Genomic DNA, 141101 nt, shown 5'->3' with positions numbered 1-141101 from the left:
TGACACAACCTTGACCAGTGGAATGAGAGCCCTACGGTGCATAATGGGTGCCAGAGAATCCACTTCTAGACATCCCATAAATGTGTGAATGCTCCAGCTATTAGCAATTGCTGTGTTTGTGGTCAAGGATTAATAAGCAGAACCAAGATCTTAAATATCCACTAGGGCTGCGTCTGATTTGTTTAATAAAGAAAGTGAAAAAGAGATAATTGGGGCGAAAAAGAGTATTAAATTAGAGTTGATTAGGTTAAGAGCCTGTTGAGTAAATGTTGCAGAACATTCCACTGGGCAGACAGACACATACAGTAAACAGTGGGCTGTAATTTATATTGTTCAAATCCCTCCTGATTCTGAAGAGGGTAAAAAAACTGATTCATTTCTTATTTGTTTATTCACACATCCATTTTTGACATTTTGTGTTTTTTCAGACATCAGATTGTTTCTCATAAATTCCTCAGAACAACTGTACAGTATATAAAATTAGCACAACACTATACACAGGAGGACCAACGCAGGACAGGACAGGAGGAGAGGAGGCTGTTACTGAAATGCTCAAATGCTATGAAAGAACTAGACCAGTGAGAGCGAACTGCAAAATTACACTGACTGGATACACGGTCCAGGGATCGAGTGGGAGGAGGTGAACAGAGCATCAACAAAATTTGAAGAAAAATCAACCAAATAAAATAGAATTTACATAATGACTGTGTAAATATTCTGTTATAGCTCATAACGTGGAAGAGATGGAGTGATGCTGTAGTAACAATGTAAAACGGAATAACTGTCTTGTGTTTTGTGCTGCAGTAACCAGAGCAGTAATCCTCAAGCTCTCCTGTCCATCCTGAACATAGTTACAAAATCATCTTTAGCACCAATGAAGAGCAAATGATATCATATTAACAGCAACATAATCTGGTCAAATTAAATCAAACATAGGAACAAAAAAGACAATCCCCCAAGCAGGACAGAAAAAGTGAAAACAGTGTATGTCAGCAAGTATAAAATGCACGACGTGTGAAATGTCTCTATGTATGAAGATCTGCAGTGAAAAGCGAAGAACATTTAAATCAGCATGCTTTTAATTCTTGCCCTGAACCAGCCCCAGCCTACAGTAGTTGCTGAGGTATGTCACAGCAAGCAGTTAAAAGGATGTTAGTCTGACATATGCAGCACTGTAGTGCAGACTGTGGATCCAAAAAGCTTATTATCAAGCCCACAGAGGAACGCAGTCCAATAAAGTCAGCAACCTTATTCATTCAAGTAAGTGTTGGGTTCAATAACTATGTGGCTATGCCTGTTGAATACTAATCAAGGTAAATGACTAAACTCTAGTTGAAGGGCAAAAAGGACAATTTATCAGTCCCGCATGTAGGAAATTAATTATGGCGCTAGTGTGGAATTAATATGCCAGACAGAATCCCAACTGCTACGCAATTGTCATTAGGGTGAAATCTGAGCATGCAAATGAGCATCTCTGAGAAATATTAGGCAGCAACAACTGCAGCCGTGTTCTGGAAAGGCATAACCACAGCACAGAATGACATGACGGGTCCTTTCTCCCATCACAGCGATCTGCTGCGTTTAGTGGTTTTGTCGAGTGGCACGGTCCTTATAAATCTAAAAGATTAGTTATTAGCTAATGAGCATTTGGAAAAACACAATGTAACGCATTTAATTGGAATATTTCCCTTTCGTAAATATTCATTGTTCCCACTGTTGCATGTCCTCTTTTGTCCTCGCCATTCTTCTTATTGTTGTAAAGCCAGACAACCTATTTCATTGGTCGGGGAAGAGTCTTAAATTACAAACCACAACCCAGCCATACGTACATGAACAAGATATAATAAATATTGCTCTGGGGAAGTGGTACAGTAGAAATTCAGTTTATTCAACTGAAAAGTTTTTCTGTGGGTCTTTAGTTACTCGTCGTTGCTAACCAGTGAAGCATACTCGTCCAACTTGGAATCCAAACTTTTGGTTGCTGTTGCCAAAGTCGATCGGAGCCACATCTATTATAGGAAGAATCTCCGCTGAGGGGGAGTCGATCTCGAGAACAGTCCTTTCTTGACCTTTGCGGAACTAAAACGAAGAAAGCGGAGCCGTTATTAGGATTAGTTTGGCTGAACTGACCCGAGTGACTCTTTCATCTCTGGCTTAAATCCTTATTAAAGTCTGTGATTTGATGACTATCCAGTTATTGAATTAAGTACCAACTGTCAAGAGTAACACTTGATAAACTCATGACTTTCACTAAGGCTAATCCCTGTTTGTCCTAGCACTGACCTGGCATCCGTCATGCACTGCATTGACAAAGGGGTTTTTGGCTTGTGTCAGCTCCTCATCATTGCTGCCCCGGAAGCGGAGGGCGTGCTGGTAGGAGCGGGAGGTGCTGTCGAACCAACCAGCGGAGTTCTGGCAGGTGTAGGTGAAGCTCTGCTTGGCTGTGGCACTCAGTAGTTTCAGGAAGGTCAGCTGAACTACATGTACAGGATTCCCATCCTTGTCTATGTAGGAGAACTGGACAACATGGGCATACGCATAGGTATTGATGTGCAACACACAAGAAAAAGATCCTAAACTCACAATTAAGATTTAAAAACCTAAAAATGCATGTCCTCGTTGTCTTTCTATCACTAGCACTAACAGAGAACTTCAGTGAGTCACTCTGATGGCTAAATCAAATCTGCACTTGCACAAACATTCATATAAAGTCATAGAACGTACAACATAAACATTTAAATGAGTGAACACAAGCACACCACAAATCACACCTGTCGAGTATTGTTCAGACATTCTGAGTAATGATAAGACGGGACAAGATGTTTTTACCTGCTTGCCTTTCCTGTATTGGCTGTACCAGCTTCCTGGCTTCTCTTTGTTCCAGGCTGCTAATTTCACCTACACCCAGGGAATGGTGGGTTAAATTCTCAGGAGATGTAAGTAGCGATTAATGTAGCATGAGGTACAGTAATATGATGAGGTCAGCTGTGTAAAGTCTGACAGCAAGAGATTGCATACTTACCATCTCAATCCTCTTGTCAGGGTCAAGACAGGTCTCTCCATCAGCTGTGAAGTTACAGTAGACCTTGATGGAGTCTCTGTTACAGCCCTGGTTAGGATCCAACCAGTAGTCTCCTACAAGGTAAAACAGTTTCTTAATAAAAAGTTTGTAACATGTCAATGTATTTTATTTATTCCTAGACTTTTTATTTGTCAGATAAACCTTTTAAACAGGTGAAATAGGCATCTGTGATGAAGACTAACCATCTTTGTAGTGAGGCTGAACCATCATCAGCTCTTTGCAGGTCCGGGCAGGGCTCTCGAAGGTTCCCAGCGGCCTCCTCATCTGCTCTACCTCTGTTTTCATAGACGAGAGGGTAGCAAAGACTTCCTCCATTCCCTCTGGTTCCTCTAAGGCCTGATCCCCCTGCAGGAACTCATCCGCTTCCAGATCCACACCCCCCTCCCTGAATTGGGATGCACTTTCCGCCCGACTGGAGTGCCTTCGCTTCTTTCGTCCCCCCTCCCTGATAGGCAGGGGTTCCACTATTGTTGCAGGGGGTCCCTAGACGTACAGGAACATGTGGGTCAATGAAGAGAATGAATCCACACATCATAAAGCTGGCGCCAAAAAATCGACGATGTGCATCATTGGAGTTACTCACGGGGGCTCCTGGGGGACCAGCAGGACCTGGATCTCCTCTGGCACCAACAGAACCCTGGAGAAAAGAAGAGCACAAAGCTAGTCATTGTTGCATCCTCAGTTGTTATGAGGTCCCACCTTGTGCTTTTCTTACACCTCTTGCTAAACACCAGCTTCATTCAAGCACACATGGTTGCCGTTTTATAGGATTATCCAACTGTGTGCATCAGTACTCTGTGGTCAAAGCCTTGGCACTCAAGACACACTATAGTGGTTTTCACAGCATCACACATAGTCCAGAACCAAATCCTATTAGAAGGGCCAATGGAGAATAATCATACACAAGGCAAGCATGGCTGTAGAGCTGCTTTTTAGTTTGGAAGATATGATAAACACAGTGGAGCGTTATCATTCGAAAGCCAGGCAACACACTTTCCTCTCTTCCCCAGCATATGTTCTCAGCAGCTGCTGAGCAAAGCTGAGGTGTGAATACACGGGATGGCAATATAGAAAAGGACAGATTATTGGACTCACACTGTCTCCCTTTGTTCCCTTCTCACCAGCTGCACCCTGACAAAGAAGAGGAGGAACACGTAAGAAATGGTCAGTGAATAAAGAATAATATCTACTAAAACTTGCATAACAAAAAGAAGTATGTTATATATAATGTTTTACTAGTAAATACAAACATGGTTTCACATTGTTTTTGGCTTACAATTATAAAGAGACTTGGTTAATCAAAAAGAGTCAAGCTGCAATGATGTTTCGGTACTTACTGACAGTCCAGGTGGCCCTGGTGGGCCAGTGGGACCGAGTGGACCGGCCACACCCTAATAAGCACAAACATGTAAAGTAATGTTACTAAAATGTTCTTTATAAAGTATATTAATGTAAATGATTCATCACACTGTGGCAAGCATGTGTACTGTACCTCATCTCCTTTAGTCCCTTGTGCACCTTGGGGTCCTGGAAGTCCTCTGTCTCCCTTCTCACCAAAATCTCCTGGGGGGCCAATAAGACCAATCAACCCACCGTGACCCTGTGGACCGAGGTAGTTCATCAGCATTGTTTTCCAAAGATGTGTGGGGGCCAGAGTTAACTCTTCTGTAAGGCCTTTACACTCACTTTATCTCCCTTCACTCCAGGGTCTCCTTTTAGTCCTGGAAGTCCTGGTGGTCCCTGTTAACAATATTAAATTTGTTAGCTCAGCATGCCATTGCTGTAAATGTTATATATCACATTATTTGGGTGAAATGGGTTATAAATTCCTGTTTAATAATGCCTCAAATGTTCCTATTATTATGAGGAATATTTAGGGCTTACTTACTATTGGTCCTGGTGGTCCAGTTTGTCCTGGTGGCCCATTTAGCCCTTGTTCTCCCTGTAAACACATGATTTACAGTAGAGATTACAGTGTAGCTTGTGAAAACAAAAAATGTTCAACATCATATGTAAGATAATCATCATGACCATCTGAATCTGTATTGTAACATTTTAGTATTGGGTACTGACTGCAGGTCCTGGGATGCCTCGAAAACCTTCTGGGCCAGATCTCCCTGGTTGTCCTTGTGGTCCAACTGGACCTGTCTTCCCCACTTGGCCAAGGTTTCCCATTATCCCCTACAGAAGACAATTAGTGAGCCAAACAGAAAGGAGGCAAAAAAAAAAAAAAGAAGAGATAGAAGAGATGAGATGAGAGAGATGAGAAGATAATATATATATATAGTATATATAGAGATATATATATTATATATATATATATATATATAGATATATATATATATATATATATATATATATTATAATTATATATATTTATATCTAGATATATATATATATATTATATATATATATATATAATAATAATAATAATAATAATATGTATATATGTATATAGATATATACATATATACATATGTATATAGATATATATAGATATATACATATGTATATAGATGGTTGGTTAGAAGGCAACAGTGTCCAGTCCTTACCTTGGCTCCCTTCATCCCTTGTTTTCCTTCTTTTCCTGCAGCACCTACATGACCCTGAGATAGACAATAGTCATATTTGGTTAGATAATGAGAGCTATTAACCTAAATACTACAGTATAAACGTATAAACCAATGCATGCTATAAACATGGATTTATACAGTATTCTAAACTCACTCGTCGTCCAGGTGGTCCTGTAGGTCCTGGCTCTCCCGAGGCTCCTGGAGGCCCCTACAAATAAATATCCACAAGTTAAAAAAGAAGCATCCTTTGTCCAATCACATGGGACAGAGTATAAATCTAAACTCTTGCAATAAATAGATAAAATGAGACTGTCACAGAAAATGAAGACAATGAAAAAAGACATAAAATTTTAGGTTTGCCAGGTTTGCAGTAAATTAAAGAAAAATGACTGCTTACTGCTTTGCCAGCTTCTCCATTATCTCCTTTAGGCCCTGGTACACCATCCACTCCCTGGATGAAGAGATGTCATGAATAGCTAAAAATAAATTACTAACAGTACATAATAAAATCAACCAAAACAAAAATACTCACATTGACGCCAGCTTCCCCCGAAGGTCCTGAATCTCCAGGGAATCCAATAGGGCCCTATGGGCAAATTTAGTGTGTTATCACCTTGTAATGAAACAAAACATACAGACAGTGAATTGCTGATTAGAAAAGATGGACACTCACAATAATGCCTTTGGGTCCATCTTCTCCTGGAGCTCCTCTGCTTCCAGGAGGCCCAGCAGCCCCTGGAGGCCCAGTATCACCCTTCTCTCCCACATCACCTTTAGCACCCTGGGATAGAAAAAGATGACAGTCCCTAAAAGGTCCAAAGACAGTGTAAAGAGTGGGTAAGGTAAAGTGGGAGTGAAGTGGGCAACTTACGACAAGACCAGGCTCACCAACCGGCCCAGGGTCTCCTGCTTCTCCATCTTCACCCTGGAAGTGAAAAAATATTTTGTATCTTTTGAACTTGTTACACATGTTACACATGCACAAGATCCTACATAAACCACAACCATTTAAGAATGCTGACCTTCTCCCCAACAACTCCAGGCTGCCCAACTCCACCAGAAGTTCCAGGTGGACCCTGTCGCAAGGGGAGAGAAAACAGAAACATCATAAAACAAGTATAGCAAGTATAGAGTATTCATTTAATTTTTGGAGATTAGGTTCTGGGTGCAGTGTTTGTTTTCCCTTTGTTTGTCAGCAGCTGTACTCACAGAGTGCTGAAACTGGAGCAAAATTATCACAACACACACAAAAAGTGTCAGGTTTGCTGTGTGGATAGTGTCTGTGTCACGCAGTAGGGTGGATTCTGCTTCTCCACTCTCAATCAGTTTGTTTGTTTTGCTTTCCGCATGTGTGCGCGCACGCTAACATGCATGCCAGTGCGTTTTGGGTCTCTGGATGAACCCAGTAAAAGCACGTCTACGGTAGAGTGCACAAACACGAGTGCTGAGTACAGCCACACAGAAGCACTGAATTCCTGCTGTGAACTACTTTTCCTCACATGCCTTCCCAACCCATTTCACTGTCTTTCACTATTTTGTACCAATCCATTTATGGATCTCATCGCCGCTGCTGCTCTGCTGTATATCCATGTTTCCTGTGATGAAGCACTAGCGTGGCTCATGCAGCTTTCTGCATCTCACTGCTAAATAATTTACAAATATGGGAGGTTTTAGAAAGACGACCATTACTCGAGGTAAATATAACTGCCTCTCAGGGATGATGGTCTAATACATCTTAATGATTAATAGAGCAGTAAATATAACTCTCTATCTCGGATTATATCTTAATACCATTTAATAATTAAGTGTTTCAAAAGTAGTGCAGGGTCTGTGGCAGGATTTGTTTTATTGAAAGATGAGACGAGGCTAAAAAAGGAGAGAAGTACTGTATAATCTGGTGTGTTTGTAATAAATGGTTACTCAGGTTGCAAAAGACAACCATTAATTTGTGTTCAATTTTTTTATGACTTACTTTGTTTTACTTTGTTTATGAAGCTAATGGCATTACAATAAAAATAGTTAACAGAAACCCACTATTGACACATACTGTAATGTGTCTAAATGCACTGTGAAAGAAATATATTTCATTTACCTATTCTCCTTTTACTTTCTGTGTTTGTGTATGTACTGTAAACAGCATAGGATGTTTTCTTCACATCCACAAAATCAAATTTGTGATTAACAGAAGAAATAAAATGATTATCTTGCACTCTACCTCTCCACCAATTGGTCCTGGAGGGCCTCTTGGACCATGCTGTCCTGGTGGTCCCTGTGGGAGGAGCAATAAAGTGTTTTCATTATTACCTCAGCGCAAACAGTAAAGATATGTTGCATTAATATAACACATAGAGAAATAGAAAGTGAATGTCTGCTAGGGAGTGGCTAGTACCTCCTAAATTAGATGAGAGCAAGAAACCTGCCCAGAGTGAATTGCTTATGCATTGGTTCCAGTATCTGTGATCATTATCGCTGAGACATGATGAAGACGTCCATACAGGCCATTACCCTTAATATGAGACAAGCTCAGAGTATTTGTCTCCTTTTTCTCTTTCCTACCTCCCCCCCTCCTATAATAAGAAACATCTACTCTGTGATGTGCAAGACCATCTTTTCTCAACCACAGCGAGGGCAGTGTGATTTGATTCTTCTGTGCAGCTCAAGAGAGCGACTGGCAATTAATCCTAGCTGTGCTCAGCTTCAGTTTCAGTTGAGTAGATCTTGAGCTGTGCTTTGAATCACTCTGAAGTCTTGGAGAGAGTCTTGTGCTGTAAAGACACTGCCCAGAGAGCGACTGTGTGGGACCGGAGGAAACACATACCCTCGTGGAGGAGATATACTTGAGCATTAGAGGGGAGAGTTCTGTGATCCGCAACGCTCACACATGAGTGCAACCTCCCCGCTGAGTCCTCAGCATCTTTCTCCCGTCTCTCTGTCTTTTGTTTTGGTTCCATTTTGATGCATTCGCGTCCTAATCTTGCTGTGGAGAAGAGCGGCTATAGAGAATCTTGCGTGTGTGTTCATGGTTCACAGCGTTGTGAGATGACTGTCACAAAGGAGGATGCTCATTAGCCAGCCAAGGCTGGGGCTAATCTGATTAGCAGCTGTCACAGCGTCTTCCTGCTCACAATCAGCGCTCCGCCTCCTCCCTCCAGACCTCTGCTCCCCTACCTCCTTTCTGTCAGTTTCCCTTTTTCTCTGAGTGTCTTTCCTTTTTTTACACTCAGAACCACTCTACCACTATCTACATTGTTATTCATCCTCAGCCTTGAAGATTCACCACGTACAGTATAGCACTGATGAGTTGTGGGTTTTATAAGATGAAAAATTTCACAGGTGATCACGTTCATCTGTGGAGATGCATAACCAATGACAACAGAAGTAATGATATGGGGGAGTTTCTTTTTTAACACGGTAATAAAGTTAATGAGTCATCATGAAGTTTACTACTAAAGATAGCTATTTAACAACACTAATGTGGGATGTTCATTACTTCCACCAAAAAAGTGTTAGCACTGCTCACTTGTTAAATGTCATGCTGCATTTAGTTAAGGTTTATCATTTACAAGGGTTCTGATCAGTCAATACGAACATTTACATTAGTTACATTTGTGAATAATGAATGAATAATTTGTGTATTTATCATATCATATTTCATAAGTCATAAGTCAAACTGTGCTTTGAACAATGTCTATACTTACTGTATGCGTATACGAATAGCTTAGTGTATAAGAAGTCAACGCTTTAAGTGTCATCAAGTTTTTTACAATCATCATGATTATAATATGTTATAATGTGTTATTCATATGTTAATGAAGCTTAGAGAGAGAGTAGAAAAGATACAGTACAATGATTCGTTCTAATGGCATCTGCCTAATAGATTATAAATAGTTTTCCATCAGTCGGGTCTCCTGGTTTACTCTGCAAATCAATGTAACAGCTGTTTGTTGACCAGGAGCTAAACAATATTTAGACAAATCATGTAGCAGAGCAAACAGAGCCCAGCTCTAGTTCACTGCCTGGAGATTGAGGGTGGTAAACATTAATGATTATCGGCTGTTGGAAAGGTTGGTTCATGGGTTTGACACAAAGCAGCAGAATCAGCATAGCTGGCACTAATAAACTGAATGGGTGGCACTAAATTAAGTTTAATGAGCTGTGGAGGGCTGTCCATGTACCAGCTGAAGTTCATGGGCTGCCGATGCCTTGAACCCATGCAATACTGGTATTATATTAGATTAGAGGGGTTCAAACAGAATCTTAAAAAAAGCTGCACTTTATTTTTATTTACATTTGTACAATGTTCAGGTGCGTTCTGTACCTCTGTACCTCTGTGTGGTTAGTATGTTCTCCCCGTGTCTGTGTGGGTTCCGGCTTCCTCCCACGGTCCAAAGACAAGCGATTAGGTTAATTGGCTATTCCCCATTGCCCATAGGTGTGAGTGTGTGTGTGAATGGTTGTTTGTCTCTGTGTGGTCCTGCATAGACTGGTGATCAGGGTGTACCCCACCTCTCACCCTCAGCAAGCTGTGATATGCTCCAGCCCCCTGCGACCCCAAACGGGAAAAGTGGTAGAAAATGGATGGATGGATGAACGAAACATTGTTACACCCGCACCTAAATCTGCTATTTTGCAGCTTGATCTATTCAGGAATACATTTATATCTATAGTAAGCTCATTAGTCTTCCTCTAATGGGGTCAGCATTATGTTGAAGATGCTGTACATTACCACACTCTCCTGATTTGTAGTGCATTGCACTGTCCTCTATTTTACTAACTCAGCTTGCACTTCATCTATTTTTTTCATTTGTAGCTATACATGAAGAAATATGGACACTATAAATGCAAACCAGCAAGTGCGTGTTACATAAGTAAAATTACAGTATGTGCAGTACTAACCATTGTTCCAACATGCCCACTTTCTCCTTTTTCCCCCGATGGTCCTGGCATTCCCTAAAAATGCAGATATGGTGAATGATCATTAACTGAAAACAAATATAAATCAATCTAGACATGAATTTCAATTACATTTAACTAAAAAAACAATAAGTGGTGAGGGAGTTAGATATAATCAGTCTTGAACAAATAATAATTACTTGTAGCCCAGAAGGTCCAGATGCCCCCTTAAAGCCTCTGGGTCCTTCGTCTCCTTTCACACCATTCATTCCCTGCTGCCCACGAGGACCTGGCTCACCATCTGCACCCTGAAACAAACACAGGGTTAGCACAGAAACAAAATTTATGTAATGTACTCAATTTTTATAAGTTGCACGCTGGGATATTACAACATACTAGTGGTCCGGGCTGTCCAACAGGTCCCTGACTTCCAGTGGGTCCTGGTGGTCCCTGAAAAGCCAGCAAGACATGATGAAAAATATTTGCTGATTGCACCTGGCAACTTGTGCTTGTGTCTTGTGCTGTTGGGACAAACAAATACTCACAGCTTCTCCTTTGTCTCCTTTGCTTCCTTTCTGTCCTGGTCCTCCTGTCTCCCCCTGTAGAAAAAAACCCCAAACAACGTGGAACAAAAATCACATGGACGTGCAGCGCTAAATGCTAACTATTCAATACCTTGTCTCCATCTTCTCCTGGAGGCCCAGGAGGTCCTGCAGCCCCTGGCAGTCCCACAGGCCCCTGTTCCCCATCATGCCCAGCTGGCCCAAAAAACCCCTTCTCTCCCTGGGCAACAGGTGGGAAAGATATGTGACTCTTCAACTGTATGATTAAGAAAAATATTTTTCCTTCGCACTAACCAAACAGTTAAACCTCTAAAATGATTAGTCTTTATAAAGGAGTTATCAAAAATAATAATACTTGAAAACTTTACCTAGTTGCCTACTAAATGCATAGTACTGTACACGTTATTATAATATAGCAGTTTAACCCTCTTTTCTCAATGTCGTGCTAATAATGACAAATTCCAAACTGAGAACACATGTTGTTTATCACTCCTTGGTGGGAGGTGATGGTACAGTATGTGTTATTATACACTGTGGTCTGAAAAACAAAGTAAGCAATGTTCCAAATCTTACTGGCTCGCCTTTCTCTCCCATCGGCCCAGCAGGACCTACGCCACCAGCTCGTCCAGGCTGTCCAATAGCACCAGCCGGCCCTGCAGGGCCCCTCTCCCCAGTGGCACCCTGAAAATAAAAGCAGAGAGAGAGGTGAGTATATCACATGATTGACTCTTTCATTTTATGTGTGGGTCACAGTCACTGATCACCATGGAAACACACTCTTGGTTTTTACGTCCTAGAACTCTGTGTGACAAAAAGGCTTAACAGACATCAAGGGATGGGGAGAATTTTAACAAAATCAGACTTACAGTAGTTCCCGCAATGCCAGGTAGGCCCTCTCCTCCTTTTAGACCTGCAGGACCCTGGAGAAAACAGGCATAATCAGCTAAGCATCAACTGCATTACTGTACAGTAATTTATAACTGTGTTGGCTCAGTTTCCAATTTCACAAGTTTTAATAAGCAAAACTTAAGCATATCATGCTTTTACGTCTAATAAAAACAATTTTGTAATTACTTATAGAACTAATCACACCATATTTCACGAATATATACAAAACTGAATAAAAGGTTGTGGGATGTATCAAATGATGTGTTACCATTCCACCAGGGGTCCCTCTGCTGCCTCTGAAGCCTTGAAGTCCAGTGGGGCCACTTTTTCCTGGGGCCCCTGGAGGACCTGGGTCTCCCTAAAATATACATGTGATTAGATATGAGGCAAATAGTCAGCAGACGGCAGACCTTTATGTAGTCATTAATCACAGCAGCCAGCGGTTCACATCAAGAAAGAACATTGGTCTTTTATGAACTATTATACAGTCAACACCACAAGGTTTTCTCTGTTATTTATTAGCAAATTAGGGGACAGAATGAGTCTCAGGAGATAATATATTCAGGCAGTGCTAAGAGAGTCCTTGAGCCTTATCTAGTATAACAGTAATAAGGTGATGCTGGTAAGTGATTATGGTTCTGACATTATGATGAAAATCTTTCACCTTGGCACCCTCTTTTCCAGCAGCTCCTGGCAAACCATGCTCTCCAGGTGGTCCTGGCGAACCTGGGTGTCCTCTATCACCGGTTGGTCCTGTTTCACCAGATTTTCCCTGAAAGCAAACACATTATACAACAACACCACAGTCAATATAAGACAGTGTATAAAATTAACAGGATCTTTTTTCAGAAACAGCTGGTCCTTTTTACCTGGGGTCCTACAACACCTGGGGGGCCGGGTGGGCCATTCTTGCCTTGAAAGCCCTAAAAAATAGGACAAATGAATCTGGTGACCTTCAGTAAACAGACACAATATAAAGCATACATAACCATGCTGTCATTTGATGACTGTAGGCATGGCAGTGGGCATTTTGCTACATATCAACTGGCAGTTTGACTGGATCCTCTGTAAAACAGTGCTGAAGGTTGAGTTTTTGACACAATCATTGTATTGGCTCTCAACTTTCTGAGCAATCTATAACTACTATGTGCTGATCGCTCCAGCATAACGTTGATTTCTAACAGTGCACTTACAATACTTATGCATGATAGAATATACCAACATATATGCCAGAAAAAATTTAACTTTGATAAGATTACAGTATAGGGTACTCACTGGCTCTCCTCTCTGGCCTGGGTGACCTGGTAATCCATCTTTTCCTGGTGGACCCTGAGAAAGGCAAAAGTGAAATAAAGGTACAGTAGATAACCAAAACCAGAATGAATTGTGGGATGTGGTAAATATTATTAATATAATATTAACAAATATAGTGAACATTAGCTCACTTACATTAGGCCCTTTAGATCCTGTTTCACCATTTCTTCCTTGTGCCCCTTGGGGGCCCTAGAAAATGATTTAAAGGTGTTGATCCTTCGTCTTAGTTAGGCACTGCATGTAAAATTAATATTTAGTTGTCAAGTGATTACCTGTTCTCCAGGGGACCCTGGAGGACCATCGTGTCCTGCGGAACCCTAACATTTAAACAAGGCAGAGGACAAATACAGTTATTGTTCAAAAACACAAGCCACTTGAATGGTTTTAGCATCCTGCTTGCCAGCAACAAATCTTTAACTTTCCCACGATGGTCTTTCAGGGTGAGAGAGCAAACTAAAGCTAAACAGAAGCTTTTCGTTCCACCAGATGGTCTATCATCTAGAAGTCAACGGCAACAAGCGGTTCCAGCTCGACTGGTGCATTCATCCATACTTTATGAGATATCCAGGTGTGTGTTTGTGTCCTGAATGTGTAACTTTATGTAGGTCTCTGTTTATGTCAGTTATGTCCGTGTGTTGGTCTAAATGTACCTTGTCTCCAGGCTTTCCAGTGGGCCCCTTTGCTCCTCTGCCACCTCGAGCTCCCTATTGTAAAACAAGCAAAAGTTTAACTTGCACATATATAACTCTGTTGCTGGTGGAAGATAAAGTCAGCTGAAATGTGATGTAAGCTGTGGTAAACAGATGGTAGTCCAACATTTAATGGATCAGTGCAGCTGTACTCACATTAGAACCTCTTTGGCCCCCAGGCCCTGGCTGACCAGCTGGACCCTGCATAGAAGTAAACAGTTATTTATTACCCTGTCATTTCACATTAACATCTGCATAGAAAACTGTACTTGTTATAAATAAGTCTGAATGTGATTCTAAAACTTCTCCACAGTCCTTACCCTTCGTCCTTTTTCTCCTGTGAGCCCAGCTACGCCAGGGAAGCCAAGTGATCCCTGCAGACACACATAGGGCTAAATAATACTCAGCAATCTATTTATCACACATCACCCCCAGCGCCTCATTAATGTGTAATTAACTACTGTATCAAATTAAAGCAAATCTAATCCATGAGCCCAACACAGACTTCAATACACCATTCATCAACATGTAATGAATTGATGTCATCAGAGAACTATTAATAAAAGAGTCATTTGTCATCCTTTATTTTTAAGCAGACAGGAAACAGTCCAGTCGCAGACACCCATCCCACTCATTGAAGCTCCGATAAAGGAACCAGAGGACGCATTAACTGATTGTAATTGCCAGTCAATGGTAAATCACCTTAGGACCCTGCCTTCCTGGGTATCCAGGCAATCCAGGCACGCCAAGTTTACCCTGCAGAAGAGCAGGAGAATAAGAAGGAAATTATTATTGACATGCAGATGACATTGAATGACATCCTTAATGGATGTCTTCATGGTTTAGACATAGGTTTTAAACAAATGCAACACGTGGGCATATAAATAACAATATGTGGCTTATTTTAATGATTTTGGTGAAACTTTATATAATATTTCACCTTCTCGCCAGCTATCCCAGGTTGGCCTGCATCTCCTAAGGGTCCTGATTGGCCCTTCGGCCCTTCTGGCCCATCCTCTCCTCGAGCACCTGTAACTCCGTTATCGCCCTACACACAAGAATAAAAGTAGCAGTGAAGTGAGAGACATATCTTCCGTAGATTAATAACTGAGAGAAAATTAGATGACACTCTCACCCTGTCTCCTTTGATGCCCATGTCACCTTTGGACCCAGGAAAACCATCTTCTCCCTGTCATTCATTGACAAGATATGTTAATAATGCTCTTTAGGCTCTAAATAATAAATGGCATTTGTTTCCAATTTGTCAAGTGTCCTTGCTCTTAAATTACAACCCAGAGTTCAACATCAAGCACTTGAGCAGTAGCAATGTCTCACCTTCTCTCCTTTGCTTCCTTTTAGACCCCTGACACCATCTGCTCCCTGTGAAGTGGGAAAACACTTATTACATTTAATATAACAAGAAATAACATCACTGACAAGCCTACAACAAAAATAGCACTCTGTGTTTGAAGCGAATACCTTCATCCTAAAATCTCTGAAATGATTTATAAGTGTGTATTGATTTTCTCTTCGCCTCACTTTGCGCTGTTATTGTCATCTCATCCTACTAACCGCCACCTAGGCGTTCTGTAAAGACGCTGAAGCAAACGACCAGCTGGAGCGCCGGTCATATCAAAGTGACAAAAACAAATATCAAGGAGAATGTCATGACAGCATCACTTTTTATTCCTCACTCTTAGAGGCAAACTCATTCAAAATGGACTGCCCGGCTTTTACGCGCACCGCTTTGCTCTGACATTTTTCCTCTCTATCAAATGTTCCTCGCTCTGTTGTTAGCAGTCCCATGGGGAACGAAGGTGCTTTCCCTCCCCCGCCACCTGTCACCGGTCAGTCATGGACTCGAACAGCTTGTCCGTCACAGGCAGGTACACACAGAATGAAGTGTGCAAGGCAATAAATATCTCTGTGGACATTACACCTGAGATCATGATGCATTTATGTCTCACCTTGACTCCACGGGTCCCTGGGTACCCAACTGGTCCCTGAGCACCTGGCAAACCCTACATAAGAAGAAAAAAAAAGTAGAACAGTATTTTTCAATTTTTATATGTAGCAAAAATGAATTTCTGTGACTGTACAGCACCGTCAGCGCATCACTATTCTTTACAGTCACACGAAAGAAAGAAAAAAGGTGATGTTGATAACTTCATGCTGCTGACTCTAATGAATTAATACTCTTGTTCTAGAAAGATAATGACACGGAAGGAAACCAATAATTATAATAATTAGTCTCCTATTGTAACATAATGTCAATGAGTGCACAGTTATTTTGCAAGAAAAATCATGCTGTTGCATTTTGAAGAGCTTGGTGACACTGCAGCAGAAAAGCCTCATGAGCGGTTACCCACTTGGATGCCTTTCTCTCCTGGGGGGCCTTCTCTTCCCGGATGTCCCTGAAGCAGGAAAACAGGAATCAGAACGACTGAGCACTACTTTAACTACATCATTAGTAGTGATTGAATCTTCACCCTTGATTAAAACTTCAAAATGCAACCAACCAATGGAAAATGAAAACCCCAGCCGCACTGACAATATCAGAAGGCTTAACAGAACACTACAAAGGTCACTACTTCCGCTCAGCCAGGGTGCAATTGCTGTTAAAAATATATTGGTTCAATACATTGTTTCCCAGGCCAACCGAGAGACATAGTCCCTCCAGTGTGTCCTGGGTCTTCGCTGGGGCCTCCTACCGGTGGGACATGCCCGGAACACCTCCCCAGGGAAATGTCCAGGAGGCATCCAACAGATGCCCGAGCCGCCTCAGCTGGCTCCTCTTGATACATATACATATGTATTCATTTTTCTCTGTGTACTTACAGGAGGCCCATCAATGCCTGGCAGTCCCTGCAATCCTTGTTTCCCCTGGGGACCCTGTATAGGACAGACACAGGTATGAACACTGGAACAGAGCTTTTGATAACGTATAGTAAAATACCAGCAGCAACATTTACCACAGAACTGCTTTTTTATCTAATATTTTGTATTTGCAGCATTACTAGATTCACTTTTAATTCTTCTTATCAGTCTAGTTTTGTGACGTGCATCTGTCAAGGCCAGTGTATTGATTTTCTGTACAGGCTTGTCTTGTCTGAATGGCAGCCAGAAGTGGCTGGTTTGTTCTGCCCCCCCAGGGTTTGCGATGACAGGGATCAAAAGGTCACAGCTTTATGTCTGAAATTAAGTGAGAGACATGCTACCTACCTTCTCTCCTGGCAGTCCGATGGGACCCTGAGGACCAAGCAAACCCTGACGCAGAGCAAAGCATCAATCAGGTTAAGTCTTACAAGTCTTGGAGTACAGTATAACAACTGTGAGTTGTTTAGCAGTGAATTTGAAAAATGAAAATGTTGTGTCTCAGTAACATTTAAAAAAGTCAGCTTTGAATTTTTAATCCATTTGTGTCATACGTTTGAATTGTAAAGCAACATTATACCCTGTGCCTAAATCCATCGACATTTACAATATACGGGAGAGCAAATGGGTTCATGTAGCTGCTCACCTGTGGTCCTGGGTTTCCCTGTTGACCAGGAGGCCCTATTTCTCCAGATGGGCCCTAATGACAAAAACACAGCAATGGAGGTCACACCTGTACATATGTGTGCTCATCTTCATCTTATCCTCAGATTAATGGTTAACAGGTTCCCTACGAAACCAAACTGTACTATAGTTTTTATCCACTGACTAGAGTGTATTAGGCAGTAATGCAGATCAGATCAGAATTGAATTAAATAGATGAAAAGTAGCAAGACTGACCGGGTTACCCTTTGACCCTTGTACTCCATCAGTTCCACTAATACCCTGCACACATACAAAGCAATAGAAAATCCTAAACAAAATGTTAATGTTGATAGGAAAAAATAGGCAGTTGAGCAGCTGTGGTCTTAATAGACACGGGCATATTGATAACTCTATGCACTTGGGGACATTTATAGAGTTAACGCCACTGAGTGGCTTTGATTTTGTAATCAAGGCAGTGTTGACTTACCTGATGGCCGGGTGGACCAGGTGTCCCTCTTGGCCCGACAAGACCCCTAGGACCCTGGAGACAAAACACAGCAAATAGCCTAACTGCATTCATGATGAGGCAGAGTGAGTGTGGAATACTAAATCACACATCAGCACTAAAGAGAGTGGGCGAAAAACAGGAAGAGACACAATATATTTTAGAGGGTGTGTGCATGTGCATCTGGTTTCTTATGTGACACCGCGGAGAGCGTGCGTGAACGTGTTTGTGTGCTCTTGTTTTTGTCAGCCTCCCTCTTTGTACGCTGGCCAAGCCACCTGTTCCAAAGCCACATCTGTGATCTCCTGGGAAGTGATTGATATGGAAATATAATCATTCAGGCCAGGATTTTATCTCTTTCCTCTCCCAGTCTCTGCCTTTTCTCCTTCCTCCTTCCATCCCTCTTATCTTGTTCGCTACCGAACAGATTTCTGTCTGGCGTTCTTTCTTTCACGGCCTCACGTTTCCCACCATTCCCTCTCTCTCATCAAAACAGCCAGGCCCTCTCCTCTCCAGCTTCTTTGTGCTTTAACACAGCTTTCCTAACATGTCTTATGGCACTATTTCTTTCTGCACCAGGTGATGTATTTGGAAGGACAGTAGCCCGCTGAGCCCCAGCCTCGCCTACTGAGAGAAAGATATAGTGTGAGTCACAACCAATCATGCAGTGTGCTTCACAGAGGTACGCAAAAGAAAAGACAGTTCTTCAGCAGTTTTCTTAGGAGCTTAATGATCATTTCTCAATGACCCAAAGTCACTTCGCAGCAAACGTCTCAAAAACACTATATGAACACTATGAATACACCAGCGTACTTTGTGTTCTTGCAGGCTTTCAGTGACCTTTTCTGTATAATTTTAGGATGAGTAATTTGTCAGTATTGCATTAATATGATTTGACGGCCCTACTGTTTCATGGACCTTGTGTATTGTAAAATACTGTGCATGCACAGTATGAGCATTGGAGTTTTTATTTATATGTTTTGAAGCTTTATTTGAAACTTCTGCTAAAGCCTAAACCTGACCATCTCCTATCACACCATCAGAAGGCTTCATGAAAGCACTTGTGAATCTCTGTGAAACATAAAAAGCTTTGATGGACGGGTGACCTGCCCAACGACAGCTGGGAAAGGCTCAGATAAAGCGGATCAAATGATAGAAGGACAAAATGGTGATTTGTGCAGTTTTACCTGATTAAAAGAAGCAATAAACATTTAAATTTAGACTTGCTGTATGTTATAAGCATGTGGCTTCTTACAGGTTCGCCTGGTTGCCCTCTTGGCCCCAGAGGTCCATCAGGTCCCTGAAACAATGAACAAAAGAAACCCATTCAACACTAACCTCAGGTGGGGATGCATTTATGTCTCCAAAGATATAACGTGTAAAAACAGCACATTAAAGAAAAGAACAGCCTGGCAGATCAGGCTCAAATAGCTTTGAGAAAAGACTAATACGTTCTGTCTTAGACTTCACCACCTGCCTGCGTAGAGTGATACTATTATGACAAAGCTTATATCTTTCATATTGTCTGTTCTATGTAATACACTGAATAGCCTCCATGTTTTGAACACAGTCCAAAATAGCTGAAATAAAGGTTCAGGAGTTTATGTCTTCATTTCAGTAGAACTTTCCCTTTATCCCTGTGTGATGGAAACATAAGCTGGCTTTGTTTGCTGTTAAATACATTTTGGAAAGTACTACGCACTAACCTTGTCTCCTGGCTCTCCAGCCGGCCCTAGAGGACCAGGCCTTCCTCTGTCCCCCTACAAGAGAAAAGCATTAGCTACATGCTTGAAGATAGACCATCCAGCAGATGCTTTTTAGTATACACTGCCTCCACAGAAATCACAACAATCATCATGATTATAATATGCAAATAAACATCTGCCATATGCGAAGTAAGTCATTTGTGCATGCAGTGTTAGTGCGTTAATTTTTAAAATACTAAATAAATATGGTGACAATGACAAGTTACCAAGATTAACTCACTTTGTGTCCCTTGTTTCCTGGGAGACCTGGCAGACCGTCAAAGCCCCTGTCCCCCTGAGAAGTAATAGAGAAGCAAGTGCATTAAAATCTGAAACACACACACACACACACACACACACACACACACACACACACACACACACACACACACACATGCACAGTAATGTGTAAACATTAGCTGAATTGTGCTGAATATTTCCTCTGGCAGAGCTTCCCATCTGCTCTGCGTGTCCGCGTCCAGGAGAGAGAGTTTTTAGCTTTAGGTCAGCTAAAATGCTGCTTTGACTGATAAAGACAATGCTGTTCTGTCAGACTCTGCATCAGGGGATCCTTATTTATTTACAGTACAAAGCTCTTTCTGAAGCCATTACGTGTTGAGTTGCTCTATTGTTACTGTGTAGTAAGCAGTAGGCGGCTGGATGCCTAAAGGCTTACACTTCCAATCTCATGTTGACTCATACCTACTGTATATCAGTAGTGCTTTAATGATGTCAGATTCTCACCAGTTATATTGATACAAAACTTACCTTAGAGCCGGTTTCACCTGGAGCTCCGCGACCTCCGTCCACTCCTGCACGTCCCTACAAGCACATATATATCGATGTAAACTTGTTTGTCTTTGCTGTATATTATATAAAGTGCTTGTTAATGTCCATCCCACCCTCTTTCCAGGTTTTCCATTTATTCCAGGAGGACCTGGCAACCCTCGTGGTCCCTATATGACGTAGGATAAGGCAAATAGAAATGAAAGGGTGAAGAAACGAAAATCAATATGGTTAAAATTGATGGAATGAGGATAATGATAATAGAGGTTTGAAGCAATATTAAATGTTTGGCCTTACAGAAGGGCCACTGTCTCCTCTGTCTCCTTTCAACCCACTGGGACCAGGAAGACCCTGTAATATAAAATTGATAAAATATGACACAGAAACAAAAGAAATACAATTGTTTTTTTTCTAAATAAGGACAGGTTGTACCTGCAATGTAAACAATGCGAGCATGCATAATAGTTACTGCAGGTTAATGTGGAAATGACAGGGTGGAGCTTGTGCGTGGTCAGTTAGAGTTAAAGGTTGAGGTCAAAGGTTGCAGGAGCCCATGGGCCTTTATACACGTTTCATCAAGGTCAGAGGAATCTCTTACCACTGGGCCCGGTCGTCCTGTAAGACCCAACGGGCCTGGAGGTCCCTTCAGTGACAGCTGTAAGAAGAAGCCAACTGGTTTGTTTAGGTTCGCAGCACAAGGCCATGAGGTAAGTTTGGCTTTTAATGTGCAGTGGCCTTCACATAGTCTCATGAAAATGTTGACTATGACTATGAAACAAAGGTTTCTTTGAAGTTTACCTTGGCTTGCTCCAGGATGGCTTGTGCCTGCGCCTGCTGGGGGGACACCACTGGTCCTTTCTGGGAATCACCTCCATATTGGAACTGGTAAAGGATGAGTCAGTTCAGTTCCTACTGCAGGACTCCCCATGTAAATGAAGTTCAATCACACAGCCCCCCCTTGTGGCCAGGCCACTACACCACACTGGAAAAAAGGTTTGGCGTGAGTGCGTGGCCGTGCTTTAGGGTGCTTTAGGGTCTTACAGGCAGCATCAACAGTGTTCCCGGAGGACCTGGAATCCCATCAGCCCCAGCGAGTCCAGGACGTCCCTGGGGACCCTGAAAAGAGAAGACAGGTCAGGGCTGATTTATCCGTGTGTGTGTGTGTGTGTGTGTGTGTGTGTGTGTGTGTGTGTGTGTGTGTGTGTGTGTGTGTGTGTGTGTGTGTGTGTGGTGTCTGTGTGGTGTCTGTGTGTGTGGTGTGTGTGTGTGACGTATTCTAATCTGTACAAAATCAACCTTTGCTCTGTTACTTAAGGGCACTTAAGCACATGTGCTGCCCTATCTCTGGTTTACACACCCTAACATTTCATTTTAATAAGAGTCTTTGAAACGCATTGCGTGATAATGATTGTAGTAATCACTTCATTATTGAGATATTAAGAAATTGTTTCCACTACATAACACATTGAACTGTTTTTCTGTCGTTTAATAACTGACACATGTTTATAGGTAAAATTTTGACACTTGTTGAAAAGCAGCATAAATAAGTTTCATTGACTTATACCTCATTGTACTTACGTAGTTAAAAACATATATTCATTATTATTTATGATTCCATTATGTGCAATAGAAACCAGTTAAGCACTGGTTCACAACTTATATCCATGTGTATGTAATGTACAATATATGCAGATTACCCTCAATCTACAGTACACATACATACTGTACAGTATAAACTGGGATAAATGTAAGGGTTGGTGTTAGTTCGAGTTTGAGTAGATGTCCAGGGGAGTGACTTCAATAACTATACAAAGGAAAATGTCTCTGTGTGTTCCACTGTGATGAAATATGGACAGTTATATTTATTCCCACACACAAATACAAAACATAGAATTTAGGTCAAAGATGTGTGAGTCAGAGTTTGTCCCTGAAGTCCAGCAAGTTCAGTCCAGGAGACCAGCACTTTCATTGACTTGTAGCTGAGGTCGCAGCCGAACCCAAGGCTTCAGTCCCTTATGTCAATTCAACTAATGAGGTCAGAAATCGCACTCACCACTTCACCAGGATCCCCCCTCGGTCCTGGAGGTCCAGTTGGTCCAGCTGGGCCAGGAAGCCCCTGTGAAGGAAGCATTCGCTGCATGCTTAGTTCTTGATCAAATGATATTTTTTTTGGTCTATGCAAGATTCAAATACACAAAACGCATGAGATGATTAACTAACTCTCTTTATGGTGGTTAGACCAGCCTCAACATCTCTATATTACATTGGATATTCTTTATTTAACCTTTATTTTTTATTTGTTTTACTTCCAGGCAGCATGACTCTAGTTTTAGATTATGGTTCATTTTGTGAAAATACGGAGAAAAAAAACTTGGAGTTTTTGATTTCTCTGGGTATTGACCTACCTCTGGACCTCGTGCACCTGGGGGTCCTTGCACTAATGTGCCCTGGAAACAGCAGAAGTGTAATGGAATGTGCATTAGGATAGTATCGGGTCATTACCATGGTCAAAAGTAAAGGTAAAGATCGCTCACTGGTTCGATAACAGCTCGCTCTCCTTTCTGGCCTTTCTCTGCTCTGAAACTAGCCTGAGGAGGAGAAACACGCGAGTAGATGGGGATTGTTAGAAATCACTCGACGCAGGCAATTTAAGACATGACCCACTTGATGACTGAGCTCTGAGATTTACCTCTCCGTTCCACGTCTCCGCTCGATCGCGCTCTGCAAAGTCAAAGGCATCCTCGTATATTTCATACTCCTCGTACTCTGAGTCTGTGTCGTTCTTGTGATCTTCATATTCGAAAATCTGTCAAGGAATGAGAACGCTATTAGTGACAGGTGTAGTGAACATCAAAATAGTCTTGCTGTGATTCTGCGCTGAGGTGAAGACACATCTTGTATTTGCATTTAACCTACCTCGCTTTCCGTAACATTTGGGCCCGACGTTAACGTGGAAACACCAAGATCATCATAAAGGTCTTTGTTAAGGTCATCGCCATACTCCTCCACCACTGGCTCCTTCACTGACTTGTCCTCCTTAAAACCAACACACAGCTATGAGTCATAGCAGAGACATGTCAGGGGACACTAAGTGCTCATTAGCAAACAGTGCCTCCAAGTAAAGACACATTTTGTAAAGTATGATTCGAATGTACTGTAAATGCAAAAGAGGTGGATTTTACAGGAAAGTGCTGGTTATCTGGAATACAATGTGACAGGTGTGCAGTTAATTACAGTGCGTGAACGTAATTATCTGTTGGACAACATCAGATCTGTGTGGCAGCGTGGAAGACACTGCAAAAGCTACAGCAACAATGAAAATGAGGCAAATTAACAAACAATAAAAAAATAAAGAAAGAGTTGGCGCTGAAATTGAATAGATAATGAATAGATAATGATAATGATGTTATCGCTCATTTATTATATCATGTTAGATTTCAGTCTTACACAATGTGTAAACTTGAGTAAAGCTAAACTGTAAGTAGCATGCGTAAAATGTTATTCAGATTTACAGTGTGAATGTACCAGGGCCATGATGTTCAAATATGCACAGCCAGAGGCCACACAGTACATTTAACGGCAGCAATGTTGAGGAAGAGATGATTAGGATGGTGATGGTTAGTGGCGGTGGAAAGCAACTGGATAAGAGGTGCTCGCTACGGTTAGGACACATTAGGGACGTGACTGGTTAGAACTGCTAATGGAGGTGGAGAGGATCTACAGGGTAAACGGGTCTACCTCCTCAGTAACCACCCATTCTGGCAAAGCACTGGGTACCACGGTGGGCGCCTCGCTTGTGAAATCAGGTTCGTGCGTGGGCATCTCTATGAGGGTCTTGTCGAGGACGTCAGTGGGAATAACACTTTCTAGTGTGCTCATAATGTCAGGCAGCTCCGTAGTCATGAGTGGTTCCTGGTGCAGATGCTCAGGTGCTGCTGTGGATACTCGGAGGAACCCATCTTCCAGAGCCTCGTCTTCATGCTTTTTCTTCCTGGACGCCTTCTTCCCCTTGCCTTTACCTTTGCGCTTGCCTTTGCCTTTCGTGCCCTTGTTCCGATTCTTTTTGTTCTTTTTGCCTTTGCTGTCGCTACCGGAGACCACCTTTGGTTCATCGGGCTGGTCACGTTGCATCAACGCATCAGAGCGCAGTCGGGGGCTCTTTCACGTAAAGCGGGAGCGCAAGATGAGGACACGGGCCAGAGGTGGAGAGAAACAAACACGGTTGTGAATGAAAGTACACGAGTAATGATGCATACAAGGATACAAGGTGACACCTACTGTGACTCCCCATGCGCTGGTAAACAAACATGAAATGAAGAAGAGCAAACAGAGTCGAAGCAGGAGACATATTTGCGCAGGGGGTCAGAGGTCAACCTATCTGTGATGCCGTAGAGGTGCTAATTCCCCACTGTGCAAACACACGCGTGGGTTGTGTCGTCCCCCACAGTCGTGTCCACTGCATGTCAGTGGAGCTAATGGAAAATTGGGCTGAGAGCAGTGATGGGAAGTAGGTCAGTGGGGTGACAGATGTTGACATATTCTGGATACTCTGAGCTCATGACTCAGCTGTAGTTCTATAAAAGCCAGCTGGATTGCTGTCTCAATGCCTCCCAGTAACAATAACAAACAGCGTCGGCAGCGTTTCCAATAATACACAAAACCTCACACACGCACACAATGCAAACACATGACACACAGCTGGACAGATAGACAGTCACACTGTTTGGTCATTTAAGCCCAACCACAAACAGACACACACATGTGGCTGCCTCCTTTTCTCTTTGTCTTCATATTTCAGGCACCAACGAAGAAGTATATTGTAATTCATATTCATGATTGATGAATTTTTCATACACGCCCTGAGGAGGGGAAGAGCTATTATCACCTTTGAATTATAAGTTCCTGCCTTTGTGTGTGTGCATGTGTGTGTGTGAGAGACTAATGCTCTCCTACCGGCTGCCTATGACAGCAGACACTTCTGCATTGACTGATGACCTATTCCGCCTTCTCACAAGTGTCTTCTTGCAAGCACTCAGACGTCTTTTGACTGGAGATGATGTCTGCTTGTAAATTAGAGTCACAGGTCTATAGATATGGATCCTTGTGCTCCTTTTACTGAGTAGCTTTCAGACAAGGCATCATTTATTACATGGCTTTTAAATTCCAGATTAAAACACAGGGGCTTGTAGAAAATACAAGCCCCTGTGTACAATGAAAATAAATAAACAAAGATATCAGTTTAAAAAGAAAAAAGCAATTTTAGTCCCATCTCTGCAGTCAAGCGGAGACGCATTGGCTCTTGTTGGGTAACTGAACTAACCTCCTGCTGCTTGGCTGATAGGACTTGGGTGTTGTAGGGCAAAGCGGAGTCACAGTCTGGGATGTAGATCTCACAGTAGTTAGCAGCAGCGTGAGGCTCCTCCACAATCAGTAGCTGCTGAATATCCCCCTGAAGTAAAGCAGAAAACAGACCAGGTCAGAAGCATAGTACAGCAGCTGCTATCCTGCACTCACATCGGGACCAAGTATAAATAAATTCAGTGAGACCACAGACACTGTGACAGCGCAAAGTGTAATACAGTAGCATCGTCAAACTGCCACTTCTGGAGAACTGGTGCTGACTGTGGAATCTCTATGCTCCCCTGACTCCGGGAGGCTTCTGGCTGTGTACACAAAACAGTCAAATAGCTCCCTCTCACCCTCCTGCCAAGACCTTTCACTTCTCATCCCACTGTGGAGGCCTAGCCTTGGCAAACAAGCACAGAGACGGCACTGCTGGAACATGTAGCGCCAATTAACATAAACGAATGATTTAATATGAATCTATATAACTAACAGGCCTTTGCAAACATATCAGCAGGTAGCAGGCAGAGCTATAATGCATCAGAACATCCCCTCTCTGTTTTCCTAATACAGGTTAAATCAGGCTTTATCGTCAGTGCATGTCCATGCAGGGTCTTGATCCATACACCACACACAAAACTGTACATTTCTGCTTTAATACGTCAAACATGAAAGCTGCTGCTACGCACTTGTCATAGTTCCTTCCTGATTTGGACAAAAGCCAGTGTCGAGCAAAGAAAAAGGACTCCACTGAGGTGCACAGAGAACGGCAACAGGGAGTTGAGCCAATCTAATCCAATCCTGTCTTAATGTGAGATCAAAGGCAACACTTTCAGAGAGAAGCGTTCATGTTTCTCGCCTCTAGAAAAAGAAGCAGAGTGAGGAAAACACTCCCTGAAATCCAGCGTGCTCTGCCTGGATTGCTCTGGTGCGAGGCATTCAGTGTCTGATCGACAAGCATCCTGCACGAGGCCAACGCTGCTCTTGCTTCTCAAAACGAGGTTTCTGTGTCCGTCCCTAATACATTCACATCTAGTAGTAATCGTATACAAAGCAACACTTTGCTTTTTTTGTGTAAATAACAAGCGAATGTTGGTCAGAGAGCTACTGAAATTAAATTCATTTGCTCAAAGTGCAGATGCTCACAAGTAACCAAAAACATGTGCGCCATCAAACCTACTGTAAGTAATCGCCATGACAAAACATGGATTAAACAGACTTTACTGATTCTAGCAGAAAATGCTTAGCATTCAAAGGCGTTTTAATGCTATGCTTGACAAGTCCTGGTTTCGACATGCCTGTGCCAGTGAGCCAAAGCTGCTCTTACTTCAGAATCTATCTGAATTTCCTAACAAATAAACCCTGTACTGGATTTTATCTAAGCGCCGAGCGTGTTGGAGCCACATTCACGAGTCTGATTGCGCCAAGAAGCAGCACAACCTGAACTGAGGGCAGTTTAATGTTCGTTTTACTGCAAATGCAGGCTGAGTGTTTTGTTTAAAGACTAATTTTATTTGGGTATTTGCTGGCAATCTGGAAGCAATGGAGACATTAGAGGCTGACTGTGGTCCCTAGGCTCCTGTGTGGGGCTCCCACGCTGGGAGGACTGGGCTGGAACACTGGCCACTTCCCCACATCCAGGGCCTGGGAACAGAGGGCCAGAGGTCGGGCTGGTATATCTCTTCTCCCTTGGTTTTAACCTCACTGGAGGTACAGTATACAACACGGATGTTTACATATGCACAGCCATAAATAATAGCAGAACTTGCATACTTATATCTATAGATTCCACACATTGTGTTTCAATGAAAACAATCAAAACAGAGGCACTGAATGAATTAACCCTTTAGCCTAAAGGATGGCTCTAATCAGCACATGGTCCAATGGGCATTACTCATTACCACAAATACTGCATCATCTTAACTTCACATAGGATAATAAATAAGAGCATGGGAGTGGTTTTGGAGGAAGGCCAACGATTAAACGCTTGCTTCTGAAAAAGGAAATTTATAGAGCCCACAAGGAGACACATTTCTTAACTGAAGAGGGATATAAAGTATTTTAAAAATTGGAAAAGCATGTCAATAGATGTGGAAGGAAATACTGGAAGGTTGTGGATGTAGTAGTGTAGAGACTGTTCTCAGGGTTAAAGTGAAGCTGTACTTTCTGTCTATTAGGCCAGTGGGGAGCAACACTAACCCTCCCTCTCGAAGTTTCACTGCAGTACTGTATGTTCCCTCTTCTTCCCAAAAGAGGGAACATACAGACTCGGCAAACATACAGACAAAAAGTCTCGGCGCGGGTCTCCTCGCGGGGAAGGTTGCTCCGTGTCAGGGAGGCCCGCGAGAGCCGGAGGACGGGCACGGGGAGGCCCGCGGGAGCGGGAGGATCGTAGATCGAAGGGGTCGGAGTACTCGACCCCTGTCCGACCGAAAAGGGTCAGAGCATTTGCTACCTGTCCGACCCGATCCCCTGCTGCACGGGGAGGCCCGCAAGAGCCGGAGAACCTGCACGGGGAGGCCCGCGGGGACAGGAGGATCGTAGATCGACGTGTCGGAGTATTCGACTCCTGTCCGCCCGAAAAGGGTCAGAGCATTTGCTACCTGTCCGACCGAAAAGGGTCGGAGCACTTGCTACCTGTCCGACCGAAAATGGTCGGAGCATCTGCTCCGATCCCCTGCTGCACAGGGAGGCCCGTGGGGACGGGAGGATCGTAGATCGACGGGTCGGAGTATTCGACCCCTGTCCGACCAAAAAGGGTCGGAGCATTTGCTACCTGTCCGACCGAAAAGGGTCGGAGCATTTGCTACCTGTCCGACCGAAAAGGGTCGGAGCATTTGCTACCTGTCCGACCCGATCCCCTGCTGCACGGGGAGGCCCGCGAGAGCCGGAGAACCTGCACGGGGAGGCCCGCGGGGACAGGAGGATCGTAGATCGACGTGTCGGAGTATTCGACTCCTGTCCGCCCGAAAAGGGTCAGAGCATTTGCTACCTGTCCGACCGAAAAGGGTCGGAGCACTTGCTACCTGTCCGACCGAAAATGGTCGGAGCATTTGCTCCGATCCCCTGCTGCACAGGGAGGCCCGTGGGGACGGGAGGATCGTAGATCGACGGGTCGGAGTATTCGACCCCTGTCCGACCAAAAAGGGTTGGAGCATTTGCTACCTGTCCGACCGAAAAGGGTCGGAGCATTTGCTACCTGTCCGACCGAAAAGGGTCGGAGCATTTGCTACCTGTCCGACCCGATCCCCTGCTGCACGGGGAGGCCCGCGGGGACGGGTGGATCGTAGATCGACGGGTCGGAGTATTCGACCCCTGTCCGACTGAAAAGGGTCGGAGCATTTGCTACCTGTCCGACCGAAAAGGGTCAGAGCATTTGCTACCTGTCCGACCGAAAAGGGTCGGAGCATTTGCTACCTGTCCGACCGAAAAGGGTCGGAGCATTTGCTACCTGTCCGACCCGATCCCCTGCTGCACGGGGAGGCCCGCAAGAGCCGGAGAACCTGCACGGGGAGGCCCGCGGGGACGGGAGGATCGTAGATCGACGGGTCGGAGTATTCGACCCTTGTCCGACCGAAAAGAGTCAGAGCATTTGCTACCTGTCCGACCGAAAAGGGTCGGAGCATTTGCTACCTGTCCGACTGAAAAGGGTCGGAGCATTTGCTACCTGTCCGACTGAAAAGGGTCGGAGCATTTGCTACCTGTCCGACTGAAAGGGTCGGAGCATTTGCTACCTGTCCGACTGAAAGGGCCGGAGCATTTGCTACCTGTCCGACTGAAAGGGCCGGAGCATTTGCTACCTGTCCGACCGAAAAGGGTCGGAGCATTTGCTACCTGTCCGACCGAAAAGGGTCGGAGCATTTGCTACCTGTCCGACCGAAAAGGGTCGGAGCATTTGCTACCTGTCCGACCCGATCCTCTGCTGCACGGGGAGGCCCGCAAGAGCCGGAGAACCTGCACGGGGAGGCCCGCGGGGACGGGAGGATCGTAGATCGACGGGTCGGAGTATTCGACCCTTGTCCGACCAAAAAGAGTCAGAGCATTTGCTACCTGTCTGACCGAAAAGGGTCGGAGCATTTGCTACCTGTCCGACTGAAAAGGGTCGGAGCATTTGCTACCTGTCCGACTGAAAGGGTCGGAGCATTTGCTACCTGTCCGACTGAAAGGGCCGGAGCATTTGCTACCTGTCCGACTGAAAGGGTCGGAGCATTTGCTACCTGTCCGACTGAAAGGGTCGGAGCATTTGCTACCTGTCCGACTGAAAGGGTCGGAGCATTTGCTACCTGTCCGACTGAAAAGGGTCGGAGCATTTGCTAGGCTCCGCCCAGCGGCTGCAGTATATAAGGTCTAACCAGGAACTGGATGGGTCACACTGCGCAATGACTTCCTTGGCTATGCTGGTTCTGTTTGGGCTGATATCATCAGCCAGTTCCGCCTGTTTCTTGCACGCAGGATACAACATCACATGTCCTCGAGCAGCAGCCAGACCCACAGTATATGTGCCTGAACTGAACGTGTTGACAGACATCGACACATCTAAACACAGAGTCCCAGAAGACAATAAACACAAGAAAGAATGTATGTTGACAGAAACATGTACAATGAAATACTTCTGGAACTGATGATTTAACTAAAACTAATTGTCTTTATTTTCAGTGGAGGACTATATGAAGAAGGTGCAGGAAATGAACAATAACTGGAACCGTTATTACAGAGGCAACGGAAGCTGTGCCATCTGTGTCGGCTGGTTGCTCCTGCCATGTGTCATATTCTCCTTGTTATAACAGTTTGCTCTAGCATGTCACATCTCACTTTATATCTCTTCCATGCCACACACATGATGTGCCATAGCACTTCAAATAATTGTGATCCTGCACCACATAAATCCTTGCCTGTAAATTTTAGATCTGCTAGTCACCCTTGTGACATCTCTTGACTTGTAAACTTACTGAGCTTTGTAATAAAACGTTTGACAAACATCATGACGCTTACTGTTCACCTAACGTGAAGACAATTCTCACCGATTTCCCCCTGATCAGTGAAGTGCCTGCCATTCTTTTTATTCATTTTGCAGCCAGCTCATAGTCACAGACCACAAAAGACTTTGAGGTTTGTGTCTATTTATTTTTTTTGTAAAGCATACAACACACACATTCGCATTACACACTGGACCAAACTGCAGTCTTGCAGCCATCCAAAATATCACGCAGTTCGTCTTCTGTCACATCGGCAGCCAAGCTTCGCCACGTAGAGTTGGCCAGAAACTGTCTAGCTGTTGGTCTGTCTTCAGCCTGCATTCTCAATAGACTAAAGGTTACATCGGCCACCAATTTGTCCATGACAGTCCTGGGTACACGTGTCGTTTGATTCTTGGTTACGGCGCCTCCATCTTCCTCAGAACACAAAGTCTTTATTAGTTGTATCGTGGTCACAGCTTCAGAATTTAGGAAAACCGCGGTCCCTTCGGTCGCCTCAGCCATCACGGCCCCGAGACTCCAGATGTCTATGGCACAGCCATACTGACACAGAGGCTTGTGCGCTTGCATAAGCAGTTCGGGCGCCCTGTACGGCTCCTTGACGACTTGAGAGGACATCCGTCTGGCCCTGTACCTGGCCAAACCCATGTCCCCTACTTTCACAATCAAGTTATCGGTTAGCAGGATGTTCGACGGGCACAGATCCCTGTGCAGTACGTCCATGTCGTGCATGTGTACCAGAGCCGAAGCGACTTGTCTGGAAAATCTGGCCACGAAACTCCTGGGTAATCCGTTGGATCCCTGAATCGCCTGAGTCAGGTTGTATGGCACAACCGGCATAAGCAAAGCCGTGCTGTTATCGTACAAAAAACACTTAAACAGATGCAATATGTAGGGATGAGGTTCCAGCGCAGACGGTAGTAATTTCTCTCAAGGTTCCCTCGTTCAGCTTCATACTCAAGGGAAGAAACGTAGTCGAGCTTCACAGCATATGACGTTGCGGTCTTCGAGCATAGCACTTTGTACACGGCCCCATAGGCCCCCGTGCCTAGCTTTTTACCGAGCCCGTCTATAACCAAAACAGTTTCTTTCGGGAAAGTTGAGGAGGACTCATCCTGATACCTCTCTATATTTCTAGGGTCTGACACAAATGTTTCGAGACTGCAGGTTTTATGGGGTCATTCCGATGCTCCGACCGAAAAGGGTCGGCGCATTTGCTACCTGTCCGACCCGATCCCCTGCTGCATGGAGCATTTGCTACCTGTTCGACCGAAAAGGGTCGGCGCATTTGCTACCTGTCCGACCGAAAAGGGTCGGAGCATTTGCTACCTGTCCGACCGGATATCACAAGACGTGATGGCCAGGACCTGTGACATGTTTCTTACAGCTCAAATGCACAGGTGGCCATTTCGATCCAAATAAAACTCATCTGTAGCTCAAGATCTATCTAAATGTGTCATTTCTTGGCTTTGGCAGTGGAAGTAATGAGGCTGGACATGTCTAAACATCACGTCTCCTCCCCAAACCCTCCCAAACGCCCCCTTTCACTCACTTGACTAACCTCTGTGACCTTGAAGCTGTTTTGAGTGCCAGTACAGCTACAGCATTAGTGTGTGATACAGGCTAACAAGTACAATCAAATTAGACGATTGAACAGTTGATTATTTGCATTGGTCAGCGATAATGTCCTACTTCAAATACGTCTTCATCCAGCAGGCGTGTGCCAAACACGGTAACGCCGCCTGTGCTGACGGCAGCATGGTCTCCTCGCAGCAGCTCCAGGGTCTCCACCCTCTGACAGTCCAGGTAGAGGGTGACGGTCTTGTCCTGCACGCTGTAGGCTATCCTGTGCCATCTGAAAGCCAAGGACAGAGCGAGCATTTACACAAAGGTCATCTCTAATGGGAAAATGAGGTGCTACACAGGTGTTTTAATGCTTCGGAAATTGCCAAACAAAGCAAAGGGGTCTGAACTGTGAGGTCTGACTTCCTCAAATCACATAAAAAAACATATTATAGGAGAAGGTGCACTGCAAGTATCTCTTTAAGGTCAGTCAAGGTCAAGCACATGGAGCGAGCAGTAGCACAGCGCAGGTCTGGTGCAGAGTTCTAGGTGCTGGTTCTACCCACTTTCCATCTGCCAGGTTGACCTTCTTGAAGGTGGGGTACTGTTCCGGTGTGGGCTGCCCGTGTTGGTCCTCGTAGAGGAAGACGGGTGAACGTCCCACCTCGAGGCCCAGTTGCTGCACCCCCTGGTCGTCATACACTGACAGCAGGAAGAACTGGGCGTCCTTTTTGGCCCTCACCGTTGTCATCAGGGAGAAGTTCTCCGGAAAGCTCGACTCTGGATGAGGAGAGGAGAAGGTCATTAAGTCATGGAAGAGCGAGCCCAGCAGGTAGCAGCCGTTTTCATAACATCCAGGCACCACCTGCTGCCAGCGAGACCTGAATAAAAAAATAATGATGAAAAATATTGCCCTTGAAACCCGGGAGTGTAACGAGTACAGAGACTGATTTATTAGAGTTTTACCGAGAGAGCAATCTCTAAAAAATAAATTTATAGATCAGACTGAGGCTCGTCAGCACAGTTACAGGATAGTTCTAGGAAAATAGTTGTCTTTACCAGGGAAGAGCTGTTTGGTGGGAGCACTGAGCTGGATCTTTTTGTCTATCTTGTAGGCCAGATCTGTTTCCTCTGTGCCCCTCCTGCTGGTGCAGAGACCAGCCTCCAAGGACACCCCCTCCATGTTCTCTGACAGCTCCAGCACTCGCAGAACATCAATGGGATCAGCTGGGAATGAGGGGAGAAAAAAAAAAGAAAGGAGAAATTAACCATCTGCACATAATTACAGAGAGAAGCTAGAGTAAATATCTGCTCTCGAGCCTGGATGATGCATTTACACGCTTTAAATAAATCGAGGCTCCGCTTTCTGCGCTGGTGTGAAAAACTATATAAAACTAGGCTTCAAGTAAACTTCAAGGCTGACGCGTGTGGCAGACGGAGGCATGGTGCGTTCGCTGGTGTCAGCTTCACAGTGTGACAGCACTTTGTTGTCTGGCTCGGCTAAGTGCTGGTTGTTACAGAGCTGAAGAACCGGGTTTAGGGCGGCTGAAAGCCGGTCTTAAAGCGCAGAGGCTTCCTGCTTCCTAGGATTCGGAAGAGACAGGCTCCTCTGAGATGTGGTGGCAGGTGGCCAGGCTTCTGTGGGTGTTATTATGGGATAGGGGCGGTACCCGTGTCTAACCTATAATCCTGCTGCAGCACACCTGACAGCTGACACCTGCGCACTGCTCACCCCAGCACCAGGGACCAGCGATATGGCTGCACTGCGTTTATCACTATTTAAACACTTCATTGGCAAGAATCAGCACATCAGCGATCCACATACAGCCTCATGGCTAAAGCATCCGTCCTAGTCACACGGATTTACTTAAACCTCCAAATGGATCTTTCTGCCAGTTGAGTAAAACTATTTCATTTCCTTGTGCATTTTCCCCTGCAAGTAGCTTTTTCTTCCAAACACATTCTTATTGTTGGCCAAATTAAGTTTTTGTCCAATTAAGCTGCGCCTGCTTCCCAGTGGTAGGGCTCCCTCATTATGATGAGCTTGTGCTTTATTTGCAGGCTGCTGGTGGTGTTATTAGATGTTGTGTTGATAAAGTGCTGCTGGGAGCATTAGCCAGGATCAGAGCGTTGTGTGCAGACAGTCTCCCACCAGCTGCTGGAGAGGGCCTGTTCAGGGCAGCTCAGCACTTTGCATTCCAGGCAACTGAAGTGAGGATCCTAAACCCAAATTACCTCCTCTAGCCCTCGCCGCTCGTACAGCGCTCGTTATTCTCCCCGTTAATTAAACATGTGGAGAGAGTTTACTGTTACCCAGACATGGCTTGCAGAAAAACACAGCGTTACGTTTTATGACTTTATTTATTTGCATTGCAGAGGCCATTTATTCCAGGCAGCTTTGAGAGCGTGCCCTCTCGGTCCCCTAACATGGCAACAGGGTGGTAAATTATCAGCTTAAGCTGTGAATTACAACCAGGCTTCAACAATTGAGCGCATTAATTACAGATCTCAAAGTATTTAAGACCCCAAGGCTTCATGAACACAGGGTAAATTAAATATTAACAGAAGTTGCTCTATTCCAACAACAGGAACAAATGGCTCTGATAATATTCCACTGTTCTTTAGGGTGATTGTCATGCTGTTCTAGCTCCGGTGGCAGTGACCTACAAAGTACACGTCGAGGAGCAAGGTATCTATTGACTTTAAAGCCCGACATAAGCCAAGCCACCCATACTTCAACAGATCAATAGTAAATGCACTGGCATTGGTTTCAATTCCACATGTCTTGTACACAATAGTCACACTAGCACACGCGTAAGCTTTTTGTATGTGCAAGAAGGTTTAGTGGTGGTAATTTGTTTTAGGTAAGATTTATTCCTAGGGTGCAACAGACAATGACTTTCTTTCACCAGAGTCTGAAGCTAATATGTGGCCTGATATAGTAAATAAAGCAAGTTATGGCTACACTTAAATTTACTGTGTTATATAAATAATCAAAGACTCTGATTTGTTTGTGCTGTCTGTCCGTCCGTCCGTCCGTCCGTCCGTCCGTCCGTCTGTCTGTCTGTCTGTACCACATTAAGTGTCTCCGCCCACTGTGAGCTTTGAAGCCGTGGCTCAGTTCTGAACATGTCCCAGCGAAGGGCTGACAGGAGACCATTGACCTCTGACACTCTCAGGACAGCGGAGAACAGTCAAAATGTGCAACAATGCCACAGGGAGATAAACGAGACAAGACGCTGAAATTCCTCCAGAAAAAGAAACTGCTTTGAGTGTGTCTGTCAAGCGTGCAGGGAATAAAGCAAACAGAGGAGGGGTGACTCTGTTGCACTGTGTTGCGCTTGTATTTATAGGTCCTCTGGTATTTCATATGAGACGTATCCTTTTGGCTGTTTTTGGCTTGTATTGAGTACACATTTTCCCTGTCAAATAAATGAACAAACAAACCGGCAAGTTTGTAAAGCTGGCCTTGGACTTCAGAGGATGCATCCCTGGTAACAACTGCAGCTACATCAAAGCTAGTCGAGTGGAAGAACAGTCCAGATAGAGCAGAACTCTGAGGACCTCCCCTGTCAGTATCAGCACCCCTGACTTTGGCCCGAGGCTAGTGGCAACCGGCCACGTGACATCTGGATGCATGCAGTTATCCATTAAAGAAAGTTCTCTGTTCCACGCTCCTCTCTATCCTGCAGCACTGACTGTCTGGACAGGCTTCGCTTGCATCTCATTAGGCTCCGTGGTAATGATGTCCTTACTTTACCTGTCAAAGCCTGTTGCTTCTAGACAGATGCCGGGAGAGCGCCGTGATAGACAGAACGCGTGACCCGGTGATTACCCTGCCCCTCTGTGCAGCACGCTGTCCCTAGCACTTAAACATGTGGCTCCGCATGTTTAAAAGTATAGCGTTGTAGGCTGTCTAAGGACTGATAACTCCCAATCACGCCAAAATCACAGTACATGGAGCTGAAACATCCAGCAATTTCAAAGACGTCCAATTCTCAGAGACCAATTGCAGCAAACACCCATTGTAGCATGTAATTACTTTGCAGGTACACAATAAGCACGCGCCATGGAGGCTGACGGCAGAAGACATTTACTTTTCTCACTCTGCTGAGTGAGAGAGGCCGCCGCAGAGAGGAGCCGAGCCCTCCGCCTCACACATCACACTTTATCCCCTGGAAATGTCACCAAACAGTCCACATCTGTGTGTCTCCGCCGCGACGCTCGACGCAGGCTTTCCACGCCTCGCAGGCGTTCAGCTCAGCAGCGCTTCAGTCAAACATGGACATAATGTGCGCTATGTGTTTTCACAGCAAACGTCTCAGAGGACACTGTTAATGACTCACACCACCTACACTCCCCGCTCGGCCTGAAAGTACAATACAGCCCTGTCAAAAACTATTGTGGCTGAGAGCCGGGGAATTTTAGGGAAAAGGGAAACAGGGCCATAGAACGTTCCCATAACATTAAAGACCACACCCTGAGTTAAATGGAGAATTTATCTGAAATTTTAATTTGTATATTTGCTTTGGATGCAGTTTCTTTGGTGTTTATTTACCTCCCTAAAAACATGTGTTCATTCTAATTTGCATAAAAACCACAGCTACAGAGAGCATTAACTTACTACGAAATTCTTCAGAAATGTGGAAGATATGGCAAGTATTAATGAAAACTTTATGGAGGATTAAGTGGAAGATCAAATAACTCCAGATGCTCATTGTCCCTGACTTCATGAAGAACAGACTTAATCTAATTAGCAGTGAATGTGACCTTTTGTCTGGGTCACCGCTGTGTGTGAACAAGAACACTATGAGGCAAGAAGAGCTAATGCACATGTCAAACAGACCGGCATTCAACAGTTCACTTTGAATATAACTGATACGCTGACAACCTCAAGCTCAGTTCTGTCCATGAATTACAAACATTACCACCAGAAATGATCTGTGATAGAAGTAAATGTATTGTATACTGTTACTCTGTCGGAGAGAGGAGGCATTTGTCGGACTGGAAGTGTGCAAACTGAAGGCAGAGACATTTATCTCTCAGAATGTGCTTTGCGGTGGAGTCTGTTTTCACTTATCACTGAGAGTCAAGGAGCGAGTCAAATCAGAGGCTGTGCAGACGACTGCTAGAAATGGTATCTGACATGTTCGTTTCAGTGAGAATGGAATCATGAGGCAAGAAAAAAGTATTTGATATCTGCCATCATTATTATTACTTAATGGTAACACAATTGCAAGACAGCTTGAGGCTGCTTTGAACTAATGACTTCACGTTTTATCTAAAATATCTGTAGTGAGTGACTGTACTCACTACTTATGTTGTTCAGGGTGTGCTGCTGAATTGGAGTCAGTGGTTGTGTCCTCTTATTTAGGCTAATGCTCGCTTTCATTTGTTCCTGAAGCATTTGGTGGAATCTGGTTACACATTTCCTCCCATTTGTCATCAGCGCCACATTCTTCCATCCCCACAGTTTGTTCTGCTCATGTTTGTGCACAGCACGATTGGCCAACAGGCCAAAAGCTGCTTGGCCCATAGAGAAAACACCTGCAGGCCCCTCGACAGGCCACACACTCATGCATTTGTACTTCTACGCTTCTGAAGACATTCTCCACACATACGCTGTATACACACCGACCGCACATTGGATTACCTACATGCAAGCATGAAATATACACATGACCAAGCCTGTTTCACCCCAAGCCTTCACTTAGTCTCTCAGACATGATAACCTTCAGGCAGTTATTATGCTGCAAATGAATGTAGATTAAAGCCAACACACGCAGTCATGGTTCAGGTTGGGCGTCTGTTGAACAGAATTATGATATGAATTATAGTGCTTCAATTTAGCAGGGTCACAATTTAATTGTGTCACGTGATATGATACAACTTTGAATGTCTGGAGACGGCGTTGGTAGAAAAACTCACCACTGAGACGTGTGTGATGGACGACTACACTAGAGCTTTTCTGAAGCTAATAAACTGGGCTAAATCACATGTCAGGGGGATACTGCAAAGACGTCAGCTCATCTGATGCCTGCTCATTGTAATTCTACAGGAAGCATCTCCAACTAGTCCCACAGAAAGCTGCTTGAAGCATCCAGTGATCAGAAGCGTAGCGCTCCCAAAGCCTGGGGGAAGCGCGTTCCTGAGTTTCTGGATGCCAGATGTGTGTTTAATAGTATAGATTGCAACGCCAGTGCCACGAAGTGTTTAAGCATCATTTCTACATATTAAAGACTTGGGGGAATTCCAAGCAGTTTGTCTCTTCAGAAAGTCCAGGAAGCAGTTTGATAGAATAGTTGCAGCATCAGCAGCTGGGGACAGACGTCAGCCTCTCTCACACATCTGACATTTAACGTTGTCGTTAGAGAAACTCGCTTAACAGAAGAAGACACAGGGTCCATAACAGGCGTGAAATTCCTCTTTTCCCTGTTCTCCATCCTGCTGAATTCAGCTGTCTTTTTCCATTTGTTTCATTTGCCACTAGTTTGTTGCTGGATCAAAGGCAAACGAGGCTTGCCGTCTTCCTTGGGGAGACTAGTGTGAGACTGGCAAGGAGGCTGGATCAAACAGGACAGTGAAGGGGCTGAACGCATGATTTCCCCTCTGTCATAGAACTAGTCAAGGATGAGACGGGGCATAAGCAGGAGGAGGGAGTTTATGTAAATGAAGAGATAAGACATTAAAGACAAACAAACTCTCCGTATTCCCCGACTTTGAATGTGAAAGGAGAAAAAAAAGGAACACGGTGAAAAAAAGACTAAAGAAAAATGTATCCCGGCAAAAGAACAGAGGACTTTTAACTGAGACTAAGTGCGGACGTGTGCAAGAATCTCTCACTTCCTGTCAGCAAACATGACTACAAAGTCTTCTCTCATCTCCTTAGGACACACACAGAAAGCATATGGGAAAGAATTCTTGAACTGTAATACACATTTACAGACACATTATCAGCCACATGAACATATCAGCGCTGCCACATGTCCCATGAATTTTAAAACCTCCTCAGCCTCTGTCTCTACGGGCCCTTGTCAGAGAGCTGTGATCTCCTGAATGTCAATATGTCATTTTAGCTGCCAATGCACCAGAGGCTCCATATCTGCACACAGCGAGCTCCATCTGCAAAGAAATGGCCTGCCCGACTGTTAAAGACGTGGCCATAGGGCTGAGATCCTACATGTGTGTGACAGACACCAGCGGAGAAAATGACGCTGCACTTGCAACTGGATGTTAGCGCCTGTGACAGTTCGGGCCTCCGGCCATCGGAGGTGCTGTTACCTTCGTCTCATCTGCGTGTGTTACTTCCTACTTCCTGTTCCTGTTTCCTGTCTGGTCCAATCACTGTCAATCACCCACACCTGCCGCCATATCCAGTATTTAAGGACTCACTGCACTTTTTTCGTTGATTGAGTCAGTCTTACCTGTGATTGTGGCATGTTGGTCAATTGCCAGTCCAGACCACACCTGTTGGTGTTTTCCTTCAGTAAGTTTCCACTTTATCAACGTTATGTGTGAATATGTTTTCATTTGTATTAGTTTACTTTGCTGCTTTGCTTTATAAGCTTACTCTAATAAAACTTGTTAATTTTTTTTACTAAGTTTGTCTTTGTTTGAGCATTTGGGTCCAGTCTCTTGTCAGCGAGTCAGCCTTTAGTGGCTGCTCCCCTTCCGTTTTAAATTTGTAACCGCATCTAAAAATGGTTGAAGTTTAGTTCAGCAAATGTGGTCACAGGAGACTGACTTGAGAATATGCACAGCAGAGCAGTCTATAATATGACATTAGGTGGTGTCCTGCAGTAAAGCATGTAATATACTGTAAGTGCGCCTATGAATAATCATAACTCGAGCAGCTAATACTCTTTACGTGAGTAAAGTGAGTTAAACAGATCCATGACAGGAATTTTAATCTACTCGGTAGCCATTCAACTGTTTCACAAGCCAACGTTAAACCTTTTCCCAGTAAACCTACAGCTGGTCACACGCAAACTCCAACATGACATCATGCCACTCCCGAGGTCGCGGCGAGTCTCGCTACGCACCTGACTCGGGAGGAGCGCGTTCAGATCCACGCTTCAATTAAAATGCAAGCTGGAGCAGGAAACGCGCTCCGCGCGCAATGACGCGGATGATTAATATGTAAGCGTGCATAAAAATAGCGGACACATAATTGCAAATCATTTGCACAATTCCGAGACGTTCCGACTTTAAAAAGTTATTAGCGCCGACTCGCTGTTTTAATTCGCGCCTGAAGCGACTCTACGGGGCAAGAAGCGGCATTACGCAAATGTTGCGGCAGAGATATTAAGCTTACACACAGGAATAAAGACAGAATCATAAAGAAGGGCGTAGTAAATATGCATAAAGCCGGTATAGAACAAGAGTTAAATGATGTCTGGAAAACAGCAGGAGAAAGTTTTCACAGAACTTCTATAGACTTTTATCGTTAGTTTTCTTGCATCTAAAGTGCGTGAGCACCGTTACCCGTTATCCGTAGGTGATAAACGGATACTTTACCAGCTTGTGATGTCGTTAGGTGAAGCAGAATACAAAGCCACAGTGGTATTCTCCTGCGCGACCTGCTCCTTGATAAATGCTCCATCTTCCCAACCGGAGACCCCCCCCCGTCCGCCTCCGCCACCAGAACTTTATAGACTGCGGGAGTTATTGTTGCGGGAAGCGAGCAGCCATGCGGTCCGGAACCCAAGCAGCCAGTCACCCCGTAGCTCCACTTGCTTGGTTGTTTGGGGAAGTTTGGGTGGCTTCTCTCAGCTCCGCTCTGAGCCTCTCATTCATTTTCATCTCCCCATCACTCCCTCCCTCTGTTCTCCACCTCCTCCGCGTCTTCCCTCCCATAGGACGGTGTGTTGCAGAAAACTCCGTCATAAATCACGTTTATAACCCGCATGAATTAGTTAGTTCTCACTTATGGGGTTGGCCATTGCCCACATAAGTTGTGTAGAGCGCAGCGCCGTTAGACACGAGTCACTGCCACCAAAACAAGGCTCATTGGTAGAAAACTAAATTAAACAAGTGTCTCAGTGATTCAAGTGTGCAGTATTCGCTATGTTGGTCATGGTGTTGATGATGTGTTAAGGATGCATTTCTTACTATCTGACCCACAGGTTTTCCGTCAACTCCCACTTGATAGTGTAGATCAGAGGTTTCCCTACATCATTTGAAGTTGGAGGAAGTGTGCCAGCTTTGAACTTCACATCAGTAGGTAAATACACCCCAGTGGCACAGCACTTGTGGCCAGGTCAAGCACACAGGCTATTGCAGAGCGGGGCAGCTGGAAGTGCTCAGATGAAAATAAAAATAGGAAAGAAAACCATTTACAACTGATACCACTGATTATTTTTAATGTAATGTAATGTGTCCAAAAACAATAAAGCTTTTCTTCCATAATAATACAAAAACATATTGATGATGACATTTTAATATCATGCTTTAATTTTTCCCCTGTATATGATCGCCTATGGAGGCTGCACGTGACCTGGCCAGAAGCCTAATCATTTCTACGAGAACTGTGGTATTCAGTCAAGACATGCTCTGAGATAAGACGTGTGAAGGCCTTGTCTAATTGGAAAATGACCAAAAATAACATTTAGAGAACCCAAGCTACAACGGGCATTCGTGCAGTAAGCAACTGGGAGCTACAGTCGGAGAGATCATTCAGAGAAAATGAGCCAAACCATAATTTCTCAAGGAGGAAGAGTCTCAAACCACAGAAGAGACACATCGACTTCAAATTATCTCTTACCCAAAGAAGCTGCTCCTAATTATTTTAGATTTGACTCTGAACCATTAAATATTACAAATTAAGTGATGCTGTCCTATGTATAAACACAATCCAAACCAACCTAAACCACGATGAGGTTTTACCGTGGTGAATTCATGATTTCATCAGCCAAGCTTAACAACAACATTTCAAAACAAGAAAGCCCTATAGGAGTTTGAAGGGTACTTTTCATGAACCCCGGGAACAGTAAAATTGAAGCTGCATATGTGGGAGACAGATTAGGAAGAGAAGTGGAAGCTATGGGAGTCAGGATATAGAAGGGGAAGATAAGTGGGCAGACTGAGGCTGATCTGGTGGGTAAACAATGGACCCCTGACCTTCGTTCGTCTCTCCTCACAGTACCAGCTTAGCCAACCTGAGTCAGGGCCACATTCCTGGCAGCTTTTAGCAGATAGTTACTAAGAGTCCAGTGAGTAGTCTGAGCCCTGGGTGAGAAATATTTCCAGAGGATGTGTTATGTTCCCTTGTCCAACTGCTGGATTAGTGCAACATACTTATAAATAATAAATTGTGACGAGCAGGAAAATTCATGTATCAGGTCCAAGTCAGTCTTCTGTGTCCTCTTCCATTAACCATGACTCAGGCACATAATGGTTACTGGACGCTAACAGATGGTCCTTTTTGCGAGGTAGCGTAAACACAGCATGGAGGGTGATGTCAGTTCAGGCTGGAGGACTTGTTATCTTAATATTCAATCAACAGGAACCAACAGAGCAATTTTATTTCACACACACCACAAATCATGTGGAAGAAAGATATGGAAATATGCTCCATATGTGCTTTGACATGTATTTAAGGAATAGCTGTTTGGCAGGAGATGAATCTGTTATGTAAAAAGCTTATGGGCATGCTGCTGTATTTCCCCTTGTTTTAATCTATAGTCTCTTGTCAGTGTTTTACTAATTCCTCAGAATGACATAAATAAATGGAATTTACACCGTTGGAGCTGGATGTTATGTCATTCTGTGCTGATTAATGATGGAAGTGGTGTAATAAGTCATGACTTTATTTTAGGCCCGATAAGACGAAATGAAACCATATTAATCCTTAGGAGCATCTGGTGAACAATTAGGATTAACGATCTTCAGACGGGCTTTGAGTTTGGCCTGCTGTAGTCTGCTCGTGTTGAGGAACATGCCAGAACAGGAGAACAGTCCAACTGTCAGGAACATTATGCATGCATGGCTTCAGAAGAAAGATGCAAGATGGACTCTTACATCTTGTCAGAAACTGATTTATGTGGAGGGTGTTTAAAAGGAAATTGTCTTGTTTCATTATGTGACAAATCATTTCAGATTTTGCACCTCAGCTGTTTCATGAGCTTCTGATGTAATGCATATCCCATTTATTAGTTCGCAGAGCTGTTATTTATTTGATTTCTCAAGAAAACGGAACAAATACACATTTTGCAAATTGCCGATTAATTTGCCAGAAGCTTGTACAATCCTTCATCTGTGAAAGCACGCAGAGACGTGACGGTGCCGCCTAAGTGTTCATGATCGGATCTCCATGCATCGCATTCTCTTCTTAGATAAGAGCTCTCACCAAATCACAGCCATGCAGCAACAGGCATAGGCTGACCTGCCTCTAGTGCTCTGCAGCAGGGTGTGCACATGAGCCACACCTTATGATTGGCTGCTCTTTTTCACTTCACTTATTTTAACCGTTTGGACTGTTATAAATGAACAAAATCACTTAGTACTTGAGCTCAAATGGAGCAGGACCACCATCAGAACCAAAGCTCTTCATGGTTTGGATGCAGAGCTGTGTTAATAAACACACTGCTCCACACACTCGGCTGTGCCTAAGTTAAACCAGGGATGTGACCATGAGGCAACACGTGGAAATCCCCCCCTTTGCAACAGGCCAGTAGGAAGAACTGCCAGTCTGGTGATAATTATAATCATTAGAGATGATAGGAGACTAAGCTAATTAACGTCTAAGGACCATGTCTGTTAAATGAACTGCTCAAACAAACAGACTAAATAAACACAACCAGTAACCACATTCAGTTCGCCCCATCGTGTGCCCCCCGCCACTGTTACTGTTACACCACAAAGCACCATGGTTGGGTTTTAAATCTCAAAATAGCAAGGCAGCTTTCCAAAAGCCGTTGTCTGCAGAGACTCCGAAGGTAAACTGCTTCTGACGCATATAACCCCGTTTCTTTAAACCGTACATGGGATTTTCAGAATAAGCAAATGGTTTGGTCAGAAGAAATCAACAGCATGGTGCCACAGTGGCTAAGTGGACGGGCCCTCTGGGAATCCATCTGTGTGCATTGTTTAGCCAAGTTTGGATGCTACTGACACCAGGCTGTTGTGTGTTTTTGCACTGCCCTTTAGATAACCTATGTTATTTTATTTAATAAAGAAATGCAGCGTAACAACAATTTAAAGGACGTGTGTTCTTAAAGTCCATGAAAAGTAATTTTAGTGATAGTCTAGTATTACTGTTTAGTGAATGTTGACAATGCTGAGAACCTGTGGTGTGTTTACTGTCTCTGGTCTGCAGCTGCACTAATGCTTCTGTATCCCTATTATAGTGCAGCTCATGTTTCTCTTGCAGCACTTTCTTTTAATTAACAATATGTGTCTTCCTCAGCACAATTTCCCAGCTCGCTCTTTCCTAAATCTTTTTCTCCCTTTAACTCCGCTTCCCGCCCACCCCCAGCTTCTCTTTCTCTTGGTCTCGATTCTCATGAAGTTTGCATTCCACACCTCCTCTGCAGACTGCAGACTGCCTTTGTGTGCAGACCGCACACAAAAGAGCAGAAAGCACTATTCCTGACCTGTCACAAACTCTCCAGTCCTCCGGGCCCTTTCACACAGCCCGGAGTCCCTCATCCCTCTCTTCCAGTAGCATCAACCAGAGTCTACCTCTGGGTGCTGCAGATTGGAATAGAGGTGCCACTGGCAGAAGGCCCAGAACGAGCGCTGTGGGATATCAAAGTTGAACTAATTCTGGTTATAATTTGACTATGTACAGAAGGTACGGGTCATGTACATGCAAGACTATCTTATCATGAAATCTATCTTTAATTATAATGACAAAAAACAGACTCTGAAACTACAAGTGATTTACTTTTTACAGCTGAATAAGCAGTTAAGGATCCAGGACCATCTGCTTGTGCATCCTTACAGTCGGTACACAGGAAATTGAATTTTGCATCGCAGTTTCCATGACCTGGTCTTCGGTGAAGAGGTTGGGGATGGTTTGGGACCGTTCTGCACACAGACATCAGCTAATATAGCATGTTAACACACGTGTCGCTTCAACGTGTGTTAAATACTGTAAGAGGTAAAGAAAGTGGAGAGGAGACTGTTTAGGGTGAAAAGGGAGGAGAGGGGTTTACAATAGGCCTTCAAAAGCAAAGAAAGCGTGTGCAGACTTGTATTATTCACTCCTCATTGTCTCTTCTTCTGTTGCTCAGTCATTTGTGTGTCTGGTTATCTCAGGCCTCTGAAATTCCACAGTAATAGCTTCGAGGCGGGCCGGCATCACCCCTCTTCATCTTCATCCATATCTGCCCAATTTCTCTGGAGGCACATCCCAGAAACAGCCCTGCTCTTATGCTACTGACTTCCAGCACTGCATATAGACATAAACTGGTCAGCCACGGTCTGGTTTTTCATTGTTTTTCTGATGACATTTGCTCAGATCCTCAGCTGTCAATCTGCTGTAACAATGGAATATACCACGGGCAATCTAAACAAACCAAATATCAGTTTATATGTACATAAGCTTTGTCTGAAACTGACATACACCAAAATCAGACTACAGTCAAAGAAGTTATGTTGTTGAGTTAAGTTTTCATTTTGTTTTTAAGGAGGTTGCTGCTCTAGATAGTAGCCTGTCCACAGATAACCTCAGACGAGACAAATTAGCTAGAAACCGCTGACGTGTGGTCATCCCCAACTATTGATCCCTCTGCTGATGTAGTGTGCGCTTGTGAATCTCCTTCATCTTCACTAATTCTAAGTATTCTAAGAAAATGGAAAACTTGCAGTCACTCACTATGACTCAGCTTTGATTTTGCAAAGAATCTTGTCTTTTTTTTTTATTATGCAGAAAGTCTGTAGCATCTTTCCAGGCCACTAGATGGCAGTATGATGCCGAGCATAAAGTTGCTATAAACTGGATCTTTCATTAACGTTATTGTTTCATTAAGAAATAAACTAATTAGAGTCTGTTATTTTTCACCATCCAATAATAACAATGATAATACTAATGCTAAAAAATAATAGCGATTATAGCAATACTATAGTATTTGCTAATATCTAGTTTCTGGTGGTGCTATAAACAATTAACACACAATCATGGCCTATTTTTAAAAATGCATTTATATTGTAATAAGAGTAGCTAAATTGTCATAATAGATTCGTAATCGTCCATAATTATAAAAGTTATTCTAAAACTATAAATCGTTGAATGAATATTCCTGTCGTGAATCAGAAAACTCATTACGTGACGGAGGAAGCATCCGATTATTTGTTGTTGTTTTGTTATGGTCATAAGCTCAAAAATCAAATAAGCTCTGCCCCCTCTGCAACACGCACGTGAGGGCACGCACGGCCACACACATTTTAAAGGAATGAACTTCAAGGCAGACTGAACCTATAAAGTTGTGTCTGCAAAGGGTGTTTGTAATGTCTCGTCCCTTTTTTTTTTGGTCACTGATTTTATTGAACATGTGACTGAATAAGACCCTCACATGGCTGCTGTGGCTGCGTTATCCGCTTTACTTTTTTAAAGTCCGGCGATCGTCAGCTCCCTCGGCAGCGACCATTCGAAACAGGAGACCGCTGAAAAACACGGCGCCTACCCGGACAGATCATGGCGAACAGCGGGCAGAAAGTTGTGCTGATCACCGGCTGCTCCTCCGGCATCGGGTTACGAATCGCCGTCATGCTGGCCAAAGATGAAAAGAAGCGCTACCATGGTAAATGCGCTTTCTTCTACGTAGTATCTTTAACGTATTCGCAGCGCGGCCACTGTACGCTGGTTATGGCTCGCGTGAAAACTATTGCGTGGCGCGTCTTCCCCCGCAGAGCGCTGCCGTTGCACGAGTTCTCATTTACGCGCAAAGTTCAGCTGAGCTCCGTGCGCAGCGCTGCCGCTTAATGCGAAAATGATTCTGCGCGGCGCCCATTGAAATAACTAACCCCGGTGATATCGGATCCATATCCCTTTGTGAGCACTGGGACCCAGTCGCCCCCTTGGTTGAACTATTATCGCCTGAAAGCACAGTTACCAGGGTTCGCCTGTGCGAGGCTGCCGCTTGCCAGCCGGAATCATAAAAGGAGTCTTGTCAGTTCTCTTTCAAGTGACTTCTCCAGCACAAAGGCCCCTTTTATCGCAGTGAATTGTAGACCGCCTGCTCCGGTTTAGTGCCGTGTCTAATGTGCCTATAGTCCCCTCACTGGAGCGAGTGTTGAAAGGGGGACAAAGTTTGGGACCTGTACAAGCGAGGGTTCACGCTAAAGCAAGGGCCTTGTTTGAAGTCTTCATTGGTGCACAGTGGAATTATGGTGTCCCACTTTGCCATTGTTGCTCTGTGGGTCTCTTCTCCTGCTTCCCAGCCGTCATTAATGTCACTGGAGGGTCCAGAGTCCGTTTCTATGTCATGGAGCTCTTGGACAGAATTACATGAGCCAAGTTTCTTCCCACCGCTGTGACGCGCTTTTCTATTAGATGTGGCAGAATTACATAATAGGCCCTGGACCTACTGCCAGTGAGTTAATAGCGAGACCCTGCGTTACTCTGTACAATCTCCATTCAAACCTATATTACATTAGTGTTATATAACAGTGAATACATATTATAGTTAGTTTTTGGATTTCTGTGGAAAAAAGTGGTTATGTGCTCCCTTAATTGAGGGTTCAGCAGATTTTGTCACACTGTGACCAGCTTTGTTCAAGGCCACCTTTGAGCCGTGCAGCTCAGCCACTACTTCCCTGGGATTTGAGGAAATCCAGATGACATTAAATATCACACTGGACATAAAGTGATAATTACAGTAATGTGAACCAAATTCTGAGAATTCACAAGTAGACCTCTGTGTGTGCAATGCAATGTGGTTCACTTAAGAATGTTTAATCTGCCCAAGAGGAACCAGAGGAACAATGGAACTCTTGTTCACTTCTCTACCAATACAGTATGTAAATCTTGTTGCTTCATGGATCCCCAGCTCTCAAATCACAAGATTGGATTTAGACTTTGCAAGTTCACAGTCTTGGGTCTAGTTTCTTCACTGTGCGGTATTTTCGGAAATGCTGCATGAGTAACTTCGCACAGCAAAGCCAAATCACCACCTCTTGGCAATCCACCCTTTAACCTCGCTTATCCAACCATGTCCACGTTCAAACAAGGCTCATGTGAGGGTTTGTCAAGGACAACAGGTAAATTTAGAGCTGTGTGTGGCTGAGAGGTTGTTTACACCAACTGTTTTCCCATTGTGTAACGCTACTGTGTTAATAATGCCCTCAGCGAAGAGTAAAAGGAACACGAGATAGCAGCGAACTCCAAATTATCACTGTGATGATAACGGCCGTCCTTAGTCATGGTGGACTGATGTGCTGCATGTGGTTTGATGTTGCTCAGTGTTTAAAGTTCAAGAGAAATCAGTTCTGTGTTCTGTAAACTTCCAGGCGTGGTTTTCTCTAGGAACTCTGACCTGTATGTCTGACTGTCACAACAGAGATCATGCAAGTATCTGCTTGTGTGAGTGCCTGCTTTAAGGAGGGGATTTATTCAAGGTTCACTATGAAGTGTGGTGTAAAACACACACAACACTGATTCTGGTTTAATTATAAAAGTGCAAATTTAAACTTTGAACCCATAATACACCAGCTGAACAATCATTCCCTTCTCACTGTCTGTGCATTTCAGTCATCGCCACCATGCGAGACTTGAAGAAGAAGGACAAGCTTGTCGAAGCCGCGGGCGACGCGTATGATAAGACACTGACGCTGCTTCCTCTGGACGTGTGCAGCGATGAGTCTGTGAAGCAGTGCATCAACAATGTAAAGGACCGTCATATCGATATCCTCAGTGAGTGATACACACCTCTACCTCTGCATTAGATGCTTCTTGAATTTATATCCTGGTTACAGACAAATGTATATATAATATTAATATATATATACATTATAGTTGTTTAAGCAAAAAGTCTGGAAACTGATTAGACTATTTTTTTTTTATTGTTGTTGGAATAATTACAACCCACAAACTGGATTTCTAACCTCTTTTGTCTAAACCTTTAATCTGGATGAAGGTTCTATTTATAAACCTGCCTCCATCTCACCCTTAACCCAACATTACATCCCCCTTCACCTAATTACTTAAGACGGGAGGCCCTGGCTTTACGTCACACCTCCCTTGTGTTGACACACACTGACATCTGGTGGCAACACCACGTCGCACTCATCTGTATGTTCTGCATTTCCTGTCAGTCAACAACGCAGGCGTGGGCCTGCTCGGGCCTGTGGAAAGCATCAGCATAGAGGACATGAAGCGGGTGTTCGAGACCAACTTCTTCGGCGTGGTTCGCATGATCAAAGAGGTGATGCCCGACATGAAGAAGAGGCGTTCGGGACACATCGTGGTCATGAGCAGCGTTATGGGCCTTCAGGGTATGATCTGTGTGTCATAAATAATATGAGACAATGTGAGTTATGGAATGTTAATTATTGTTTATGTAAATTTCTAATATTGAGTCATAAATAACACTGTACTATATGCTTAGTATAGACAAGAAAACATTTATAAACTATATAAATTTTATGAATCTGAAATTTAAAAATATATTTGTATTTATAGTGTCAGTTTATTTCATTTATTATCAGCCGAACTATATCTTCAAAGTAAAAGTCTGGTGACGTGACAAAAGTTAGATAACAAGCAGTTGCATCAGTCCTCTAGTGTTTGTTGGAACTTGTTTGAAGGTTTTAGCAGAACGAGCTTTGAGTCACATGAACTTACATGACTTTCTATTTTCTAGCTATTATTTGTTTGGTTCAAGTTTGACGTGTAGACGGTGTTGAGCTGATAATTGCTGTTGGTCTGTGCACTGACAGCATCTTTAACTCCCTCTCGCTGTTCGCGATCAGGGGTGGTGTTCAATGACGTTTACACAGCTTCCAAGTTCGCCATGGAAGGATTCTGTGAGAGCATGGCTGTGCAGCTGATGAAGTTCAATGTCAGGTACAGTTTCATTTAACTTTTCAGTGCACTTTGATTTAATTAGGTCACGTCCCGCTGAGGTTAGCGACCTCTGTTTTATAGCATTTGGAGCGCAACATCACAAATGAAACATATGGGCCATAACGGCTGCAAAAATATTTGTCAATATGAAAAGAATTAAAGACAGAGCTCTTCTAAATCACTCAGAAACCGCAGAGGTTGCTAATGAAAGACGTTTGCAGCGATAGGAGGAAGGTTTGTCTGTCTGAAATGATTTAATATGAAAAACCCAGCAGCGATTCAAATGGCCTGTAGAGAGAGGTGGTCAGCCAACTCCACAGCACATGATAATGATTTCTTCCGTTCTTCACATCTGTCTTTACTTTGCACTGTTCGAGCTCCTTCACAGGCATTTGTGAATCTGATTCCCCTCAGGTTGTCAATGATTGAGCCTGGCCCGGTACACACCGAGTTCGAGACCAAGATGATGGCGGACGTGGCAAAGATGGAGTATCCGGGAGCAGACGCCGACACAGTCCGCTATTTTAAAGACGTGTACCTGCCGTCATCTATAGATATTTTTGAGAGCATGGGCCAGACGCCAGAGGACATAGCCAAAGTAAGAGGAGTGTGTTGCAACTCACATTTTAATAAATGCCTGGATTCAATAAACAGTTTTGATTTTATTTGGCCTTCAATGGAATGAAGTCCGTCATAACTTTTGTTTGTTTGTATTTTTTCCAGTGCACCAAGAAGGTTATTGAGTCGAGCAGCCCTCGCTTTAGGAATCTGACCAACAGCCTCTACACACCCATTGTTGCCTTAAAGTATGCCGATGAGACGGGCGGCCTGTCGGTCAACACCTTCTACAACCTGCTCTTCAATTTCGGCCCTCTCATGCACATAACTATGAGCATCCTCAAGTGTCTGACATGCAGCTGCCTGCGCAGACGTACGATCTCGCCCAACTGAAGAGGCAGTCCAGTGCTGCAGAGTCTGCAGGCACCTCCCGAGGTTCGGCATTAAGCAGGTAGATTAAAACCAATAACCTGGAGAGGGAGAGAGAGAAGGTGCCTTGTAGTTAAGGCGCGACCATGATAAGCTTTGCCAGACAACATGCTCAATTGCACACGTTTGTCACAGAGATGTTGCGTGCAGGACGACCTCATAGTAACATGCATTCACAAAGACGCTCACATTGGATTAGTGTACATGTGTAAAGATGCAGCCGTGCATCTGCTCACATGTGGTGTGAACGGTTGGACGTCTGTTGACTGGAAAGGCGTCTGCGTCCTGTGGACAGACAACAAAGCACAAAAATGAACTTAGTTCCAGAGAGAAACATGAAAATGACATAGAAATAACCAAGATGGGATGTGTAGCCTAGATAACACTTCACTCAGGCTCACTAGAGTTTTATTATGGAAGAAGTCAGCAAAGATATTGTTTTATTGTGTTTTAATTTCATGTTTCCTTTAACATAGTGTTCTCATGGTCATAACTGCTGTGGAATCGTATTTTGATTAACTGAATGTTTTCGCTTTGGAAATGTCTGTGAAGGGGGTTTTGTCAGGTGTTTTAAAATCATGACTTGATTGAGAAATAAATAGAATTTTGTTGTACCCTCAGCAGCACGTTTTCTTTTTTTTTTTTTTGAAGCCGCCATATTTTCCAAAGCCTCACCGAGGCTTTTCCCGGGCTCCCCGACAGGGGGCAGTATTTCACTGTTCTTCTTTGGCAGCCAACCTGTGGATTTGGCCGGATCAGCGGCGAAGCAGCGCTGAAGCTGTAGCGTGAAGGAATTTCTCTTCCATCGCTTAAAGTGTACAAGTGCAATGGAAACAGATGGTTCAAATGTTTTTATTGGGACCTTGTAGAGTTTAACTTCTTTTTTTTATTTATTTTTTAGATGTTTCTTAGTAACTGCATTTATTCAGCAATATATTGTTCATAATCAGATCATACTGATGATTATGAAAGCTATTTATCACTTTATGGAAGCTTTGTGAAAAGTTTCATGCAGCTACGTTGAAGCCAATGCAGACGGAAACATTTTCAGGTGAGGAAATACATTAAGCCCCCAATGCACAGTTTTTGTTGAGTGTGCATGTCTATGCACATACGTCCATATTTGCATGTGTTTGCATGCATGTGTGTGTGAATGAGCATGTCTATGGTCCAAGTTAGCGATCTGTTGATGGATATAAAGAGGTCATGGCCTGCTCCCCATCAAGCCCCCTCCCTTGAACCCCCACCTCTCGCACACACACACACCCCGCTTTGTGCCGTGTGAGAGAATGTGACCTGGTTCCCATCCCTGAGGAGGGGTGAACCCTAATGACGGCCTTCTCAGACACATTGCGCAGCTCTGAGCCTCCCTCTCCAGCTGGCCCCCTCAGCCCATCCGCTCGGGGACCCCCTGGTCCACACTGGGCGAGGTCTGAGGTCTAGCCTGGGTAGCTGCGCCCCGTATTTGCCCAGTGTCATCCCCATTCTATATCGCGCCCCGCCGTACCCAGGCGAGTTACATTCAACAGGCCTGAATGCATTACGCCCATCATCAGAGGACAGTGCAGCTGGCTGCAGACCTGTAATGTCTGTGCAGTGTAAAGAGTGCAGCTCCTTAGCTCTGTGTATGTGTCTTCATCAGAGGCGACAGCTCCGCACAATGGAACAAAGGCGCTGTCAATCACAATCAAATGGGTGTGTGTGTGGGGAGCGGAGGGGAAGGGGAGCAGAGAATCTGAGGATGGGGGAGAAGTTTGAATGTGTCCCGAATGTTCAGGCGGATGCCAAGACCCAGTGTGGGACGCGGAAGGCTAAGGGCGGGGGGGGGCTCGGAGGCAAGAGGCGGGGGTGTGTCGTATTTGGGAAAATGAGAATTGGGGTGCCCGGGCCTGAATGGAAGGCCTGTTTACTAATTGAATGAACACAGGAGTTACAGCAAAGTCTCATTAAACAAGGGCTCTTATCAAACCATTGTTGTGCACCTTTGTTTCACAATCAAGAACATAATTGCAATATAAATAAGGGCAGTGTGACGTATTAGGTCTTCTCTTAATTGTAACCCTGTCACAATTACTGTGCTCCTAAATATGCAGCCGCGCTTTGTGCCGACTAACAAGCCTCCTGCGTTTTTGGACAGTGAATGTGCAGCCAGAAAAAAGGGAAACCCCCAATAGTTGTTTTTGGCCCAGTAGCAGGACGCATTCTTTGCAATTCGTCTGCTTTCTCCGTTGCTAGGACCCTGCGGTCGGGCCGTTTTACCGCATGCATCCTCCTGATCATCATCATCATCATCATCATCATCACAGAGAACTGCACCTACAGCTCTGGTTCAGGCATGATGTGAGGACCTGGGGAGCAGGAGATAAAAACAAAAACGCTGGAGCCCCGAACACTGAGTAATAATGAGGGCGGGAAAACTAGAAATGGAAAGAACCAGGAAGCAAAGGAAAGAGGCCACAGTGGCGTTAAGTGGAGCTGATGTCTAGACAGGCCACTTCAACCTGATCCCAGGTCAGGATGGATCTAAATCACAAGCCACTTGTGTCTTTCTGCTCCTGCTCAGCTTATCCAGAAAGGCGTTCGGAGGTGAATCTGTGAATCAGAGGATCGGCGTGTGTTTATTTAGGCAGATGAGAGTCGGGATCGGGGTGAAGTCAGCCTCCGTGTTTCCTGATCGCATGTGACTGGGGACGTGAGGACAGGAACCTGTTCTGCGGTTTGAGCGCTCAGCCCTGATGTAGTCAGAGTTCCCCCATGGCTGTTTTCCTCCTTCCTTCCTTCTCACTCGCTCACTCACTCTCTGCCTCTGTGAGGTCCTCTGCCTGTGTGCAGTCTGTCCATCTCCATTACTCAGCTGTACAGTGACCTCTCGCAGACCCGACGGGGTCACTTGTTTATTCACACATGGAGAGTGGGTCATAATCTCTCATTCTCAGTGGGGCTGCTTGTTTTCGGGGCCATTCGAGATCGTTTGGAGGACGGGACATGAATCAAAAGAGTCTTGGCTCATGCTGGCCCATCATACACATTGTTTTACAGGCACAGAACCACTATTGTTTCTATCTTTACAACATTACCATTGTCCCCTTTCCCTACTACTCTTCCAGGACATAAACAATCCGACAGGAATTTCCAAACTGGGCCTCAATATGCTCACTGTCGTGTTTTTGTGTTTCGCCCTGTTCACTCTCTGAAAACCACCAGTTCCAATGACGGTGAAACTGTGTGATTGGAGATCTCAGCCTGTGTACAGGGATTATAAATCTAAAAAAAAGGGCTGATTAGCGATTGTGCTGGGCTTAAAGATGACGTAATCTGAGCTGCGGTAACTCGATCCTTTTGTTTGTGTAGTGGACAATGAGGTAAGATGGGTGTAATATTCCACAAGAGGAGTTTGACATCAAAAGCCCTGGTGTCACCGCAGGGATTATGCTTTTTTAAACCTGAATTGCTTGTTTGTGGGAAAGACACGACAGAGAGACAAGAAAACAACAAGAAAGGAAACCGATAAGGAAAAAACAACATCTGAGACGGCATTAGCTCATGACTTGCATGTAAAGCGGCCATACACAAACTTTTCTCACCATTCTGTGCCCTCACGTTTCTCCTCCAACCTATCATCTGTCCCTTGGTTTCTGACCTCTTCCACCGAGGATCACTTCTTTCTCTCCTTCCATGTTGTAATTAGACGTCTGGGAACCTAGCGCCGAGGCATCTATTTGTAATTTGCAGAAAAATAACGACATGCTTTGCTTTCTGGTTTGACCGACACCGAGAAGGAAATATGTCATCCCACGTGATAACCCTTTTAATTTGTTTCCCAAGGACGGCTGCCTTTTTCCTCTTCATGCAACAGGCAGCGCGTGAGACGATGCCACACAGATAGAAACGCCATCTAGACCCACTCAGGTGGGTTTTATTACATCGGTGTAAAATAATTCAGCCGCCTATTGACCGCGAAGAAGTGCTCGTCGGTTTGTCCCCTGTGAAGCGATGCCTTTGTTCGTTATCTCTATTGACGGGCCGCCTCCATTTGGCTCAGCCTAATCAGAACACAAACACGCCTCTGTCATTTGGCCGCTCTCCTTCTCACCCTCCTCCTCTCTCTCTCTCGCTCATTCTGTCTCTGATTAACTAGCAAACACTACAAATTACGTTTCTGTCTCTCTTCCATTCATTTTCACTTGTGTTTTTCATGCTCTCTTCCTCCGGCGGTTGTTTATGGGTTTGTGGGTGCGCAGGAGAAAATCACAGCGTGCCGTTATTCTGTCTGGCCTCTTTCTTACCACCTTGGCGTCTGATTTGTTTTCACCCTTTCATCTTCCCTCTATCTAATCTGCTCATCTGGGAGGTGTGTGTCTCTCACTGGGGATTGGCATACATTACCACTGCTTGTCTGTGCATGGCCCGGGTTCGGTTGCCAGAGGGGAAGTGTTGCAATGTAAAGAGAATCCCTGGGGGAGAAGACATGTGCTGCAGTCCTAATGAATACAAGGTGGTCACATCCTGTGTAAGATTATCATGTCTTCTCCTAAATCTGAATTCACACTTTGAATTTGCACGTTCAGTATCAAACAACCATTTATCTGGCACCAAGCATAGCTATAAAACTACAGCGCAATACTTTATTAAGAAAAACAAGGAATTACTGACAACGACTAGAAAGACAAGTCAAATACCAGAAACAAAACTGAATCATATTTACATTTCCTCAACTTGTGTAACTTGCATCTAAACATGAAACCTAATGCAACCTAATGCTTTGTACACTATTTATAATTGTGAATGTCTTAACAGTCTAAAAATAAAATTCTTGTTGGTGGGTTTTTCATTTTGTTCGTCGTGGACTGGAAACATCACTACAGGAGGTTTTATTGTATTGTCCTGTTCTGATAAAAACGTTATAACTGTAGCAAAATTCTCTAAATAATAAATACGACAGAACCTCAGAGAACAGTGAATCGTTTTTACATGTAATCAGAACTTTCATCTTTTATTTAATAAAAATGAAGCCAGAAAATCTCAGTATTTTAGCCCTAAAACAACCATCTAAAGCATTTTTATTGGCTTTCCTTGTTCTTAGACATGTTATAAAAAACATAAATAATAATGTAAACACATAAAAAGATGCACAGACTTACAAACCACTTTGTATATTTAAAACTTTATAGAACTCATTTTATTATAGTTATGATTCAGTGTGTGCCGTATATTCTGCGTCTTGGGTCAGTAAAAATGTTTTTGATGGAATTCGGCCCAGATGCTGCTTTGCCCGTTTAGATTTCCAATTCCCGTGATTTGTGGAGAAAGGCCTGGCTGTGGCATTTACTGAAGGTCAGGTCCGTCCTGAGCACTGGACTCGACCCCACTCATGTGAACGCCCACTGTCTTGGAGTCTTGCCAGGGAAGAACAGTATGATGTGTTTGGTCCATGGTGGGAAAAGCATCCCTTGGAATGTGACTCTGAGAGGAGCATGTGGGACTGGCGAGCCGGTCGTCCCTTTCTCATTAAAAAGGCTACTCCTCCTGAGGCTGTGGGAAGGTCAGAGGTCACCTGTACCCAGTGCCCACTCTCTGCGGCGCACAAAACCCGTAGCTGATGTTGCAATTCCATCCAGAAGCCCTCAGGGCAGAGCTGGAAACGACCGGCTGCATGGCTTTACAATTCCTTTTAGTCTCATTCTGCCAGAACGCACAAATATGAGTTGTGCTTGCAACAGTCACGGAGAAGGTGCGTAGGTTTTATTCATTAATCTTGACCTAAGAGCACCCCCACAGATGAGTAACGTATAATGAATCATGTGAAAGTAGGTGTTTAAACCTGTAGGAAAAACATGTCAGTGTTCAGCAAAAACATGATGTCACTGCGGATATTCCTGCATTTTTGAGCAGCATGTATTAAATGTATGTGAATGCGTTCTCTCCAACGCTTCCAACAAATTATTTATAGATTCGTCTTGTGTGTCGCATCGCCGGGGGTTGATGCAGCATTTTGTTCTTGTCTTCACGTAAACCAAACCGAGCAGCGAAGCGAAACAGGCCCCTCGCAGAACCGCTCTCCTCCGAACACGCAATATATTTACGACTCCTTCTCCCGCCTCAGCAGTTTTTTTTTTCAGTGAAACACATGAGAATATTCCCTACATGTTGACCTTCAGCCCCCCAGGCCCCCACCACCCCCCTACTCTTCTTACGACACAAGCCCTCACAGGAAAATAATAAACAGATGAGTAGGATGGGAACGGCTCCCAGTGAGAGCAGCCAGGCACTTAAGCAAGCAGGCATCCCTGCTCTGGTTCCCAGGCCGGAGGGGACGGGGACAGGCCTCGGCTTGACTGGCCCAGTCACTGTGCGGAACCAGAAAAACCTGACAGGAATTACCGTTACCTGTCGCTCCGATACCCCAGCGCGCTGGCTCTGCGCACCTCGGCGCACGTCCACAGACTGCAAGTCTGGACACACAAAGTGAGAGTGAAGCAGCTTTTCCGACGTCGAAACCGCCGGCGAGGAGCCGCCGCTCTGTCTTGTGCTTTGTGAAGAGGAGCCCTCCATGACTGGGCTTCAGTTGTTTGTGACGGATTGGCTCGCGCTGGGTAATCTTGGAGCGGGGTGATTCTCCCAGGCTTGCGGGCCCGGGCCCATGCCCAAGTATTGTGCAGACAAACACAGACTATTAACTACTCGGTTTCACAGTAACCCAGATTAGACGCCCACAAACCGAAACGTACGGCCGCTTGCACAACGCCTTCCACAGCGGACACACAGGAACAAGGAGGCTCGGAATGGTTCCGTCTACAGCCGTACCTCCGGGACATCCAGCCTCGGCCTTATCGCCAGCGACGGGGACGCAGGTCTGCTGGCACTTGAACACAGAGACAAAAGCACTGGCTTCATTCCTCTCTCTCCCTTTCAACTACTCTCTCTCTCTCTCTCTCTCTCTCTCTCTCTCTGTTCTGGCAAAGTCCGATGTGCAAATTAAACACAGATCTCCAATAGATGCCGGGCTGACAGCTTGAGCTTCGTGCCAGCACTACTAAATGTCTGGGGGTCAGAGGGTCTAGGAACCAGGATTATCCCAACTGACTCCCTTGAGCCAAACAAGCATTGCAGTTGGCTCCCACTGTATATGCCTTTGTGTCACTTGGATCCACTCGCTGGCACCGCAGCGCACTGCAATCACAGCCTGTCCACGAGGCTGGAGGCTCGCAGCCGTTGTGACGTCACAGAAACGCTGAGTGACTGAGTGGCAAACAGACAACACATGCGTACACACATAAATACGAACGCAAGGAAACCGAAGCGGTGCGGTAGGTACGGCGGCCCCGCGGCAGGACAGATGTGATGAAATCCAGGGCGTGTGCACTTGTTTGTTTGTATCGACCAGTCATTCTATTGTCTACAAGGTCTGGATTGTGGTTTGGGAGTCTCCAGTAAAGTCGTCTTTCACTTCTGCTTTTGCACAATCGACTCACTCCTTAGATTACTCCTTGACTGATTTCCATGATGAAGAAACTGCCGTGTGCAGCCTGCGACTGTCTGTTTGCCCAAAAGCACTACAGTGCATCTCCCTCCGACGGTTCGTGGCGGCCAGTCGCCGTTTGGTACATATGCATTGTATTGAACGTGATCAGAGAGAGGGGAGAAGCGGTCGCCACCTCCACAAATGTGGCTGCGTGTGCATGAAGCATGAAACACATGCATGAGACAATGGCACAGAGCAAAGCTGGTCTGGTGAGTGCGGTGGAAGGTTTGGGTTGGGAATCGGGTCCAGAGAACAGGCCCTTGTATGGTTAAAAGATCCTCATTCTTCTGGCATTGCACGGGACTATTTTGGGGCATTGTGAACTCTCCCACGCAAGCACAACAATTTTGGGGTTAGTTCATTTATTTATCTTTTATGTTTTTCCATCTAATGAAGCCCAAGAGACGGACGCCTATAGTTGTTTTTGGCTTTTAAGTCGGGAGGGGAGGGAGGAGGGGTGTGAGTTTATCACCACGCGGCAGTGTGTGACTGCAGTCTGCACAAGCATTGCATTGAGCCGACTTGCTATGAGTCAGGTTTCCTATCGGTGACATGGAGCAAAAGGTGTGTCTGCTCTGCAAAGCTCTGGAGCCGAATGCTGTTACTGTAACAGAGTTCAGCTCTGTGCTGGTTGACTCTGAATGGGGGTGTGATTTATGATGTACAGGGGAGCGAATAGGGGGCATGGGGGAGAAGGCGTGGGAGAGGCCCTGGGGTAAGAAACTTTTCTCCCATAACCTCGATGCAGAAGGCCAAGAAGGGGTTATACCCTGAGTTTCTGTTACGCACACAGAACGTACAGCATGAAGATGATGACAACCGAAAACACTCGCAGCAGCAGCTAACTGGAATTTGTTACAATTAGCTCCTCAGTCATCTGCTCATGCTGATGAAAGCTTTCCCGGTTCTTGGAAATGACGATGACGGCCAGTACTGTTGCGACAGTTTTCCGTTTCACCTTAATTCGACTTATCTTGTATGTACTGCTTTTACAGGAGATTAGCAGTCACTGACAGTAACAATGCATTCCTGCCTAAAAAAGGATAAAAATAAAAGCTCCTCAGAATTTTTTTTATTTTGTGTGTTTCAAAAGTCGCTACTTATATCACTTATTTATACTGTAACTTATGGAGCATGGCAGACGTTATAAATACTTCTGTTTGACCAAGACCCTGATAGAGCTGTGTGTTTTTCAAAGAGCCAGCGAGATGAAACGAGGGGCTTTCAGCAGCAGCGGCGTGTGACGGCCATCACAGGGGCTGATGACAGTCCGGCTGTCGCTAGAAGCTCCGACAGAACCTTCCCCAGTGGACCTGGAAAGCATAAATAAACAAACGCTCACTTTCTCTCCCACAACCTGACGAGTACATGGGGTTTCTCTGTATAGTTTATGTCTATATTTTTTTAACGCCAGTTTAAGGAATATTGTTAATTTGTTTATGTTGTTTATCGTTTATATGTAAATTTATATTGTGAATATATCTGCAAAGGTGTCATATCAAAAGATAAATGTATTAGTGTAAAATGTAATTTTATTTGATACTATAATAATGTTGAGTTGAGACTTCTGGGCTTTGTTTGACTTGTACACGCATCCATGACCCCAGATGTGGGCCTACTGCATTTCACAGACGATAAGAAAGAGGTTGTAGTGTATCATCCCTCTGATGTCGACTTTATCAGAGAGGCTGAAAGGACCAGCATGAAAGCGCAACAAAAACATGTCCATCACTCTCCATTCTCTCTGTGCCTGTGTGTTTGAGTCCCACTCTATCTCCCTCTCTCACTCTGCTGGGTTCAGTGTGAAGGATAAACTGTCAGAGTATCTCACAGAGATCAAGTTCCATATTACACCGTCGAGCCTGAAACGGCTCTCTGAGCAAGATAAAGCTTGCGCTGTATACGTTCACACAGGGCAAAGTAAATGTTCTCCTTGACATTAATAACTTGTGTGACAGCAAAACGTTGCTAAGTGTTTAGAAAAGCTTAATATCCCAACCCACATACACAAGTTCACTTTCCTCTATTGTATATCCATTCCATGCTTTTACCCGAGTCCTCACCAGTCTGTAAACACTGACAGGAAGTGAAATGACTAAGTGGATCTAGCTCATTCTCTAGAGGAGTCAAACTCGCATTTCCTCAGTGAATAGACCTCTGACCTCTTTGTGCAGTCAGCCAGGACTTCTAGTCATGCCCTCTGTTTCTTTAATAATCCTTCCGCAGGCTGATTGTTTTCCTACTGGAAGCTCAGGCTCCGCATGTGTGCCACACAACAACATGGCTTTTTCCCAGAGTGTTACTGTGCTGCCATCGAGGAGAAAAGCAGGTGAAATGGGAAATAGGACTGACGTTTTCACAGGCAAATTGAATTTCCCAGTCTTTAGGACCCCCAGTGGGATTGTTGGAGTGTGTGTGGGAGGAGAAAGAGAGAGACAACTTATGGTTGCAATTTGAAGATGCTTTTTTTAGTCACTCTTAAATGTGGGAAGTCAAAGTCATTAAGCGTAGGGCCTCTGTGGGAAGACAAGCTCGAGCGCTGCAAGAGAGGGATGTTTAGTTCTCCTGGTGGAATTCTCTCACTTTTAACTGAGGGGGGCTCCTGGTTTTCAAGGGCCTTAGGTTTGTTGAAAGTTCAGAATGCTTATTTACATTAGATTGATTCAGTCTGTCACAGTAAAGAGGAACCCATATGAAGTTAATCTGCAGGAAACGGAACACGCAGCCCACACCACAGGCAGCCCTCTGTAATGTGGGAATCCTGAACCACATGGAAGAAGGCCTGGAACAGAACCACAGATTATAGTTTAACATGAGGTAAAAGTCAGTTTGCAATTTCGGTGTGAGTTTGCCGTGTTTTTGTGTCGAAGACGGAGAGAAGCGGCTGAGCAAGAAAAACAGAAGAAAGCGATAGCGACCATCGCGGATTATTCTAGGATCAGACCTTTAGTTCTTCTGGTGTGTTCAACATGCTGCTAAACCGCTAAACTGGATAAATACTGTGTCAATACTATTCTGTTATGCATTTGTAATATTTTGCAGCAGACTTCATGAACAAAAGTACGGAGCAGACGTTGCAGCCTCAGAGTAATTAGACCGGGCTAATTGGCCAGCGGAACAAAATAATGAGACAAAAATACAGCTTTTACGAAGGCTAAAATCTGGAGAAAGCTATTCATTTATAAAAGGGTCTGGAGGATGTAACAGATGATGACAACAGCAAAATAATAAACATTTTCAATGTAAAATAAAACTTGTACTTCTCCTGTCTTCTACTAAATCTTCTAAATCTTCTAGATGTGCTTTGCCATGCACAGAGTAGTAAAGAGCATCACCGGTTCCCAGAGTCTGAGCCAGCTGGAAGGTGGCTGTTGAGCCTTTGCTACACAGCTGCCCTCCAACCCGATTAAACAGAGCTGGCTCACATCACCAACCACTGTGCCATTTTACCCAGTCGGAACTTAAAGCGAAAAAACACCGGGGCGATTAACTTGGATGTTTCTCTCATGTGCATTGAGGATTTTAGTAAATGAGTACAATGCCATTAGTCTGTAAACAAAGAGGAAAATAGTGTAAGGGGGTTATGTTATGAGTATACATATTCTTTAAAATCAACTTCAAAAGAATATAGTTGACAGGTTGTGACAGCTAACCCATGACGTGGCTGAAATATATCTGTTGTGTGCATGTCTTTTGCAAATGTGGCTGAAATGCAATCTGGCCATCTGTACCGGGGCCAGAGCCGTCTCCCCTCTGGTCGGAACACAGCGCGATGAAAAAGAGCATCAAATCGGCGTGCTAATTCACAGTAAATCCTCTTAAAAGACTCCTTTACTTCCTGTCACTCACACACACACAAGGGTCACAACCTCTAGAATATACGGCCACAGAAGTTCTAAGAACCAGAACGAGAACGTCACACTCCAATCACAGGCCCCGAGCTGCAGCATGAGAAATAAGATACCCACAAAATGGACCTGCTGTGGAAAAAACAAGTACAAAAGGGGGGATTCAAAGACGCAGGCATGCAGATGAGGAGTCATGTTGACTAGTGGATGTGAGCGGCTGTGATGTAGAGGTCACACAGGCTTTTTGGACATAGCAAACCTGGGCACAACTGGCAGGTGGCAAGTAGATCTGGTTACTTAGAGTCGAGAGTCATCACATTACTTTCATCGCAAAGGAACGTACACACATTCACTAAAAACCTATGTGTCACGACAACAAATGCTGCTGTGTGTCGGAAATCTCATTTTCAGTCTTTCCATGACTCGCTGCCGCTATCAGCGTGCGTGGTCGGCTTCAAGTTAACCAATCAGATTCAGTGTTGGTCGGTTTGTGTTATCTGGCCTGCCACGGTCCACCAGTCTACCCATTCTGTGAGCTCTTAGTGGGAGTGCAGTTTCCATGCAGTCATGAACTATAAAAGCGAAAAGGCCGCGTTGGCCTCCTGCCGTACTGTGGGAAAGTACGGCTCTCGCTTCCTCTGCTTATTTGGACCAATCTGGTTATAAATGGACATTCTTAAGCAGGCGGCCCTGCAAGGACAGCCCCAAGCCCTCAGTCACATTTGCCTCTTGAATATTCCCCATCTCCAGGGACCAGAGTTCTGAGAGAAAGGTGCTGAGGGCCATGCGTTCTTTCCATTGCGAGAGCAGAATAAAGCCACTGGTATGTGATGTTTATGGACTTATGAGTTTGACTGAAACATTTAGTCCCCAAAGATATGTCTTTTTCTTTTTTTCCTTAAAACCTTTTTTTTGTTTGCTTTAAAACTTTATTCCTCAAGAACCTGAGTTTAAACCCACTGGTCGTTCTCTACATTCATTGTGCTTGATTTACGTTCATTATTTGTACCTTCTTTTCATAAATAACACTTTTAGCTTATTAGTCTTCAAGAAATGGACTTTTCATTTTTTTCTCTTCTTGTTTTTCAGCCTTGTGCTGGTCGTATAAAGACAGAATAGAAGCTACGATAGGAAAATACTAGAGCGTAGAATCGGATAAAGCCTGCAAAATTGTAAATGTTTTGGACCATATTCTGCCTGTTGCACGCTGACACGGTCTTAAAGTCCAACAGTCTGTTCTGAAACCAGGGATTCTTGTGCAAGTCACATTCCTGGTGCTACTAGATCACCACAGACATATTCCATATGATTGGATTACAGGCCTGCTGAGGTCAGAGCACCCATAAAGGAACTTCATTGTTAAGTGTAGTTTCTGATCAGAAGCCAGCGGGAGGGGATGGAGGTTCCTGGCGGTGCTTCAGATTGGACCCACAGCTGCACGGACAGGGTCCTGCAGAATGTTGGGGAGCTGAGCCTCGACAGGTGCCGCATTAAAACGGCCCTGAAACTGCTCTCAGCGGCTTAACGTTGATCCCCCCTCGCAGACGCCGATGTAATGGCACTTTCTTTGGCATCATGTTTAAACCCAGCGCCAACCTGTGACCAAAGCTAAAGCCGGCAGAACATCAGGACTCCAGAAGGTCACGAGAGGCAAGAAACGCGTTCTGTAGAGCGTAATAGAAGTCAGGATGATCTAATGTTCTGATGATCTGATGTTCTTTTTTTTTTTTTTTCAGAAATCCCCGTTGTCTCTCGCTCTTTGTATAAGCGAGACTGTGAACAAGTGCAAATGAAGAGAGAAAACAAACTTCGGAACAACAGAGCCGCACTACAGCTCCGGAATGAGAAACAGAACCACACACAACTCCTCAGTGTTCTCTGGAAGTTTTGCCTGTGTTCCTAGAATCCCTCAGTTGGACGCAGTAGCAGCAGCTGTCACTGCCACTCTCTCCCTCGCCTGGCGAAGAACAACATTATACTTTTAATGGGTGATTAGTGTCAGATATCTGGCTGTTGCCACCTGGGCCTTAACTGTGGGAAATGTGCTGGTTGCACCTGATCCAGGGCTCAGTTTAGAGTTTCCTACTGTCTTCAGAAGAACACGGGGCTCTAGCGCAAACAGAACCTAATTTAGGAGAGAGACTCGGCAAAATGGTGTTTCATTAAGACGAGCACAGCTTTGCTGCACAGATGAGGCTTCTCCTACCATCACAGAGCCGAGGGGAGCAGAACACCACTTCCTCTGCGGAGTTTTCAGCCCAAAGTCTGAAGGTTTATTATATAGCTTGGCCGGAAGAGACACGCTGACAGTTATTGTGTGAATATGTGGGTCAGGTAAGGTGAGCTCCTCAGTCTGGCTGCTCAAATTCATAGCTGATGTTCAGAAAGACCAGAACCCGAGAGCCCCCAAAACTAAAATCAGACACTGATTCAGTGCTGGTCTGTAAAGAATAAGTAAATTTATAAAAGTTATACACACACAGGGCAGCATTGTTCCATTCTACTTTTGCTTTGGTTTGTGGGAACCCTTCATGATATTAAGCAGAATTACTTCTTTACACGTTCACCCTACTGGAAATAAAACAATGAGATTCAATTCTTTTTTGTTTTTTGGTGTTCCCTTCTCTAAAAGAATTCATTGTCTCTAAGAACAATGGCCTAAATATTCTGTTTCCACTCATCTATAATATTAGCGGCTGAATGTGGCTTTTTTTCCCTGTGTGTATTTCATAAAAGATTTGCAAACTAAATTCCCTGGTGACTCTCCAGCAGCAACAAGCTTAGTCGGTCATGTGAGTGATGAAGGACCTGTGTAACATCTCTGTAAACGCATTGATACCTAATCACCCTAATGCTTCACTGATCAAAGGAAGACAGACACTAATATTTGGTTTTATGCAGCTCTCATCCCTCTCTCTCTCGCTCTCTCTCTCTCTCTCTCTCTCTCTCTCTCTCTTTCTTTCTGACTCTGCTGGCACGGCAGCATGTGAATGATGCCCCTCACCACAGCTCGGAGCAGTGGGTAAGCTGCAGTCTGTGTGACGGCTGTGGTGTCCTCTTTGAGACAAAGGGAACTTGGCAGGCTGCGGCGCTGCGGCGGCATCAAACGGGCCTTGTTTATTGGACCTCTCCCGCTTCGCTCTGCGCTCATCAGTGGCTGTGTGTGTGTGTGTGTGTGTGTGTGTGTGTGTGTGTGTGTGTGTGTGTGTGTGTGTGTGTGTGTGTGTGTGTGTGTGAGAGAGAGAGAGAGAGACTGCAATCTGAAGTGTCTGAGAGATCTGCTCGTTCCTCAAAGACGGGAACCACTCAGACCACACACGGGGTCATTCCACCACCACAAAGGAACCGGAGCAGACTGACATACTCAGTGCAGACTCTCTTTATGACTAGTCATTCTGTTTGTATGTGTATTGATTTAATTGGCCTTTTCTCTCATGCTGCTCTTACACCTTTAGCTCCTGTAGCCTGCTTTGCTGAGATTGGCCTCTGTAGACTGATACAGAAGGTTCCCACCAGTCTTCACTGTGGGTGATATCTAATAATCATATGGAGAAAGAGATAGTGATGAGTCCTAGTGGGAGACATGACTGGAAAATCACGTAGGAACAGGTTGCTGTTATATCTGTACATCTGCCGTTGGCTCCTCAGACATGCACTGCCGCTCAGGGCTGACACAATACAGATTTACGATTAAAGTCATGACTCCGGGAGAGACGGAGCTAGGCTGCTGTCGCCGTCTAAGCTCCTTTTCTCTGATTGTTGTGTTCGGCACTGAGGCAGTTCTCACTCTCCCACATCCTCTTATCGCTGTGTTGGTTTCCCACACTGAGCACCGTCGCTGATCCAAAAACAGTGACACTAAAAGCTTAAAGTTCTTGATTTGCACATGCAGTTCAATCCTTAAATCATTGTACTGTATATAAAGGGAAGCCTTTATACAAGGATATTCCCATTTTAAGCTTCTCTTGCTGCCTGGTGCCTTATCGTATTCAGCTCTAAGAGTCCTTGCTGTCGCTCATATTATGGTGGAGTTAGAAAATCAGGACAGGGTTTTCACACAAGAAAAGGGCTAACACGCGCGCTCAGCCAAGGCCACTGAATGCTCTTATCACGCGCTCATCGATCCCGACCATCAAGCGCAACGTTTCCCACAGAGTCCTCTCACCCGGCAGCGTAAACAAACCCCAGAGCCTTGCTTCCATCTGCACACACTCGTGAAAGCAAGTTGAAGGGAGGATGTAGCGAGTTGGATGTGACCACCAGTGGAAACGAGCAGAATGTGCATCGTGCCAGGCTGAGCAGGGCCGTGGAGGCTGCCAGCGGCCCACACTGAGCATGTGTTTCACTCATCAAGAGGCTTGTCCTGTCACTTTAGACGTCCTGGCTGCTTTGAACATGCCACGACAGCCTTTGGGCCAGAGATGAAACGGGCGTTGTTAAAGCAAAGTAGAGGAGAGCAAAAAATTTGTAACACCGAAACCGCCACCTGTTCAAAGGTTTCACCTAATCCAGTCGAGGTCAAACCTCCCCCCTCAAATATCACACTAATTGAAAAAAATGTACTGGGCCCTAATTGTAACCATTTCAACTCATCTGCACAACTTTCTCAAAGAAAAACTATTTTAAATGACTTGACCTGGTATTTTTCACTCTGCACAGTCATTCACTGCATCTCAGCAATCCTCTCTGTGTTCCTTTGTCCAAGACATGACATGATGGAAAATGTGTTTTGCAAGGGCTTTGCTGAAAAGGAAATCCAGGCATTAGTCACTCTGGCCCCTTCGGTGCTCACAGGAGGAACTGTCTGACTTCAAGTCGAGGACTCCAAAGGATTTGCCACATTTAGTTCTCCTTTGATGTTTTTTACTGAGCGTCAGATGGAGCCCACCATTCATCCTTTTGGCCTTGGTTTCAGCAGCCACTGAGGTAGTAACAATGATACTGTAATAGCCACAGAAACCCATACATTCATTTGTGACAAACATGATGTCTTATCCCAAACCTCCGCACACTGTTGCTGCAATCAGTAATACACATGGAAGCATTAAAGCTGAGGGGAGATTCAGCGTGCATGGAGGAATGAGACCTAAACCAAGGGCTTAAGTTTCAGCAGAACTTCAAACAGTCTGCGACTGCAGGCCAGTTTGCATGAAACCACAAGAACAAACCCCATGTGGGGAGAGAAATTCCCCTCTATATGAGGGCGTGGGCTGCCCACTTCCATTATTTGCGACCCCCTAACTCCTGCGCCCCGAGCCCTACTGTGATTACATCGACTCTTTTCCTCCTTCTGCCCCTGGGGCTGCTCTTATTGTAGCAATGTGTGGTTTCAGCGCTTCCTCGTGCCTGTTTGTCCTTCAGGAGCTCGCTCGGAGATGCGGGGAATTAGAACAAGCTGTCGAAACAACACTTCCATGAGAGCACAGGTCACGGAGACCCACAAACGGTCTGTGGGAAACCCACCAAAGTTCAATGGCTCAGCAGGAAGCAAACAGTGATCCATATATATATAAATACTTCACAACAGCAAGTGCAACATGTATAAATGAGTTTATACCTGAAAAAATATTATTGCATTACTTAGCTACATTAAAACTTTATGCTGTGTGTGTTACAATCTGTGTTGTTTACAGTGTGTCACAAATGATTGTAGTAGCATGTATGAGTACATGCATGTGCAGTAAGGAGTAAATCAATTGGCATCCACTAGTTTAAATAACAGAAAGATTCCTAGTAATTATGTCCCGTAACGGAGCCAATAATGTAATTAGGGGTTACTACAGAGTGGAGTGTGGACCACATCTGGGATCCCCCGGGGACTTTGTGTCTCAACATGTTCCACCGAGTGTGAGAACCTCAGCCCATAAGCACACCTAATCACATAGGGTTGCTCCAAATACAGCACCACATCATGATCTTACATGACAGGTTTTATATCATACGCTGGAGTTTAAATTTGAAATTGCATAACTCTTTAATCCAATTTTTGCACATATTTAGATTTTACTGGAACTTCAAATCAACAAATCAACATTTTTTTTCCCTTTCAAGTTTGACTGAGTTAGGATGAAGCCATGATCGCTGTGAGAAGCGTCCCGGACATTGAGTCTCATGGCACGGTTGCAAACGTCGCTGTTTGTTTTGACTCCGGGACCATGAATGAATCAAGCAACAGGTGATTCCAGGGCTGTTTTTCTCCTTAGAGCAGCAGGTGCCTGGATGATTTCAAACACCCCAGCAGGAGCTTTAATGTGGAAAAACGGAGTCGGTCCAGCATGAGAGCTGCTCAAGCTTCCTAGTACTGTCTGGACCAATAAACGACACAGAAAACACTTTTTAAACATAAATTGCATATTTGAATGTAAAAATAAACAAAAAGCTAAAATCCATCCATAAAACCCCTTCTATATTTGTTTTTCTTGAAAATTCTATAAAATACAGGACATGTGCTACCTTTTGTTGAAACCTAGTGTCGAGTGTATTTCTCTTATCAGGAGCATCAGTTAAACGACTTCTGCTTTAAATGCTGGGCCTGTAATGCCTGACCCCCATCCTGTAATCTGGCCTCCATCCTACCTGGTCACAGGTGTTCTTTTGAGAGTCACTGTCACAATCTTGGAAAGTGAGATGGGGGTCCCAGTTGTCCACCAGCTTTGATGGTTGAGGGTTTGCAGGGCCTGACAGCTGCTCTTAAATTAGAGAGTAGACAGGAACACAACAGGACCCAGGAATGTCTGGATTGTCTGGATTGCCTTTCTCTTCCACCGAATCCTGGGAAGATGGCTGCAACTATACAGTACACGTTCTTTATGGATAATACACGGCCGGCTTCATATTCTATATTCACATTCCTGTGGTATTACTGGCAGTCTGAAGCATCAGGGGCGCAGTCGCAATATATGCTAACAGCAGGCTCAGAGGAATTAACGTGTAACCTATTTGTAACATGCTGGTGACGTCTAACCAACAGTCAGGTCATGCTGAGGTAAAACCCCCCCATCTCATGCATTATCACTCATCCTTCATTAGTTGCTGGGGAGACAGTGACCAGGTCACAGGACTCAGTGCAGCCAGAGGCATGGCTGTAAAACTGGCCTGACAAAAGAATCAGCGTCAGTAAAAACGTAGCTGTTTAGATTGGGGCTATAACCTGGGATCCACCCGGCGAAACACAGGCATGTGAGGAGAGAGAGGAATAGCAGGACTTCACAGGGAGAAAACGTGTGTATCGTCCAGTTGAGAGGGACTCATGAGGTGGGTGAACATAGATAGTGAGAAAGGAAACAGAAGAACAAGAGGCCCGATAATAAAAGGGAGTGAGAGTATGTGACAGATAACACAAATGAAAGGAGTGGGCGAGAAAAAACAGTAGTTGTGGGTAGAAGAAATACAGAAGGGGCAACGGGTTGGAAGGTTGTAGATCATCTGAGTGAGGGTGAATTGCCCTTCTTGCCTCAGATCAGCATGTTCTCATTTTTCTAAATGTAGTTTAATAAAAGTGGAATTACCTCAAGCCCCCCCCCCCCTTCTTCTCTGTCCCCAGGTTGTGTCCTGTGGAATGTCTGCTGCTGTGAGCCGCCTCCTACGCTCACAGTGTCGTTCTGGATAGGTTGTTTATCTTCAAAAACTATTTTACACTTAAGCTATAAAATAAGAAGAATAAGGAGGAGCGGTTTATATAATGCATTCCCTCAAAGGAGCAATCATTTTTAAAATGACAATACAAGAGTTTTGGGGTTCAGATTGTAACAAAGTGATTCAGGAAACATTTTTACACATGAAGTGAGCACCACAGAGTCTAGACTGTAACTTTGTTGTATGAAAGCACTAATTTAAAATGAAATAGTCGGCAGCAGTTCTTTAAGAGTTTCTTTTTAAAGCCGGACAATCAGTCTTCAGGGCCAAAGCACTTCAACTATATCAGCCCCAAACACTTCTCTCTAGACCCACCCTGTCTTATTCCATTACTGCCGTCCTTATCACTCAAGGGTGCCTCCAGGCCTGAGGAAGGAATGTGGCACACACCTTTAAAATCTGTGTCCAGTCAACCTGCCCTTTCCTATGGCACCGACTTGCTCTTTGCTTTGACTGCCAACACTGAGAATCATCAGCCAATTCTTAATGAAGGCCAACAGCTGCTGCTGCTGCTGTCTGTCAGAGTGCCACGAACTCCTTGACTCCCTCTGTTCATACGACTTGGTTTCGGCGGACGACCAGAGGTGAATAGTGACACACATGTGATCTCGCACTAATTCTCTCGCCTTAGACCAAACAGCTGAGCTCCTCCATGAGGGATTTTGCAATCAGACTCGTTGGCCAACAAAGCAAACAGACTTGTTGATTTTGGCAGAGATTCAGTCTCACAGTGGACACAGCGTTGGCAAGACCCAAGCCAAACATCCACAGATAGTCATTGTCCATTTACAAAGCCTGAATATCTTACATCGCCGAGCAGATACAGCATTTGCTTTGAATTGAAAGTCATTTAGATGACTAAAGTAATACAAAGAAATGTCTTTGACGTGTCTGACGTAGAAAAGGCTTATTTGACTGTGACAAAGAGGAGATGGGCTTGGGGTGGGTAAACGGGTACAGGCTAATTATCCCCTCGGTTGGTTTAGTAGTAATTATACCTCAGTGGTGCAGTTGCATTGTTACTCACTGGCTGATGTTTTGATTGCGCAGTAGTCAGGTTTAGTGTTTTCTCCCTGTTCTTTTCTCGAGGACGGCCGTGGCTCAGGAGCGCTCTGCTGAGACATGTAGAGGCACAGGTGGGGCTGTGGGTGCAGCCTCTCTCACCTCAGCGTGGAAGTGTGGGAACCACTCAGCCGCCAGTAGTGCATGAGTAACAAGGACCCTGAGGGAGCGTGTGGTAATCTCCTATAACGCTATAGTCTCCTCTGTTTCTCTCACTAAGCAGAACACACACATTCACTCAGGAGACTGAGTTCACTCATGCATTTATCTCAATCAACACGCGTTTGCAAACAGCAATCTTCGAATAAAAGCCCTCTCTCAAATCATAGACACAGGCATATTTGTATTGTAAATACAGGCACAGCCTGGTAAATAGCAGCTTGTGTTGCCGTTCCACAATCTTGCACTACAAATCACATCATGAAAATTAACTGTTTGGACATAAGTGTTACATAAATTCACACCTTGCTCTGATTTTATTGCGGTTTATTTTGTTTCCAATTATTCTATAAAAATTAAAACCTGATATTTTGCAAATTTTTTTTTTTTTAATTGCAAGACTTTATGAAATTTAGCAGTGCATATCAAGAAGGTCCCATTAATATCTTCTCATCCTTCTCATCTCATTGACAAAAAGAAAAATTCTCAATTTAATCCTTTCTATTCATTTCTTATCATCTTTGGTAAACAATTACATTTCATTGCTGCTCTAATACAGATTTTATAGGGCTGTGTTGGTGGAGAAGTTGGGGGGCAGTGGGCTGGCAGCTGTTGCTGCTGTGCGGGGGCCTCCGGTCTCGGCCCTAATGGCCAGACCAGCTGTTGGAGTTCTGTCTGTTGGGGCGTGGGGCTTCAGGAGGCGGGGAGGGCATGAGAACTTCCACCCCCCGGTCCTGGGGGGCGGGTCCCCGCCTTGTCTGCCCTCCTCTGAAAGGGGGTGATTGATGGCGCAGGGTTGACACCATGCTTCCCCAACAATTGACTCAGGAGGGACAGAGGATGAACAGAGAGCTTGGGACCCCTCTACGTCTTTCTCCTACGGTTTTCAGAGGCAAATGTGGGATCAGTTGCAGTTATAATTCAGTCATTTTTCTCAATATGTCTTTTATTTGACATTTTTAGTGGAGCATATGCCACTCAAGGCATTTTTCAAGCCTGTCAGTGCAAAAATTGTGCAGACATATTTGAGTTATTTTAACCTTTATTTGTCAGATTACATGCATCTCAACATGCCTTTGTCAAATAGCTCAAATGACCCTGTGCCTTTCGTTAAGATAAGCCGCCTTGTTGCAGCAGCCCTTGCTGCCCTCTTCCTTACACCAGTTCAATTAATCCTGACAAGAGCGCAGGGATGCACGATGCCTCCAGAGTGGACAGTGCCCCGGGCTCAAGCGTGCGTGTTGGGTCATCGCTGGGTATCAGCCTGGAGTCTCGGCACCAAGGCCTGCTAGCACAGACCTGACCTTTTGCACTAAATCCCGTGATCCTCTCTGTATCCCTTTCAACAAGTCGCCAGCACCTCCGTTCTCCTATAAGATTTACGGCCCAGCGGAGGGAGAAAGGGGGTGGACGGCGGGGGCGGTGGGGGTGTAAGGAGGTGGGTGTGTGTGAGTGTGTGTGTTCGTCTGTGTGGTGGTGGGGGGGGCGTTCACTGTCCGGCAGCTGTTCAGTGGTCTTAAGTAGTCATTTCACACGGAAACAGAGTAGTGGTTTTCTAAATTCCTCCAGCTGGCCAGTCCCCAGCTACGTCTGAGATGCATTCCTGCACAGAGATGTCCGCTGCGCTCCTCACTGATTGCTCTGTGAATGCGAATGCCTCCAGACCTGCCGCCAAAACTCAGTCCACGGTTCCTCTCTTGCAGATGTATCCCTCAAAATGAAGAGACAAAAAAAATGAGGCAAAAATTCTCCTATTGGTTTTAAAAGAAGAATCCCTCCACCAGATACAGGAACGCGAGGTCGATGGGGATAAGAAGATCCCTTCTCGCCGCGTCTGTGCTCTGCAGAAACGAGACGTGTGTACACCTAAAGGATTTAATAGCCATTTAGAGAGCTTGTGTTAAAGTCAAAGTCTTTTTCCCACAATCCAAAGAGAGATTCATCATTCACATGTGTTTACTTTAGGCAGACAGCTCTAGTTTCCTCCACTGTGTGCAAGTGTGTGTGTGTGTGTGTGTGTGTGTGTGTGTGTGTGTGTGTGTGTGTGTGTGTGTGTGTGTGTGTGTGTGTGTGTGTGTTTGTGTGTGTGTGTGTGTGTGTGTGTGTGTGTGTGTGTGTGTGTGTGTGTGTGTGTGTGTGTGTGTGTGTGTGTGTGTGTAAAAGAAATCACATTGAAAAAAGGAAAAAAGTGTGAATACACGCACAACTGGAGTAGAAGTTTAAAAAATGGAAACATCTCAAGTATGTACGTTGATTGTATGTTTTGTAATGTTTCGAAAGATGAATTCTTCTTATTTTGTTCTCCTGTGAAGTGTAACGAGGACACTGTGCAGACAAAAGGTCAGTATGTGGGAAAAGCTGAGCTGCTTTTTAATAACGGACGATCACAACTTCACAGAGCAGAAACAAACCCATGTTATCGCATCCCTTCAAGAGATAGGTGTGACTGTGGTACGTGCATAAGAGCCTGCCTTCGTCACAAACACACACAACCTGAGTGGCTTTAATTGTAAGCAGGAGGAAAAAAAAGCACTAGACTTGGAGCTGAAGTGCGTAACCACAAGTCCTGAATGAGAAAGAAATCAGACAATCAGCAGCGATCAGAAGACAATCCACCGTCAGCCCGAACGCCGCGCTACAATTGGCCCTAACGCACGCCTGCAGGGGGTCTCAGCTGCTGATTGGCCGTGACCGGTTTTGTACAGCGCCTTCTAATCCTCTCCACACTCTCTGTGGGTGCTCTTAGGGCTTTTCCCACATAAATCAGTCTGGCCTGGGTGGTAAAGTCATCACATCCACTGTGTCCACACATACTGCCTGTTAGCAACCCTATCGCATGAAGCGTGCTCGTCCTGAAAAGCTCGGAGCACGAAGGAGCGCAACGGCTGATTAGAATGTGGATTGTTACCGGCAACTCAACTGTAAACTGTTGTGTTGTCATAATGTGACCGTACATCAAACAAGAGCAACAACACAATTTAATTTCTCGTGAGCTTGTTGTGTTAAACAGGCATAGGTGAGCCCAGTCTTGTGTGTTTGTGTTCGCTGGGATGATTTTCAGAGGAGGTGCTGCTGAAAATGCCTGTTGCACATTAATTGTACGGACTAAAATGACTTGCTGTAAATTTGAATATATCAGTTACAGTATGCGCTTCAGGGCATTTATTGTTCACCACAGAACAGGTGTAAATCCTGACATGTCTCATCTGTGTTTGTCTGATTTTGATTTGAGAATCTCGCACTTTCTCTTCGATGCAAACAAAATAGTGACTAGTTTGTTTTGTTTGTGTAGATGTCGAAAGAACCTGGAACTGTTTTCTTTTTTGTGTTTGTGTCAAGAAAAAACAAATATTTCATCTCAGGAGTCAGAATAATTTTAAAATCTGATTTAATGGGGTTGAAGAGAGTTGTTCAATTTGATTAGATGTATTTTGTATTTTAATTCATTTTAAAAACCAATGAGTCTGAATTCAGTCTGGAGTCAGAGTTTGCAGCTCTGGATGTGGGAGGCTCCTTTTACATGCTCGTGCTCAGGGACCCAGTTTGTCTCTGTCCATCGTTCACATATCTGTCCATGGTAATCAGCGCTTGTATTTTTTTTTTTGTTGTTGTGAAAACATTGTTTGACATGAAGATGGAATGACCAAGGCCTTTCCAGTGGAACGAGACAGATCAGGTATGCGTGGACTTCGAGTGGAGAGATAGCAACATAGTGTAAATACAACTGTCTGTCCCTGAGTGCAGTGAGAAATCTTTCCCTGGGACCTCCTCCAACTGGAAGCCAGTCAAAATACTGCCAACACCTGCCAGGGTGAGCTGGGAGTGTGTCTCCTGCATCACCAGGGGGTGAATGGAATATTTCACAGCCCAATGAAAACAGAAAAACATTGCACATTACACCTATTGGTTATACACATAAACCCTATTACACGTTTCTCCTTGTTGCTGTTCGGCTTTCGCTGGCAGCTGCAGGGACAGAAACACATGCACTCCTGTGTCTGGGATACGAGCCTGCGTGAGATTTTAAATGTGACTATCAATCAGCGGTAGCCATAACCAACTGTTCCCAACTAACACAGGTTCTGAGTAATAGCAACAATGTGCTCAAAAGACTAAACGGAGCCATTGAGAACTGTGCACGACCCGACTTCAAGCACATGATGGGTGCCAAATGCAGCAGGTGTCTGCTAAGGCCCAACAAGTTCCTTTCACCGACCTCCACAGATGACGTCACGCGCACTAACGAACTTCGCTCCAAGAAAGCCTGCTGCATTCACCTACCCCTGTCAGTAATTTATTCAAGACCAGGACCAGGAACAGTGCGATGGCGAGGGGGGAGATGGTGGCGTAGGGGCCGTGTGCTGCCCTCCCCTGTAGAGAGAAACTGTGTCATAATGCCAGACTCCTTTTATGATTCAAATCACGGCTATTGTTTCTATAAGCGACCGGCTCCGCACTGTGCTGCTGAACAGCGAAGGCACTATACGCCGGCTGCAGAAAACGAGTGAGCTGCCATAGGCTGAGCCGGTGCAGGCTGGATGGGTAACATGGGCTCTGTCTGCTTCTTTATTGCAGTGTAAACACGGTTCATTCATTTTCTGCAAATTAGCAACTCTAAACACACAAGCAAACAAGCAAGCTTGCATATATTTGGGCTATTACCACTCTGCTGCCATAAAATACATCCTCTTTTATGTTTCAGCTCTAAAACTGTGATTGATTTAAAAGTATTTGAGATATCTAAAATATATTAAAAGTATTGGGGATATATGAAATATATTATGAGGAGAATAGCTGTAAAATCTATCATTTTGGATTACAGTTTGTAGATGTAGCCCTAACCCTTAAAAGACCAACAGAAATCTGTGCCCAGTCTGGAACAAAGTCGAAACAGCTGTGTCTAAATAACCTCAGCTTGAGCTCCAGATCTGGTTTATAGGTGGTTAGACCCGTTTGTAATTAAGATTGCTTTGTTCCATCCTCTCAATTATTAGAAAGTAAGGAGAGTGAGGGGATGTGGGGGCAGCAGAGGCGTTGTGTGCAAATACAGCGCTGGACCACAGCGGGAGAGAGAGAGAGAGAGAGAGAGAGAGAGAGAGAGAGAGAGAGAGAGAGAGAGAGAGAGAGGAGGCGGGGAATCCCGGAGCTGGAACAGGTCGGGAAGGAAAAGTTTTTCAAAACTTTCTGGAGGTTAACGGAGAATTGCAGCAGCCGTGGCCGAGCTGCGGAGGATAACAGGGGACTGGAACCTACGCTTCCCGACTGGCTTTATGAAAGATTCCCCGTCGATTTTGGAGACTTTATTTTTTTGTGAACACAATAAAGGATGTATTTTTACTGAAAGCCCACACTGAAACGCTGGAAACTTTTCCATCGAAATGGAAGGGAATATTCCATGGATTATTTTCTTGTTTTTCTTGTTTATGCAGACTTGTCAAGGTAAGGCTAATTGTGTAATTACATCAACACTGCACAAAGAATGGGCATGTCTGGACAACGCTTTCGCCTGTTTGGACTGAGTTGGACATTAAGATTTAATTCATTTGGAAATAAGTCAGCTGATAACGGCAATGGAGTTAAAATGTTACGTGCACACAATTGTTTTGTAGGTACTTCTCACACTACGCTATGGAAATAAGAAATATTACACAAACCCCAATATATTTTTCTTCTGCAGCCCAATTAGTTCAGTCCGTGGGAAAAGTCTGATGGCATGATGAGCGCTGCTGCTTCACTGCGCTAAGAAACGACGCAAACCCTCAAACATCCGCAGCACTGCGAAACTATGTTTAAACCATAACCTTAAGAAAACCGCATTCATGTAATAAGACGGGGTGAGAGAGTGCTGAGCCTTAAACGGCGGGTGATGAGCCCCAGTTCCCTCGGTCCCTCCTGAACAAAGACCTTTTAAACAACTCATTACTTTCCCTCGAAACGGCTGAGCAATGACTGTCAGATAAATGAACGCGTCTCACACAGGCTTGTCTCCACGCACAGAAAATCTTAGTATACACGTGTCCGTGAACATTTCTGCCAAGAGAATACAACGTTTATGGGCTTTTTACACGCTGTATGACAAACGTGCGGCTGTTTCTTGCTGCCACAAGTGTCGGGGAACCGCTACCTGAATGGATGCGCTTAAAATCGGTGACGTTACATGATTTATATTAGTGTAAGTGCATCCATTATTGTTGGATTAGGATTTGTAGAGATCTCTTTTCCCCATAAGATTCGTATAAGACACCGTGTGATCTGCTGTTTGGTTAGGTTTCCTCTGAAGTGGATTTGATTCGCCCATTGTGTAGTTCTCTAACTGATTTCTCCAATTTCCCCAGGGATCCGTTGCGCGGATAAATACAGACCTTGTGAAAATGGGGGGACATGCTTAGAATCAACCTCTCAGTGCAGGTAAGTGACACATGTAAAGACGCTTTTGGCCCAAAACTCTGATTATCATTTAAACCCTGTCATCTTAAGCCTCCAATCTCAGTATTCTCTTCCAATACCTCAATAACTGAGTTAACCCACAGTTTTTTCCAAAGTTCAGGAGAGCGATATATTGTGAGATTGATATTTTTTCAACAGTGGTGTGAGTTATCCCAGTTTAATCCTGTTTACAACATTTGAACAATGAATGGCAGTGTAAAGTGATGTGGCTTAGTCAGATGAGCATTGGCAAGCTTCAGCATGTTCGACTGCCACCCTCATCTCTTGCACCTGTTAGGGAGCTTGTCAGACTTATTACACCAGTATGCATTTCTCACTGTCATTTTTAGCGTGCTATATCTTCCTTTGTTCTACTGTTGCAGAGAATATGTATTAAAAAAAAATAATTTCCCGCCTGCTTTGAGCACCTTTGGCTCTCACATCTTTTGGCAGTGATGAGGCTTTTGTTTTTCAGATTGGTCAGAGGGGGGTTGTGTGGGAACCTATTACAATAGTGGAGTTAAATAGCCTACGGTGTTGTGCCTAGGGGTCATTTATCCCCTTTTAAACCCTTTAGTTTAGGAAACATACTTAAACGTTGCAGATAAAAGAGATACAGACAGAAAAAACTCTTTGGTTTCTTGGTGCTTTCACACAAACCTGTGAATTTATTAAAGTATAGGGCAAATATGCACCAGCATTTTACTGCTAAAAGAGCCTAGGTCAGGCACTAGCCAATGTATAACCTGCTTGCATATGGAGCAGGTAATCCTAACTACCACCCACATTTTTTCAATCATTAGCTGGAGCCAATGGGCAAATGTCAGTAAGTAAGTCAATGTATAATTTTATGGAGCTGGATTAGTATATCTACCGAAATTTCTCTTGGTGGATGATTGATTTCAAAAACCACATAACAGTTAACAAATACAACACTCCACAAACCACTGATGCTTTATATTACTTTATTCACTTGTTTTTTGTATATGTCAGATATGCCAGAGGTGCATATTTGCGATCACTAGGGTTTGCTGGGTGAGGGAAAAGAAAGGGAGCAGTATTTAAAGACCTTGTAGTGGAAGTGGGCATCAAATGTCTTCCTTCACAGTGTAGAGTCCCACAGCAGGGCAGAGCAGTGGGGCAGAGCATGGCCACACCAGAGCAGTCAAACCAGTCCTAGACAGAGGTGAGTGGTGGAGCCACCCCACCCCTTCCCCTGGGAGCCCACAGAAACAGGAGATCCAAAACAGCAGAAAAGATTCTTTCTTCCACCAGATACCTGGCTGTAACCAGGCACCATCAGAACAGGACGTAGAGAGTAAGAGAATAAAGGCTACAACAAAGTGAGGCCAATATGGAGTAAAAGGATAAAAGAAAAACAGTCACGGATACAGTTTTGACATTTCAAAGGAATTCAAAACAACAACCATAAACTCATAGCTGTTCCCCGGAATCAAAACTAGAGGATAGCCTTTGGTGTCTGGTTGCTGTCCAGTCAGTGGATTATTTTTTTTTTCCTATAACAGAATATCTTCTCCAGTAACAATAATACTGTTTATAGCAGGTGCCATTGTTTCTGACCTAAATACCGATGTATTCTTTGTCTCACTGGAAAATGTAACTTTTACTTTTTGAAATGCAAGAAATATCACAGTTCTTCTATTTTGTTGATGTCTGAAGTGGCATAGTAAAGGTTGAAGTCCAGAGGTGGAATTACATTTGTAATTACTCTTCAAATGAACTTTTCTGGTAAACATTTGCAGAAAAATTCTGTTTTTGACCTTCAACCTGCCTCCATGCCCCTGGGTCCTGGACAGTGGCTTCTTCCGTCATAGACCCCATGGCAGTTGAATTATACAGTAGAGAGCTGTAAACCAGGGTATGATGCGAGTGAAAGTTTGTTTTAAAGGTTGTGCGAACCGTTCTTAAATTGCCAAAGGTTGTGAACTTGGCAGTGAAGGGTTGAAAATGGTACGGAGAGTGGCTTTCTAGGTAAGTAGTCAGGAAGTCTTGTTGAAGTGCCCTTGGGCCCCACTGATCTGCCCTTTGAGTCGAGTACACTGCCAACCCAGGGACACGGTGGCGTGGCCGGAGGAGAGATAATTAGGCAGATTGAGAGGATCCAGCTGGAGTGATCGGACTGGGGGGCAGGGAGTAGAAGGAGTCTGGGGGAGGGGTGGGGGGGTTGTGTAGAGGACAGCTGGTGGATGTTGTGATGGTAATCCACTGAAGTCAGCTCTTGACAAAGGGGAAGCATAGGGCCAGGTGCTGCCATTGAGGAGCCAGCCACCCCCATACTGTGAAAGACAAGCTCGTGGAGGAATGAAGCCGGTAGCTCGCAGCCCCTCTAGCACATGTTGCTTCTCTCACAGTGCAGGAGCATCCTCTCTGCACGCCGTCGCCTCTCTCGTGGCTCATCCTCTGCCTCTATCTCTTGGATGCCCACGGATGAATAGAGTGGCTTTCTTTGCATTGTAAACTGGCCCTGGTGAAAGTATGTGGTGTTATTGCTAGAATATAATGTTTGCCTTTTTCAATCACTTTTAAACACTGCAAGAATTGTACATATGCAAAGTAATACAACTCTCAGAGAAAGAGCCAACCTTTCTAAATAGAATGTGCCAAACCTACAATTGGATTAATGCATTTTTGGGGAACATATCTAGCTATGAAATGGATACACACCCACACATTAAGACATATGGAGGCTGATTATACTGGTGCCTTGGCTGGAGCACCTCAGGGCCAGTGTTTTCTTTGGCATCTTAATGTTGGATTAGAAAGGAATGCTTCGAAAGATTCCTCCTGTCCCTCTGGTTCTTTCAAGTTATTGTTCGAACCCACCCCCCTATCCATTCACCCTGGTAGCCCCTTCTGGTATGCCTTTAACAATACTGCCAGTCTAGCTTAGAATGATGTGTTTAGTTTGCACTTAGTTACTTTGCAATTCTGTAAGGCAGCATAGAGCCAACATCAGTCTTGCTCCCCTGTAAGGTAGGCGGAGGACAAGCTCTCCACACCAAAACATTTAACATTACTTTATTGGAGAACTTGCACATATTTTTAATCTCTACACAGATTAGTTCTATCTGATCAAGAGGTTGCACTATCACACGTAAGATTTTGGTTTATTGTCTCTTAAGGGTCAAGACTACATTTTGAGAGCTGTGTTTCCCAGGCCCCTTGACAGGAAGTGGTGCCTTCTGACTTCCCAGCTACACACATCTTGTCTTATCAAAGAAGCTTAAGATGCTAACTTAGTCTCTCTGTTCCTCAAACTTCTAATTTGTGTCTTAGGTTTGAGTTCATTTTCACCTAAACATGGCTTAATCCGGTGTTACTTTGGAAAAAGTTTCAAGTATGTAGAAATGAAAATATAATTTGCACATTCCTAAATCAGCCGTTGGGATTTGTCTCTTTTTATCCATTTTTGGTGTAGATGTGAATCCAAACCACTTCCCCTGAAGCCTCAATTCATCATCCATGTGCTCCTAATTGGCATACAACAATTTTTAAAACTGATTGGAAAAACTGCTGTGTGCCAGATTTTTTTCCCCTATTGCCTCCCTCCCTTTTCAAAAAGAAAGGGTTGGGTCCATTATTAAATGTTTCAGAAACAGGCACTCACTTTTCCACTAAGCTCATTTTCCATATACATATTGATGTTAACCAGGCATTTTGGTCCTTCTCCCAATATAATATTTATCATAGGGTATTGCCACAAAGTTACTACAATTTGTTTTTGGTTTTCTAAAAATAATTTATTATTTTTATTAACCTTATTAGGTTCAAGTAGCCGAAATCCCTCTCTAATGTCTGTAGAACTGACAGCAGAGATAATAGATGTTATCTGACTGGGTGGCTTATCAAGAGGAACCTTTGCCAGGAGTTTGTAAAAAGATCTTACTCTTTAAGCACATTGTAAAACTAGCCAGTTATTAAAGCATGTTTGCTGTGAAATGTATATCAGATGGACCACTTCAATGGCCTATTGTAACATTTTATTCTTTTCTGTTAGGACTAAATTGAGACAAAACATTGGATTTAACATTGCAGTTTATTTTTAATGCTAGGTTGGGGACAGGGTCTTTCAAATTTCAACTTTAAAGTTTTACAGAGATCTGGTTTAGTTTAGGTAGCTGGGTGGGGTTTTTGTGGTTCGCTTTAGCAGAGAATGCTTTGAAAGACCTCAACCCTAGGACTCAAGCAATGTGGTTATGGGCAAATGCATTGCTATTTAAAAAATGTCAGGCATTATTCTTCCAAAACCTCCGTACACTTGAATATGTCCAGATAGTATACAAACTAGTGTAGTGTTTTTCCAGCGCTTGACATAGTGTAACTGAGCACTTAGCAACACAACTACTCTTGGTTCAGCAGCTGTTTGCAGTCTCTACAGTTTAGAATTCACTTTATTTGACATTCTGGACATTTGTTATTCTAAAACATGCAGATCTGAGCGCTCAGGGGCTGTCAGAGATGATGAACGTCTATGCCAGAATTCACTGGCCCCACTTGATGCTCAGTTCTACCTGCGTACGTAGGGGAATTGTCCTCTCTAGTGCTCCCTCCAACTGTCCTTACGAAACCCTGTCTCTCATCGTTCCCTTTTTCTCACTCCGGCTCATTCTCACCATGGGTTACTGTTGCCAAGCTACAGCCCAGGCCTGATGGTCCAGCCCAGATCTGAAAGACTAACTGTTTGGGTCACTGCACCCCCCCACCCCCACCCCAGCACTTTAATACAAAAGAGTTCTGACTACTTTGGCTCTTTTATTTGGGCCACCGAACACTCCCCAACCCCCAAACTGGCTAAGCCAAGCTGAGGAGGGCAGACCAGAAGAGACTGTTGGAAGTAGGGGGGATGTGGATGGGCTCCTGTTGGCAGTGTGGTGTCAGTATGGGCTCCCATGCAGAAACAAGGCTTTTTCCTTCTTGTCAGAGGGGTTAGAGAAAGGGGCCGGTATTTAGAGCAGAGCACAGTTAAGATGCATATGAATATTCTTTTTATTAACATTAGGCTAACTCAAAAAGTCAAATATCTCTCTTAAAACACAGTCTAGTTAGAAAAACTTTTTTGTTCTTGTTATTTAGTGGAGCGTGACTATGTGTATGAACCATGTCAAAGATTACACACTCTTTGTTCACAGGTGAGCTGCCCTCTGACCTCTGGCAGGGCAGCTGCTATTGTCTAGGAGAGGATGAGCTCAGGTTACTCTGCTTCAGTGACCCAGAAAGCAGGAAAACTGGCATTGTGTTACACAAGTTTAGGTCATATGTATAAATCAAATAGCTTTAGTCTGATTATCTTTTAATATGCCATACAAAGTATACTATACTAATTTGCCTTTGCTCTTTTTAAATGATTATCTGACGCCTTTCCCTTCTATTTCCTCCTTCTCTATAACTTCTTCGTGGATGTTCTTTTTTATGGCTTCACAATAGTACCAATCCTCAGAGGCTGGTTGTAAGTTTCTTTTTTTTGTGTTTGGGTGTGTAGTGATTACTGCATGTGTTTGCTTTGTTGCAGTGGTGCCTTTGCGTAACTGTTTTGAAAACTGTGTTAAGAGGAACTGTTAATGCATGTGTTTGTAAAGGGTGACCAATTCGCTTCAGTAGTGTGAAATGGCCTGTGTGTGTGTGTGTGTGGGGGGGGGGGGGGGGCACAGTTGATTCGGCTCAAGTTCTGGCTGAAAAGGCAAATCCCAAACACGCAGAAGTGTGATGACAGATGTGGACAGATGCACTGTGCTGGGCCTGCAGCTGGCAAAGGCCATCATACGCGTTGACACAAAGATATCGCCCACACTGGTCAATGCACTCAAATACCTCCTCCACATCTACCACAATTTCTTCCTCCTGGGTCAAAAGTCACCACTCACCAAATACTCGGGGAATCATTGCACAAGAGCAGCTTGCACCTGCTCTCCACATCCGCCAATGTTAAGGCTGGGCCCAATCGAAGGCACAGTTCCTGCCTTTCTGTTCCCTGAGCCAGTTGAATCCACAAGGTTGTAAATGGTGTGATAAGGAGACTCCCAGGTGCGAGGGGACAAAGTTGCACGCCTCTGCACTGATAGCATTCTGATTTGTGTGTTTTGCGGAGTAGCGGGTTGGCAATGAGTCAGATCTAGACAAAAGAATTTGTGTTTTGGCTACTAAGTTGACTGTGCAGGGGACAAATCGTTTATCGTGTATTACTACTATCTTCATTCTTGCAAACACACAAAGACCAGCACACTTCTCTGTACACCTTGATTCCAAATACCTAGTATCTTGGACACACAAAACCTTTTGGAACGAGTTGTGAGTCATTCTCTGTCCACAGAGTTACAATGGTCTTAGTCATCAACTCTTTCAGTCTGCAGCACTTTGGCATTAGCTGTCAAATGTCAACAGTACAGAAGAGGTCCAGAAGAATGTGGCTGTTATAGTGGAGTGAATTTCAGCTCTGCAAGCTTTCTTCTTTCATCCAGTAACTTCCCTCTTTGTAGCATATTAGTGTTTCAACTTCATAGTGACACTCTAGATTCCAAGCATAGTTCATTTGCCTCTAAATAAACCCAGCCAAGCTATGACAAATAGCCATGGGTACCAGATGTGGGTGGTGGCGGCGGGATGATTAGTTGAGTGTCAGGCTTGCTTGTTCATCTGTGAAGTTGCTAGGGCAACAGGCATCATGCATTAGGAGTGAGTGCAGTGTTTTCAGAGCAAGGGATAGGGGATTACAGGAAATATGACATGACATTCTTGTTGGACCAGACCACTCGTCCCTGTTCTCCACTGACCTCTCCACCAATTCTACCTTCTAAAGACTCCCTCCTGCTGAGCAGCCACACCCCACTCCCTGCAGCGTGAGTGACATTATCATCACAATCAAATGGGGGAACACTGACATCTGACCTCTGAGATTATGAGAGGAGGGGGGTTGTTGGGGAAGCCAAGCTGGCATTCGGGGGATGGGTGGCTTTACTAGATGGAAGATTAGCTGTAGTAACTATGTAAACTCTCCCTCAGCATGGACATTCTGGTGCTCTGTTGCATCAAAGTTCAAATGAAACCACACTGCCATAGTGCTGTAGCCATTGCCATGGAAAAACGTTTATTCCCTATGGCATTTATAGTTGTTATGCTAGATCCTTCTGTGTTTTATATATCAATAAACTATTATTTTGGGCCACATTAAATTATTTTGTGCTGTGTTTTTGTGCATGTGCACATTCTTGTGGATACGCCTTTGTGCCTGGCTAGTTCACGCTAAGCCCTGTGGTTCTTCCACTTTACTGCTGTTTTTTTACATGTGGAAAAAGGCCAAACAAAACGGAGTCATCTCCATTATTTCTGAACGAGTGCAGTGGACTCTGAAAGAAAGCAGCGCAACTCTGTACAATCTAGGCCTGGATCATCTCATCCTCGTCAGCCCAAACGGGCAAAAGTTAAGCTCCTAGCCAGGGCCAGGAGAAAAAAAGTAATCTTTGTATACGATTTGAGAAAGAGGTGGGGGGATAAGGAAAGAAACAAGTTTAGTGTGTTTCTGTAAAGCAGAATGGATGAAAAGTCATTGTTGATACAGCCCAAGGGTCCCGCTGCAGAGAAAGAGGACAGAGAGCCTGTAGGCAGACTAAAACCTGGCCATTACTCCCCTGTCATCAACATCAAACGGCCTGTTCTAGGAGGGGGCTTGTCTCCAACCAGGATTCCACTATGGGTGTAGAGTTACCAGTTTATACTGGGAATCCAAACCTTGTCTAGACTCTCACAGGACATCTGACAAGAAGTCCTGCTTAGATGCTCATATATTAATCGTTCAGGTTTTCGTGACTTCTGTTTTGGGTGTGTTCAGTTTCATATACAAAAACAGATGCAAGAGCATGAGGTGTGGAAACGCTGTAACAGTGCTGGAATGTTAGCTGGCGTGGAGGAAATGAAGCTTTCCAGCTGGAAATAAGTGTGTACAGGCTGTCTTACAACTATCCTACAACCTATGAAACACAGAAAAGTACCCCTTGCCTAAAGCCTGTGTATGACTGTGTATGTGTGTTTCCCTCTGTGAACAATGCATTGCATGACAAGTACTTGTGCGTTAAGCTCTGCTGACACAAATTCATTCCAGGGCCCAGATGTATTACTTATTCCAAGGCATGAGTCAGGCAGCACGCCTTGCCAAGGTACCACTGGGCCTTGAGCGCAGAACCCTGAAGATGATGGGAGCCGCGCTGCTCTACATCTTGTCGGCATCAATTCTAATGTATTCATGTGCTTCATCTGTCTAGATGCCGCCCCGGATTCATTGGTCCTCTCTGTCATCACCTGGATCCCTGTCATCGATCGCCGTGTCTAAATGGAGCAGCTTGCAAGAGCCAGGTGGTTAATGGTATTCCACAATATTCCTGCGTGTGCCAGCGAGGGTTCAGAGGTACAATAAATTTATCTAAATTTGTTTTTATTACAAGGATGTTGTCAGATACATGATTTTTTTAGACCACTTACTGAATAAAATTTTCTGTTTAATCTCCAGGCCAAGATTGTTCCCTCATTGATGCCTGTGCCACCAGTCCCTGTGCCAATGGGGCTCGTTGTGCCAACTGGAATAACCACTACAATTGTTCCTGCCCACCTGGCTTCCAGGGAAAGAACTGCCGCAATGACATTGATGAGTGCCGCAAGCCTGTCTTGTGTCTTAACGGTGGCGTCTGCAGTAACACCCATGGGTCCTTCCGTTGCCAGTGCCAACCTGGATACAGCGGACGTACATGTGAGGTGTCCACCCTTCCATGTGCCCCTTCTCAGTGTCTTAACGGGGGCACCTGTCGACAAACCAGTGACCATTCCTATGAGTGTGCTTGTCTACCAGGTAAAATTGCTCCCTGTAAGCTCAATAGAAAACAAAAGTACAGTACAGGCCCTCATCACAGTCCTACACAGGCATATACATTTTCCCAGCACGATGACGTAGCTGTTAGTGCTGTTTCTGCGATTTACACCCCTGTAGGTCAGCTTCCTGTCTGCTATTAATAGCTCCAGCTGGGAGATGGGTAGGTGGGAAAGTTGAAGAGGCAGCACGCCTCCACTCCACTCCTCTCTGCTCTGTACACAACTGAAGGAATTTACTTAACAGGCCTTCTGGATCTCACAGGGGAACTGGCAGGAAATGTCTCTTGCCAGAGAGGAAGTCATTGAAACTGTGAGAGATTATAAAACAAGCAAACACTGTGGGGAGTGCAGACCTCTGCAACAGACAAGGGTCGGGGCTGTCGCTAGCATAGTATGGGAACCATCTTGTGAAGATGTAAACAGTCATCTGTGTAGTTAAACACCCTCTGTGCTTTTTCACTGCCCACTTTGCCCCACACATGCTTTAGAATGTAATCCTCACTCTAGAAATGTTTGGTGTCTGGATCCTGGGCCACTAAATGTTTATTAGAACCCAACTTGTTTTACTGCATCCTGCTTCATAGTTATTTTTCTTGTCGTAGGGTTTGAGGGACACAACTGTGAGAATAATGTGGACGACTGTCCAGGTCACAAATGTATGAATGGAGGAATATGCGTGGATGGTGTCAACACCTACAACTGTCAGTGCCCACCAGAATGGACAGGTAGAGCTTTGTTTACCATACCTGAAATAAGACGTACACGTACACCTACTGGGCACTCTTACATATATCATGATGAGTCTGTTAATGCCCATTCGTACTGTAACGGCTCTAGGACAATACTGTGCTGAAGACGTCAACGAGTGTCTCATGCAACCCAACGCCTGCCATAACGGAGGCACTTGCTTCAACACCATTGGGGGTCATACCTGTGTCTGTGTCAACGGCTGGACTGGAGATGATTGCAGTGAGAACATTGATGACTGCGCAATCGCAGTTTGCTTCAATGGAGCAACCTGTCATGATCGTGTAGCATCCTTCTTCTGCGAGTGCCCAGTTGGAAAAACCGGTATGTGGGTTTATCAAGTGCTTACTGTGACCCTTTTTAGTGTTGTATTGTTAATAAACAGGCCTCTGGGCTTTCTCTACAGGTTTGCTCTGCCACCTTGATGATGCATGTGTGAGCAACCCCTGCAATGAGGGGGCAGTGTGTGACACCAACCCCCTTAATGGTCGGGCTATCTGCACGTGCCCTGCTGGCTTTGTTGGAGGTGCCTGCAATCAGGACATGGATGAATGTTCCATTGGTAAGAATGCTATTATTAACTTTTACTATTCACATGTTTGTGAACTACACTGTTTTGGTTGTTATATAAATTATGTTGTTCGCCAACCATTTATCCACAGGTGCCAATCCATGTGAGCATTTTGGGAAATGTGTGAACACTGAAGGCTCCTTTCAGTGTCAGTGCGGACGTGGATATGCTGGACCGCGTTGTGAGATTGACATCAACGAATGCCTTTCAATGCCATGCCAGAATGATGCCACTTGCCTGGACCGCATTGGGGAGTTCACCTGCATCTGCATGCCAGGTATACAGACCTGTTAGGTTGTATTTTAGCAGAGCTAATAAAGCTATACCAAACATCCCAACGTCTCAGTTCAGCCTACAAACATCTATATGGCTTGGCCAAGAATCCACAGCAGAGAGTTCCAGGTGATTTTGTTCAAACTTGACCTTCTTAACAACCTCTGTCTACTATGCTGCCATGCAGACTGCGTCTGTACTTTGTTATGTAATGCATTCTCATTAACATTCCCTGTATGGAAGCACGTCTCCACTCTGCACTGTACACACAGACAGGGTATTAGTTTGGACTAAGAGATGGTTTAGACACTTGGTGACAAAAACACAGTGAAACTCTCACGCACAGTCCTACATGCATCCTGGGGTTTTGGGAACTATACAAATTAGAGCTGGGAGTTGGGTCTATAGGGCTGGATGTGAGAGAGGGCGAGCAGTTAGGGGGAGGAGTGTGCTGTGAATACTAATGAGTGGTAGAGTGGTGGGAATGGAGCAGAACAATAGAGCCCCTCTGTGTTCCACTTTGCACCCCTCATACTCAGAGAGGGAAAGAAGCCTTTTCCCAGAGCCTCTCCCCCCTCCCCCTTCTTTTCCAGAGACAGGCCCTTCCTCCTCACCCTCCTCATCATCAGCCAGCCTGGCAAAGCTCATGTGGTGGGACTGATTATTTCTGATTCCACGCTAGCTTCTCCCCAGGGGCAGCACTCTGATCCACACTGTCCCGCCTCAATGAGTGAACTCTTTGCAGTTTGCAAATGCAGAATGTGAACATGCAACTGGTTCTCTGAGACTTTATATGTTATGATGCTCTACAGGTCAGTGAAGTGGGAAAACTTTGAATACTCCAGAGACCTTTTATTGCATCCTCTGGTTTCGCAAAGTTTGTGTCAAAACCTCCTAGGGCCCCTGTGAGAAAAGAGTTTCCCACAGTTCTTTTGCTCATTGCAAATACCCAATGCTGGCTTGAGCATGCATATGTGTACTTAAAGAAGTAAAAGAACATGCAAGCAATAACTGTAGCATGTGACAGAACACTTACCATTGAAAAATCCACACACCTTCATGGCTATATTTTCTCTGAACTCATCATAGTAATAGCAAACATAGAGTGTTACTATGTGATGTAGTTCATGTGTTTCAGTGGCAAAAACCAACATAAATTAATGAACTTCCCTTCTTGCAGGATACATGGGCACCTACTGTGAGACTGACATAGACGACTGTGAGAGCAACCCATGTGTAAATGATGGCATCTGTCGGGACATGGTCAATGGCTTCACGTGCACCTGCCAGCCAGGTATGACTTTTCTCGTCGAGTTTTATTTCTATCGTGTGCTTATCCACATAGACATCTCCAGATCAGTGGCAGCAGCAGTACGAACAGAAAGCAAAAGTTTAAATGTCCCCAGAACGTGAAAAGGGAGGGTCAGCCTTGCACCTTCTGCCTGCTGGTCTTTAGAGCCACCACTCTTATAAAAAGGCCGGCCCAAGAGCCTGCCTGTCCTCTTGCCTGAACAAAGACGCCATTGTGACCCCCGCTCCCCTCTTGTGTGGAATGTGGAAGGGACAGCAGTCCTCCCTCATCCTGTCCTGTTGGTGGGGGGAACAGCAGTCCTGCTAATGAGATTCTTTTCCAGGTCTGCAATTTACATCTGGGACAGACGTCCCCCCCCTCAACCCCCCATCTAGCTATTGAGCCAGTGGAGCTGATGCGGGAAGGGGAGGGGGGAGTTCCCAAAAGAGAAAACAATCCCACCATCTCCTTTAACCCCTCCCATTTAGCACCCCAAGCACCAAGACACAGGCCGCCCTGACACTGTTAATCAACTGAGCGGTGTGCTACCAATGCACCAATTCACCCCTGTCTGGGCACTGTGCCCATCAGTTCAGGCCTGTTCAGTTTCTCAAGCTTTCAAGCTGTACTATAATTACATACATTACATGCATATGTAATGTATGGACACTACAAGAAATTTAAATACAACACAGCATTCACATTATAGGGTTGGCATTAAGCAGACATTCTACAATGTACAATAACAAATGAGCTCTGGTTGCTCATTTGGGTTCATACTACCAAATGGGTTTTATACACGATTGAATGATCCTTGATGAATGACACCCTATCAATGTCACAGTGCTGAGATAACACATCCTTAACCAGTCCAGACACTTTCAGACCCAGCCAGAATTAACTAGCCCTGCTGAAAACCCACCTCCCTTGTAAGAAGAGACGAAAATGCCCTTTGACATGAGTGTGGCCACGTCCACCGGACTTTGTTTCTGACCCTTCACCTCTGTGTTTGCATGTCCCAGGGTTTACCGGTACCATGTGTCAGATTGACATAGATGAGTGCGCCAGCACGCCTTGCCAGAATGGAGCCAAGTGCTACGACCGACCGAACGGGTTCGAGTGCCGCTGTGCTGAAGGTAAGAGCTTCTCCACCTAAACGATGCCGCTGCATTGTTTTTAGACAGTACGCTGCTGGAGATGCCTTCCCAGGCAGAAGAGCAGATGCGCCTTACCCACTTGTTGGTCTGTGTCTTTGTTAAGTGTTCAATGTTTTTGGGGGTCAGCTGTTTCACTGGACGTCTGCTAAGCACGCAGACTGATTTGAGGCCCCTAATCCCCCTCTTTCCCTCATTGGCTCTCAGGATCATGGGGTCACTGAGGACCAGCAGTTGCCAAGAAAAGGAGCCTTGGTCATCACCTCGACATCTGTTCATCAACACCCCACACACCACCTTATGCTGCACCTTCACGTTCATTCCTATACATGTACTGACATAGTGACAAAGACTCCCAGATGCAATTAGATATAGTAGATTGATATAGTAGATAGTAGCCACAGCAGTTGAATGTAAGAGCTGGCTGTATATATTCATTTGATATTTAGCATGTTTGTTTGGACCTATGCCCACGGAGGAGCCTGCCTCATTGTTTCAGCGGCCAGCTGCTTGGTATTCCCTGTGTTTGTGGGCCCCTTCTGTTGAGTAAAGTGGCTCTGTTTGACGTGGCTCAGTCCATTGTTCCTTTCGCCACTGAGAACAAAGGCAAGACTGGGAGGCCTCAACTCAGGACTGCACTCCACACATATCGCACAAACACTCACTTGCCTAACCCACAGACAACGTCAACGTAGAAACGCTGGTGATCAGAACCCCAAACCGTAGAAGGCTTAAAGGATGGAGATAGAAGTTCAACAAAAAAAGGGGGGGTAAAATGCATAGGGGTCATCGTCAGGCTGTCATGCAACTCTAGACTAAAGCTCTACTGCTTCATGGGATGGTTGCAAAAGACCTTCCTGTATATACAACCAAAGTCCGAGCAGTGTTGGTAGCATAAAAGGTCTTATTACCTAAGCAGACCAGCTCTTCATGACTTGGTATTTTAGCTCAAGCACTATGAGCAATGTTCTAAAGGCCTTTTTAAAGGACTACAATAGCCGTCTGGAGGTCATTTCAATAAAGTAGCCAGTTACTCTTGCTCACACATGGTTATGTGGAGCAGAGGTAGAAAATTAAGCTTGTTTTGTTTGGTCCCCGGGTGGTTTTTATGTGTTTTCCTTTCCTCTATGTCTTATTTTTGGGGTGATGATGGCTCGCGTTGGGTCTGTTTGACTGTGTAATGTCCTTTTTTTTGTCTTGCTCAACGTACAGTTGATTTTCATCTTGTTTGTATTATTTTTGCAACATTTTACAGCTTGGCCAAACTATTGCCATAACAATGAGCCCATTGCTTGTCCTCCTTCTGAAATACTAGCATGAAAGCTTGAGTGATAGAGAGATAGTTTTGTATAATGAAGGCGAATGCGCCCTCTACAGCTCAGAGTGTGAAACAGACGAGCAACAACAAGGCTAATAAATGGTCCTCTTACCCTGAATATATATGCAGCTGTTGTTGATAAAGTACTACTAAAGAACTACTGATGTTCAACAGAACAACTGTCTTGACGTCACACTTATTTCCATTTCTGCTTTTCTTTTCTAGGTTATGAAGGAACTCTCTGTGAGAGTAACATCAACAACTGTCAGCCTGACCCATGCCACCATGGTACGTGCATCGATGGCATTGCCAGCTACACGTGCAACTGTGAACCTGGCTACACCGGGTATCGCTGTGAGAATCAGCTCAATGAGTGCCACAGCAACCCTTGTCAGAATGGGGGCAAGTGTGTGGACCTGGTAAACAAGTACATCTGCCAGTGCCAACATGGAACCTCAGGTAAGAGGAGCATCGTTGCAAAGTCATTGTTAAAAATAATACAAATGACACTGTGAGCTAAATTCTTTCAATTTTCTCAACACAGGTACAAACTGCGAAATAAATTTCGACGATTGTGCTAGTAACCCATGTGACTATGGCATCTGCAAAGACGGCATCAACCGCTATGACTGTGTTTGCAAACCAGGCTTCACTGGTAAGACAATATGAAAAGAAAACTATATACTTCCAATGAAATGAAATGCTAATGTGGAAAGTTGGTATGACATGCTTTGATTTTGTCACTTCTGACAGGTCCCAAGTGTAACGTGGAAATAGATGAATGTGCATCAAGCCCCTGTAGAAATGGGGGGACATGTGTGGATGAAGAGAACGGATTCCACTGCCTGTGTCCTGAGGGCTTCAAGCCTCCTTACTGTTACTCGCAGGTGGACGAGTGTGGCAGCAGCCCATGCGTCCACGGCTCATGCAGGGATGATATAAATGGGTACGAGCTGCTACAGCCTCTGTCACAATGACACTATGTGAAATCAAGGAAAAAACATACAGGCTGTTAATCCTGCATGTTTCAACATGCACCAGGTTGTTTTTTACTCTTTGCAACATGACGTCTTTTTGGTTGTTGACTGCTCACTCCTGTAATTCCAGTTACCGATGTGACTGTGAGCCCGGATGGGTGGGGAAGAACTGTGACCTGGACAGGAACGACTGTTTGCCAAGTCCCTGCCAAAATGCAGGCACATGCATCGACCAGCTCAATGGCTTCACCTGCAAGTGTCGCCAAGGCTTCAAAGGTAAGAAAGAGCCTGTCATAGTCATCATCATCCAGTAACCAATGAAGCAGTCTACTGTAAATTTCCTCCCAAATGACAATTATCTGCCTCCCTCTAGTGGTTAAAGATGTCAAATATAGTTTAGCATGTTTTATCGTCTCATTTGCCCTCTACAACAGGCAACCTCTGCCAGATGAACATCAACGAATGTGCATCCAGTCCCTGCCTGAACAAAGGCATCTGTGTGGATGGTGTGGCCAGCTTCACCTGTCGCTGTGAGCTTCCTTACAGCGGACCTACCTGTGCAGAGGTCCTCACCCCCTGCTCCCCCAACCCTTGTGCCAACAACGCTGTGTGCTCACACACACCGGATTACCTGGGCTATCAGTGTAACTGCCAGCAAGGATGGCAAGGTTAGCAGTTTACCGTGTGTGTGTGTGTGTGTGTGTGTGTGTGTGTGTGTGTGTGTGTGTGTGTGTGTGTGTGTGTGTGTGTGTGTGTGTGTGTGTGTGTGTCCACTGTCAGGCATAAATAAGGCACACACTTTTTTGTATACTACGGTTAAATCTTCTATTCATCTTTTTCGTTTTTTAGGTCAGCTGTGCAACATTGATGTCAATGAGTGCATCCTGAATCCCTGCAAGAATCGTGGGACATGCACCAACACACTTGGAGGATTTGTGTGTGCATGCAGAGCTGGATACACTGGGCTGACCTGTGAAACTGACATCAATGACTGCGCTTCTAGTAAGTATAGACAGATAGTACCTGTCTGCTCATATCAGACACAATACCTTCTTATTACAGTATTTGACCAAGGTCGTCCTTTCTGTTCAGATCCATGTTTGAGTGGAGGTTCCTGCACAGACGGTGTCAACTCCTTCCACTGTAGCTGTCTACCGGGTTTCACTGGGCCCCGCTGTGCTCTCGAGATAAACGAATGCCAGAGTTCGCCCTGCAAAAATGGAGGCACATGCACAGACTATGTAAACTCCTACACCTGCACTTGTAGGCCTGGCTTTACTGGCATCCACTGTGAAAACAACATCCCTGACTGTACTGAAAGGTGAGTGTGTATGTTTTTGTGTGTGAGTGTGTATGCTTTTTGGAGTTTATTCACAGTGTAAAATAATGGATAGGTTAAAAATGTGAGCATGTCAGTTAATGGTCATTTTTGCATTTCCTCAGTTCTTGCTTCAATGGAGGGACATGCACAGACAAAATTAATGGCTATTCCTGCACCTGCCGCTCTGGCTTCACTGGTTCCCACTGCCAGTATGAGGTCAATGAGTGCGACTCCCAGCCCTGTCTCAATGGGGGAATCTGTCAAGATGCCCTGGAGTCTTTCCGCTGCTCCTGTCCCAAGGGTTATACTGGCAACCGCTGCCAGGTACACTCACACATATGTATTCTTATTGAGGCCTTAGTTGTGTATAACTTTACCTTTCAACACTAATAATTTTTTGGTTATCCCAGACACCAGTAGATTGGTGCAGACGCTCATCTCCCTGCCAAAATGGAGGCCGCTGTCGCCAAAAAGATGCTTCCTTTAACTGTGATTGTCCTTTTGGCTGGTCTGGTCGCTACTGTGACATCCCAAGGGTCTCATGTGAGACGGCTGCCCGCAAAAGAGGTGTTGTACCATCCATGATCATTTAGTCTCTTGGTCTCTTTAACTATTTGTTGTGACTGTTCAATTAACCTAAAATCCTCTTCTCCTAATCAGGTCTCCAGACAGATGAGCTCTGCCATCACGGTGGTCACTGTGTGAACACTGGAAACGCCCACTATTGTAAATGCCCTGCTGACTACACGGGGAGCTATTGTGAAAGCCAAGTGGATCACTGTGAAGACAAACCCTGTCGCAATGGTGCCACCTGCAGGGGATATGTTGGGGGGTATCAGTGTGATGTGAGTTCAGTGCTTCATGGTTCCTTTTTTTTCCCCCAATTGTGGAATTTATGTAAACACCTATGTGTCATTACAGTGTATGCCAGGATACACTGGACAGAACTGTGAGATGGAGATCAACGAGTGCCAGTCTCATCCATGTCAGAATGGAGGCACTTGCATTGATCTGGTGGGACATTATATCTGCTCCTGCCCTCCTGGGACAATGGGTATGCCAGCGCCTATTCAAAACAAATCCTGCCTCAATGCACCCTATGAGACTAACAAATAACTGAGTATCTCCCTCTATTGAAGGTGTTCTCTGTGAGATCAATGAAGATGACTGCGCCCCACCCCTGAGACTACGCAATGCTCCTCCTAAGTGCCTGAACAACGGCACTTGTGTGGACAGAGTGGGCGGATACCGCTGCAACTGTCCACCGGGGTTCACGGGAGAAAGATGCGAAGGCGACATAAACGAATGCCTGTCTAATCCCTGCAGTCCTTCCAATAGCCTCGACTGCATCCAGCTGCCTAATGATTACCAGTGCATCTGCAAGCCCGGCTTCACAGGTTGGACCGCCGCTACCCACCTCCTTGTGTCTTCTCGTCTTAAATTTCTTCTGTTTTAACGCTCCTGCTGTTTTGCTGTATTTAGGCCGGAGGTGCCAGAGCAAGTTCAGTGCATGTGAGTCTCATCCTTGTCAAAATGGAGGAGCATGCTCAGTATCTAGGAGCTCTGCACTAGGATACACCTGTACATGTGAACTAGTAAGTGTAATTTCACACTGACATTTTTGTTTGCAGTGAAAAGATAAGGTCTAATTAGATAAATGATTTCTATCTGTAGGGTTATACTGGACCCAACTGCGAACGAAGTATGACCTGCCGGGAGCTGTTCTGTTACAATGGGGGGAGCTGTGCACCTACCACATGGGGGGCACGCTGTACCTGCCTTCCAGGTTATGGTGGACCCCAGTGTCAGCATCGTAGCAATGAAGGCTGCTCATCGAAGCCCTGCAGGAATGGCGGCTTGTGCACCGAGGAGACCAGCTTCCCATATTTTCACTGTCAGTGCGCAAGTGGCTGGAAGGGAAAACGCTGCGAGCAGACCTCTGCAACCATCGAACCCCGAACGCCGCTGTGTCCGATAGCGGACTGTCACGACAAAGCAAATAACGGCCTCTGTGACAAAGAGTGCAATACAATGCCCTGCCGCTGGGATGGCGGCGACTGTTCCCTAGCAGTGGACCCCTGGGCTCGTTGTGCAGACCCCCAGTGCTGGCGTGTGTTCAACAACAGCAAATGTGATGAGTCGTGCAACAATGCCGAATGTCTGTATGACAACTTTGACTGTAAAGACACGGGGAAGGTTTGCAAGTAAGTTTAATTTCGCTGATGGCAGGATCGCACATAGACTTTTCAGCATAAGTAATCTTCACAACAACTGTGTTATGTCTAGTCCAATATATGAAACCTACTGCATCGACCACTTCGCCGACGGGCGCTGCGACGAGGGCTGCAACAGGGAGGAGTGTGGCTGGGATGGCTTGGATTGCGCAAGGACGGTTCCGGAGGTGCTCGCCGACGGTATCTTGGTTTTGGTGGTTCTGCTGCCTCCGGAGGAGCTTCTTCGCACTAGCACGGCCTTTCTGCAGAAATTAAGCGCCATTTTACACACCACCCTGCGCTTCCGCCTGGACGACAACGGGGAAGCCATGATCCGCCCATATACTCGCCAGGAGGCGCGCTTCAAGAGGGAGCTGCAGCCTCACCAGGACGTCATTGGGTCAGTCGCGCACACGTTTAGCGTAAAATACAAAGGCCTGTGTCTGATTTTGCATTGCATTAAACACTGTTTTCTATGTTGTCCCTTTAGCTCGATAGTTTACCTGGAAATAGACAACCGCCTGTGCTCTCCGGACTTTAATGACTGCTTCCAAACAGCGAACAGTGCAGCAGACTACCTAGGGGCCCTGTCTGCTGCAGAAATGCTCCGCTTTCCCTACCAAATCGAAAAAGTCACTAGTGAGTAGGGATGCTTGCAAAAAACAGTTTCAAAATAGTATATCAAGATACATATGTAATTACTACTTCTTTTCCTTTAGCAATTGATAAGGTGGACCCTGGTCCTGTCATACCTGAATGGGCCAAGCTGATGCTGGCAGGGATCGTCTCTGCGTTTGTTTTCATCATTCTTATAATCGGCATGTTGATTGCTCGAAGAAAGAGAGAGCACAGCACCCTTTGGATCCCTGAGGGCTTTTTCCTGAAGAAGGAGCCCAGCAGTAATAAAAACCGCAGGGAACCTGTTGGTCAGGACGCTCTAGGAATGAAGTGAGTTTTTCGCAGTCAAATGTTAATGCCAATTTACCCCACCAATACTCGAGGCTCCTTTTTGTGTAACACTTTTATCTTTAAACAGACACATGCCAAAAACTGTGGAGGAATCACTCCTTGGAGATCACAGCGACCAGTGGATTGACGCAGACTGTCCAGAGGCAAAAAGGCTCAAGGTCAGTTACAAAGATTCATTACATTCAAACATTAGTCATTTGAATGCATTTCTAATTAATTCAGTTTATTTTTGTGTATCGCAAATGATGATTTCAGGTTGAAGAACCAAGTATGCTGTCAGACAGTGAAGATGCAGTGGACAGCCGACAGTGGACTCAGCATCATCTTGCAGCTGCAGACATTCGCGTGCCTCCCACCATGGCCCTCACCCCACCCCAAGGAGAGTTCGAGAGTGACTGCATGGACGTTAATGTCAGGGGCCCAGGTTAGTGGTAAATCTAAGAGTCTAAATTTTTACATTGCTGTGTGATTTTTCTGCTTTTCTTATGCTGGGATCCACCCCGTTCTCCTTTCTGACCAGATGGTTTCACGCCGCTGATGCTGGCGTCGTTCTGTGGCGGCGGCATCGAGTCTGAGGTGGCGGAGGAGGAGGAGAGCGAGGAATGCTCCGCCAACATCATCTCCGACCTGATCTATCAGGGGGCGTCGCTTGCCGCCCAGACCGACCGCACCGGAGAGACGGCGCTGCACCTGGCCGCTCGCTACGCCCGCGCCGATGCTGCAAAGAGGCTGCTGGATGCAGGGGCGGATGCAAATGCACAGGACAACACTGGACGAACGCCGCTACACGCAGCAGTGGCTGCAGATGCACAGGGTGTCTTCCAGGTAAAGACATATCAAGGCCTACTATTTGATGCACACATTAGTGCAACTTAATAGTCCTTATATCAAACTCTAACTTCATCATCCTTCTAGATTCTAATTCGAAACCGTGCTACGGATCTGGACTCCCGTATGTATGACGGCTCCACTGCTCTGATCCTGGCTGCGCGACTGGCAGTTGAGGGCATGGTGGAGGAGCTCATCACCTGTCATGCAGATGTCAATGCAGTGGATGAATTGGGTAAGTGTGTGTAATTTCGTCGTGATGTATAATGTTAACCTCATCATATTAGTTACAACCCCAGATGTGATGTTGCTTAACCTTGTCTGTCGTCCCTTTTAGGTAAATCCGCTTTACATTGGGCCGCTGCCGTCAACAATGTGGATGCAACTATTGCCTTGCTGAAAAATGGAGCAAACAAAGATATGCAAGATCTCAAGGTGTGATATGCACTAATATTGATTCTGTGATTTTTAGGTAAGCCTGAGATTTAGTTGTAGACTAACACATCCTCTCTGTGCTTTGTTTTGTTTTTTATATTTCAGGAGGAGACCCCTCTGTTCCTTGCAGCGCGGGAAGGCAGCTTGGAGGCTGTTAAAGTGCTGCTGGTTCACTTTGCAAACAGAGAGATCACAGACCACATGGACAGGTTGCCAAGAGACATTGCCCAGGAGCGCATGCATCACGATATCGTTCAGCTCCTTGATGAGTACAACACAGTAAGAAGTCCCCAGGGTCACGGCGGGGCTGGACATCACCTTGCTGGGGGACACACTCTGTCTCCTCTCATGTGCCCGCCCAGCGCCTTCCTGCCCAGCCTGAAGAACACCCCACAGGGCAAGAAGAACCGTCGGCCGGGGGCCAAGGGCTCCAGCCTGGGAGGTCAGCATGCTACCAGCCTGAAGGAGTCGGTCAAGGCTCGCAACAAGAAGCTGACCCTGGACATGCAAAGTGCCTTACTGGAAAGCTCAGTTACCCTGTCGCCGGTTGACTCACTGGACTCTCCCCACGGGGGAGCTAGCAATGCTGGCTACATCACTAACCCCACTTCACCTGTGGCCATGCAGTCGCCAGGACTTTTCCACTCCTCCATGTCGGTGCCAAACACCCCCATGGTGCACACCAGCATGTTGGAGGGAGGTGGCCCCTTCGCTGTGTCTCTAGCCCAGCTCAGTGACCTTGGAGCTGGAGGAATGTCTATGCAGGGTCGCGTCTCCATGGCCTCCGATGTCAACCACGGCTACGTGCTGAGCTCTGGCCAGATGGGGCTCAACATGGGCATGGTCAGTCCCGTCAGTGTGCCCTTTGACTGGCACAACCGGATGCCCCCTTCCTCCCAGTGTGGCCAGCAGGTAATGAATCTTGTGCAAAGTAGCCAAGGAGGCATGCACCCCCAGAGCCCAGCTATGCAGCAGCAGAGCATGCTAATGCACCAACAGCAGCTCTACCGCAACACAATGCTACAGCCCACACCAGTTACCTCCACACCCACTATCAGCCCAGTTAAGCTGCCCTCCATCGCTGAGCAGCAGCAGCAGCAGCAGCAACAGCAGCAGCTCATCAATCACACCATCACCACCCAACAGAACACACTCCGCATGAGTACCTCCACCCCACCCACGCCCCAGACGTCACAGCCCGCACCATCATCCTTTTTCCAGCAGCAGCAGCAGCAGATGCCTCAGCAACAACCTCAACCCCAGCCTTCGACTCAGCCCCCACAAGCAGCCACGTCAGCCCAGCCCATTCAGGGCCTTCCCTCCCAGCCTAGTAGCAGCACTGCAGGAACAGAGGATTACCCAACCCCTCCGTCCCAGCACAGCTACTCATCCACGCAAGATGCCACACCCAAGCATTATCTCCATCTGCCCAGCGAGCACCCCTACCTGACCCCCTCACCCGAGTCTCCCGAGCCCTGGTCCAGCCCTTCTCCTCACTGCGTCTCTGATTGGTCAGATTCAACACCCAGCCCGGCTGTTGCTGGCCCAGCCCAGACCCAAATTACTCAAATCCCAGAGGCCAATGGCAAGATGCAGGTGTTTGCGTGAAGATCCCGTGGCCTCTGCTTGAAAAGGGACCTGGGGCAAAAGAATTCATGGACTGGCTCTTGAGCCTGTCTGTGTTACTGTACGTCAGCCTGTTTCCAAGATTTTCTTTGGATTTGGATTGACTGTGTTTATGATGAGGACCGTCTGCTAGTGATTTCTGCAGAGAAAAAAGTAAAGGGAAATGTGTGTTGTCTGGAAAAACTACAGACAATTTAATGAAGTAATTCTGTCACAGATGGACTTGTTTTTATTATAAAAAGTATATGAAGAAAACCAAGTCTTTAATTTCAAAGACTTAGGGATGCTCTCCGGAAAACTAACAAACATTTAAAAAGTAGATAAAAGAAAAAGTTAAATGTTGAAGGGAATTCATTTATTTTTATTTATTGTTTTTATTGCTCCAAACTACTTTTTTAGTTCCTTACCCTCTTTCTATTCTAGTGTTGTCACATAATGGGCCACCTCCTCATATTTTATGCAGACTGCCTACATTTCTATTTAGCCAGTGTTGGTAAAATAATATAATTCTTTATTGAGACCAGTTAACAGAGAGAAAGGGAAATTGTCTTCTCTTGACTGATATTTATTTAGATTGACAACAGCTGGCAAATACTATAAACTGGTTCTAGCAAATGTGTATTAAAAAGTTGCTCGACGGTAGTGATATGTTGAGTTGATTGAATTGTGGTAAATGATTACTTTCCATATGAGTATTATGAATGAGAATGTAGATGAGTGTCTCTGAAGCACTTCAAGTGACCAGCTTCATAGGGCAAGTCTGGCTCAAATAACTACAACAATGTATATTTATAATATATGGGTGGCATTTATGTCCGTGTCAGTTTTACTTAATTACGAACTAAATGAGCAGAGTCAAATGTAAGTGTTGTGTTCACATTTCAAGTGTAGCTCCTCCTCGCTGACTGTCGGGACCCTGACCTCCAGTTCTGCTGCCAGCCTTGACTCCTTCAGTTTTGATGCATGTATTGATTCACTTTAAAAAATGTTATACGAAATCAGCCTCCACTGCCCTTTTTAGTTTGTTACAATACTTGTTTGGTTTATTGTTTTATACTTTGTATATATTTGTGGAAACCTTCGATACTTTTTTAAAGATCACTTCAGATGTACTAAGCTATGCTTACCAGCTGCTATTTTATATCACTCTTCCCTGCAAACATTCCTACATGTTACCCGTTGGGTAGCGTCTGGACATTGTGCCTTTCAGCAGCTTCAGACAGTTTAGAACTAGGATGGACAGGTGGGTTGCTTGGTCGCCCTTCGCTGAGCTAAACTGATACAGTCTTGATCCTGCCATCCTGGCAGCAGAGGGGCCATCGGCACTCTCGCCTCGTCTCTGTCTACGGTGGAGTGGCTGCTGGGCTGTGACTGCTTATGCCCTGTCACTCCTCAGGGAGGTGTTTTATGGCATGCAGTCGGACAGATCCTCTGCATCTAGAGTAGCTAGGGTCCAGGCGCCATGGAGTCGCATCCTAAGACGACTGCTAAAAGAGACTGAAGTTAAAACACTACTATGTAGTGCTGCATCCCTTTAGATTTGGAGATGACGCTCCCATCCATCTAGCTAACGCCCGCTGTAAAGTCTGACCGACTCTCCATCCTCACATGCCATCTCTGTAGGATAGAGGTTGTGCTCTCCATAGTGTATTGTTGATTTCTCATCTTAAAGTCAATTGATAATTGTAGATTCTTGAAACAATAACTCCTTGCGCCATCATAAACTGAAACGACCAGGCCGCCACTTTTAGCTGTTCGTTTAGTGGAGGCCTAACACTGCTCATAGTTGTGTCATGAACTGAGTTATCGTTCATTCCTTATTGTATTGTATTCTATTCACTCAGCTACTTTCCTGTCAAACCTGAGAAATGTTGACATTGTCGTTCACCGTTCTCTTCAACCTATACTTGCAACAAAAATGTTTTTTTTTTATTTTTATATATATAACTGGTATTTCAGTTTCCCTACTAGGTCGCACTAAGTTCTTTTTGTACATTTCAACAGCTTTCTGTTTGTAAATTTCTTTTTCTGGGTAGATCTTCAAGAAGTCTTACATTTCTAAAATGATTGTTATGTACTAAAAATTTCAAAAATAAAACGTACTTCATTTAGCATTATTTGAAGATGAGGCTGTGATTTTATTGATCTTGTGTTATTAGAACAGTCAGATATTTCTACCAATATTAATTTCAATACTTAAAAGTAGTCCAAAATCATTGTACATGAAACCTTTCCACAGTTTTCTTTATACAGTCAAAAGTTGTAAAATAAGTTACGTATAATAAAAACTGTAGGGAACTACCTTTTTGCGTCTTTGTGTTTAGTGACTGTTGTTTTAATAAATAACTAGTATGGATCATTTCCCAACATAAGCTATATCTGAAACACATTTTATTTTTGTGTTTTTGTATTTTGTGTATTATGTAGTTCCATTTGACTTAGCTTTTTTATCTAGCCTGTCTGCCAATAGGAGCAATTATGTCATATTACTTTTGATAAAATCATTATTGCTTATTTCTGTCCTTCCTTTTCTTAAGCAAACATAATTTATTGTCTTGCTATTGAACAGTTATTACAGTATTTTAATCTCTAAAATATTTGTTGCTTAGCATGGGAATGAAAATCTATACTGTACACATCAAGTGTATATATGAAATTATTTTTATTTCTATTCATAAAGACATCCGTCACCATTTAGTCTCACAGACATTTCACTAAAAAAGAGCAACTACAGAGAACATCTACAGTCTACGTATTGTTTATATTCTCCCCAGCCTCTGCAGGATGCGCAGCACACCAAGCGTGGCGTTGAACACGCTGTCGTGTTTGAAGGTCATCTTATAAAATGTGTCCAGAGGCAGTCGACCGGTCGGGTCCGCCTGCTTCAGTGCAGTCATGGGTATGTACAGGCGGTTGGTCTGGTGGCGCAGAGGGGGCTCCTCAGCTGTGATCACTTCCACAGTTTGCTAATTTGAAAAAAAAAAAGATTTCAACATTAGTGCAGATTATGTAGACTAAGATAAAAAGCCTACATGTCATCACTTGCCTTGGCAACGTCCTCTGGTGTCTGGCCTAGTGAGGTGAAGATCTTGTTTGAGTATGGCAGATAAACCTCACGGAATATTTTGACCGTCTCCTCATCTGCTCCTGACACGTCCATCTTCTCAGCATCTTCATACAGTTTCCTTTCAAACTCTGTCACCACAGGCCCAGGTTCCACTAAAGTGATCCTTGTGACACAGATAGCATTTATGTCAAAACAGGACCAGTGATCCATGCAGCTGGGAGTTGGCTACACACATTGGTTAAAATTAAGATGGATTTCACAACATATCACTTGATGTTAAACTTCAACGCTTGCACGGCCAGACTTTCACAGAATCCTTCCACCGCAAATTTGGAGGCAGCGTAGACATCGTTGAACATAATTCCTGAGAAGAAACACAAAGACGCCTGTTGGTAAAGCTCTTTGAGTCCCCTGCTCCTCCTGTAGCTTCACCGACCCAATCGCACGCACCCTGTATCCCCATGACGCTGCTCATCGCCACAATGTGGCCGCTCTGCTGCCGTTTCATGTCGGGCAGCACCTCCTTCACCAGCCGCGCCAGGCCGAAGAAGTTCGTGTCGAACAGCTCCTTCATGGCAGCAACGCTTTGGCACTCGAGGGGTCCGATCATGCCGACGCCTGCATTGCTCACTGCAACGGCAGAAGATGCAGTGCAGCGTTATCACGGTGCGATTTTAGGGAGAAAGGGCTTAAAAGGTGTCGTGGAGTATGAGATGGGACAAACCAAGAACATCCACCCTCCTCCCCTCCAGGCTGTTAACGCACTCTTTGATGGAGTCTTCACAACACGCGTCTAATTGTTTGATTTCCAGAGTCTTGTTCAAGGAAGCACCTGCTGCTTTCTCCAGTGCGCCGCGTTTGCCAAGATCTCTCATTGTGGCCACCACTGCCTCGGGTAAACAAACCTGTGGTTATTTCAATAATCTCATTCACTGTGTTCATTTGTATGAAGGAGGAGACGGCTGACCTTTGAATCGTTTCAGCTCATCCTGGGCCAAACGCACAGCCACAGCCAGGCCAATGCCAGAGGAGCACCCTGTTACCAGCACCCTCCTGGTTCCCATCACTCACTGGCTCTGAAGGGTCCTGAAGGCTGCGTCAAAAATGCGGCAACAATATATAATTTTTTAAAAATGCTCTGAACTGAACTGAATCAAATCTAAGTGTTTAGGTTTTTACATTTCAAATATGATGCTATTCCCATTTGTGTTGGTCGTGATGCCCCTTTAAGCTCTAAAAAATACCTATGCTGTTATTACAGTACTTGTTTATAATGATGCATTTAGTTGCTTGTTCTTTGCTGTACTTAGATTTCTTTAAAGGTGCACATTCATTTTAAGTGCGGCATAGTTAAGTGAACAGAGCTAGAGTTTGAAGTTTTACAGCCGTTTTACATACTAGAAACTAACCTCAGAAGATTACTGAAAACCCAGCGCTTAGCTCTGGCAGAGTTCAATTGTTTTTCAAAGCAAAGCATTGTATTCACAGAAACAGCAACACAATCACACTGTTGTACTGCAGACACTAAACCCCGCAGGGCGAATTGACCGGTCCGGACTTGGAGGCCCGTGGATGTGTTGATGTGATGTAGTCAACCAACCTGTGGAATGAGCGGCGCGTCCTCCGCGGTGGCAGATGCGCGAAAAACAACCCTGCGGTTCGATCGACCGCGGTTCCTCCAACCGTCAGAGAGGAGAAACACGGCCGAGCCTCTGCGGGACATGCGGCTACATAAGCCCAGCGATTACCTAAATGGGTCACAAAGTCCCGTATGTGGGAATTGTAGTTCTTTAAGTCACACCAGGCATCAGTCGCGCGGTGCCCCCATGAACCGCTTACACACCGGTTTAGTGAGATTATATCCAAATGAGATTACAGCATTATTATCATCTGTGATAAGATATCGACCTAATAATCTGAAGATGTACTGGGATTTGATGTGTAAGATTTAATGTTAGATTAGATCTTTATAACACAAGTCTTGAGTTCCACTAGTGCTTCATATTTGGCTGTCAGACGTTCAGCATCTCCTTGAGTCTGTAATTATGGAAAAAGCTGACGTGGCGTTAAATTATTGAATTCTCCCCAAAAAGGATCAAACGTATTTCTACGAGTTTGCTGACTGAGATTAAAACTAAAAGAGCAGCACAGACTCAATATTTTACCACGTTTAATTAGTTTAACATATTTATTCAGATGATCAGCTATATTAACATACAGTAGTACCATAGTACCACCAGTTCACCTTGTTAATTTTGTTTTGAAACTTTTACCGGAAGTGCTTAATTATAGCGACGAATTAATGTTTTTTCATCGCCCCTTCATATATAAGGCGGGTAAACTAAATTGTGATGCTCTTTCCAAAACTGAATAAGTGCTAAAATGTATTAATACATTCACTATGACCACAAGAGGGCAGTAAATTGACCACCACGCTTGCTCGTTTCACGTAAGGGTTGTTCCACAATCATTTAAAATTGATTATTATTGATTAAATATTAAATTACCAAAACGTTTATAAAACAAAATTTTGTGAGTTCATGACAGCGTCTTCTTTTTTAATTATGTTGTAGAATTTCACTATGACCACCTAAAAGTCAACCTTGTTTTCAGGTTCGGGTTGTATTGTGGTAGTGGGTGCACAAGTTACAAAACGGTGTGTCTGCTTATTTTGTAATTCTTCCTCTTTTGTAACCCATCCCGGCTCCTCTTGCTATTGGTCCTTATACTGAGCACAGTCTGGATTGAGTTATGGATTCAGGGAGTGGCCAGTCTTCTTTTCATTACCACTTGGAATAAATAGCTGTTATAGAACCTACTGATATAATTCATTTCCAAGTCAAAATCCAACGTATATTAAAATCAATCCTTAAAATTTGTTTTTTAAACTCTTTCAGATATAATAAACTCTATGTTATGTAGAGTACAGTTTGTAAATTGTTTTTGGAAAAAAATGTTTAATGTAGGAAATTGTGTAAAATAGTAGTAAATCGTGGCCACAAACAAGCAGTGACACAAAATACTGTCAACAACCACCATTAGGGCAACTGGTGGGTCAGTGCCTAATATAATAAACACTATAATTCACCGTGTTGTAGTTCTTATGATGTATTTCATTATTGAACTCAACATCATTCATTCACTACATTCACTACATTCACTAAACTGCATACATGGTGACTATAAATTCATTGTTCATTTCTTCACAAATTATTCTTAATGTGTTTTTGTGTTAATATTCCTTTGTGTGTGCTTTGGTTGTTTAGTTTCTAGGAGGGCAGTTGTAACCAGAACATGTGAGATTGATCCACGTGGGGTTTTTGAAACCTGAAGCTTCAGTCTTTTGTCTCATGGCTGAATACAGAGTACAAACTATAGAGACCTGATGTTGTGCAGGTAAAAATCAGGGTTCACATGAGGTTTGATTACAAAAGATACAATAAAAGTAAATGTAAAAAAGTAAAGAGCTAATAAAATACACCACTTCTACGTGAACATTTATATGTATCAGAGACAGGATGGTAGTAGGTCACTTTGTACAATCTGATACTAAAGAATATGCTGTGGGAGCTTGTTTCCGCTGCATTTCTTTATAAAATGCGGATATGACGTCTTTCTTTTGACAAATTGAGTTTTTTTTTCATAGAGACACAGCATAAGATAAATGATAAATACGTTTACTGTATCAATAAAGACAATGATCTTTTTGAGAACCGTTTATTCTTTTGCAGCCATTGACACACCAGTGTAGCTGTGGTTGTTACAGCTCTAAAACCTACTAAAAGTACAAGTAAAAAGAGGAAAGCAGAATTGTTCAGACAACTGAAGTCATTATTTTTTCATATTTATTGTTGATTTTTGAACAAAAAATCTGGCAGAATCTTTTTTATACATAATGAAAATCTCACTGGTATTGTGGTAGTGGTTACAGATGTTACAAAACATGTGTCTCTGTGTGTTTTGTAATTCTTCTCCTCTGCCATTGGTCCTGATACTACACTGTCTGGCTCGAGTTTCGGATTCGAGGAGTGGCCAGTTGTCTTTTCATAACCACACTTGTTATAAATAGTTGCAATGGAACGGACTGAAAAGATCATTTTCTGGTTCACCCAGAGTCCACCACAAAATGTAAGTATACCATTACCTTCTAGAAGCCATTAACACAATGCTTGAGGTCTAAATGTTGTCTGTTCTCTTTCACCTGCATCAACGTGTGCGTTTCCCAGGATCTATCTGTCAGGACTTGTCGGCTTTCTGCTGCTGCTTACAGCTGAAGCCAGAGTTGGGTAAGAACATGTCATTTTGCATTTCATTTTCATTTTTTACAAGTACCTAAATACATTTACCCTAAAAGACGTAGAATTTTAGTCTACTTGCATTTTTATCACCTCATTGTGTCCATGTTGTGTTACTGTTACCTTAAATCCATAACAATTCAAATAGAAAAAATTAGCTTTTTTTACATAAAACATGAATAGTTATAATAAAATGATTATTCTGAAGATGAAGATTTTGTAACTGAGTACATTTTTATTTACATGTACATGCATAAATATGCTAGATTAATGAGAATCTAAAGCTATAACTCATATTTATCTAGAGGCTGATGCAAATGATGCGTCTTCTCTAATTTCACAGGAACTCCTCTGAGTTGTCGTTCTGCTTTGAAACAGAACAATGCCTGCTATATGATCTGATCTGCAAAACAGATAATTATGAGGTGAGCATTTCAGAATAAAAGAGAGACGTTTTCTCACTTCAGGTGCCTGGAACTTCTAGAAATTTACACTTTGTTTGCTTATGTCCCTCAGGTGCGGCACTATGACTCTGTGAATTGGGTCTCAACCCAAGAGACTTCCTTCATCATGGAATTCGCACTTTATAAATCCTTCGGCCGACTCTATGACTACATTACTGGAGCCAATCAGAAGGGTGTGGAAACAGTTACTATACAACAAGCAATAGTTTAAACCTTGAGGAAAATGCTTTAAAATGTCCTAAAATACACAAAGCATAAAAGCAGAAAGTTCCTTAACAATTCATTTTTTTCATGGAGAGTAGTATTTAAGGCTGTGTCCATTCTTTATTTGACCATGTGGTCAGCTTAAAGGAATGTGTCCTTATAACCTCCCATCATAATCACTGTATTTAGTTATAATCAGAGAGCAGAGAGACTTTGAGAGTTTTATTTCAAATTCAAGTCACTGCACCTACATGTATTTTCGTCTGTTTATGTGCACTTGATGTTGTGAGTTAGTTTTTTATGCTATGCAAGTTTCTTCAGTTTTCCTCTGTGTCCCATTAGGAGTCCAAATTGCAATGACGGCTCCTGTTGTCGTGAAGGTTTCTGAAAGGGCCGTTTGGGAAAGGAAGGTCTACACAATGAGTTTCTTGTTGCCAGCTGAATATCAGAAGAATCCCCCTGGTCCTACAGACGATAAGGTCAGAAAACAGGAAGGAAAAACACTAACTTTTATTTTGTTTGAATACTATGATTTATTTTTACCATAAAACTCCAGCAGGTGATCAGACCTTGTTGACTTTCAGGTGTTCATCCAAAGCACGCCAGACCTCAAAGTGTATGTGCAGAGCTATGGAGGCTGGTTGACGTACCTGACTGACAGAAAGGCTGCAAGCAGCCTGTCCACTGCCCTCGACTCAGTTGATGCAGAATACAATAGAGGCTTCCACTATGCTGTTGGCTATAACAGGTGAGTAATTAGGAAAAACTCATGATTATGTGTTTTTTGCCAGTCAGACGACAACTCGTACTACAGTGAACTGGCATATGTGCTTCTTGCAGCCCCATCAGGATCTTCAACAGGCACAATGAGGTGTGGATGGTTGCTGAGGATGACCCTGAGTGTCCCAGCAGTGAGGAACAGTTTCCTTGAAAACAGAGACCTGTGCAATAACCTGCCAGAGCAGACACTTTGAATACACCAACTATTACCTTTGATTATAGCCTTGCAGTCATGTCTAATTGTTATTCTTTTACTGTCAGTAAAGTTGCATGTTTTTCAGCTAATTCCTTGTTCGTGTGTTTTTTGCTAAACTGAATTCAATGACCTATTTAGACATTATCTAAAGCAGCTGACTGTGCCTGGAAAAAAAGAGAAATCCAATCCCCTTTCAGTTTAGAACTGTAATTTTTATAAACTACCACCAGATGGCACCACTAAGTCAAAAAGACTACTCAAGTATGCACACGTTTCCGTAACATGCATGAAATATTGTTGAAAATGTTTAATTTCATGGCCAGGTCGTGAGAGAGAATAAAGTCAAAACTGAACAGATAACAGAAAACAAAAAAGACTAGTTTTATTGATGAATGTCATAATCCATTTACAAGCTAATGTGCAGGTGTCATAACCATCCACCCTTGAACTGCCTCCCTATCGCTTTGACGTCACAGTGAGCTTCATCAAAGTCTGTCTGTGCTATTTAGGCTGTTAAGTAACGCGTTATCACTTAGTCACTGGCTGGGAATGTGTTAAATATAATCAAAAACTGTGATTCTGCAGGTGGGATAATATTACATAAGAACAAAAACCTTACTGTAAATTTACATTTTACCCACTTAAGAAACTTACCTCAGAAGAGATATCAGTATCAGTAATGTATCAGCTAAGCCACTGAATACCACCATTACCGTTTACTAGTCAGTTTAAAGCAGTCGCTCCCAGACTCTGATGTAGCTAGATCCCTAATTTCATCTGATGCAAGTTGCAATCAGTGATTTTGAACATTTTTAATGAATTATAATTCTGTGGAGCTGGATTTTATTTATTCTTTGTTTTCCTTTTCATTCATGTCGTTTTGTTACAAAAAGTATTTTGTGGGTCTTTGGATGAATCCCACTTCTACTGTAGGTTGGGATCCACTGTCATGACTTTCTTGACTGGATTCCAGTGAAAGTAGTTACAACGTGCTCCACCTCTTTCAGCTACAACAGTAAAATTCTACTTAGAAGTTGATTGAAGGAACCTTTTATTGCATGTTTACATTCATTTTTGAGACTTTTTTTATACATTTTGCAAATGTTACAGATGTAATTATGCTTTTCTGATTGGTTAGCGCGCTTGCTGACTGAATGACTGGGTAGGAGTGCCAATCAGGAGCGGTTTTATGACACTCACTACAGATCAAAGTCCGCTTGTGGGCCTCTAACAGTCATCAGTCCACCGGGGCTGTTGGGGCAGCTTGACACTCTTTCCTGTGTCTCTGGTGTCCTGATCTGAGCGGCAATGAATATCAAGGCAGATTAACTTCCCACAGCTACCATGGACTTATCTGGTTATCACCCACGGTCACCTCAGTCTTTGGTCTCCGACTCTGACAACTACACAGGTGATCAAATAAACTTGGAAGGACCATCAACATGTGAGTGCTTGATGGAAGGGTAGATAGTGGAATTATAGCTAGAGAAAACCCACATGCAAAAGAAAAAGTAGTCAGAAGTTTGTTGCTGTGTAGGAGTTTTTCATTTGGGTATGCTGATTTCTGTTCAATCTATGAGCAGGTGCACAAATCATTTTGTCTCTCAACAGCCAAGTATATAGAGTTTTTAAAAAAGCAAATGCAATGCAGCAGAGATAAAACGGCTGAAATCATTCAAGCCTTGATCTCATTTTCATGTACTAATTATTGTGAAATCATTCTTCAGCTCAGGAGCTAAAGGCAGAACCAGATGGCAGACAAGGGGCAGAGGAGAGCTGTCCTGTTTGCGGAGACAAAGTGTCAGGATACCACTATGGACTGCTCACCTGTGAAAGTTGCAAGGTAGGAAATACATGATATGCAACACTACCGCCAACCACTACCCCACCATATACGCTTGCCTCACAACAAGAAGGACTTGGGGTTTGATTCCTGGGGTTTGTGTGACGTTTGTATGCTCTTCCCGCGTCTTTCCAGCTTCCTACCACAGTCTAAAGACATTCAATCAAGTTATCTAGAGACTCTAAATTGCTTGTAGGTGTGGGTGAGTGAGTGTCAGTCTATGCGTAGCCCAGCTGGGTCAGATTGCAGCATAATTGCAAGCCTGGTGGGGTCCATCATTGTTGCGTTCTTTAAGCCCGTTGCAGAAGGAAGTGGTATTCCTCAAATAAAATGTTACCTGCGCTGAAAATTAGTAAAAGAAATGGGAGAATGTGAGAAAGTACAGTATGATCTCCAAGCAATTGTATTGTTGTGGCTAATACTGAATAAACATTTAGGATAAGCATTCAGGATGAAACAACAGCATTCCATTCTCTTTTGCCCTTGCAGGGATTTTTTAAACGCTCAGTGCAGAATAACAAGCATTACACTTGTGCAGAACAACAGAGCTGCCCCATGAACCTCTCCCAGAGAAAACGTTGTCCGTTCTGCCGTTTCCAGAAGTGCTTGGCAGTGGGCATGAAACGAGAAGGTAAACTCATCCCTCACTCCAAAATGTGCCCACCCAAAAACAGATCGCATGATCGCACATGCATACTTTTATCTAAGAAGTCATAAAGTGGATCTGCCTGCAATGACCCACATTATTTATGATGACTGTATTACAGTGCTAATCTCCTGTCTCATTGTGGAGTAGGCATAGTACCAACCCAGTGATCTCTGGCACTGTCTCGTCGTAGTAAACTTTGACCATTTGTTTAATCTCCTATCAACAGCTGTAAGAGCAGATCGTATGAGAGGTGGCAGGAATAAATTTGGCCCTCTGTATCGACGATACAGGCAAATGAAACAGCAGATGTATCCCCAGGTGAACACTGCCCCCTTCAGGATAAAGATGGAAGCTACAACAACACATCAGCCCACAGCTCCAAATGACTTTCACAAAACAAGCAGTCCTCCAAGCCCATCTTTATCTCCTGCTGTTTTTCATCAGTCCCACATGGGGCAGTCAGGTGCATCCATGTCTATGAGTGAGGACATGGTCCTCACAACTCCATCCCTTCCCTTCTCTGGACTGCACTACCGCACATTTCCTGGATTTATCCAGGAGAAAAGAGAAATGCCTTTGTGCAACAGCCTGGTTCCTGCAAACTACACAGCACAGCCTATTGCAAATAACCCATTCGCACCCAGAACCATACAAGCACCATCGCCCTGCTCAACGAACGTAACCACACCACCCTCTCAAACCTCCAGCAAAACCCAAGACACTCTCTCATCAGCCACTCTCACAACCAACTTCCTGAGCCGGCTCATGGAGGGAGAGCAGGATGAGAGCCAGCTGTGTGCAAAGGTTCTAGCCAGCCTGCAGAAAGAACAGGCCAGCCGAGGCAAGCATGACTGCTTGAATACGTTTAGCATCATGTGCAAAATGGCTGACCAGACTCTGTTTGGGCTCGTGGAGTGGGCAAGGAACAGTGCACTCTTCAAGGAACTCAAGGTGATCACTAATGAACGCATGTAATAGCAGTGTTAAACCAATAATTTTGCAGTCGATAAATAATTTGTTCCACAAGCAGACCTGAATCTGTAACTCTTCATCATGTACTGATTGACAAACCATCTTTTCTCATGGTTTCTAAAGGTGGAGGACCAGATGGTTCTGCTGCAAAGCTGTTGGAGTGAGCTACTTGTTCTGGATCACCTCTGTAGGCAGGTGACCTATGGCAAGGAGAGCTGCATATATCTGGTCACAGGACAACAGGTAAAAGTTAAATTTAACAGCACCAAACGCATTATATTTTCTGGAAATTCAATAATAAACACATGTAATATTATTATTTCCCTCAGATTGAGGTGTCAACGATCATCTCTCAGGCAGGAGTGACACTAAGCAACCTAGTATCAAGAACGCAAGACCTTGTGTCTAAACTTAAGGCACTCCAGTTAGACAGACATGAGTTTGTCTGTCTTAAATACCTGGTGTTATTCAATCCTGGTGAGCATTTTATAATAAAATTTTTTATGTTGATGCTGAAGTTGAGTAATTGTTTGTATGTTCATAGTCATGTGTTTGGTCTAGATGTGAAATCCGTGCAGAGCCGCAGGCAGGTAGAGCAGACTCAAGAGAGGGTCAACAAGGCCTTGATGGAACACACAATACAAATTCACCCCGGACACTCAGACAAGTTTGGCCAACTGCTGCTCCGTCTACCTGAAGTACGTAGCATTAGCTTGCAGGTGGAGGAGTATTTGTACCAGCGGCATCTTCAGGGAGATTTGCCCTGCAATTCTCTGATTACTGAGATGCTTCACACCAAACACAACTGAGAACTGACAGTGGTCCATGTTTTTTGCTATGACTTTCTGCACCTAAATGTGCCTTTCGCATCCAATTGTCCTTTGTACTTGTGATGACTGTACCAAGAATACAGTATGGTGTGTCAAGAAATAAGTGTTATATGTGGTATATTATGTTGTCAAAAACAAGCCTTAGAATAGTATGTAATTGAAAATGTCAGAAGGTAGTGTATGTCATCAAAAATATGCTTTAGTATAGTATGTGGCAAAACCAGTGTCATAGTGTAATATGTAATAAAGGTAAGGTAAGTATAGTACCATAGTGTCATAGCATAGTATGTGAGCAAAAATATGTTTTACTATGCCAAGTCATAGTATAGTATGGGGTTATGTCATAGTATAGTGTGTCATCAAAAATATATATATACTATTTTAGTATATATAATATACCTTATGTCATATATATAGAATAGTAAAAAGTGCTATAGTATGATATTTAGCAAAAATCACTCTGTCATAGTATAGTATGTAGGAGATTGAGACAAGCCTTCATGACTTCTTCTTTTCAGTGGAAACAATTCACCACCTATCCAGGTGGATTCTTCAGGCTGAGAAAAGTTAACTGGAAGCCACAAATTTTTTCTCCTATGAGGAGTCACTTCCAACCTGCAAACAATTGGTCTTATTACATTATGTGGTAAAGTGTATAGTGAATAGTGTGTAAAAAAAGTGTTATAACATAGTCCCAGTCATAAGACAGTAATCATAAACAGATCGTAGTATAGTATGTAGTGAAAAAAGTGTGATATTATAATATGTTGTAAAAAACATGCCTTACTATATTATGTGATGTAAAAAGTGTCATAGTATAGTATGTCCTCAAAAAACATGCTGTCAAAATGATGAGAGACATTGGAGTGGAAAGTGTGTCCATGGTGCCCGAGGTAAATTTCATACTCCAGATGTATCATGTCACTGACCGTAGTTCCTGGTTGATGGGTGTCACCGTGCACTCCTAACTGACCTTGTCTCTTTTTAAGATTGGTTATATCACTGTGCTAATTGAAAGAAGTGCCAAAGTCTTGTGTGGAGTGGTAATAATGCCAAAAATATGCCTTTGAATATTTTTGGGTGAAAAATGCCATAATATAATGAAAGGGGTGGGGGTCCCACAATATAGTATGCTGTCAAAAAAGTGCGACTGTGTTGTACCAGTGCAAAAGTAAAAGTACCAGAGTAAAGCATGTCATAGAAAAAAGAAAATTATATATATATATGTTATTATATATTATGATTATATAATAGAGTATACTATTAGGTGAAAAAAGTGTCATAATACTGTATGGGATGAAAGAAGTGCCCTAGTAAGTATAGGGTGAATAAAGGGTTATGAGGTGAAAAGAATGCAATAGTACAGTATGGGGTGAAAAAGGACTGTATTGTTGTATAAGTTAAAAAAGTGTCATGCTATAGTGTGTCATGAAAAGATGGCTTGGGGTGATTCTATGTGCCATAGAAATGTATGTGGTGAAAAAAGTGCCATTGTATATTGTAGGGTGACAAAAGTGTCATAGTACAATAGGTGATGTTATAGTATAGTACGTTATAAAAACAAATACTATAGTATTTGGTTAAAAAGTGCCATAGTATAGTTTGTTGTCAAATAGGTTCCATAGTTTAGTATGGAGTGAAAAAAAGTGACACAGTATAATATAGGATGAAAAAAATGTAATAGTGCAGTATGTTGTCAAAAAAAACGCATTAATGTATTTTGGTTTTATATGTACACTCAAAAAAGCTCAAAAGCATTTATTACAAATTAGTCTCACTTTAGCAGATTCACCGTATTTGCAGCACAACTTTCCCAAGCTGTACGGTCTTAAAACTGTGTCTGTGTTAATGTAAATGGTAAATGAAAATAGAAATAAAATTTAAAAAGCATATGATGACTTAAAAAGGATTTTTATTTGTGGTCCAGTTGCAAAGGGTAGTCTATTCATTAAAGCAACGTTCATAATGTGCTGGCACAGATTTGATGAAAAAAACAGAATGAAAACATGGTCAACAATGTCTATGAAATGAATGAGTGACTAAACACCTTATCAAAATAAATGAAAAATGAAAAAAAAAGAAACTGAAAGAAAATGTCAAATGCACCAACTAATGCAAACCAAATAAATACACCTCTGGGCGATGTTTGGGGGGAATTGCACAGAATCAAAAAGAAGTGATGAACTACCACGTTCTACTCCTTACAAACACATAAATACAAACATCCACTAACTTCATGTGCGCTCCCACCCAAACGCACACACACACACACACATTAAATTACCATTATAACTGTTGCTCCCAACAATGTGCACATCTGTACTGGAATATTTTCAGCAGTGTTCGGAAAGAGGACGCTGCACCAAGACAGCTGTGTTAGTGCTAAAGTCTTGGAAGGAAGAGAAGGCGGCCAACTTTCCACAGATTATGTGGAGATATTGACTTGATCACAACCCATGTGCACTGCAGCAGGTTCAAGTGTTTATATTGTGGACATGGAAAAGAAGAACAGTTTGGCATTGTACATTCACCAAATTATACATAAGAGTCTTTACAAACATGTGAGAAAGATAAGGGCTGTTACAGCCCAGAAAGAGCCTTGATTAAGAAACATACAGTTAATTGAAACAGGGAATCATACAGGAAGCAGACTCTTAGTGGCCTGAAGGATTTATTAAACCCTACTGTTGGTTTTCAACAATTCAGCTGTTTGACTATTTCTACTCATTCACACTTTCTCATCTCAAACATACATCTCCCTAATGCTTAAGCAGCAGTCTAGCTTATTCATAGCTTACAAAGAACAACTTACAAATCATTGTCAAAAAATTCTAAGTAATTAGCATTCAGTATATATTAAATCAGAATTATCATTTGCACATAGTCGTGTCCAAGTAATGATAAATAGTAAGCCCTCCTTCGTGTTTCCAGTATTGTTTTGTATTTTCAAGCTCAGTCAACATTTGATTTCCCCGCATGTTGAAAATGACAAAGCAAAATTAAATGTCACATGAATTTTATTCTTTTTGCAGCTTCCAAAGGCTGATTATCCAGCAAAAACATGTTGAAATAGTATAAAAACATCCAGATGTCCCCAAGCGAAGAGTTAGAGTGGAGTGCATGAACTGTGGGGGCACAGGGAGCACTGTCAGTGCAGCGCAAAGATGAACCTATAATGGTATTTTCTGTTCCTGGGTAAAGAAAGACCCCTGATTGAAAACAGTGGTTAGTACGTGCCCTACATTCATGAGAACTGTGTAACCTGCTATTAATTTTCAGCTGAGATCAATCACAACTGAGAACTGAGCTATTACTCTCAGTGGACTGAAGAAGAAGAGAAAGCCCTGGAAAACACAGAAAAGGCAGCAAAAAAGGGAAAGCAAATGGAGGGAGGAATTACTACTCTGGCCCAAAATGCTGTTTTGTGGGAAAAGGCAGTATGGTTGTCGCCTCTCCTGCTTACCTTAGAGTCCAAAAATGACTCTATGGGCAGGGTAAGGCAAGGCATGGGGAGTCAGGGTGCAAAGGAAAGAAAATTCTTCATTCTAACAGAGCTAGTTACATTACAATACAATCTAGGTAGAACAGGCAGAGCCAATCAGAAAAAAATAACTATCGTAACCTCACAGGCTGAATGACTGAGTGATGGCCATTTCATTTGGCATGTAGTTTACAGGATTGTTGCAGGGGTCCAGACTGATAGCTCAGTCATATTGTCCACTGTTAGTTCACCTGGTAAAAAAAAGAAAAACATGAAGTGCCTCATTGGCCAAAATGTAGCCCATTAGGAGTCAGGTCAGTTCCCTGAATGGTAGAATCTATCCATCCTGCATATGTCTTTATTTTGGGGTGCCAAGCTTCTTCGGAGTTCCCGGGCGTTTTTGCCAAAAGTGACCCGGGATTGTGAAGGCATCGACACTCATGGACATGGTTTTGGACGGGATGACGGTGAACTGCTTGCGGTCAGAGCTGTACTTGTAAATTGACTCCACCATCTCAAGAGTGATGACGCGAGGGCCAATTCCAGTGAGTCTGACCATCTCCTCCGTTTCAGGATTCATGGTGTAAACTGCTCTGAATTGACAGCTGGCATCTCTGAAGAGGATGAGGAAGTGATTGGCCGAGCTCTTCTCCATTTCCTGGTAGGAAAGGGAAGAATAAAAATACAAATAAGACACAGCCATCAACAGTGACTTAATGCCTAGTTAGGTAGAAGCTCTCTGTTGGACTATGACACAGCAGCATGGCTTACCTCTACAATCTTGTTTTTTTGTGGTTCGTTGACCTTGCCAGCCATGCAGCAACGCGTGATAGCATTATGGATAATGAACTTGTTGGACTTAAAGCTAGGCTCCTTGTACAACTTTGGTCCTGTAAGACACAGCACATTTAAAAGTCAAATGCAAAAATAAAATGCTGTAAGAAATTATACTTACAGTATGAACATAAGTTAGCAACATATAACTGACCTGTGTATTCTGGGATTGAGGCCGGGGAGGAAATAGTGGAACCATTCTCCCAGTCCTTCTCTCCATTCCGACCACCTGTTCGACCCGGTGACATTAGCCGGGAAGGAGAATGTGAACGGCTAGGAGGAGACAAAAAGGATTTTAGTGAGAAAAGTCAGACCTTGACTGTGTGTACAAGTAAATATCAGTGTTCAGTGTCATTGATTAGGGGAGACAATTATTGCATACAGAAAATGGCTAAGTAAGAAATTGACTGTATATTCCAAGGAATTGTAGCTTTGATATGTAATTTATGTCCTGTAAGTTTTTAAGCAATGTGTTGCAGCTTTAGCCTTCAACTATTAATATATTGTAAAACACACTTCTTATAAATCTTAATTTCGTTTTAGCTAAATTACTACATGTGCCTCCAATTTCCAAGCCTGCATTTCTTAAAAAGCAACAGCTGCAGGTTACCTGGGAGACTTTCTGACCGTCAGGCCTCCAGAGTCATTAGCCATAGACGACAAATTCATGGTGGAGTGGGAGTACACTTTGTTGAGCTTGGTGCCTAGGTGACCAAAGTTATATTCAGGATAGAATCATATCAATACATACAGAAGTGTGTAGTGGGATAAGTCAGACAGAGGGTGTAACTATTTACCCAATAAACCCTTAGCAGGGCTACGAGAGAGGGCAGAGTCATCTCTAAACACAGATGCAGATCTTTGCTTCTTGACGTCACGAACTGTGGTAGGCTTCGGTTTTGAAACTTTTCCCAAGTTTTCCATGAGCTTCAGCTGCTGTCTTAATTCATACTCCTGCCTTGTAAAGTCCCCTCTGCGATGGGGGGTCCCCTCTGCCGGAGGAGTGCGTGATGCGGGAGGGGTCCCTGGTGTCTGTGGTCTCTCTTCACTCTTATTCCCCCAGCCCTCGATGATCATCCACTGAGGCTTGCTATAAGGTATTACAAAAATAATCAGTAATTGACATTAAAATTGGTTTCTTGTAACATCAGCTTTTTCAAATTGGATATTTTAACAATTTCAGACTGTTTTTTTTTTCATTGTCCAGTTGTATTCTTGATTCTTCAGTCTTTATTTGGTTATAGATAGTTTAAAATGAAAGGTTCTCACTTTGACTCTTTTTCCTTTTCCTGCTCAGCTTTGCGTCGCTTCATCTCTTCTGCTCTCTTCTGCTGTTTTTCCAGCAAAGCTGCTCGTCGTTGGGCCATCTCATCCTCTGTCCGCTCAGTTTCATCCTTCAGACAAAAAAATTATTAAAATATTTTATTAAAAAAAAGCATGAATGCACAACACTAAGAAAAACTTAGAAAGTCAAGTAGAGTTGTCATAAAAAGACACATACCTTGAAAAAGAACCCAACACCTCCTTTTGTGTCAGGTTCTGTCAGGTCACTCATCGAGTCAGAGAAGGCATCAGGTACTTGATCCTCTGCTTCACCATCTCCTTGCAGTGAAGACAGTGAGATCTCTATCAAGCTATTACGCTTGCCATTCAACATCCCTGCAGGGGTATCGCTCTCAAAGGAGCATTCTGACGGGGCACCAGAGCTGCAGCCCCCACCGGCAAACCCGTCTTTCTTAGCACCAGGACCATGTGAGGGCCCTGGCTCGAGGTCCATGCTAAAAATACTCTGCTCATCATTGGAGCCCATCTCTGACAGGTTGTCTTCTGTGGTCGGACGAGGAGCTGGCGTAGGTGTCAGTGTTAGCGGGGGGACAGGAGTGGATCCAGTTGAACGGAGGTCATCCAGGCTGGCAGAGTCACCAATGGAGAATGAGGATGAAGTCTGGACTTGGGATTGCCAAGGATTTACGCGACGAAGGTGAGGTATTCTGTCTACATTCTGAGGTGGGTTGAGAACCCTTGACAGATTTGAGACCCTAACATCTGAGGGCCGATTTTGATGTTTGGGGCTTTTAGGGGGTACAGAACGAGCTCTACGATGAACCTGAGGAGACTTAGGAGGAGTGATGTGGTTTGTGGTTCTATGGGATGGTGATGGAGATGAAGAAACTGAACTTAAATCTCGAGTGCTTTCTCTAGACAAACGTGCAGCAGACGGAGCTGAGGTGGGGGTTTTAGGGCTGGCTGGAATGACCCAGGATTTGTTGCTGGAAGACGCAGGTTTTGTCTTAATTAGCTGGTTCTGCTGTTCAGTCAGTCGCTGCATGTCAATTTGGAGTGAGCTAAGAGCTGCAGTCAGCTTTGATACAGCATTATTATAGTCCCCTAGTGGAGCCACTGCTTTACCACCTGGCGTATCTGCCTTTTCTTTGGATTGACTGACTTTGTTGAGCTGAAGTCCTCTTTTGGCCTCATCCTCCCCCGAAGGACACTGCTCCCCTGGTTCCTGCTCCTCTTCTTCCTCCATACGAGCTAACCGATCTTCAAGTGTCAAATGGGAGAGGTCCTCTTCTGTGGATGATGTGCTGACACGGCCATCTGCTCCTTCCCCTTCATCGTCACGCTGATCCTTCTTTAACTGTATAAAGGCACTTTTCCCTAGCCTTTGACGGTGCTTTGCAAAAATGGCCTCAATACGTTTCTTCTGGGCTTCAATGGCCTTGCGCTTTTCTTCAAGCCGGGCTCCCAACTCAGACATATCATTATTAAGTTGTGGGTTCTTGCTGGGGCTTTCCTCTGACTTTTGTGCCCAAGTGGTCATATGAGGGGAAGAGGAATCGCCGGCTTTCGGAGAATCCATTATCTGTTTCTTTTTGCGTTCGGCAAAGCTGGTCATCTTTACACCACTGTCAGAAACCTCTTTCCCATGATCCTTGCCAGGATCTGCTCCATTAGACATTGTAGCTGGAGTCGACTGGAACTTGGGTAAGTCTTCTGACGCATCCGAGTCCACACTGCCATCTCTCAAAACTGAGTCGTCATCTCTTGAGCATTCAGAGGTGTTCCTGGTGCGACCCTCTGTGGCCCGGTACATTATTCCTGAGCGTGTAGGGGCAGAGCTGCTAATGTGTGTGGGTGATGAGGAGTTGCCTTTATGTCTCGAACTAGCAGGGTCATCAGGAGAGTGGAGGTAGAAGCCATCAGGGGCACCATCAGGGTGTAAACGAGGTTCCATTTTGCTGTCGTTATGGATAATTTGGAGAGCCTGTTCAATGGTAGGCACCTCTCCTGCTTCACCCTCTGGAATGTCACTCTCCTCAGCCAGCCTTGGAATACTGGGTACTTGGGTTGACCAGGAAGCTCTCTGTGGACCATTAGGAGCAGGGACTTTGTTTAGCAAGTGACTGAGGTCTTCAGGAGGGGTGTAGGGAACCCGACTCATGTTTTGGCCTACTGGGTTGAGTTGGTCTGAGCTCACAGAGCGGGTTATTACAGGGTTACCCATTACAATGTCCACATCACTGTCCAGACCAAAAGGAATGCTGAAGGATACAGCTGACAAGGGTCGGCTAAGTAGAAGATAACAGGTGGGTATTAAAAACATAACTAAAAATAAAACACAACTTCAAAAGAAACTTCAAGGCTGAATATGAAGGACTTACCTGAGAGGTTTCTTGCCCCATGTTTTTCCAACTCCTTCTATATGAGACATTGAGGTAGACTGAGTCAAAGATCCTGAGTACAATGGGACACAGACATTTAATGCCATGCACACAACACAAGACGCACAATTCAACCAAAGAATATTTATTATTTAAAAAAACACATCACAGAAACGTCAAATATCATACAGAAACTAGAAAACAAGATTGACACACAACACCAAAGTCACAACTAAAAAAACATACAAGGAAAAAGGTGAAGCACAGTGAATATGAAAACTATGCAAATACTGAAGCTTGCTGTAATGACAACAATCTCACCTGACACAGAGGAAGAGATGGGTAGAAACGGCTTCTTGAAGATAGAGGGGGAAGTACTGAAAGGAAGATAAACAAACCTTCAAGTTAAACAAAGGCTTTGGTCAAATATATGCCCAAATTATATCAGAAAAGTATCTGTACCTGCTGCCACTCAAACTACTTGGCGTAACTGGTGCAGATCCACCTAACAAACAAAGAATATCAACCAGGTGTTTTATATTATGAACTTACTGGTCACATTGATCAGTGTTTACCAAGCAAAGCTTTATAACCTACCTAACATATCTATTGTTTGAACAAAGTCTGGCCTTCGTACTTCAAACCACTTAAGCAGCTCCGCTAGGAAGCTCAGAATGTTGAACTTAAAGAATCAGACAGAATTGGAAATTAATAAAACAAAACAGTTCCTATTTTTTTTATTTGCAGATCAGTTGACTAGTAATTTACGGGTAATTACAAGTACCTTGAGTTGATGTGGTGTGTATAGCATATCCTCTAGTGCCAAGTGACAGCAGCTCTTCAAACAGCTGTCACAGAATTCACGGATGAACTGCAGGTTAAACAGACTCTCTGGTACAGTCAAAGAATCCTTCATGCAGACATCTTAAAGAAAGAGGAAAAAGTGTTATACCAGCCACTAAATCACCAAAACCTGAAGAGTATAATGCTTGTTGGTACCTTCAAGCCTTAGAAGGCCAGGGCAGTAGTAATGTATGACAGCAGCAACGGCGCAACCACTGGACAAGTCACTGACTTCATTCACCACTGGAAAGATGGGTTTTTGTTTGGATTGAATTTTATCCTTTCTGTAGCGGAGCTAAAACATAAAAAATAAACAAGACAGCATGAACTTGAAAATGTGTGTATGCTAAATATTTCATATTTAATTAAAAGTCCATCGTAGGATTTAGCGGTTCCAGGAATAGTGTTTACTTTATATAGTTAATATGCACTTTGAAATAACAAAATATTATAAAAGAACTGTATTGTAAATGTAAGTATTAGTACAAAAAAATGATCATGCTAATGTACAGTAAACAAAAGAATGTTTGTTTATGGAACAAATTACACATGTAGACAAGTTAATTAGAACAGAAAGGTGGAAGATTTTTGTCAGAGATAAGATTGGATAAGAGAGAAGCAAGAAGGGAGAGAGAAACTCAAAGTTCTTTTGACTGCTGTATGATTTAGTACACTATCAGCTGAGACTGGAAGCCTGCTGTGCTCATGTCCATAGCCATTCACACACAAACACACACCTCTGCCATGCTGACAACCAGAGGAACCAGTTACACCTAGTACTTTCAGTAACCTGCTTGAGTACTCGTGATCATGCATTACTTGTGTGCCAACAAACAATGCTTCTTTCCCTCCTGCCCTGCCCCACCCTATGACATTCATGCCGTCACGTGCAACTGAATGCAAATGTGCACGTGATGCCATTCTTATGTCATATGGAAAAAACACCTAAGCAGAAAGTTATTTTTATTTGATGGAGACACTGGAAAGATGAAGGGGGAAGGTCAAGGAGAAGAAGAAAGGAGACTTACAGGAACTAGTTTCCAGTACCAGCGAGTAGGACACTGTCAGAATAAGGGAGGAACAGCAAAGAGAGGAAGACAAGGAAATGGACAGGAGCACAAGAGAGCTATTACACCTACAGTGGGGCAACTACACAAACAAGAGAAAGGGTTGTGATGAAAGCAGTTTTTGGCATGACAAGACAAACTTGCTGACAAAGTAATGACACTGGCCTCAGTCGTATTGTGTCAACGAGTAAATTTTAATGAAAACCTGCAATCTCTGCAAATTAGAAAACATATGATCCAATTACGAGTGGTTTTAACACTATGTCTAATCCTAGTGAGATTATCATGTGTTTGGAAATAACATGTACAAATACACTGGGCGTGCAATGCAATACTCACAGAGGGCTGAACAGGTTGGGGCTCTGTAATGGCCTGGGATGAGTCATTCTGGGCTCCTTCAGTATGCTCTCTAAGTTTCTGGTTCAACTGAAATCATTAAACAAAAAAATGTTCTTTTTACAAAGTCTGAAGAATGAGAGTCTTAGGCAAGTCTTTCCTGAGTGAGCAACATGCACTGTTGATCCTTGGCTTGCTCCTTACCCCACTAACCCAGTGAAGCAAAGCTTCCTCCCAGTTGGAAGCTGCACCTAGCAACTCTGCAGAGCCGCTTTTCTTCACCGCAGCCAGTGTCTCCATAGCTTCCACGACCATAAGAGCATCGATCACTGCCAGGTGAGCACTCTGTTGGTACAGAGAAGAGAGAAGCATTGGTAAATGTAGGATAATTAAAGTAAAAGTTGAGCCCTGTCAGCTCCGCTTACTGGCCAACAGGAATCACCTCCCCTCACAGCAGCTCTCTCTTTATTTACCGACAGCCTCCTCTAGAGGTCACCAGAAGCCATCTGTGAGTCAGCAGAAACAGAAAGATCCCAGCAAATAAACAAACATCACTAGACGTGGGAGAACTTTGGACTCATACTTGTTCAATCATTAAAAAGGATATGGGCCTGAAACATGATTACATGCGTCTCATTTCTTAGCTGCTGTCCTTCCCTTTTCCATTACCCAGTAATGTTATGAGTCATGCAAAAGAATGTTTGATAAAATTTTAAATGCAGCACATCAAGTAATAAGCTTCATTTTACAAAACAACTGGTGTTTTACACTTTCTCTGCAGTGTTTTCTACAAATTAACTGTCCCGACAACTTAAAACCTATAAGCGTACAACATCAAAAAGACTAGTGGTTGCTAGAGAATCACTGAGCCCATTCTTATGACCAGATCCAATTAAAATGCACCACCAATATTATCAGCTCAGTTGGAGCGAGCGCCTTAGCTCTATAAACCCGTTAGCTGATTAGAAATTGGGCTCTATTCAAAACACTGAGCTACAACTAGAAGTAATGTATCTGTTTAACCATAACATTTCTATAAATACTTCAGATATTTAGGTGGATTTTGTATGAAGTTAGTAATAAAATGATGGGTTTTATTAAAAATAAAGTTAACATTTGTATCTTTTGCACTACTTGTCTTAATCTAAAACAAGATGTGAGTGATTCTCATCTTTTCTGTGTATTGCTGTTAGTTGGCATCAAACAAAAGCACTGGGGCCCCTCGATCCTTACTGTGCCACTAACTGCAACAAGTTCTTTGTTATAATAATTACTTCTGACCAACAGAGGACAGGCAGGTTGCAAACAACACATTCCTTTCACTCATTTAGTCTCCAATCTTGTGTTTTGAGCCTAATCTGTACAAACCAGTGCCTGTTCCCTTTTACTACTTACAAATTCCACTTTGGAGGCCAGACAGACATTCTTACACCAACGTTTCATGTTGCCCCAGATGTGGGCTGCAGTGCAGTCCTGCAGTGTACATGATCCCTCTCTGCATGTCAGCCTACTACACCCTGATGTGAAGCGCTGACCTGGGCAGGCAGGGAAGGTTATGCCAGCAAAGACTTATCTGTGGATGTGTTGCAGGCAGTCACTGAAATGTGTGGTTCTGCCTGGCCTGCCCTCCCCGATGCTAATGCCAAGATCAGGGCTGTGAGATTCTGTATGGCTCATCCATTTGCTGGAAACGTATGTGGTAGGGAAGATGAATGACCTAATAAAAAGGACCTTACCCTCTCAGATATAGTCACAATCTGTCTGATCGCAGCACTTTCAATTATCAATTAAGGCTTATCATGAGACCCACGAGTGCAAGTACCATAAGAGTGTGACAGGAGACTGAAAGAGAAGCACTGAACAGGAGAGAGGGCAGAGTATATGGTAATGAAAGAAGAAAGGGGGGCTGCTACTGGATTTCCACTGCAGACCCAGGAGAGCTCCAAGCTCCCTAATGAGGGAGAAAATAGGAGCAACTCATGAACACAGAGCACAGAGCCTGCCAGATCACCATAACAACCAACCAGCTGACCCACAATGCATTGGGGTCTGACCGCAGCACTGCTCCATGCTCCTGGCTTAGCACCAGTACTGGGCTTAAAAACATTCAGCCTGCAAACAGTTAGCGAATGACGTGACAGAGAGAGGAAACCTTGGCGTCAACTAACTATGAATTTGAATACTTAGAGCCCAGTCATAATCGTTTCAACAATGCATTAAACAAAGAATGCAAAGGTATATTGTGGATTATTACGTGAGATTATGATTGAGGCAAAACTGATTATGTCTGAAATACGACTAAACCCCAATCCTTACTTTGCCTGGTGCCTACCCATAAAGAGGCAAACAAGAGGATCAGGCACATGTGAATTCATGTGTATTAACTGAACGATGTTTAAGTCAAATAAACTGTTTGTTTGAATACCTTTCCACAATAATAAAATAAAAACGTGGTACATTTAATTACTACTTATTAGCTGACCCACAGAGGCAGAATAGCCAACAAACAAAATAAGATGACCATTAGTGCACCTGAAAGTTTGCCACTTCTACTTTAAACTAAGCCCCTGACCGATGCTCACTTGACCAGAAAACTGCCAAAACAACAGATTGACTTGAGACAGTGTCAGTGCTCATGCAAAACCACCAGGGGATCAGAAAGAATTCTATTACAGCTAGTAGGAACAAATGCAAAATGATTAATGTATTCTATATTTATAATATTTGGATAATCTAGTATTTCAATGTAATAATTTAGTGTGACGTTGATGCATGATGAGTCAGTGGTTTTCTCCTCCATACCATCCAGTCGTGGATGATGACGTTCAGTCTGCATAGCAGATTATCTGTAATCTTCACAGATCTTTGTCCCCAATCTGAAGAGTGGTGGGGGCTGGGCTTCTGTCAAAAGGACAGCTTTGCTGGTAGGATGTGATGAACGCATCAGAGTACAGCAGGTAAAAGCTTGGAGGCACTTGGATGTACTAACTCCAACTATCCAAGACAGATAACATACTGTAGTAATACACAATGTTATGATTGTGTAAACAACTATGTCTACCAGGCAGAGATTCACGAGATACCAAAAAAGTAATTTCAAAACAGGAACGTTATACTGAACTTGTTTGAACTCCAAAAATTTAAAACTACTACTTTAAGCTCACATTTAAAAGAAAGAAATATTGCATACTGTATTTTACTACCTTGGACTACAACACCACAGAAAAAGATTGATTTTAATAACCTTCCTATCCAAGTGTCTTGTTTGACACGGATATGTGACGCTCTGACATACAGCAGTGCTGCAGCAGATTGCTGTTACTCCAAAGCTGGCCAAGACCCACATTGATGCTCCATCCTTCTAAAGCTGCTGCAGCATGACCCACTTTCCCCGTTTTGCCACACTGTAGTCAGCAGCAGGCGAGCTCAGAGAGCAATCTAATGTCAGACAGCGGCTAAAGCACGGTACCAGAGCAGGAAATGGCAATACTGTATTAACAATAACAGCCAAAATCAGAGTTTAATGATCTGACCTGAATCGCTGATGCTGGAACGCAGACTAACACACTTAGCAATACCATGAATGCTTGTCTCAATATGCTGCTGTTCCAATGATGATATATTACATTTTAATGCATTTCTGTGCACATCTATCGATTTACAGTATACAATCTACCTGTATATCTATCAGTGTATTTACATATACTTAGGTAGCCCGGATGCAGTCAGCATTCAAGAGAACACCAATTCCTTAAGTGTCATCTAAATAGGAAACCTGTTTCTGTAATCGGTATGGGATTTGAGAACTAAAACTGAAACTACTCCCGAAGACATTTAAATATGTCACTTTTCCCCATGCGATACTTTAATTAAGACAGTGCGGTGTGTGGGAAAGAGCACTTTATGTGACTGCATGCCACTCAACACTCAGTCAGTTCCCCCCTTGGTCTCACGCTTCCATGTAGTTAAATCTGGAAACCATAGCTCCAAATGCCAGATGCATTCCCTAGTTATCTGAGAAGAGCCTCGTTGAATGCAAGTATAGCAGGTTTGACTACGTTTTCTGTAATAGGCACCTTTGTTAACTGTCTTTAACTGTTGTGTTTATGGATATACAGTTCACAAGCTTTTGAGCAGCCTGAAGCGGCTGCACAACGAGAGGTCATTACAGGGAGATAGTTTTTCCATGTAGATGGATAGACAGTGGCAGGGAGAGTGAGAAAAAGGGAGAATCAGACCAAGAGAGTGTGTGTTTGAGAAAAAGAGAGAGAGAGAGAGAGAGAGAGAGAGAGAGAGAGAGAGGTCTATTGTCAATGCTAAGAGGACAAACCAGTTTCTCTTGATTCAACTCATTGAGTCAGTCCACAACACTCTCTCAACACAGCATCTAAAGTTTCACCAGGACTATTTAACCATTGTCCTCAACTGGACCATCTATTGTATCCCGACTCCCTCTCCCTGTTACACCTTGGAATTAGAGTAGTCGAGTGTCACCATGACTGCCATAGTGCTAGCAGCTGGATCCACTCATCCTGTGGGATTGGCTGGAGCAGCATAGAGGAATGGGGGCGGGGATGGATGAGTGGGGGTCGTTTTGATCTCCTTTAATCCCTAAAATCAAAGCATAAACATGCCCCTATATCAACAACTAAGCCCACTGTCTGCTTCTCTACAGCCTCCCGGGTTTTAGAGCCTTAAAGCATCATATGAGATGGAACCCTTTAGGCTGACAGCTTCTTTTTTTATTATTTACAAAACATGAAGTGTGTATATGCACCATAACTTTACCATTTTGATGGGTTTGTGTCGAAGGTCTGCATCAGTCACTGGCGTAGCCTGGTCTTTGGGAACTATGCCTTCTTGAGAAAGGCGCTGCAGCAGGTCAACATAGTCTTTAGGCTGCGCCTTGGCTCCAGTCCCCTCCAGCAAGAGGCTATAAGCCCGGCAGTAGAGCTCTGATCCCTGCAGAAGGCGAGTGACTGGTGGTTTAAGGTGCTCCTGTTCATACTGGTCACAGTAGAAAGGGTCGCGCAGCTCTGCAGGGACATTCTCTGTCAAAAGACAAAAAAAAACATACAAAGAGTTATGCATTTCTGGAGAAGTGACATTACAAAACAAACAAATACAAGCATGCTGCATTTACCAAACAATATTTTAGGACATAACATAACATAACATGAGACACAAATAAAATTAAGTTTTCAATGCTCTGAGAATAAGAGGATATCGCATTAGTAAATGCTCCCTCTAAGATCGGTGTGAGCATGTTTTACAGCTGCTGGCATGGAAAGCTGTTTTCTGCCATGTTCAATTGGACAAATGATAATGCAGAGCTACAACCATGACTGAGCAGAGCATCATCAAGGTCAGTGGGGCATGATGAGCTCAGTGGCTACAATCTGCAGATTACAGGATGCTCTGTCAATTGTTTCTTCCTTTCTTTAATAAAACACTTGCTTAACTGTGCAACATAGCACTACAGTTGCTAGCTGAAGACTTTGAAACTATCTGCACTGACTAGTCTTTCTGTAAACAGAGCCAGAAGAGCAAACACTATTTGAGAAACACACACGTGACACGCCTTATGTGAAACTGGCTTCTCTGGATCCAGCAGAAAACTTAATAGCCTGTGCCACTGTGCAAACACACAAGGATAAATATGTCACTCCTTTAAAAGGAAAAAAGGGCTGAGGTGTCCAAAATACCATTTACCACATTATTAATACTAGTTTGTTTAGTAAGACGAAAGAACAAAATAAAAGCAGAGTATGATGGTGACTAAGACAGAGAGACAAAGAGGTTATTACAAGGGAGGTGTCACTATGCTATATCATTATAAAGATGTATAGTTGACAATAAAACCAAAAAACGCCCAGCAAGACAATGGCTCGCTCTCTTTCTAACATTTGTAGTCATCATGGTGAGACAATTTGGTCCAGCTTAAAGGAAATATGTGCCAAAAATACTACACTCAAACATTGTTTTAAATGTTGCGGTCCTCACAAGTTACATAAAACAAAAGAAAGTCATCCCATGATTATGTGTATAAAGAAATTTAAACTTCTGCAAAAGGCAAAGCAGAATGCAAATACCACAGTTCAGTAAGATGGCAGAGGAAGATCACGCCCCATTTCCCTATAAAACAGTCTGACCATGAATGATGACCTTGTTTCACGTAGAGCAGATCACACTGACGTGGTGGTTTTAAATTCTAGGCTACAAATGCATAAACAGCTTTCCAAAACTATGCACCTGCACATTAAAAAAAAAGCTAAAGTTACTGGATAAAGTACAAAACCTAACATTAAAAAATATTGTAAACTACAAAAGACTATGAGGTCATAAAACATAGATGAGCTGATAGTCTTAAGCATTGCAAAGAACAAGCAAAGAGCAATGTAAAGCCACCATGACTGCGACATGAGTACACCTTCAGGGACATATTTAAAATGAAAACACAAGGGCTTACATAAACTGGAGAAGCACTCCTGACACTCTCATAGGTCAGTTACTGTTTACCTACTGGTCTGAGGAAAAAAAGGCACAAGTCAAATGTGCACAAAGTTCATTAGCTCATTATCATAATAGGTGAGCAGGAGATCGCTCAAATAAACATTTACCCTGCACTGAGGAGATTTTGATCCTTGAAACACTCAACCTACAGGAGCTGCTCTTAAGCTGACCCTGACCTCGTGCCTTCCTGTGTTGGGGGAAAGCAAACAGGGTATTTGCCCCAACTGAAAAAAAAATGTGAGCCTCTGATTTCAGCAACAGATGAGCAGGCACAATATTGAAATGTTAGTTCATAAACTCTTAAAATAGTACTCATGCAGCTTTATTCTGACAGGACTCAGTCCAGCTGTGTAAGCTTCTACTGTATCTGTAGTCACTTGTGTTGCTTGATAGTAACTGATAGCATGAGCCACGTGTCCTTGCGCCTTATTGACTGGTTAAGCCAGCATGCTGGTAATGTCTCACATATTTCCTCACATGCTTCACAATAATCAACAGACGCAGCAGCAGAAGCAAACCTAATCAAAGGTTGGCTGGAGTCATTTACAGATTAAACACAATCCAGCTGTATGGGGAGAAAATGTTTTACAAGAGTCTACCACCCACCTGTTCCCCTTCACCCTTTACGAGAAACAATCAGCATTTGATTTCATGTGATGAAGGTTGTCACAGTAACCGTGAGCACCGAGGGGCTCTCTCTTTTAATAATGCGGCTGAGCAATTTGCAAAATCTATTCGATTTGACAATCTAGACCCTCGGGCTCATTACTAGTACTTGGACATGGATTAAATAATTCATAAGATCTCAGAGGAGGAGACATGTGCAAGGTACGCACTCAAGTGGAACGTTCACACTTCACCATTAGCCATTTCACTTCTTAGGCATTGGTTACTATTGGCCTGTTTCTTTGCTGAGCTGCTGATAAGCAGGACAACATTTAATGAAATAAATAACTCTGGATTAAAAATGTTTTGACAGGGATATAACTTCTACATGTTCCTTGGAAAATATAGCTATAAACATCCTCATCATGTGGTGGAAAGGATCAAACACAGATGACTATCTAATCTCATTTTTTGAACAAAGCAGGTACTGTTCTGTTGCCTAAATTCTGGCAAAGTTAACACCAAACCTTACATGTGACCACTAGGTTTGAGGACAATATAAAAAAAATATTTTCATTATCACTGTTACTGTACAAAGTTTCTAAATACTGGAAGAAATGATTTCCACCCAAGTGCTTCAACTCTGCCTCTACAGTAGTCGGTTGCTGTAATTGATATAGGTGCATGCACATGCTTTTAATCAGTGACCCAACATCTGACAGTCCTGTATAACAAAAAGCATAGTATAAACACTACACCTGGAGCGACTTATCTTTATCCCAGGACTTCCATTACAGATGGAGCGGCTAGAAATGGGGCAACACTGGATGGAAATGACAATGTGTGCAGAATACCCTCAGGTATTCTCAAATTAGAGGCTTCCTAACAGATCTTTGTGTATTGCTCTGCAACGTTGACCTTCCTGTATAGCATTCAAGGTGATTTCGTTTAAAATAAATGATCATATTGTTTTGAGAAAAATGGGTGTCAAGGTGTATTGAACTTTTATGTAACTTACCAATAACATGTTCAGTCTCTTGAGTAAATATTAATATAGTAGCAAGACAACATCCTCATGAGGTCCTAGTCTCTTGTTGACTCACCATAGTTACAATGATTAGCGGAATAGCAGGAACTCCGATAGGATGTACTACATTAACATCATGCCAGACCAGCTGTGTGGTTAGGTGGAGCTTTCATGCTAAAACACAAGGTTTGAATCTTTTGGGTGCTAGGTTGGTTTCAAGACATTCCGGTCTCATTTAGATGCAAAGGCAGCATGAGTCATGCTCATGGCAAGGTAAACAGAAACAATGAACAGGCCTGATGAGGTGCATGAATCAGCCAAAATGGGTAGAACGCCTATTGACTCATAGATATCCAATGTACAGTATATCAACCTAGATACAGTCCTAAAACGACCGTAGAAGAAACTATCAGTAAGGCCACGGAGATAACCAAGACGAAGTCTATGTAACGTCACCATTTTACTCTTCATTTTCATTTTCCACATGGCACTAACTAACTTTGACCGGAGGGTGTGGCTGAGGTGCTGAACAGAGCACACCGAGGCTGCAGTGCGTGGACTCCTGGATCCAGGACCTGCCTGGGGTTGTGAAACTGAGGTCAGGCCACAAACTAATCCTGCCTTGAAACCTTGACCATTATCTCTGATTTACATACACATGCCAGGAATGTGAGTGTTTTAAATTGTGTACACATGTATTAAATGTGACAGTGTAATGTCTTTTGGCTTTGTGGGATCTGGGCTAAAACAAGGATACAGTATATGACATGCTCTCATGACACATGTGCTCCATGCAGCAGCAAAATTAACACCTTCTGGACGGTGTGTTTGCATCTCACCTACTCACAAGCGCCTCTCTAGGTTTGTTGATCATTGAAGAGACCCCCCTCCTCTTCCTCCATCTACGCCTCATGTACCATGTCTGTGTAACCGGATCAAAAACATACCCTGTAGCCTGCAATTTCTGACTGAAGCCTGCCTGCTAGAAATACCACAAAAATAGGTTATCGCGATAAGGCCTAGGGAGAAGGCCTGTTTCTGCGAGACACACATATCTAAAACGTGACCACCCATTCAGCGGGGACAAATGACATGTGTCAGAGTCAGAAAAACGCATCCAGTGCGCGGCCCCCTTTCATATTCTGGTCTTTGTGCCGAAAAAACGCTGAGCTACACACATACTGCGGCTCCCCTCTACTTCAGTGTTCAACAGAATATAAACAGCGTGGTGGTCCACAAACGACCTCCGCGTCCCGTTTCGCCTCAGCGGCCAAGCAGTCGGACGTAACACGTACCTGCACTGCCGTAGGACTTTGCCAATAGCCACCCGACACTTGCGCATATTTTGGCTTTGGTGCAGTCGTACAAATCCAACGGCTTTATGTCTGGGACCACAAAAGTCTTCCTCGCGGCAGGAGCGTCCACCATAGCGAGCCCGTGAAAAATGACGAGAATGCCGGCGAAAAAAAGGGCTACAGGACAGTGTAATTGTGTTCAAGCAATCATCGTTGAAGTGGACTGTTCCGGACGGCAGAGCTGGGAATACGGATGTGGGTGCGCGTTTTGTCGGGAAAATATCCGCCCCAGAGCTGTTTCCAAGTCAGTGAATGTCCGTTTCCGTGTGTTCCTGCAAGCGAAGCCCCGGTAAAATGAAACCTTACAACCAACTGAAGGAGTAGCCTGTCGGGTTTTTAAAGAAACGCGGACTTTTCCTCTTATTTTTGCCCTCGTTCATCCGCATTGCCGTGAAGCCGCTTCACCGTACGCAGTTCCACCGGGAGCCTCGCCGATGACTGACTACCAGGTGCTCCACACTGGCATCGCTGCCTGATTCCGTCATCCAATGGAAATCCATCTTGGGAAAAGGGGGGCGGGACCTCCCGGCGTCAACGCAGCAATGGCAGAGGCGTGCTGTCTTTAGCTACAGGTGCATCTGCAGCCACACAGGTGAACGCCTGAAGGGAAACACTTTACAGAACAGTGCAGCAGAAGGAATGTTTTCAGTGAGGCTTGTAAGAATACACTACATGTACGTTTTCACATTCCACTATTTGTTTTGGAGTTTCTGAATTGTCTACTTTGCCTCAACAAAGGTAGAAACTACTTTAACATGAGGTATAAACTCTAATGATAGTGTCTTTCAAAACATTGAAAAGCATTGTAACCAAATCAGTAATGGAAATTGGTATTTGTTGCTTGTATTATTTTGACTGGGGTAACTTTTTTTCCAATAGTTTTTGTGTTCCAACAACAATGGAAAACACAAATCTCAAGAGTGCCTCATCACATGATGTTGCTCAAAGTTCCAAGACCTCAGCGCCCCACTGCAGTAACTTTGTAAGAGGATTATCTCGCAGCTATTTTAATCTAATTATGAAAGAAGCAGTTTAACAGTCAGTACTTTGCTCTGAACCCTTAGTTTGACACTAGAAAAATCAGTGACAACAATTAAGTTAGAGCCTTTTTACTTTGCATAATTTGAACCAATTATTACAATGTATTGTGTACAGTTGTGTGTAGTTCTACAGCCAGTGTGTTATTCACAATGAAATACATAAATGATTTACCCATCTTTCAGTTTCACATAAATTTCCACTAAGACCAGAGTCACGGTTTATAACATAAGTCCATTTTTATTAGAAATGAGGTTTTAGGACAGGGTAGAAAAAGCATCACATACTCACTGCTAGAATAAGTGGGGCATATTTCAAAAACTAATACATATCACAAATTCCAAAATGTGCACTCCCCTTGATGTTTGACATACATTTTCATCAACATTCAAAGATCAAAAAAACTTTGAATAAAGTTAAGTCATTTTTTGTATTCAGATCCAATGGACGTTGTAAGACCTCCAGCCTACTAATGAAATTTAAGCCAACACTGTGAAGCTTGAATGCTCCCTGCTGAAGAAACTATGCTCCTCCCCTATTGTTTCCAGGGCAGATATCTTTGAAACATTTCTGCATTTAATAGGTGAAGAAGTGTTTATACAGTAAATTATTTTACATAATGTTGGAAAAGTAACAAAAAAACTGCTAAACAGCAATTCTCTTCCAGTGACGCTTATAAAAGACTGACACCTTGTGGCCAAAACTAACATTAGGTTAGTTACAGCTTTGTCTACTCCCTCTACTACAAAATTCAGACTGAAGCACAAAAGATGAAATCCTCACATTCTTTCAGAGAAAGAGAAAAGGGAGCTTCAGTCATCTTTTAGGCCTCCAAATACAGCTGTGGGGACACTCTTCTGTTCTAGCTGCACCTCTGTAAAGGCCAAGAGGATAAGTATCAGTAAGTAAATGCACTTGGAAAAAAAACATGTATGCCCAAATACATAAAATATTACAACATTCTTTTGAGAAAGTTCTACTGCAATAAACAACACTCACCATCAGGCCCTTGGTCTTCATCCTCATTGCCGTCATCATCATCATCAATGTCAATCTCATCGGGATTGGCTTGTTTGGCTAGCTCAGCCAACTCACTGCGAGAAGTGTCACTTCTGCTTAAACCAGAACAGAAAGAATAGAAATTCCTCAGAAAACATTTTATTTAAAGCTATAGTTTTCATTTACACGTTTAATAATACAAACACTAACCTGACAAAGAGAATCTTTTCTTTTGGCTTGGGTTTGTCTTGCTCAGCTTCTGCAGCAAGCTGCTGAGCCTTCTGCTCCAACATTTTCATGTCATCAATTCCCATCTGTCCTGGAGCAAGATCTGACACTGGACACGATGGGGAATATTATTAGTTTTAAAATACACAGTACCTCAACTCTTCCGTTTGACAATATGGTTTATGCAGTACCTTGCAGTGCATTCACTAGGGTGGCAGAAAAACAACTGACAGAGACAAGTTACTTCAAGCTTGCTCACCTGTACCAGTGGAGCTTGTAGTGGCCTTTAGCATCTGAGAGGACATGAAGTTGACCTGAGTGTTGTACGTGGCCTGGACACTGCGTTTGATCCTCAGCATCTCTCTAATGGTGTCCTCGTTACCATGGCGAATTTCAAATTCTTTCCACGTCTGCCAGAAATTAGCTGTAACCTGCAATATCAAGTTCATAAATATGTCAAGATAAATTATGAAGTGTGTCATTAAATAACAAACAATGGCAAGGTGGTTTAGCTTACCCTTGGGTCACAGATTTGGGAACAGTAGGAGTAGATAGCCCTCGCCCGATCAATCTCACCCAGTTTGCTCTCCATGTCTGCAAATCGCTGACACATTTCCCTTGCATGCTCATCAGGCAGAACCTGGATAAATAGCAAGGTACCTTTTAGTTTTTATCATCTTAACATGCAAATTTTTTCAAGTTTCAGTAAAAGAAACATATTTTTAGTTACCTCAATAGCCTTTTGGTAAATTGCCCTGGTATATGTAACTCCATAAATTTCAGCTGCTCGCTTGATGTAAATATTGAACATGTGATGTCTCTCCTCAGTTTCAACTGCCTGTGTTGCTCTTTCATAGACCGCCATGGCATGTCGTGCCAAACCATACTCCTCCTCCAATTTGGCATACAACAGGTAAATGGCTGAAAACCAAATTGTGATAAATAAAAATAATTTTTAAGTGCGTTGAATAGATTGTTATAACTGCAATTCTAACAAAGCTACGTACTCTTGGCAAATTTGGCCGGACAGCCATCCAGGGCTTGTTCAAATAAATCTCTTGCTCTCTCCAGCTTCTTGCCTCCATAACGATCAATGAACTTGGTGAGATAAGTGTTCCAGATGTCATAAACATTTGGCCACCTGAAGAGAGCAATTCCACGCTCATATGCCTAAACAGTGGTTAAAACAACATTAAAGCATGACTTAGATCAGCACAGCAATAATACTTTGAGTGAATATCAATATTGGTTTAACTTAGTGGCATGTGATTACTTTAAAGCTTTCCTCAAAGTAGTTGTGCTCTTCAAGGAACATCGCATAATTTATAACGATCTGGGGTGTAGCAATGCGGAGGTCAATAATGCGATCATACACAGCTTTCGTAGACTGAAAAGGAGGAGAAAAGAATTAGACAAATTCTCAGTCTTTAGAGACGGCATTCTCTCAAGACTAGAACTGAATAACATAATTTTTTATCATGTGGTTTATAAGTATTGCTTATCACTGTGTCAGATAGTATACTGGAACAATATAGACTTGTAAGAAACATACCTGAAACGTGCCAAGACTCTCCTCCAGGTCTGCCAGCATAGACCAGACCTTCAAGGATTTGTACACTCTGTTTTGGACTGGTTCAGATGAATCGAAGTACTCTGCTTTCTTAGATGGGATAGCTGTGGCTTTCTAAATTGAAATAATTAAAAGCCATTATATTATAAATGATATCCACAAGGCACATGTACACAATTTTAAAGTTAAAAAAACGCCCCCCCCCCCAAAAAAGAGCAACACACTCAGCAACATTGTTGCAGTTTCTCCATCCCACCAGTAGATGTCACCCAACATCTATTAAAGCATAACATTTTATTTATCATCAGATGTCACTAATAAAAATGCAGATGAGAATATCTCACCCTCAGGATGCGCAGCGCCTGTTCATAGTTCTCATGGCGAAGCTCCATTTCGCCATATTCGCACCACACAGCAGCAAGGTCATCTACCTGCTTGTAATTCACCTTGGTAGCCTTCTCAAAGATTGTCCTTGCCTGGTCATAGTCACACGATACAAGCCGTTAAAATAATAATAAGATGTTTTTCTTAATAATAATAATAATAAAGAAGAAAATAATAATAAAGAAAATTATCTGACTACAGGGGAGGTCTGCAACATTGAAGCAGAATGAAAATGTATGACTTACATCATCCAGTTGCTCATTTTCCTCATAAAATTTTGCAAAAGAAACCCAGAGTGAATGAGGTTTCCCTGTCGCTTTCATTGCATCCACTGTCTGTACTGCCTCGGTATAGGTATTGATGATCTACAGACAGAATTGTAAGCATAGATGCTGTATACAGTATTTGTTTATTATTATTGCAGTTTCAAAAAAAATGTCTAATACTCACTTGACGTGGATTCCCCACATACAGTTTGACCCGCTTGTGCCATTCATGTACATTATGGGGGTTCTGCCTCAATAGTACACTGTTTAAAAGGAGGGGCCGCCGGGCTATCAGCTGCTCAAAGCGGGCCAGTCTAAGCTCCAAGTCTATGTCATCTGCGAGGGACAAATTACAAGGCCATATTACGAGAGAAGCAAAATGAAGAGGGAATATTAGGAAAATTACACACCATCTTCCTCCTGCCCCATCTCAGCAGTGGTCTCCATCTTGGCAGCAATCATACTCTCTTCAAACTGGGCATAGCTATCAAAAACCTGTGTGAAATCTCTTACTGTAACCACTGTAAGGATTGCCTCTTCATACACATCACGGGCCTGAAATATGAAATACACAAACACTCAGTTATTCAGTAAATTAATAAAGAACTATGATACAGATTAAATAAAAAGATTTTCAGACAACACATACTTTCTCAAAGTGGCCACTCCTGATGTAATAGTCAGCTAAAGAGCACCATAGTTTTCCAAGTTGGTCCGTGAAACGAGTAAGTCCTCCTCGGATAATCGCTCCTACATTCAGGGAGGTCACCTTGTCGGGGTTCTGAGAGATCAGGTCGCAAAGCTCGTGCCACAGCTGTCCAAGAAATAAATGGGTAAAAAGAATGTATCCATTTGTGTTTCGATTACTAAAGCAGGAAAATTGGTAAGTGCTTGGAGTGGCAGTAATGTATTACTTGATAATTAGATTTGCCTTCTTTGGATAAAAAGTTTTCATCATTGACAACAGCTGCTAGTCGAACAGCTGCTTCATCCAAGCGGCCAACAGTGCGTAAGTAGTCTATGTATTCTTCTGCATTCTCTGGAGAAAGCTACATAATAAAAAAAGTACATTAGTCATTCTGACACTTGAATATACAAAACAATTTTTCTAATTCTAATGCCACATGTTTCCTATTCAACATCGTTTTTTCCCATTACCAGCAATCTTGCTCTTTTGCCTGAATACCTTCTTACTTACATCAATGCTCTATATAATGTTGTTGACCTAAATCATCTTCAAACTCACCTTAAGGTATCTGCGATATACCCGAATGGCTGTCTCAGGAAGAGGCAGGCTGCGGACAAAGCGGAGATACAGAGGCCAGATGCGAGGATGCTGAGTAACAGGAAGAGCTCTGAGTGCACGGTCAAACGTTCGCCGACTTCTTGTTATCTTGCATTGAGACACAAGGAACTGGCAGTAATCCAGCCATATTCTAGGCATCTAGGTCATAGAAAGACAGACAATTAGCACGTAATCCCTGCCTAATATAGCAGTATATTATGCATTTTATAACATTACCTTATGCATGAACACCAGTGCCCTTTCATGGCAATTATTGACCTCCTCATGTGCTGGTTCAGTGACACATTTTCCTTTGACTTGCTTCCGTCTCTCTCTCAGATAATTGTACCAGAGCTTATAGCTGTAAAAACAAAAGGCGTGAATTGTTTTTAAAATTAACTAAATCATTCTCCATATACTCCAGAGTATATTCAAAAACATCACTACAAATTTCGGATACCCAGATAAGTTTGCACAAGTAGGAAGATAGACTGGAGACAGGAGGGAATTTCATGGATGTGTGTCTACTACAGAAACTGACAAAAGCAGATAGACACGTTTACATTGTCAAAGCTTAAATAAAAATGTCCCCTCATGTGTAACTGGTTACCTGCCAGGAAGTTCTTTGAGCGCTCTTTCATAAATCATGTTGAGGGTGGATTTAGGTCCGTTCTGTTTGAATTCGATATAACGCATCCAGCACTTGACAGAGTAAGGGTTCCTGATGATTTCCTCTTCATAGGGAAGATCATCGTCCTCCTAACAAAGCCAGGATTCATAATGTATAATCATTTAGACTCACCAGCACGTTACCGTTTTAAACAGCTACGATTGCTAAAGTTAACATTGGCATGAAAGCGTATAACGAAATCTCTCATAGGTTAACATTTTTATACTTTATCTGAAAACGAGGAGCAATGCTAGTCCAATTACAAACATGGTTAAGTCACTACTTTGTTATAAACACGTCTACTTAATAACTTTAGAACAATAACAACACACTGCCGAGCTAATACCAATGAAACGTTGCTAGTTTAAACTCGTTGTAACGAAAACAAGAAAAATGTGTATTATAGTAAATATAGTAACTTACAAATATAACATCACTGCTTCCATTTAATGGAGACATTTCTTCATAGACAATGAAACGTATGATAGGATGACCGTTGCAGCTAAAAGTAATGCTAACTTTAGCTAACACTAGCTATCTAGCGTTTCAAAATCGTGGCGTACTCGTACTTCCGGTCTTGTGCAAAAACGACTGTCGTCACAGACGAGAAGCGCGTAAAACTCGTGAAAAACTACAAACCCCAGACGCGTTGCAATTCGGAAAGCGGTGCTAAAAAAACACGGGAAGCCCTCTGCAAGTTTAAGCATAAACTTTAGTGTCCACTTTAGTTTTCCCTTTAATGTTTGCAAAGTACTGTCTCAGTGTTTATGTAATATTTGTTAAGAATATTATAACACTATAGAATACAATAAATCTGTAAAACCTTTAAAGCTCCATGGCGTGAATGCTGAATGAATGAATTGCTAGATTATCAGATAAAGTAAGTGCTCTGAGCTAATGTTGCTTTATGGGTTTATAGACTTGACTGAAGCTAATTTGGTAAAGCCACATG

At 43.7% G+C, this 141101-nt stretch overlaps 8 protein-coding genes across 17 annotated transcripts; 4 read left to right on the top strand and 4 right to left on the bottom strand.

Moving 5' to 3' along the window:
• Nucleotides 1-372: 372 nt before the first annotated feature.
• col5a3a (collagen, type V, alpha 3a) lies at nucleotides 373-41229 on the bottom strand. 2 transcript variants are annotated; one of them, XM_029159180.3, is made up of 67 exons: nucleotides 40957-41229; nucleotides 33499-33666; nucleotides 33006-33219; nucleotides 32569-32731; nucleotides 25878-26006; nucleotides 24296-24715; nucleotides 23474-23593; nucleotides 23247-23363; nucleotides 23092-23145; nucleotides 22963-23004; nucleotides 22611-22673; nucleotides 21599-21673; nucleotides 21356-21439; nucleotides 21156-21212; nucleotides 20855-20908; nucleotides 20674-20727; nucleotides 20540-20593; nucleotides 20013-20066; nucleotides 19733-19786; nucleotides 19282-19326; nucleotides 18009-18062; nucleotides 17777-17821; nucleotides 17523-17576; nucleotides 17225-17269; nucleotides 16841-16894; nucleotides 16372-16416; nucleotides 15970-16023; nucleotides 15338-15382; nucleotides 15138-15191; nucleotides 14943-15050; nucleotides 14705-14758; nucleotides 14323-14376; nucleotides 14159-14203; nucleotides 13964-14017; nucleotides 13586-13630; nucleotides 13449-13502; nucleotides 13275-13328; nucleotides 12869-12922; nucleotides 12664-12771; nucleotides 12268-12357; nucleotides 11978-12031; nucleotides 11685-11792; nucleotides 11224-11331; nucleotides 11094-11147; nucleotides 10945-10998; nucleotides 10749-10856; nucleotides 10552-10605; nucleotides 7871-7924; nucleotides 6678-6731; nucleotides 6527-6580; nucleotides 6329-6436; nucleotides 6188-6241; nucleotides 6053-6106; nucleotides 5810-5863; nucleotides 5635-5688; nucleotides 5156-5263; nucleotides 4971-5024; nucleotides 4769-4822; nucleotides 4575-4682; nucleotides 4420-4473; nucleotides 4178-4213; nucleotides 3666-3719; nucleotides 3265-3565; nucleotides 3023-3135; nucleotides 2830-2898; nucleotides 2284-2517; nucleotides 373-2079 (listed from the first exon to the last, which is right to left on the bottom strand). In XM_029159180.3, the coding sequence occupies exons 1-67, from the start codon at nucleotides 41039-41041 to the stop codon at nucleotides 1933-1935; spliced, it is 5634 nt and encodes a 1877-aa protein (XP_029015013.1). In that variant the 5' UTR covers nucleotides 41042-41229; the 3' UTR covers nucleotides 373-1932. The 2 variants fall into 2 exon arrangements, with proteins under 2 accessions (XP_029015013.1, XP_029015015.1); XM_029159182.3 differs by lacking the exon at nucleotides 24296-24715.
• rdh8a (retinol dehydrogenase 8a) lies at nucleotides 39786-52047 on the top strand. Of its 3 annotated transcripts, none has more exons than XM_029159185.3 (7): nucleotides 39786-39925; nucleotides 41565-41658; nucleotides 49133-49294; nucleotides 49696-49875; nucleotides 50353-50446; nucleotides 50861-51044; nucleotides 51170-52047. In XM_029159185.3, the coding sequence occupies exons 3-7, from the start codon at nucleotides 49144-49146 to the stop codon at nucleotides 51395-51397; spliced, it is 837 nt and encodes a 278-aa protein (XP_029015018.1). In that variant the 5' UTR covers nucleotides 39786-39925; nucleotides 41565-41658; nucleotides 49133-49143; the 3' UTR covers nucleotides 51398-52047. The 3 variants fall into 3 exon arrangements, with proteins under 3 accessions (XP_029015018.1, XP_029015017.1, XP_029015016.1); XM_029159184.3 differs by having other exon boundaries at nucleotides 41565-41662; XM_029159183.3 differs by lacking the exons at nucleotides 39786-39925; nucleotides 41565-41658 and adding an exon at nucleotides 46822-47183.
• Nucleotides 52048-76826: 24779 nt separating this feature from the next.
• notch3 (notch receptor 3) lies at nucleotides 76827-102984 on the top strand. Of its 2 annotated transcripts, XM_029158867.3 has the most exons (33): nucleotides 76827-77098; nucleotides 77995-78067; nucleotides 86359-86501; nucleotides 86604-86939; nucleotides 87562-87684; nucleotides 87797-88030; nucleotides 88113-88268; nucleotides 88369-88554; nucleotides 89731-89844; nucleotides 90864-90977; nucleotides 92539-92772; nucleotides 92858-92968; nucleotides 93067-93259; nucleotides 93421-93566; nucleotides 93725-93958; nucleotides 94140-94292; nucleotides 94383-94611; nucleotides 94734-94935; nucleotides 95022-95178; nucleotides 95272-95456; nucleotides 95533-95665; nucleotides 95751-96008; nucleotides 96094-96206; nucleotides 96286-96815; nucleotides 96898-97224; nucleotides 97315-97463; nucleotides 97544-97772; nucleotides 97861-97951; nucleotides 98049-98217; nucleotides 98314-98618; nucleotides 98709-98856; nucleotides 98959-99056; nucleotides 99162-102984. In XM_029158867.3, exons 1-33 carry the CDS (start codon nucleotides 77038-77040, stop codon nucleotides 100662-100664), a joined length of 7437 nt encoding a protein of 2478 aa, XP_029014700.1. In that variant the 5' UTR covers nucleotides 76827-77037; the 3' UTR covers nucleotides 100665-102984. The 2 variants fall into 2 exon arrangements, with proteins under 2 accessions (XP_029014700.1, XP_029014699.1); XM_029158866.3 differs by having other exon boundaries at nucleotides 96898-97463.
• A 341-nt stretch (nucleotides 102985-103325) lies between these two features.
• zmp:0000001048 (retinol dehydrogenase 8) lies at nucleotides 103326-105502 on the bottom strand. Its single transcript, XM_029158869.3, has 7 exons — nucleotides 105350-105502; nucleotides 104717-104842; nucleotides 104474-104635; nucleotides 104200-104379; nucleotides 104020-104113; nucleotides 103729-103912; nucleotides 103326-103648 (listed from the first exon to the last, which is right to left on the bottom strand). Exons 2-7 carry the CDS (start codon nucleotides 104811-104813, stop codon nucleotides 103442-103444), a joined length of 924 nt encoding a protein of 307 aa, XP_029014702.1. The 5' UTR covers nucleotides 104814-104842; nucleotides 105350-105502; the 3' UTR covers nucleotides 103326-103441.
• Nucleotides 105503-107782: 2280 nt separating this feature from the next.
• On the top strand, nucleotides 107783-109777 carry soul5 (heme-binding protein soul5). The gene is made up of 7 exons (XM_029160145.3): nucleotides 107783-107877; nucleotides 107976-108035; nucleotides 108388-108469; nucleotides 108561-108681; nucleotides 109055-109191; nucleotides 109297-109460; nucleotides 109553-109777. Coding segments are annotated over exons 1-7 (657 nt in total). The 5' UTR covers nucleotides 107783-107875; the 3' UTR covers nucleotides 109644-109777.
• Nucleotides 109778-110943: 1166 nt separating this feature from the next.
• On the top strand, nucleotides 110944-116065 carry nr5a5 (nuclear receptor subfamily 5, group A, member 5). 2 transcript variants are annotated; one of them, XM_029160147.3, is made up of 7 exons: nucleotides 110944-111099; nucleotides 111416-111531; nucleotides 112021-112162; nucleotides 112407-113131; nucleotides 113276-113395; nucleotides 113482-113629; nucleotides 113714-116065. In XM_029160147.3, exons 1-7 carry the CDS (start codon nucleotides 111033-111035, stop codon nucleotides 113959-113961), a joined length of 1566 nt encoding a protein of 521 aa, XP_029015980.1. In that variant the 5' UTR covers nucleotides 110944-111032; the 3' UTR covers nucleotides 113962-116065. The 2 variants fall into 2 exon arrangements, with proteins under 2 accessions (XP_029015980.1, XP_029015979.1); XM_029160146.3 differs by having other exon boundaries at nucleotides 110944-111132.
• On the bottom strand, nucleotides 115878-134177 carry camsap3 (calmodulin regulated spectrin-associated protein family, member 3). Of its 5 annotated transcripts, none has more exons than XM_029158849.3 (18): nucleotides 133650-134177; nucleotides 128997-129259; nucleotides 124413-124553; nucleotides 124212-124298; nucleotides 123834-123866; nucleotides 122962-123100; nucleotides 122747-122886; nucleotides 122560-122644; nucleotides 122425-122467; nucleotides 122284-122339; nucleotides 121963-122035; nucleotides 119799-121869; nucleotides 119567-119691; nucleotides 119095-119387; nucleotides 118908-119001; nucleotides 118452-118570; nucleotides 118235-118353; nucleotides 115878-118121 (listed from the first exon to the last, which is right to left on the bottom strand). In XM_029158849.3, exons 1-18 carry the CDS (start codon nucleotides 133780-133782, stop codon nucleotides 117822-117824), a joined length of 4314 nt encoding a protein of 1437 aa, XP_029014682.1. In that variant the 5' UTR covers nucleotides 133783-134177; the 3' UTR covers nucleotides 115878-117821. The 5 variants fall into 5 exon arrangements, with proteins under 5 accessions (XP_029014682.1, XP_029014685.1, XP_029014686.1 ...); XM_029158852.3 differs by having other exon boundaries at nucleotides 121963-121999; XM_029158853.3 differs by having other exon boundaries at nucleotides 121963-121996.
• A 784-nt stretch (nucleotides 134178-134961) lies between these two features.
• On the bottom strand, nucleotides 134962-140735 carry xab2 (XPA binding protein 2). Its single transcript, XM_029158854.3, has 19 exons — nucleotides 140573-140735; nucleotides 140090-140238; nucleotides 139717-139840; nucleotides 139441-139638; nucleotides 139109-139243; nucleotides 138844-139008; nucleotides 138605-138749; nucleotides 138379-138530; nucleotides 138174-138293; nucleotides 137889-138020; nucleotides 137527-137658; nucleotides 137248-137361; nucleotides 136982-137144; nucleotides 136705-136895; nucleotides 136492-136614; nucleotides 136234-136405; nucleotides 135957-136083; nucleotides 135747-135859; nucleotides 134962-135621 (listed from the first exon to the last, which is right to left on the bottom strand). Exons 1-19 carry the CDS (start codon nucleotides 140606-140608, stop codon nucleotides 135560-135562), a joined length of 2553 nt encoding a protein of 850 aa, XP_029014687.1. The 5' UTR covers nucleotides 140609-140735; the 3' UTR covers nucleotides 134962-135559.
• Nucleotides 140736-141101: the final 366 nt, after the last annotated feature.

The sequence above is a fragment of the Betta splendens genome, chromosome 8 (assembly GCF_900634795.4).
Source record: "Betta splendens chromosome 8, fBetSpl5.4, whole genome shotgun sequence".
Lineage (NCBI taxonomy): Eukaryota > Metazoa > Chordata > Actinopteri > Anabantiformes > Osphronemidae > Betta > Betta splendens.
The sequence above is the reverse complement of the archived record's forward strand: the minus strand, read 5'-3'. Positions and strand labels throughout refer to the sequence as shown.

Bases quoted from the DNA above. Each gene is read 5' to 3' on its own strand.
- col5a3a (XM_029159180.3), bottom strand. From the start codon at position 41,041: ATGGAGCATTTATCAAGGAGCAGGTCGCGCAGGAGAATACCACTGTGG. The intron at 23,146-23,246 runs GTAAATCTCAGA...TCTCCTCCTCAG, and splicing joins CGGAGACGTGGAACGGAGAG to GCTAGTTTCAGAGCAGAGAA. The intron at 14,377-14,704 runs GTGATTTACCAT...GTGTGTCTGCAG, and splicing joins CAGGAAGGCAGGGTCCTAAG to GGATCACTTGGCTTCCCTGG.
- rdh8a (XM_029159183.3), top strand. From the start codon at position 47,078: ATGGCGAACAGCGGGCAGAAAGTTGTGCTGATCACCGGCTGCTCCTCC. The intron at 49,295-49,695 runs GTGAGTGATACA...ATTTCCTGTCAG, and splicing joins CCGTCATATCGATATCCTCA to TCAACAACGCAGGCGTGGGC. The intron at 51,045-51,169 runs GTAAGAGGAGTG...TATTTTTTCCAG, and splicing joins CGCCAGAGGACATAGCCAAA to TGCACCAAGAAGGTTATTGA.
- notch3 (XM_029158866.3), top strand. From the start codon at position 77,038: ATGGAAGGGAATATTCCATGGATTATTTTCTTGTTTTTCTTGTTTATG. The intron at 93,567-93,724 runs GTAAGAAAGAGC...CCTCTACAACAG, and splicing joins GTGTCGCCAAGGCTTCAAAG to GCAACCTCTGCCAGATGAAC. The intron at 98,619-98,708 runs GTAAAGACATAT...TCATCCTTCTAG, and splicing joins ATGCACAGGGTGTCTTCCAG to ATTCTAATTCGAAACCGTGC.
- zmp:0000001048 (XM_029158869.3), bottom strand. From the start codon at position 104,813: ATGGGAACCAGGAGGGTGCTGGTAACAGGGTGCTCCTCTGGCATTGGC. The intron at 104,114-104,199 runs GTGCGTGCGATT...GTTTCTTCTCAG, and splicing joins CAGCGTCATGGGGATACAGG to GAATTATGTTCAACGATGTC. The intron at 103,913-104,019 runs GTGATATGTTGT...CTGTGTCACAAG, and splicing joins GCGTTGAAGTTTAACATCAA to GATCACTTTAGTGGAACCTG.
- soul5 (XM_029160145.3), top strand. The intron at 108,470-108,560 runs GTGAGCATTTCA...TATGTCCCTCAG, and splicing joins GCAAAACAGATAATTATGAG to GTGCGGCACTATGACTCTGT. The intron at 109,461-109,552 runs GTGAGTAATTAG...TGCTTCTTGCAG, and splicing joins TATGCTGTTGGCTATAACAG to CCCCATCAGGATCTTCAACA.
- nr5a5 (XM_029160146.3), top strand. From the start codon at position 111,033: ATGGACTTATCTGGTTATCACCCACGGTCACCTCAGTCTTTGGTCTCC. The intron at 111,133-111,415 runs GTGAGTGCTTGA...ATCATTCTTCAG, and splicing joins CTTGGAAGGACCATCAACAT to CTCAGGAGCTAAAGGCAGAA. The intron at 111,532-112,020 runs GTAGGAAATACA...TTGCCCTTGCAG, and splicing joins TCACCTGTGAAAGTTGCAAG to GGATTTTTTAAACGCTCAGT.
- camsap3 (XM_029158849.3), bottom strand. From the start codon at position 133,782: ATGGTGGACGCTCCTGCCGCGAGGAAGACTTTTGTGGTCCCAGACATA. The intron at 123,867-124,211 runs GTGAGTATTGCA...TTATTCTGACAG, and splicing joins CCCAACCTGTTCAGCCCTCT to TGTCCTACTCGCTGGTACTG. The intron at 121,870-121,962 runs GTAAGTCCTTCA...TCTTCTACTTAG, and splicing joins TGGGGCAAGAAACCTCTCAG to CCGACCCTTGTCAGCTGTAT.
- xab2 (XM_029158854.3), bottom strand. From the start codon at position 140,608: ATGTCTCCATTAAATGGAAGCAGTGATGTTATATTT. The intron at 138,750-138,843 runs GTATGTGTTGTC...TTCATATTTCAG, and splicing joins GGAGTGGCCACTTTGAGAAA to GCCCGTGATGTGTATGAAGA. The intron at 136,406-136,491 runs GTAAGCTAAACC...TTGATATTGCAG, and splicing joins CCCAAATCTGTGACCCAAGG to GTTACAGCTAATTTCTGGCA.